The sequence below is a fragment of the Mustela nivalis genome (assembly GCF_964662115.1).
Source record: "Mustela nivalis genome assembly, chromosome: 11".
NCBI classification, from domain to species: Eukaryota; Metazoa; Chordata; class Mammalia; order Carnivora; family Mustelidae; genus Mustela; species Mustela nivalis.
Window position 1 is genome coordinate 95,048,022 of NC_139030.1, and position 131,069 is coordinate 95,179,090.

At 39.6% G+C, this 131,069-nt stretch overlaps 2 protein-coding genes across 12 annotated transcripts; one reads left to right on the plus strand and one right to left on the minus strand.

The window, feature by feature from the left end:
- Positions 1-3,467: 3,467 nt before the first annotated feature.
- PIKFYVE (phosphoinositide kinase, FYVE-type zinc finger containing) lies at positions 3,468-82,295 on the minus strand. Of its 11 annotated transcripts, none has more exons than XM_082689991.1 (42): positions 81,927-82,295; positions 77,559-77,739; positions 75,343-75,495; positions 72,076-72,194; positions 71,153-71,324; positions 66,023-66,230; positions 63,993-64,082; positions 58,590-58,728; positions 56,978-57,135; positions 55,479-55,590; positions 54,184-54,331; positions 53,475-53,642; positions 47,284-47,343; positions 45,373-45,502; positions 44,766-44,946; positions 44,056-44,130; positions 41,954-42,061; positions 37,714-37,854; positions 36,921-37,047; positions 35,481-36,640; positions 33,478-33,578; positions 32,075-32,146; positions 31,233-31,404; positions 28,740-28,918; positions 26,998-27,111; positions 26,510-26,618; positions 26,255-26,409; positions 25,287-25,377; positions 21,992-22,052; positions 21,002-21,139; positions 19,653-19,773; positions 17,792-17,887; positions 16,249-16,332; positions 15,262-15,359; positions 13,045-13,209; positions 11,593-11,652; positions 10,777-10,953; positions 9,823-9,926; positions 8,993-9,121; positions 8,138-8,399; positions 7,662-7,736; positions 3,468-6,714 (listed from the first exon to the last, which is right to left on the minus strand). In XM_082689991.1, exons 2-42 carry the CDS (start codon positions 77,728-77,730, stop codon positions 6,599-6,601), a joined length of 6,300 nt encoding a protein of 2,099 aa, XP_082546117.1. In that variant the 5' UTR covers positions 77,731-77,739; positions 81,927-82,295; the 3' UTR covers positions 3,468-6,598. The 11 variants fall into 11 exon arrangements, with proteins under 11 accessions (XP_082546117.1, XP_082546120.1, XP_082546116.1 ...); XM_082689994.1 differs by having other exon boundaries at positions 45,379-45,502; positions 81,263-81,932; XM_082689990.1 differs by having other exon boundaries at positions 81,263-81,932.
- Positions 82,296-88,362: 6,067 nt separating this feature from the next.
- On the plus strand, positions 88,363-104,440 carry IDH1 (isocitrate dehydrogenase (NADP(+)) 1). The gene is made up of 10 exons (XM_082689998.1): positions 88,363-88,571; positions 89,578-89,643; positions 92,258-92,395; positions 95,112-95,403; positions 97,264-97,369; positions 98,631-98,808; positions 100,283-100,434; positions 100,677-100,817; positions 101,530-101,692; positions 103,504-104,440. Exons 3-10 carry the CDS (start codon positions 92,274-92,276, stop codon positions 103,592-103,594), a joined length of 1,245 nt encoding a protein of 414 aa, XP_082546124.1. The 5' UTR covers positions 88,363-88,571; positions 89,578-89,643; positions 92,258-92,273; the 3' UTR covers positions 103,595-104,440.
- The last annotated feature ends 26,629 nt before the right edge of the window (positions 104,441-131,069 follow it).

The following is a 131,069-nucleotide window of genomic DNA, read 5'->3' on the forward strand; positions in this document are numbered from 1 at the left end:
CTGATGTCAAAGTCAGAGAAAGAAATTGAAAGAAAACTATAGACCGCCATCCCTGATAAACAGAGATGCAAAAGTCCTCAACAAAATACTAGCAAACTGAATTCCACAGTGTATTAGAAGGATCAGACACCAGGACCAGATGGGATTTATCCCCAAGAGGCAAAGATGCTTCAACATATGAAAATCAATGTAATACACCACATTAATAGAATAAAGGATAAAAACCACTTAATCATTTCAATCGATAAGGAAAAAGCATCTGACAATACTGCACACACTTTCATGATACAAATACTCAACAAACTAAAAGTAGACCACTACATCAACATAATACAGGTCATATATGAAAAGTCCACAGCTAGCATCACTGAAAGCTTTTCCTCCAAAGTCAGGAACAAGGCAAGGATGCCCACCTCGACATTTACATCCAAAATAACATTGAAGCCGCAGCCAGAGCAATGAGGCAAGAAAGTGAAATAAAAGGCATGGAAATTAAAAAGGAAGAATAAGATCTGTTTGTGCATGATATCATCTTACATGAAACAAACCTCAAAGAGTATGTATACCCAAAAAAAAAAAAAAATCCTACCAAAAATATTTAGTAAAATTGCAAGATAAAAAAATCAACACAAAATCAGTTGTGTTTCTCAAGATGGGATTGGGAGGGAGACAAACCATAAGAGACTCCTAATTTCACAAAACAAACTGAGGGTTGCCAGGAATTGGGGGGCGGGGGATAGGTAGGGAGAGGGTGGTAAGGTTATGGACAATGGGGAAGGTATGTGCTATGGTGAGTGCTGTGAATTGTAAACCTGGCGACTCACAAACCTGTACCTCTGGGGCTAATAATACGTTATATGTTAATTTAAAAAAAATCAGTTGTGTTTCCAAAAACCAAAAATGAATACTTTGAAAAGGCAATTAAGAAAACAAGTCCATTTACAGTAGTATCAAAAAGAATAAAATTCTAAGAATAAACCCAACCAAAAGGTGAAAGACTTATACTCTGAAAACTATAAAACATTAGTCAAAGAAATTAAAGGCAGCACAAAAGTAGAAAGACATCCTGTGATCATGAATTAAGAGTTAATATTAAGATGTCCATATTACTCAAAGCAATCTGCACAATCCCTATCAAAATGTCAATGGCTTTTTGTTTTGTTCTGTTTTGTTGTTTTGTTTTGCAGAAATAGAAAAATTCATCCTAAAACGCATTCGGAATCTCAAGAGACCTCAAACAGCCAAAACAATTTTGAAAAAGAAAAATAAAGGTGGAGACCTCACACTTACCTATTTCAAAACATACTACAAAACCTACAGGAATCAAACACTGTGATACTGGCATAAAGACAGACACATAAATAAATGGGACTTAGAAATAAACCCTTGCTTATATGCTCAAATGATCCCTGATAAGAGTGCCAAGACCACTTATGCAGAAAAGATGGTCTCTTCTACAAATGGTATTAGCAAATATCCACATGCAAAAGAGTAACGTTAGACCTTATTTTATGACATATAAAAGTTACCTCGAAATAGGATAAAGCCCTAAAACCGTAAAACTATAAGAAGGGGAAAGCGTCAACACATTGGGTTTGGCAATGATTTATTGCATATGACATCAAAAGTACAAGCAAAGGGAGACAAATAGACTATGCCAAACTTAAAAACTTCTGTGCATCAAAGGATACAATCAACAGAATGAAAAGGCAGGCTATGGAATGAGAGAAAACTCTAACAAATCATACATCTGATAAGGGGTTAACATCCAGAATATATAAGAACTCCTACAATGCAACAACAAAAAAAGTCAAGAAGTCAAATTTAGACATGGTCAAAGGACTTGAAGAGCCTTTTCTCCAAATATATGAATGATAAACATGCATATGAAAATATGCTCAACATCACTAATCATGAGAGAAATGCAAATCAAAACCACAATGAGATATTACCTCACGCTCATTAGAATGGCCACCATCAAAATGAGTAACCAAGTGTTGGGAAGGACATGGAGACATTGGTACCCTGTGTACTACTATTGGTACCACTACTGTGGTACAGCTACTAGAGAAAATAGGATGGAGATTCCTCAAAACATTAAAAAAAATAGAACTACCATGGGATCCAGCAATCCCACTTCTCTGTATTTATCCAAAAGAATTTTTTTAAAGGATCTTCAAAGCACATTTGTACTTCCATGTTCATTATTCACAGCAGCCAAGAGGTGGAAGCAATTCAAATATCCACTGATCATGAATAAAGGAAATGTGGTACATACATACAATGGAGTATCATTCAACCTAGAAAATCATTTTTTTTTTAAGATTTTATTTATTTGTCAGAGAGAGGGAGGGAGTGAGCACAAGTAGGGGGAACGGCAGGCAGAGGGAGAAGCAGGCTCCCCACAAGCGGGGAGCCTGAAGCAGGACTCAAACCCAAGACCCTGGGATCATGACCTGAGCTGAAGGCAGACAGATGCTTAACCGACGGAGCCACCCAGGCGTCCCTCATTTAACTCAAGAAAGGGAGGAAACGCTATAACATGGTGAATGAGGACATTATACTAAGTAACATAAGCCATCCATAGACAAATTCTATCTGACTTCGCTTACAGTAAAGAGCCTGAACCAGTCAAATTAGTGAACGCAGAAAGGAGAATGGTTACCAGAGAGCAGGGTGAACAGGAGAAATGGCTCAGTGGGTCTAGTTTCAGGTTTGCAAGAGGAAAACCTTCCAGGGATATAACGTGCAATGTGAATATAGTTAACGTTACTAAATTATATACTTGGAAGTGGTTAAGATGATACATTTGGGATGGTTTTACCCACAATTTTTAAACTTAGGTGATAAATCTTAGTTTTGTTAAGCACTGAGCCGGGAAATGTACGAGAAAAGGATTTCCACCACAGGACACTTCCAGGCAGGTGGAACAGAGAACTAGGTGCCTGGCCCCAGCACAAGCACCAGCCCACCACAGCAGTGGCTCTCATGGCCCCGGGGGAGCCCAGGCGCACGGAAGGGGACCAGGCTGCCCAACGGGGAGCAGCTGTAGGTTACAGCATAGTCGGGTCCACTTCAGGTAGACTCCTCTGAACAGGCTGGGGACCAATCACTAGCTTAGAGAGCCTGCCCAGTCAAGGTGAATCAGCCATTCCCAGCTGAGGAAGGGCAGTACCTTCTTGAGTGTCCCACCAGGAAAGCAGAAACACACGAGGAAAAGGAGGGCAGAAAAGGTGAAACCATGATTGACAGAAGCAAACACACAGACTTAAGACCCTCTTTTCTGGGACTTAAGAAGGCCATTTACTAGTGAAAGACAAATCTTCTTATGAGGAAACAAAGGGCAAGAGAACAAACAGAAGGCAACACTTCGAGGCCAGGGATAGGGGCGAGGGGTGAGGCTTGGGCACCAAACGCCATCTCCGCTTGCTAATTCAAGCTGATTCAAACGAGTGAAGCTGATTCTCGGTTATTTTAAGTCTTCTTTATTTACAGTATAAGTCTCCAAAAGGTCAAGGCAGTTGTATCTCTTAAATAACATGTCAATCATATAAAACAGCTAGAACCAAAGTAGAGAAATATATACAATATAATACACTAAGTATTTTCAATATTGTTAATTGAATTCTTTGTATTAAATTAAAAGAGAATATTATGATTTACAATGTCATTTCTCTAGTTAAAATCAAATCTGTCAAAAGACATAATGTACATTTTTTTACAAAACCAGCACAGCAGCATTAATAAAACTGCTCAGGATTGTAATTTTTGTTTTCTATAATACACTGCACCCGTGTTACAAAAACAAATAAACAAAAAGGCATTGCACTAGATGGTTTGAATACTGTCTAAGTCAGTATGTTAACACTTGAGGAACAATGAATGGCCTGACCTGTTTCACCACCAGGCTCATTCACAAGTTTCCATTCTGCTAGCTAAATAAACTTTCTGCGGGTAGATGACTCTTCCTTGGCCGAATGCTAATCAGTAAAATGCCAAGGAGACACTGATGCCACCAAAACCAATACAAACCTATTTACAATACCCAATAAAAACCAAAGCTAGAAAAACACTCACGGCTGGATCAAGAAAAAAATTATAAGCAGCATTTTGTAGGAAATTTTGAATGTCTACAAATTTAAATTATTCCAACAAACTACAAAAGGGCTTGCAATAGCCGATTCCCCTTATTTTTCTCAGACTTGGGTAAGAAAAAGTAAATCTTTTTTATTTTTCCCATAAAGTGTGGATGGCATCAAAACCCTTCATATTTATAAATAAGATGTTTATACAATGAAACACGTTCACAGAGTTTTCTTGTGCTACTATCCATTTTCTCAGGATTTCTATTTTATTCTAAGGAAGAAAGTAGTAAGATTTCTTCCTCAGTCTTAACTTTTCAACATCAATATTCTCCAAACCTCAGAAGGGAACTCAAGGGACGTGAGTGGTCATTCAATGCTTAACACCAAGGAGCACAACACTGGAAGTCCCTTATATATACCTATGGTAGCGGTCTCCACAAAAGCAGCGGGGGGTGAGAATATATATAGTTCTACCACTCACAAATTTACTTCCCTTTCATTAAGACATTTTAAAAGGACAGATCACCCTTGCAAGGTAGCAAGTATTAGCTTGGGATCGTATTATACTGGAAATTTTTTAGCCTCAAAATCATTAAGAGGCAGCAGTGCTTTAAAAAATAGGTCTTCAAGTCATGGGCAGGGAAAACTGAATCAACATGACACACACTATGGTCAGGAATTATTCCAGAGGAGGATCCCAGCTCCACATGTTTGGTATTGAGACCAAAACAAAGAAACCACCTGACTACAGTGAAGGAAAGCCACCTTCTCCCCGGGAGTGCATGAATGAGGGTGCAGGAAATGGACAAATAATCCTAAGTATCCTGACTGAAAAAAAGAACAGAGACAAATCAGTGTTTGCATTCAAAACGAGATGCAAAATCCGTTGTTCGGGACTGGAGACGTTACATTCCATCCACCTGCTTCACTTCTGCAGGAGCCCATCCTTTTCTCGTCTGTAATATCAAAATTAAAACCACTAGTGTTCTAGTGTGAGTTTCAAAAGGCACACCACATTTACTTAAAAAGTGCTTAAAATGAGTCCTAAGACCTTGGTCAACTTGTTAACTAGTTCAAAACAAACCACGTATCCAATAAGCACCAAACCCCAAACTAATGCTTTCCTTCTCTCAAGCAAACTTTCCAAAATGTTCCTATTTCACATACTTACAGTCTCTGTAACTGGAATGTACCCAGATTTCTTTTTCTTATTTTGTGAAAGTTACAATAGAAATGTGCTATTAGAGGAAGCCTGAAAAGAGAACTTTATAAAACGTTATAAATCCCCAAATTACCCTTGTTAGGGAGAGAAGCCATGAGGAAGTATTTGTCGTTCTGTTATTTCCTCAAAGTTAGTTTAGTACTATATCAGATCACTTTTAAACAAACAAAAACTCTATTAAACAAGAAGTTCCTTACTACAAATATTTTATCTCTTAACATTTCTCAATAATCAGAACTGGCCTAGAAACTAGTGCAGAAAGTTAAGAAACAGATGTCCACACTAGAAGCCTCTTAGTTTTACAGATGTCATTTAAATCGTTATTTATATTGAAAAAGACACTTTACCTTTACAGAAAACAAGCAAGTGTTTACGTCTCACCCAATATCTTGGGTAAGGTCTAATTTATTTTTTCCATTAAAAAAAGAAATCCTCAGTAATTCTCCCTTTGGGAAGTTAGTCACAATAGACCGATTTACTGTTTCCCTGAAAGTGGAGGAAACCCTAGAATATGAGCATGTGTGGGTAAGTGCAGGTGAACATATTAATTGCACAAAAGTTATAAACAAGCTTAAAAAACAGCTCCAAAAGAAGGCTTACAGTTAATGGCTAGAGTCTCCTGTCACCCGCAGAGAAGACAGAACTTAAAACACAGCAAGCACACTCAAAAACAAGGCAAGCTAAGAACAAAACAGGATTCCCAATTTAAGTCAAATGCCCCGATAAAACAAGAACAGACTGGGTCCATTTTTTTCACTGGCCATTAAGAGAGTAATTCAGAATTTTTTAAAGGTTTCAGAAAATCTGATAATAGGCAACATTATACTTTTATGTAAGAAACACAAAACAAATTCACCACCTCTACAAATGCTAAGTAAAGAGTATGTCAAATGAGCTGCTGGGAAAAGATGATGGAAAGCCAAAATCCAGGACTAGTTCTTAACAGGACTGTTGACAAAACCAACCCCCCATTTTTTCACCCTTATCTCCTCACCTCTAAAGACTATACATTCGTCGTTAGCCCTTTGAAATATGTCTGTATTTTAGCTTAAGTGGAAAAATGCTCATGCAACTTCCCAGCATAAGACAGCTAATTTAGTTATCAAAAACCAAAGTGCAAATCCATGGTGTTTTAACCCTTCAGTTACAGACAGCCCACACGACCAGAGGACGGGAAGGCCTTGGCATACAGTGGTGAATGTGATGAAGAAATAAAACATGTAGCTTATTTTTGGTCCTTTGTTCCAGGCCCCTTTCATTCATGGTCCATTTCAAAATCATGTGCTCCCTTTCAGCAGTTCAGACCTAAACCTGTCCAGTGGTCTGGAACCATCAGGAAATATTTGTCCATCGCCTCACAAAATCTAGTCCTGTACAACTCCGGAGAGACCACAGTTGGCATTTTACCTAAGATTATAAAAGAGCAAAGAGAAAAAGTTGTTACAGAGCTGACTCGAACAGCTATGTTCTTTCATGACAACTGCTTTAAAGACACACACACACACACACACACAACACACACACACATAACAGTCTCAGAAAGGAGGTAGGGGTGTCCACTGTGCCACATAACAGGGCCTTTCCGGTAGGGGTTTCTGTTTTAAAAGACTGGCTCCCGGGAGCTCCTGGGTGGCACAGTCAGTCAAGTGTCCAACTTGATTTCGGCTCAGGTAAGGATCTCAGGGTCATGACAGGGAGCCTAGAGTCAGGTGCGGCACTGATCCTGCTCAAGATTCTCTCTCCATTTCCCTCTACGCCCTTCCCCTTCCCCACCTTCTACCTGACCAGTAAGAGACCAGCTCTCGTCTAGAGATGAGAGATGTGTGAAAGCACAAATAGAGCCAGCAAGGCTCAGAGAACTTAGAAGACTTCAACTGTTAATTAAAAACAACCCCTTATTCAGAATATCTAGCTTTTGGCGGGGGGTTACTTTTCATTCTGGCATTTTAACACAACTTTAAAACCAATTATTTCCCCATCTATGCAATTCCCTTTATTATTTATCATTTTGGAAATGATAAAATCAGAGATAACTGCTTATTTTTTTTTAAGATTTAAAAAAGTACCCATTTCTTAAATGTTAACTGATAAGGAAGACATGAGAATAATTTAAAGAATAAGCACGGGCGCCTGGGTGGCTCAATGGATTAAAGCCTCTGCCTTCAGCTCAGGTCATGTTCCCAGGATCCTGGGATCGAGCCCTGCATCAGCCTCTCTGCTCAGCTGGGAGCCTGTTTCCTCCTCTCTCTCTTTGCCTGCCTCTCCATCTACTTGTGTTCTCTGTCTGTCAAATAAATAAATAAAATATTAAAAAAAAAAAAAAAAAAAAAAGAATAAGCAAGACTTCTGCTCACCTTGTCCTCCTAAAATTCCTGTTGATTTCACAACCATCTCAAGCTTTTTGTCCCATGTAAATGTTCGAATATAATCTGTTACAGGAAGCAAGGTTAGCAGTATAGTTATGTTAGTAAATATAAAAAGATAACATTAACAGTAATTACTGTTACTTCTATAATGTTTACTGAATGCTAACAATATTGCATGGCACTGTCCCAAGGGTTTTTTCCATTTAATTCTTTTAATCCTCCTACTAACGTCACAAGGCTTCCTTTAAGAGTAACTTTTGAATACAGATATTTTTGGTAAAGATAATGAAATGAAAATGAGACACTGAACAAAAGGTAACTAAAATTTAAAAGCTATTGTTGAATTTTCAAATGAAAGTTGGTGAAAATATTTAATAAGCTATGACTAATCCAATTTCAGTATAATCCTCAATTTACTCCGGCTTCAATCATGAACTGTAAGTAACATATGCTCACTGACTTACCTATAATTCCGACGACCAGCTCGTTGCTAGTATCATCTCGTCCAACCAGCAAAGAGTAGTCTATAATGAGATGGCTAGAAAGAAAGTGGGAGTCACTACGGATTGAGGCTCTCAGCACGGCTTTGGAATGAGAACGGATATACAGAGGATTGTCTCGAACCATCTTTAAGAGATTTTCATCCAGCAGGACCACATCACAACTCTCTTTCCCAGTATCGGTTTTTACATTTCTATTCCTAAGTGAACCCTTCAAATCAAAAACCTAGAGGAAAGAAAAATTTTTTGTCATTTATGCATGAGTTGCATAATTAATTAATATAATGAACTGGAAATGCAAAAAAGATTCCTTGTTGCCTATACCATTATATAGATTTTTAAATTTAATTTTAAAACTTAATCATAACTTATATAATTGTATCAAACATATTATATATTATATTAAATATATTACATATAAAATTATATATAAGGCGTGCATTATAATTGTGCAAGACATAAAACAGATGGTAATTCAATTCATCACTGAGAATTAACACCTGGGTATTCAGTTACTCAAACACTTGAAGAATAAACTAACCCACTTAATCAACTTTAAAATACATTAACAAATAGCTCCAAAAATTTAACATTGGATCATAAAGCAGTTTAAAAACCAGATGCAAACAGTGTTAGGAAACTTATAGTTTCGATATCAAAACTCCACATAATACTAAGGAAATGTAGAAGTTCAATTTGGCTACCAAGTGAGGTTTAATACTATCGAATAAGATGTTATTCTCTGATTCATTACATTCAGGAACCAGAAGTGCAAAAGGTTCCAGTAGCCAAATGGTTTGCACAGTTCAATATCCTTACCTGTGCCATCTTTCTCCCATAGAAAAGATTTTCCATGACAAGGAGATCTAACTTCTTCTCAGTGTTGTTTTGAGAATTCTTATAACCAATTCTGTAAACTCCAAGAATTTTGGCCAATGCAGTGGGTCTCTAAACAAGAAAATTTGTAATTTAATACCCATATCTAGACTACCCATGTAATATCCAAACAAGCTTTTCTATTAATATGACCAAAGGACTTTAAAAGAAACTTAAACCCTTAAATCTCAGAAGTAAAAACAGCAATGCCAATAAAAATATTAGAGCCTTCATGTTCTCCCAAAGGATAATGCTTTATAATTTCTCAGTCACAAATTTTGTCATGACATACAATTTCCTCCCAAATATGCAATAAACCATAAATGGAAAAAAAAAATCTAATGACTCCTTTATACACTTACTGGGAGGATCACTGCTAAATGTCAATTTAGGCAGGCACTGACAGGCACTGGCTTTCTTTCTCCCTAAGGACCAACACATGCAGGTCTCAACAAATATTTCCAATTTCTGTCTCAACAAAATTACAAATTATAATGTGCAGCTATTTTCATCCAATCGTAATGTTTCTACACACACACACACACACACACACACACACACACATATTAAATGCAACCTGCTGGAGATTTCTTGGTTCCTCACTGGCAAAAATGGGAAAGAGAGTATGAGTGCCTTCTATCAGAGCTCAATATCAAAAGAGATCCAAACACGTCCGGTTCCTATCTTAGCATGGAAAAAACTGCCACCAGGACTCTCAGGATGTGAAAAAGTCCAGAAAATTCTAATTATAGACCAAGGTTTGGGATTTCTACCTTTTGTTGAACAGCATTTGTAATATAATTGAAGTAGTGCGGTGCGAAGTCAAGGAAAGACTGGACTTCCAGACGAGGCATCTGCTTCAAAATGAATCTATCATCTAAAAGGCAGAAGTGTCATAGGTGTTTATATTTCCTGAGGTAACCTGTACTACATCATTCCAAATATCCAAATGATGTCCCATCCCAAAGACGTCCATCCCAAATGATGTGTTTGCTTCATAGCTTTAAGGGAGATTTTCTGATATCACAGAGAACATTTTCATCAGAACAAAGTTCTCAAGTAATGGAGGGCTCAAAGAGTTCCTGAGGATTATACAGTCAAGATGCCTCTACCTTTGACAGTACCAGACCCGAATTCCTAACTAGATAGTCTATTTTTTAAAACTACTAAGTGAAATTTTGTAGACTCCTTTAACAATGCAGTAAGTCACAGTTATGAAAGCTCTTATCAAGCCACATTTTGCTTGATATTTGTTCCTGCTGCATTTTCTCGGTTAATTTTGTTTTCAGGGCATGGAGAATAGAATGTGAAGTACAAATGGTCATCATCTTCTGTAAACCTTTGGAGGTGAAGGACTTGGCCCTCCTATTTTCAGGTTAAGTATCTGTATTTTTATCTTTGTCTCATCAGCTCTGAGGAACCCTTTTGAGTCTTCTGGAAGTTCTCCATTACTATTCACATTTGTTGAAGTCAGGACCAGAAGAGTTTAGTAAGGATCGAATCAATGTCTGTCTCTAACTGCACACCACATACCTGTATATTCTTTTAAATATTGCTACTACATCCTCTCCAAAGAAAAGAAAAGAAAGAAAGAAAGAAAAAAGAAAAACAGAAAACTTCGTTTGCCAGCTGACTATATACAACCTCAGTTCAAGGGATTCGCAAATTATCTGAGGGGAAAGATGGCTACTACTCAACTCCATGAGTAAGTGACTAAAAAGACTTACCCTCGGTTGCATAGAAGGCAGCTCCTGATTTGCCCCCGCGGGCCTGCCAGGGCGACGAGTGGGAAAGAGAACGAATGAAATCATCTTCACTGCTGCCCAGAATCACTTCGCGCATCTTATGAAACTCTCCCGCATAGTACAGGCGGCAGTAAAACTTGGCATTTGCATCAGAAAATTCTATGAACAGAGTGTTTAAAAAAAGAAAGAGAGGGGGAGGGCCTTTTGTGAATCAGAAATCTCTCTTCCGTCTTGCCCACTCCCCATGCCCGACAAATCTGACCATTTCATTTTCTCCAAGATACCATTTCTCATGTTAAGTTTACACCCCTCTCTATCACAGGTCTGTTAAAATGATTCTCAGGGAAGACTGAAAACCATCTAATGTCCTTACAGAAAAATCAAACATAAGACCCATTTCTAATTTTATACTGCTTACTGTACTTTAATCATTATACTTTTACATCTTAAATTTTACTGTACTTATTATTCTAGATGATAAATTTTTGGCATCCACATACACACACAATTCTAGACACCTGGTCAAGGCTCTATGGCTCTAGATTACACAATAATTATTTAAACATTAGAAATTAAATTACACCTTATAAATTAAAATTTAAATTAATTTCTTTATATATTAAATAATATTTATTTTATAAACTAAATCTAGATTAAGTAAAGCTTATTGTCAGCACACAGACAATATTCATTCCAAGGAACAGGATATTATCTAATATAATGCTAGAAGCCTTAAATAATAGTTTTCTCAATTACAGTCCCTGTCCCCAAACTAACAGTATTTTATCTCATACTTACGAAGCTCCACATGAGGATTTATAAGTTGTTTCTTTTGTGTATCTCCTCCATCTACCTCATCTAAAAAGTTTAATATCATTAGTAAAGTCAAAGTTTTCAATGGGTTATCAGTTCACTTTGTCTTTTTCCCCCTGACATAACAATAAAAACTAACAAGTCAATTCTTGTTATCTTGGTCAAGTCACTCCCGAGCAAGAATTATGTGTACAATCAAACTTTATAAACTATTACAAAAATATAAGTACCTTTTGAAAGAGCAATTTCCAGATTAAAAATAGAGAATTCTGGTTGAAGAATAATTTTTCTTATATCTGACTCCTCTGATAACAATATACTCTCATTAAACTCTGCCTCTGAAACTAATAAAATACTATATGCTAACTGGTTTTAAATAAAAAAATACAAATAAAAAAAATAATATACTAACAACAGCTCTTTCGTCAAGTTCCCATTACTTCTTTATCAGTTTCTGTTTTCCCTGTGTGTGGAATAATGCTTCTCCAATAGCTTGAAATGGCTTCTTTGTCATATACTAAGTTATATACATATAATACATAAAATATACTAGTATCTACTTCAGAGCTATTTTTTATACTTGATTTGTGTGGCAAAGCTACTGCTAGATGCACTCTAATTATTACACATTTGGAATATATGTCAAGAGCTAGAAGAAGTGAACCTCCATGTTTCACATTTCTAAATTATTTTTTCAAAGCACCAATGTCTTCCAAGGATTACAGCCCAGCAGAAGTCTATAGAATACTAAACAGATATCTTAATTACGAATGAGAATTTATTACGTTAACTTTTAGACCACTAATTCAACATCTAACCCAGGGCTTGCCAAACTCTTTCTGTAAAGGGCCAGATGGTAAGAATTTTATTCAGCCACAACTATTCAATTTATCGATACGACTCGCAAGCAGCCAGTCAGTCAATGAATGGGCATGCTTCTGTTCCAATACACTTTATTTACAAAACAGGTCAGCAGTTTACTGGGCTGGTCTACCCCATATTCAAACACAATCAGGTAGATATATTTTTAAACATCAAAATGAAGGCAGACATCAACCCAACAGAGACTGGGAAAGAAAGGAAATGTCTGAGTGGGTAGTGGAATGAAAACATTTGAGTACGTAACTACGAGTTCCAAGGTGAGATTGATGTTTTACATGTTTAATGTCACTCCGTCCTCAGTAAACCACGGAAGACATTGTTTTTGCCATTTCAAAGGTATGGAAACCAAGGATTTCTGATCCTTAGTAACACAGTAAGTGATAGCAATAATATCTAAAGCCAGTTGGACTCTACAAGTGCCATGCTTTTTCCACTCTGCCATACTGAGGCATGAGAGAAGAGCGAATGCCCTGGTTTCAGCAGTAAGAATTATCTATTCAAGGCTATAAAAACACAAGCAAATAAAATAATCACATTTGGTCTCCTCTCACACACCTTGAGGCTCAATGCCTTGACTCTCCGTCCCCTCCTTGCCCGTCTGCCCAACCTGGTAGTAAGCACTATCTGCTCCACGTAAGGTCTCTCTCTTCTGGGACGAGAGATCAGGGCTTTTCCCTGCTGTCCCTCGGAAGAAGGACAGCATTCCAGAAGCCTTTTTGGCTAAAAATAAAAGGTAATATATTAAGTACAGGTCACTGCAGGTGGAAAATAAAGATTTTCAACTCATTCTTTTGTTAGTAGTAACCATTATATAAGGGTAATAAACATGAGTCACACTGATACTTTCATTTGCACAGACTATCATTCCACAAGTTTTATGGGGTCTGGGGATGGGTTATTAGCCACGCACTTTTATTATCAGAAATATAAAAGAAAAAGCAATGTTCAGATAACTGTGTATCAAAATGTGAGAAATTCTACAGAATATCTTTCCAAAATATCTTCACATGGCAGTCATCATCTTTTTTCTTTTAAAGATGTATTTATTTTATTTAAGAGAGAGAGCACATGCGTGCACCAATGCAGGGAGGGACAGAGGGAAAGAATCTCAAGCAGACTCCCCACCAAGCACACAGCCCAAAGTGGGGCTCAATCCCACAACCTGTGAGATCATGACCTGAGCTGAAACCAAGTGTTGGAAGCTTAACGAACAGATCCACCCAGGCACCCCAGCAGTCATAATATCTTAAGCAACAAAATTCAAGACTAAATTCTTACATTATTACAACAGTTAATTAAACTAATACAGAGCAATACTACAATCTACAAGAACTCAGAGTTAAAAATAACATCTCTATATCATTTATGTTCCTATATTTTAACACAGCAAACTCTAAGATGTTTTCAGCATTTTTCAGAAATTAGTATAAGATGACCAAAAATATTACTAAAGCTTACTCTATAACTCTTATTCTTAGTTTTGAATTTAGTATACTTTTATCATCTATGTATGATCTATGAGCTTAGCATATATGATTCTAATCTTATACATTTACCATGTACAAAATCCACATAAAATATCACTCATAAAGTGCTTAGCTAGGCTGGCAGACACCATTATGGTCTCCTTAATACTCAAGCCCATCTTGTTCCTTGATGAAGGAACTGCAATTTTGTTTGGGGCAGCAGTGTGGAAAGCCCCAGAAAATGAATCATGATTTATAAAAGCAACAAGGGCAGTGCTAGTCACTACAGTACCAGTCTCCCTTGCAGAGAGGGATGACCATGAGCCTCCGTTCCAGCCAAAGAGGGGAAAGGGGAAGCCTCTCTATTCCTATTAAAGGAAACAGCTGCAGCTTGTAGCTACCTCCCTTGTTTCAATTCCAAGTGGAGACATGAACTGGAACATTCTGATCATGAGGAAAACTTAAGAGAATCATAAAGAAATCACTCCTCTCTTGTCATGACAATGCTGGCTAGCTGAACCAATGCCAGCAACTTCCTGCCTCTGGACATTGCTATTTTACAAAAATACACTGTTTGTCTGAGCCTCAGCAGTCACTTGAGTTTTCTGTTATTTGTAGGGAGCACATTCCTGACAAAGCCAGAGAACTGTGTTCAAATCCCAACTTCCTGCTACCTCTATAATCTTGAGCAGGTTACAGAAGTCTTAACTTGCTTTCTAAAAAATGGGGATATGTCAAATAACTCCTAGGAGGTTATTGTGGGGATTAAAGGACAGGACCCGTGAAAAATTCTTTTCACAATGCCAACAATACTGTGAAAACTTTTTTAGAAGTCTCTCTTAGGGCACCTGGGAGGCTCAGTCAGTTAGGCCTCTGCCTTCAGCTCAGGTCATGATCCCAGAGGCCTGGGATCGAGTCCCACATCAGGCTCCCTGCTCAGCAAGGAGCCTGCTTCTTCCTCTTATTCTACCCCTTCCCCTGCTTGTGCTCTCTCCCCCAAATAAATAAATTCTTTTTTCTTAAAAAGTCTCACTTGAAAGTGAAAGCTCTAAAAAGGCAGATTCTGCTTCTTTTTGCATAGACCTATGAATTTCTAGAAGTTTCAAATCTAATAATAAGGTAAAGATCAAGGAAAAGCAAAATATTTACAAAATAGGACATACAAAAATTTTTTAATGCTTCTTACATCATAAAGACCAGAAGTAATAAATTCTTGCCAGCTGGCATTTCTTATTTAATGTTTTCTTCTTCAAACCATAATTACAAATAACACTAATAATAAGTGTTCCTCCATGTATAATCTTACTTGGCTGTGGTTCTGCTTCTGCTGTACGGTTTGTCTGTCCTCCACTGACCTCGGGTAATCTAATAGGGCTGCTACTCTTTGGTCTGCTATCTAAAGTACTGAACAAAAAAAAAAAAAGAAAAGAAAAGTTAGCTTCATACAATTTGGACAGAAAATGATTCCTACATTAATCTACTCTCCACTTAATCCTAATCACAGTATCCGAAATCTGATTCATAATTTATGTAAACACAGGTTATTAACAAAGAAGAAAAAGTCTTGAAATGTCTACTGGACTTAAGAAAAACAAAGCAAAATACTGTAAATATAAAAGTGTATGGAAAATATACGAAAGCAGAGGCTTTTATAATATCTCCCCAAGTTCATTAGAGCTATCTTAGCACCAGTAAGTCGAACAATTACAGAAAATAACAATTTCATATTTCTCAGGCTAGTTACCATGATAATAAATAAATCCAGATCAAATTTTGTCACATTAGTGAAGGTGTAAAACTTACTTCAATAAGAACCAAAATAATGAGCCTATGACAATTTCTGTCTAAATGTCTAAAATATTGAATATATCAAAAGAACTAGTGGGGGGTTTGGTTTTGTTTTTAAACTATTTGGGATCTTTAAGTATTGTGGAAAATTCACAAATACATTAAATTACAAACAAAGTAAAGCAGTAGGTTACTAATTTCACAAGTAACTACTTTTCAAATGAAAACAAGAAGAATTTAAAATGCTGAAAGTTTTAAGTCTGCAATATATACTACACTTCTATGTCATGTATCAGAAAACTGTATCCAAAGGCCCTGTTTAAGGCCTTTTGCTATACTGGAATTTTGTTCTGTCAATTGTTTGCTAAAGTTTGAGTGCCACCATCAGTATCATAGCAACCTTCACACTGATAATATGCTATAAAATAAAATTGAAGTATCAAAGCACAAGTGTTTAAAAAACAATATAGCCAAATGAAGTGAATTCTACTCAATTACGGATCACCTGTTTGTTGGAAGCCCTTCTTCGGCACTGCTCCGCTGAGTCGCTTTGGATAATTCCTCTAAGGCATTTCGGTATTCTTTACAACTTAGGGTAGAAATAGGTTGAAAATGTTAACTTAAACATTAAGTTTCTCTTCAAAATATATCAGATACTTTAGATAAGTTCCACATTACAGAAATACAATCATTTTATGTGTCCATGATTAAACATATTTGAGTCAACTAACAAAAGTTATCAAGTAGAAGCCTCAAGAAGATCATCTTCACAAATAATAATGCAAAATACAAACCAACACATCAACCAGCATCAATATCCTAAACAATGATTGTGAAAGCCTACGTATTAACATTTAGATCAAACATCTTCAGGGATAGAACAGGTAATTTAAAGTATAAAACTTCAGATGTTAGTATATTAGAACAGCAAGAAAAGGAACTTGAGAGTGCTATTCTATTAAAAGGTACTGAACTTTAGGAAAAAAATCCAACTCTTGGACTAGAAGTCTGAGAGCCCTGATTTAGATAAATCAGATGTCAGCGAACAAGAGAAGCATATATTATTTTTCAAGACATTAGAAGAAAGTGATTTCTACTGGAATACTCAGTTCTTCACAGTACAAAAGAAATTTTGTATTTGGTTGGCTTTCCTACCTTTCCTATCTATTCATGTAGTAAGACTAAGCAATAAAGAAATAAATATTAACTTCCTAAAGGCCGAAAGGCAAAAACAAAAAAAAAGTCACATGGAATCTCCTAAAGAAAAGAAATTCCTCATAATCCGAACAGACTCTAAACTTCGTAAATGCTAAGGCATATAAATCTATCTTGTTTATTCCTATAAATCTAATGCCTACTATACCACATATTGTAGATATTCAAATATTTGCAGAATAAGCAGCCTCCTTGTAACCAATATATAAAAAGAGAAATTTACATTTCAATGCCTTCCAGCAGAAAAGGAATTTAATTAAACATCTTAGATTATACTTAAACTAAGTTCTACCGCTACCAAGATATTGTTGTGATTAAAAAGCACTGTCTTTTTAGACATAAGATATAAATATTTTTAGAGGCTTTTTTTAAAGACACATGATTAACTGTTGGCATGTGAGTGGGTTAAGACATAGGAATGGCATTACTCTAGTAAGGAGACCATACCTGCTATATGTGAGAAGCAGGAAGGAAATTAGGAGTACAAAAGATACTCAGATAATATGTTTTATTATATCAGTAAGTAAGCGTAATAAGGAAGGGATACAATGGATATACAGTATAATAGAATGTTTAGAGGATATAAGGATAAGTAAGTAACTTGCCTAGTCGATTTAGTTAGAAGCTTGCTTAAGAATCATCCTATTGTTATTTGGGCCAAGAATACACTTTCAGACCCAAAGACAACAAGCTACCATGTCCAAAGAATACATATTCTTGCTTATATTTAATCATTCCACCCTAATCTATAAAATATCTAAAAATAAGGCCATTAACAAATATCATAAAATATAAAGATCTAATCATAGGTGAAAAAGTCCCATGAAAAATACCTGAGAGCAAAAGCAATGATGGAGCTGGGTTCCTTCTCACAAACCGCAATGGGCACCCGTTCATGTTCATACATTAAGTAGTGTTTATCTGGATCACTGTTGAAATTTTTTAAATAAACCAGTAAGAACAAAATTGGCAGGAAATGACATATACAAACCACTAATACATTACAAGGAAATTTCAAGACAATTTTAAGTTAACTAAATATGACGCAATTATAAGACTGTAATTAAGTAAACCAAAAGGTATGCAGAAACTGAACCAAACCAAACAGCCAAGGAAACTGTATCAACAAAAAGTTTTTAAAGACCACTGAAAAATCATCAGATTTAGTCTTCAAGTCAGAGGGTTCTGGATTAGTTATTCCAAACAACACTTTCTATGCTGCCAAGACTTTGAGCCATGTTCATCTCCAAAAGTATTTATAATGAACAGCAGAAGTGTGAAAGATTTTGTTCTACTATAAGCCTGAAAGATGAGTTTTCTAGAAATTGTGGAAAATGTACCATTAGTCCAACAAGAAATAATGTAACACAAATGTTTTCCTATTATCCTATGGAAACTCAAAGGGGTGACCATTTTAACCCCAATCTTGATGCCCGGACTTCCACCCTCCAACCCCTAGAGAAGCATTCATTCATCTGTGTAATAGCTATGTACTGAGCACCCACTGTACCGGAGACACAGTATTAAGGAAAACTAATACTGAGCACCTAACTTGGACAAGATGTTAACAATTCAGAGGTGGGAAAAAATAGGCATGGTAGAGTTTATAGTACAGTAGGTGCAAAGAAACAAGTAACCCTACGAATAAAAACAATCACCTTCTGTGGTATGTTTCATGAGGGAAACATGAGTTACAAACAGAGTTTGTGACAAAGAGACCTAATCTGGCTAGGGCAGGGGGCTAGGAGGAGGGTCTGAAGTTTTCCTGCGGAAAAATTCAAGGAGTTAATGACTAAAGAAGAAAATGAGGGTGTGGGCAAAGGCCATACAACAGGTGGGACAATAAGCCACTCAAGAAATTATGATACTGGAGTGGGAAGCAGAGAAGACAGGGACCCTCACAGACTGTAGTATGAATCACTACACGTCCCCTCCCTGAGACAGGGAGTTCCCAAGAGCAGTGATTTTCCTTACTAATAATCTTGTTCTACATCCTCGGGCACCAGAGCTGGCACTCAGTAAATTTAAATATTGACTGAATAAATAAATGCAGAAGTCAGTGAAGAACAAAGGTCCTTATTAACAAATGTCCACCTTCTGGATACACTTGAGGAGCATTTGATGGCTACACAGATCAACCAGTGGGGAAAAAAACAAACTCTCACAGCCAGCCTATTTTCTTTTCAACTCAGAAAACCCCTTACAAACAAGATCTCATGAAAACTTGTATGGGTCACTGTAATACATCACCACTGACAGAAAAGTACCATGTCCCATTAAGTTATCAGGTCAATAATGTCATCTTCACATACAACCAGTAGTATGTTTCTATGATTACGGGATCAATAGATGTAGCAGTATATCTTTAATATATAGTTACATATGTATAAATATATATATATATAAACAATTTTCAGAATCAGTAATCTTAAGCACTAAGCAACATTATAATGCTTTTTTCATCCACTCATCTACTATGTAATGAAGATTAATTACTACATAATAATTCTACAAATTACATTATACCAAAAGACATCTCTTTTACCTGATGAAGTGTAATTTATGATTGAAAAGTATATATACAATTAAATAAATTTATCTAAATATGGAAAGAATAAATCTATACAAAGAGGTTTTTTAAATTAATGAAAAGAAAACCACTCAACAACAGCCACTGACATTTAAAATACTTACAAAGGAAATGGAATAGGGTTATAGCTATTTCCTGGAAGCAAATTTGCAAAGATGGCTTTCATGGTTGATTTTTCCTTCACTTGGCTGTCTGTGGATCCCAGCAAATGTCCATCAAACACATCTAGGATAAAAAATATGCTACTTACATGTTAATATTCAGAAAGAGTAAAAAGAAAAGGAAGTATAAAGTATCAACATTATTTCTTGTCATTCATGGAACACAGACATATGCACACCATAATTACCAATTAAGGTACAAAATTCCTCATCTAGGAATAAGGACTCTTTGGGGATGAAAGCAGCAGCAATAGTGAAGAAGCACACACAGCACTGATTCCAAGCAGCACTCTGTTCGTTCTACGTCTGACCCTCTAATCGACGGCTTCCCATTGCAGGAGCCGGGCGGCAGCCATGATGTAAGTACTGCCTGAGCATGCGCGCCCTTAGCCACAGCATTCCTTGTCATCACCTCACCTCAGTTAAATGTGCTGTGGTCATTACATCATAGTTTGATTTCAATTTAAAAGTTATTTTTAAGGTTTACAGTACTTAAGTAGTTACTGCTTAAACAGAAAGCAAGGAAAGAGAGAAGCGAGGCAAAAATTTGCTATTAGTGAAAGAAACAACTGTTGTTGGAGAAATGGCTGTAATTTCTCTTGTTTTCTTACAAGGAAATAACAAGAAAGTGTGCTTTATGGGACTCAAGAAAGTAATACCCCCAGAAAACAGGAATCAGGGTAACATTCTGTTACTGAGATATTTATATGTCAACTAGTGCAGCTGAAGAAGTGATATAGTAAAAGCTCTACCTAAAATAGCACTTTTTTTTTTTTTAATTTTAGAGATAACGATAGAAAAAAAGAGAAGCACATGTGCCTGTGTGCAGAGGGAGGGGAGAGACAGAATCCACAAGCAAACTCCCCAGCTGAGCATGGAGCCCAATGTGGGGCTCCATCCCAGGACCCTGAAATCATGATCTGAGCCGAAACCAAGAGTCAGCCACTTAACCAAATGCGCCTCCCATGTGCCCCGATAAGCACTTTTTTTTTTTTTTTAAAGATTTTATTTATTTATTTGACAGAGATCACAAGTAGGCAGAGAGAGAGAGAGAGGGAAGCAGGCTCCCTGTGGAGCAGAGAGCCCGATGCGGGACTCGATCCCAGGACCCTGAGATCATGACCTGAGCTGAAGGCAGCGGCTTAACCCACTGAGCCACCCAGGTGCCCCCCGATAAGCACTTTTAATAAGCATAATTTACAAACTCTGAGAAATAAGAAAGCATTGTATCAAAAGCATTGGTGGTGCTCCCCTTTTCTAGATCGAGTCAGTAAAAGTAACTTCAACTGCACCTTCAGAGCTGCTGGCTGTGTCGAGGTCAGCTGGCCCTGCCCCCAGCTGTTCAGGCATGACCTCTGGTGGAGTAGGCAACTGGAGATGTGTAGAACCGGTAGAGCTCTGACTGGACAGGGTTGTTAGGAAGCGATCCTCTAAAGAAAAACAAACTTAAGTGAATCATTTAAAAATGCTGACCCCATGTCTACCTAATAGGAATGTTTTTTAAATGTCAACTCATATTTCTACTTCCTAAACCAAAGAATTTTAGCTTCCTAAAAATTATCTAGGCCCTTTCAGCACGTATTTTAGAAACAGATACAAATATCCAGACAGGTTATATGAGTTGATCACAGTCATGTCTTAGTGATAGCACTGTGACTGGCAAACCAAGTCTGATTCCAATCCAATATCCTTTTCCACTGGCCATAATAGTTACCTAAACACTAGTCCATTCAGTTTTACCAGGACACCATTGGGAAAAAAACCACATACTCACTCTCAGGGGGAAAGTTCATTAATTATAATAGAAATGCTAAGAATTATGAGTTAAATTCATATTCTACAAAGGCAGTCTAAGGAAATTTCCCTACAAATTTTCTAAGATGGCACCAAGTTATTCAATGAAATACTGTGAAAGACAACTTAGATCTAGGAAAGATTTTAGTAACATAAAAAACATAAATTAAACTTTCTAATGTTTTTGCAGTCAAACCTGCTGACTTTGGAAGAGGCAAAACAAAAATCCAATTTCCTTTTATTCTTTGCTCTTCCCCTAACAGCAGCCATCTCTATGTATCGTGTATTTCTATATCCTAATTTATTTTCTTGCAATATACTTTATGATAATCTTAAACTGACAGTGCTACAATACTCTACAGGAAGGAAAACAAAGTCTAGAACAACTACGCCAAAAAAAATTCTCAAAATTAGCCACTGAAATGACCTACAGACTAAGAAATTTCTTTAAATCCAATAGCAAGTGATCACCAGACACAAGCACCAACCTTTTTCTCCATTTTGAAGCCCTGGAGAAATATTTCTTGGAGCTGCATCCATTGCACTTATCTGTAGAGAAGTAAATACTTTACTCTTAAGGAAACATTAAAATCACATTTTTAAAACTTTCTTAAGAATTATTAAGACACTCAGCTTTTTTATGGGTTATAACTTTTGATTTTTACCTTATTAGAAATTAAAACTGGAAGTTTTAGAATATGCATTAATTCATTTTTTGCATTAATTCGTTTAAAAATAATAAGCTCTTACAAGTCAACATAAATAACATTTTTAAATTAAAAAACAGCTATTTACCAAAAAAACGGGTCAAAGTGGCATTGTTTTACACTTTTGTAAATACTTTTAAGCTTTTGGAAATACTTTAAGTATTTTGCAAATACTAATCTATTGAGCTATATTATTATGATTGAAGAGTATAAAGAAAATCTAGCCCCACATAAATATGCAACTGAAAAAGGGAAATCATGTAGGGCCCTCAAAAGGGACTTTAAAAACCCCCAGGGGTCCTTGAACTACACTTGGAGAATGTGTTCTAAAGAGTAGCTCACTTCCTAGCATTAAAGCATCTAGAAACTACTTATGATTACCCATTAAACTTAGTAATCTTTTATTATCCACTGGTTAATGGGATAATATCCATTATTATCCCATATCCGGTAAGATATATTTCAAATTACTATAAACCCTGTATACAATTTGATTACAAAGTCATTTCTTAGATGGCTACTTAGAACATTCCTAGATTGGCTCACCATACCAGAGAGACCTCCCTGGCCCTAATCACCCTAGGGTATAGGGTGATTATACCTATATAATAGGTATAGTTATACCTATATATATGTAATAGGTATAACTATATACCACTCCCTTAGCAAGACTCTCCATTTCCCTTATTTTATTTTTTTCTTCATAGCTTTTTCCCATTTGCTTTCTGAGTTTATTGTTCACTGGTTTATTGTCAGTGTCCGCCTCATTAGACAAATGTTCCTCAAGGATAGTTAACTATGGCCTTTATTCAGAAATATATGCCTTAAACCTAGAATAGTGCCTGAAAGTACTCAAAAACTAGTTACTGAATTAAAGTACAGACATTGCTACAGATTTTCACATCAACTTTCAAACCTTCAAAAAGATGATCATCTACTGAATGATTTTGTATTTTCAATTCTGTGTCTACCTATTATAATTAAAGGTCTTACACTGCCAGCTTTGCAGTTTCTTCAGTGAGCAAATGAAAAAGCCACTACAGCTAACACTAATGGTGTTCGCCATTGATAACCCTAATCACTTGGCAAATACTAGTGTACAAATCGTCTTCGGTAACTCTTACTCTTACTCTCACCTAAATTTTAAGGAAAAGTGATTCCTACCCAGTTGTTTCTGAGACAAAAAAGAAGCATCAAGATCTAAGGCACTTGAATTTATCATTTTATGGAAATACTTCTCTACCGATACTATACATTTGTATAAAAAAAATAATCTCTCAAAGTCCCTCATCATATGAGTATAGTAAGCCTTTATGGGGTGCCTGGGTCACATGGTTGGTTAAGCATCCATGGTTGGTTTCAGCTTGGGTTGTGTTCTCAGGATCATGAGATCAAGCCCCACAACGGGGTCCGTGCTCAGCGCAGAGTCTACACGAGACTGTCTCTCCCTCTCCCTCCACCCCTGGCCCCTGCATGTTCACGCACTCGCTCTCTCTCTCTCTCTCCCTAAAATAAAAAAATAAATGTGGTCCATATACACTATGGAGTATTAAGCCTCCATCAGAAAGGATGAATACCCAACTTTTGTAGCAACATGGACGGGACCGGAAGAGATTATGCTGAGTGAAATCAGTCAAGCAGAGAGAGTCAATTATCATATGGTTTCACTTATTTGTGGAGCATATCAAATAGCATGGAGGACAAGGGGAGATGGAGAGGAGAAGGGGGTTGAGCGAAATTGGAAGGGGAGGTGAACCATGAGAGACTATGGACTCTGAAAAACAATCTGAGGGGTCTGAAGGGGCGGGGGGTGGGGTGGAAGGTTGGGCTAACCAGCTGGTGGGTATTAGAGAGGGCACGGATTACATGGAGCACTGGGTGTGGTGCAAAAACAATGAACACTGTTACGCTGAAAAAAATAAATAAATTTTTAAAAAATAAAATAAAATAAAAAATAAAAAAAGAATAGTAAAAGAAAAAAAGAATATAAGCCCTTATATTATAATGACATTAATAATTTATTAGAAAACATGGTTCATGTAATAGGCAGAATTCTAAGATGGCCCCCCAAAATCCTGCCTTCTGGTATACACAATCCCCCTTCCCAGTTAGTCAATTAAAACACTAATTTAAATACTGCTGCTGTGAAGGAATTCTGCAGATGTATTTAAGGTCCCAAACTGGTTAACCTTAAAATGGGGAGAGATTATCCAGGTAATGACCTAATGACATAAGTCCTTCAAACCTGTGTCTAGAGGTCAGAGAACAGGAATTGGGAAATTAGAAGCATGCATTGTTGTAAGCCTTGAAGATGAAAGGGGGCTCATGCGGCATGCAGGCAACCTCTAGGCTGAATGAGCTCTGGTCACCTGCCAGCAACAAAAGTGGGACCTTCGACCTCTAACCCCTAGGAATTAAATTCTGCCAACACCCTGGATGAGCTTGGAAGATGACCCTGAGCCTCAGGTAAGATAACAGCCCTGGCTGAAATCATGACTTGAGCTATACATCAAAGCTATGGGAGACTGAGCAGAGATCCCAGCCACACTGCACCAGACGCTGGCCCCCTGAAAAAGATAAACTTCTGTGTTGGGTCACAAAGTCTGTGGTAATTCGTGATACAATAAGACAAAACTAATACAGTTAGGAGAAGCCAACTAAATCAATGTGTGGAACAAACCCAATACTAGGTCCCTTAAAAGAAACTTCCCGCTTAAGCACAGAGACAAAAAACACACAAAACTACAAAGTAAAATAAATTAGAACTCTATTATATACTCAGAGCATCCCTAACTTTTCCTTTACGGCACCTACTGCCACCATGATGCTGTGTCCAGTGATGCCCACAGACAGTGGCTTTTGATAGATGTTTGAAATGAACAAACAATTGCATTTCAAGCAAGATAAAAAATTAATCCAGGCCATGTCTCTTTGAAGCCTTACAACTGTAAAATGAAAGACTCTATCTAATATTATTAAAACCACATATTAAATTACCACTTGAAAGTGTCTTAAGTGAAATTAACTGTAATACTTATATCAACGAAAGGCCAAAAATGAGACTGCATTTCTTTACCTTGCTTTCTTCCCCCTGTCTCAGTCTTCCAGGACTTGGAGGAACTGAAGGTCGCTTTCTACCCTTTTCCTGCTGGAAAAGGTCCTGTAATCTATAATTAAAGGGTTGTGGGGGAAGAACATAGTTTGTTTCTAATATCCTGAATAAGGTATACAAATTTTCTCTTTACAATTTTGAAACCACAATAATTAGATTCTCCTATTGCAGTTGCAATAGTTATTAAAATTATAACTTTCTTATTTCTAACCAACTAATCAAGAGCTGTGAGTGATATGACAGTAGTTTTAAAAGAATAACAAGTTATTGTAAGAGACAGCATAATGTAACAAAAAAACAAAAAAACAGGAGCTTTACAGATGAAGAGACCTCAGCTCAAAACCCAGCTCTGACAATTAATAACTGTACAGCTTGGGGAAACGCCTTAGTCTTTAGAGCTTCTGTAAAATGGAAACAGTATATACACTGTAGGATTCATAAGACCAAATAAAAGACTGAATGTCCATCTAGGCCTTCCTCACTGCCTAGCATAATGCAGATGTTCCATAAATAAATGCTATAATACTTCAATTGAACTTTTAAATAAGCATCAGAGGGAAATATTTCCCCCAATAAAAATTTACATAAATGTCTAAGGTACACATAATAATATATTTGAAAGTCCTGGCCTAAAAACCAATAATCACTCCACAGCATATTGATTAAGGTAGATTATATTCAATAAACACAATAACTCTTGAGTCTCTGAAACAGCACTGATGCTACTCTCACCTTTTTTTTCATCTTATAAACCACCTGAAGATTAGCATATATGTTTTAAATGATGAAGGGGAGGTGTTGACAGAAAAATAGAAACTTCTACAACTTGTGAATTAAATGTAGCATCACAATAAAGGCCCTTCAATTAAAAACATCATGGCAGAGCAAATTTTGCAAAAACATTCATGAAAGCACCAGACGGTAGAGCACACCTGTTATTCCAAGCTTGCAGCACTTCACAGAGACTTTGCTTCTTGGCGATGAGGGACTCAAAGACCGACTGCAGCTGCTGAGGGGTGTCCACTGAGGAAGACATGAGCCTCGCCTGCATCTTCTCAATCCAGTTCTTGAACTCGCCTTCTTCCATCTACAAGGAGAGAAACAATTCCAGCTGCCTGAGACCCACACCTAAAGAAACTTCTGATAAGTTTTTTAACTTTTGAGCTTCTGTCAAAGAAATGAATGACCTCTTTTTGTGCAAAGATATCTTCCATTTTTTCTTCTCTCGTTTTGCTAAATGTATCCGTTTTCAAAGATGCAAGTCTTTCATCAACAGCAAGATACACCTGTGAAACTCTAATAAAAGCATAAACGTTAAACACCTTAGAAAAGTTGGAATTAAGTTTTCTAATCTCATATAGAAAAACAACACAGAAAACTTTTTATTTTATTGAATTATGAATCATACACAATTTTGCTACACAAAAAAGACCTAAGAGGATGTACATCAAAGTTTCAAAGCTGTTACGTCTAAGAGGGTTTGAAGTCTTTTTTATACTTTTATGCAGTCTACATTTTTTTTTACATTGAACATATATAACATATATTTAGAAAAATAGTTATTTATGTTTTCAAAGAAAGCTAAATGAATAAACCTGATATTTTAAAATATGTGTACACTAGAGACAGATGTCTATATACACAAAAACAGATGATCAAAGAAAGTAAAACTCACTTTTGAAAGAAGTCCTTCAGGTCCTGAAGAAGGGACACTTTTAATGGGGCCTGACGTTTAATGAATATTTTGGGGAGTGGAACGCATACTTCGAGAAGCCGAATGGGAGAATAACTGAGAGAAAAAAAAATACAAACAACAGTAGAAAAGTAAAAAAATTTTAACATCTTGAGTAGAGATAAACCTAAATTCTATGAGGTACAAGACAAAGTTTCTATACTACAGCATTTTAAAACAACTATACAAATACTGAAGACAACGTTCAACCATTATAAATACCCTCCCCAATGCTGGAAGGGTTTGTCCTGTTTGTTTCTTCACTGTACTGCGACCTCCTCATGTATCGCCTAAAGCACAACTGGGATATGAACCTTTATGAAGGGAAGGAACCCCTTCCCACAGCTCGCCTAGAAGCAGGTCACCTTCCCAGCTCCTGAGATTTGGAGCTCAATTCCTCGTTGAGTCTTTCATCCTCATGAGTCCCTTGGGAGACTTTCTACCCATGAGTTTCTGTCATCTAATAAATCTCACCCATCCAGGTGGTAGATTCATGTTTAAAGCTCTTGCTTCCAAAAGGAAATAAGCTCTAAGGATCAGTATTTCCAAAGTCCTGTTTTGTGTCAGAGTTGTTTTAGGTGCTGAGGATATTGCACTAAACAAGGGCCAGAATTACTGCCCTGGTGAGTCAGGAAGAAGGAGACTCGGGCAATAAACAAAACAAAGAGTTCAAAAATCTATTATATCAGACAGCAAGTGCTCTAGAGAAAACTAAAGTGAGCAAGGGAAGTAAGCAGGGAGTGCTAGGCGTGAGGAGTCAGGGCAGGAGCAATAAGAAACAAAGACCTACGCGATGGACAGAAAAGCAGGCAGATAGCTGGGGAATGGAGGGGTGATCAGGGAGGGAAAATCGAGTACAAGCCTCCCAAGCAAGATCCTACCTGATAGAAAGGAGGCCACAGTGAGGGGACAGGTGTAAGTGAGGGGGCAGAAGCAGGAGGTGAGAACAGAGAGGTACGGAGTAGCCAGAGCACGTAGGAGCTCACAGGCCCATAAACGGGCTCACTGAAACAGACACCCATGGAAAGGTCTGGAGCAGAGGAGTGGCTTGAGCCGATTTTCACTTAACAGAATCACCCGGACTACTGTGTTGAGATCAGACCGCAGGAGGCAAGCCAAAGGATAACTGGATGAGCCCACTGCAGTACTCTAGGGAAAGGCAACAGAGGCCCAGCCCAGAGTGGCAGTGGTGGAGGTGGTCAGAGGCATTCAGATTCTGGATATATTTTGAAGGCAGAGCCTGAAGGCTTTCTCAAATCATGTAATATCACAGGGTACCCATTCTGCAAACTTGTGATTTTAGCTCTATCTGGAATATCCAGTTAACTTTAAGCTAGTTAATTTCATAACAAAAATTCTAACAAACGCTTACAGAAAACAGTGGTTAAGATGAACACCTGTAACAGCAGAGCTACTAGTTCCCATCATGACTTCATCACTTGATAGCTCTCTCAGTGACCAATTAGCTCGAAAGTGAGCTAATAATCATACCTATTTCTCAAATTAAGGATGAAGTAAAATGACAACACTGAAAGCTCTTAGCACAGAGTACGACCCTCCACATCTGCAATGGTAGGGGTGGGGAACAACACACACCACAAAGTAATTCAATCCAGGTACAGAAGAATGTCACAAAGCCTCCTAGGGAGTACGTGACTGTGTGTAAGATCACCATGGCTCCTTACCTGAAAGATGCCACCATCTGATTATAGGAGAAATACTGGTGATAATCATGGTGGATGGAGTGACCACACGGCTCAGCATTGGCTCTGCGAGTGTACTGGTGCCCATAAAACCTAAGTTCAAGGTATTTTGCAAATGACATGGACCAGGACTCATTGGAAAGAGCAACAACTGGTGTTACCTGAAATTCATATAAATCATTTGTTATATAATCACATACTGAGAATCTTTATTAAAAAATAATTTGTTTTCTTTTCTAGCACAAATCTAATATATTCTGAATGAAGAAAACTGGAAAAAGATAGAAATGCTTCTAAGTGGCTAGAGTTAGGGATGGCTGGGGGAGCAGTATCACTGGTGATCCCACCCCACCAGTATCAATGTGCTAGTATATTTACTTTCTATGTATGTTTATGTATATTTACATGTATGTATATATGTACATATATATATGGAAATGAATACATAGGAGGTACCCAGACAGTGTATTTATAAATAAAAAGCCCTTCCTATAATTAGTTTCTTGTATTATTTTTACTTAGCAATGTCTCCTACATATTTTCCCACATAAGATACTCTCATACAACTTGATTTTTAATAGCCATAGAGTATCCCATTATACGGACATCTAACCAATCCTTACTGATATGCTTTCAAGATATTACAAGTTTTTCTCTATTCTAATGATGCTCTGATGAACTTTCTTATGTGTGTGTGTGTGTGCACGTAATTACTTACAAATATCCACAATTATTTCCTTGGAATAAATTAAGGAAAGTAGGAATTGGTAGGCCAAAGAGCATGAACATTTATGCAGTCTTTGATACTTTTTGCCACATTGTCTTCTATAACTGGGGTACTGGGAAGTGCCTGGGTGGTGCAGTGGGTTGTGTCTGCCTTCGGCTCAGCTGGATCCTGGGATCGAGTCCCACATGAGGCTCCCTGCTCAGTTGGGAGGGTGCTTCTCCCTCTTCCTCTGCCCCAACCCCCGCCCCCCACCACTTGCATTCCCTCTCTCTCTCAAGTAAATAAAATCTTAAAGGAAAAAAAAAACTGGTGTATTTGTTTACACAATCTCTAACAATACCTGAGAATATCAATTTCCCCACTTTCTTACCAATCTCAGGAATTATAAACCTTTAAAATGTAATTTCTTAAAAACAAAATAAAACCACACTTACTGGTTTTCTTAACACTTCTCTGACTACTGAGCAAAATCTATTTGCACAAGTCTACTGGCCATTTCTGTTAAATTGCTTTATGCCTTTTGCCCTTTTTCTATTATCATGCCTTACAGAAATTTAATACTAAGTATATTACTAGTTGGTCATATTATAAGTTTTTTGACACATGGAAGTTTTTTTCATTTTTGTGCAACAAAAACTGTTTGCCTTTTCCTTTCTAACATAACCCCAAAGGCAAAAGTCTTGTTTTAAAATAAAGTACATACACCAAGGCATGTAAGATATACAAATCTAAGTTATTCATTTAATTCACTGCTCGATCTAGAGAAGTTCATATATTCCACAACAAAATACTACCCGCTGTCTAAAAGGAACAAAAGGCCTATAAGAACAAGTATAAGAAGATAGATAATTACAAGAAATGATTTCATGGCTGTATGCTTGCTACTACAGAATGAACAGACTTTGATTTTACATTCCTCAACCACTGACATTGATACAGGTCACACTATTATTTTATCTGTAATTCTCATATTTGCCTTCCAAAAGCACACTCCAAAATAAGCAAATGAAGTTATTAAACTTGGCATACATTCACTGCAAACAATTTGGATAAAAAGTAAATATTAAAAGCATAATATTGTCACCAAGTACAAGTACTTCCTCTAGAGTGGAAAAAGAAAAGTACACACAAGAAATAAAACACATGGTCTTTTTCTCAAGAGATCAAATTTTTAAATTTAATTTAATTTAATATTTTCATATGTGTGTTCCAAAATTCATTGTTTATGCACCACACCCAGTGCTCCGTGGAATACGTGCCCTCAAGACATCAATTTAAACATGATCTCAGCTGTATCTCTTAAGATAGGAATGTTGATATAGGCTCAAACAGACACAAACATCCTAGAGTGCTATCATTGTTGTGCTAAAAGTCTGTCTCCCCCACTAAAGGACAGGAGAGATGCCCAGGCCCTCATATAGTCCCCAGCACACAGACAGTGCTAAATAAGTGTCTGCTGAATAAATAAACATAACTGAAAATTGTCAATTCTGGGCATCAGATTATTATAATCTCTGTAATTTTACTGAACAAGGTATCTGTATGTTACCTAATTACTGATAAATTCTAAAATGGAAACTTCAAGAAATAAACACTAAATGCAATACCCAGTCCTGGAAGGTAAAATATAAAAGAGCTCAATTACGAATAAATCCAAAATAACACAGACCACCCCTTCCAAAAAGAACTATACAAATAAAGAAATAAATGATATTGTATGAAATACTATAGCAACAGGGCATATTTACCTGTTTGCAGATTCTGCACCAGGAATAGGTAAGAATTGTATGTTGATATCCAGGCACTGGAGAATCCAACTCCTTCAGGATTATCTGCACGCAGCCTTGGCCATGGACAAAGCGCCGAATATGATGCACCATGGGGGTATCACAGAACATGCTAGGACACTGGTAAGAAGGCCTTTGACCAAAAGAAGTCCTCACATTAACCATGAAACCAGAAGCAATGTAGAGTGAATACTGGCTAATTAGAACTGTACTGTCCAAAAAGTACAGTATTTTCTCTAGAGCAATATTGATAACCGGTGGACGATCAGAGCAGGGTATCACCCACATGGCTTGGTCCCCATAGCTGAGCATCCTGACTTCTCCTGCAGCTCAGTGATAGTTTCCACCTATTAAGCACCTTCTATTTGCTTAGCATTTTGAAAACATCAATTCATTTTACCTATGGAAATCCATGATACTTCAGGAGCTTGCTATTCCCTGTAGAGGAGGGTGGTAAAAATTACTCTCTATCATGTAAATGGCAGGGGATAGCACTAAGACTTAAACCAAGGCCGAGCTGATCTCTATGCTTCTCCTGCCTCTCATTTCAATCACCGTAAAAACGGACATCCTTAAAAAATGTCTTAGGGATCACAGCATAATTAGACACTCAAAGATCTGAGGAATGAACTAGATAAGACATTCCGGGGTTGAATATGAAATTACTTCTTTGTATGGTATAGTCTGACATGTGATATTATAGAAGAGGCCGAATAATACTCCAACTCATGCTCATGTTTTAGGTTGAAATTCTGGGCATCAGAAAAGCATATATGGAATATAAGGAGAAAATCTGTTCTTACCTGAAACAGTATCTCTCTAAAAATATTCCTAATGTAAGATCATTCTTTCCATAAAATTCCATAGTTACAATCCTAGAAGAAGACAACATTTCTTAGGAGCGTGTGTGTCATAAGAACCACACAGCCAGGACACATCATGAGACTACAAACGGACTACCTGTTAAATATGCCTACAATGTAGTATATTAAAATTGGCAATATTCCACTTTTCTTATAGAACAGAGTTAACTTTATCAGATAATACAGTTTTGACTAGCCACAATATATCTCCTTACCCACTCCCAGTCCATTAGTATCTTATAAAACTATATCAGGATGTATAAACAATAATAATGAATGACTGAAACAGCTGTGAGCCAGGAAGTTTCCTTTACAAAGCCGTTATGTCCTATCACCATAAAATAGAACTCCTATCTCCTGTTCTCTGGTCCACACCTTTACTGAGCACGGAGAACAGCAGCTCATATCCTTCCAGGAGAGCCAATTCCTGATGTTATGCCCAACTTATGAATGCCCACAAATAAGAGAATTTGGCTATATACAGCACTGTTAAATTATTCAAGCCTTGGCCTGAGGAGTCCATAAATTCCCACAGAAAACTCCTATGGGTTCCTCAGCCCCAAGTCAGTCTGCTAGAGCTATACACACTAGAAGAATGATCTCACTGGTAGAAATAAAGTGTTTCTGGGGTCCACAGTTAAAATACAGAACACATTTTATCATAGAAACAGTGCTCCAAGAACAAGTTTTTAAAATTAAAGTACATATAGTACTTTTAAAACTAAAGATAAACTATGTAATAAGTAGTCTTTTGTGACTATTATATCATTTTAAACAGTTTATGATACTATAAGATGTTTTTCTATCAGTGTACTTATAATTAAGTTTTAGGAAAACCCATTAATAAGGCCAAAGACTCACTACTTTTATGAAAATGATACCTCACAGAAAACCTGCATAAGTTGTACACTATTATCACAATGACTAAAATTAGGTTGTATAGGGGTGCCTGGCTGGCTCAGTCGGAGGACTATGCAACTCCTTATCTCTGGGGTTGTAAGTTCGAGCCCCATGTTGGGTGTTGAGATTACTTAAAAATAAAAAAAAAAAATTTTTTTTTTTAAAGCAAACTAGCTTTTACGTATCAACTTCCTCATTTTTATACGTACAAATTTTCTTCCACCCCTCACATTCTTTTCACTCTTACTCAAGGTACTTCTCATGTACTCCTTACCCATGAACAAATACAAATTCCGTACTTAGTTCAGAAGTTTAAAAGTTCTATCAATTCATATACATGCCATGTACCTAAAAACAGAGTCTAATGGCTAAGATGTTTTTTTAAGTTGCTGGAATTCTGTTGTTAAATACAGTGCCACAGGGCAAGAGGAAAAGAGTCCTACCAGGGACTGACGCAGGCGCTGGGGGCGTTGCTGGACTGGGCCGAAGAGCTGCTGAAGAGCACACACAGTCTCTGGTGGTTCACGGGGTTCAGACAGTCCACCTACAGGAGAAGGAGCGGATGAGTAACCAGAAGCCGCCCCACACTCCAACCCCAAGGCGTGCTTCTAATGCCCAACATATGCCCCTCGATTTGCCTCCCACCATCACTGTGAGCGTGCCAGTGAAGACTGAAAACTGCCAGAAACTAAATATGAAGAAGAGGAGCAATTCATTTTTGAGACAGAACAATCCAAAAAGTTTATTTAAAAATACAAACAGATGTCTAAATAGCTTGTTTTCCTAAATACTCTTTAGTACTTATAAAACCACATTAAATTACTTTGGAAGTAAATAGTTAATGAACTAGATCCATATGAAACGATATGAACTGATGACTGAATATAACATCAATCTGAGAAATCCACATTCTCAGGGATTTACTTTATTTGTACTTTATATCTGTTCTTGGTCATTACAAAGGCAACATTTGCTCTCTGCTGAAAATAAAACAGTACAGAGGTAAATGAAGAAGTTCCAGAAATACATAAAGCCTCTCCTCCTTTGATGCTACCCCACCTCCCAGAGTGGTTAACTTTGACCCTGTGATTAAAAACCATGCATTCTCGGGGACCTGGGTGGCTCAGTGGGTTAAAGCCTCTGCCTTCAACTCAGGTCTTGATCCCGAGCCCTGGGATCGAGTCCCACATCGGGCTCTCTGCTCAGCAGGGAACCTGCTTCCCTCTCTCTCTCTGCCTGCCTCTCTGCCTCCTTGTGATCTGTCAAATAAATAAATAAAATCTTTAAAAAAAAAAAAAAAAACCTCTCTTTGAGTTTACATGCATTTATACACAAAAACACCCACATAACAATACACGGGTGATTTCGTTTTTCTAAGAATGAGAGGATGCTACAACACTACTTGTTTTTTAACACTTGAAAATATATCATGGGCTCTATCCGGGTGATTCAATGAGATCTAACTCATCCTTTTACTGCAAACAACTAGAAACAAGGCTTCAGCAACTCTCCCTGTACATATAGTCCTACAAAATGTAAGCATTCCTTATAAAATGCTTACTTATTTCAGCAGAATAGGTTATAAAAGATTGGAATCCTGGACCATAGGTATATACATGGAAATAAAAATGGATCTCCTCATCACTTTCCATAAATTTACATAAATGTATATAAACACCAATTTATACACAATTTATTATAGATTTTTTTTCCACACCACATTAACTATGACTTACCACTTTCCTTTTTTGCCAATCTCACAAACACTAGTGTATCATACAGAAAACAGTGTCCCATTATTATTTAGTACTTCCCCAACTCTGGGTGAAATTAGGCAACTTTTTATTTGTTCTATTAAACAATTTCATATCCTGATTTAGAGATGGATTTTTTTCATTAGTTTTATTACAAACACTACTACTAATGTGTCCATAAGCAAATCTTCCTTAATTTCTCAATTTGTGTTTAAAAAGAAGGAGGGCACTATCACCATTAAATAACGTGAAGTGTTTTATGCTAAATAAATACGTCTGACATTTTCTAAAAACACATCCATTTTCTGCGGGAACCTCCTGTCTTGCTCCCTCTCACAAGCTTATTAGAAGGATCAAGGACACATCACACCACACCCAAGTCAGCCTGCCACGGATTTGACCTACCTCCACCCTTCCGCCTACCGCCAAGCTCTTCCCATACCTGACTGCGAGCTCAGCATGAAAATTTCAAAACCCAGTTTCATTACTTGATACTCCTACTTCATATTTAAAGCAATACACAAAATAGCTGACTCAAGACAAAAAAAAAAAAAAAAAAAAAAGGTACAGGAAGAAATGTTTACTAAATCTGCAATCTGTCATATTTGTGTGTGTGTGTGTGTGTGTGTGTTTTAAACGTGCCACAGCACAGTTTTTCAACAGGTTCTAAACGTGCACCTAAGTGGCCTCACCTTTGTCGACCACACCGCGTCATTCGGAATCAACCCCTTCTCTTCATCACCCTCAATTCTGCTTCCTGATCTGCCGCTTGCTGTGCCAGGTACTTCCTTTGAATAAGCAAAAGGGTCTGCATTTTTTTGCTGAATTCTTCCTCCTCTGGCCCGGTAATCAGCCAGCATTCTACCCAAACTCTGGCTATCCCCAAGATGCTCAGCAATTCTAGTGCTCACTAGCTCGTGCGAGGGCAAGACTTGAATAGACTTGGCCTGAACGCTCCCATTCATGCCCTGCAGGCCGGAGAGATCCCTGAGCAGCTGCTTCTTCCGTCTGCTCTCCATTTCTTTGAACTCTTTGTTGAGGAGAGGAGACCAGTACACCTGCTCGGCAAAATAATCTCGGGTAGAGCATCTCATCCCCTTTTCAGTCAGAAGGAAGGGCTCCCGGAATGTGATTACTGGGGAGATACAGAGGATCACGTCTTTCAATTCCTGCTTAAAGGCCAAAGAATAAGTCTTTCGTTTATCTTCAGAAGAGGTAACCTCCTCGGTCACGTACAATCCAGTGTCATCCTGTAAAGGGTCTCTAAAGGTTCTCATCTGGCTTCTGGGATCCTGTAGCTCATCCGCGTGCTGCAAGGGCTCTGGCTGCTCCATGCCCAGGGCATCCTGCCGGCCGTCCACGTGGAGCGGCAACAGTGACTCCGGGACCGACGGGAAGAGAGCACAGGGGATCCCTGCCGCGCAGGCCGTCGTGGCATACTCTTGATGCTTCACAGAGGCCGCATCCTGGGTCACGCTTTTATTTTCCTGGTCGCCCTTCTCAAACCCAGTCCTCGATTCTAGCAAACTGCCGTCCTCGGAGGGCAGAAGCTCTGCGGGGAAGTCAGGCTCCCGGGTGAGGGGACTTGCGCTGGATGGCTCCTGTGCAGTCCCTTCGTCCTCCCGCCCCTCGATCAGAGAATGGAAGGAAGGGTTCTGTGTTAACGTGGGAGGCATAGCAAACTCGTCCATGAGGAAGGAGATTTCTAGTTGAGAATGGTAAGCGACACAGATCATAAATATTAGGATTTCCTTAACTCGAGCCAGCTCATAATCAGAGCCTCCTCTAAGCTTGATTGTGCAACCCAGGTGCTGTGGACAGCCTTCAAAAAACATCAGTGTTTTGGTTTGCTCTACAAATAAACATAAAAAGTTTAAGAAGACTTAGGTGGCAATCCGTTAAAACCAGACAGAATTCATTCATTATCCTAACCTCTGTAAGAGGAAAAACCTCTAAGACAGACCACGGTTGCCAATACTCATCTAACCACGCTCACAGATACTAACATTATAACTAGCTGTTATTAATAGATAGTAGATATTAGTAGGACAAAGTAAACACTGTAGTACTAATGAGTTTACTCATTCCTCTTGTCCTCGATCTCAGGTGAATCTATGCTAAAGATCACTCACCACTAGGTAACTGAAACATCTGCATATAAAATTTGTGACAGGTGCCCAGGTGGGGTTTTGTAAGCAGCTGGTCCATCGACATTACTAAATCACCTTGGGTCATCCGACTGATTCGTTCTAAAACTTGCTAGAACACAGAAAAACATTATATTACAAAATTAGAGAAAAATAAAATTCTTAGTAAATTTTTTCTGGAAAATTAATATTAAAAAATAAACCTCATCATTTCCTTAATTTTAATTACATAATTAAATCACATAATTTCCTTAATTTTAATTATATAACAATTCTTTTGGTTCTAGATTAGACTACAAGTAGTTGCCTAGCGATCAATATGTACCCATGAAAACAAACCAGATTCATACTAATAACATTATAAAAGGTATTTAAGCTTCATGTATTGGCACAGAATACTGAGGAGGGAAGGGGAAAACTTCCTAGAATTGACCTCTATTCTGAATAGGGTAACTTTTCAAGAGAGAACATTTTCTACTTGTACAATTCCCTGAAAAAATGAAAGCTCAACAAGGACTACTTATTAACTAATATCTATTACACCTTTGGTCTTGTAAATAACTATAATGAGTGCTATATAATTAATTACACTTTCTTCCAGCCTGAGGTTCTCCAGTTTTAAATAATGAAATGGCTGTTGTGTCTACTGTCCTACTTTCAATATATGGAATAGCAAATAGATAATCAAAGATCCCTGCATATCAATCATGCATACATATAAATTTGAAAACTGAGATTTTTAAAAATGATATAAAAACAGAAAAATAAGAACACTCACTGATTTTACATTAATGACCAAAGTAATGCCATGTTCTAGTAACATGTCTTGGGCAATCCGAGATACTGTTTTTTCAACTAGAACCAATGTGGGTCGAACATCAACTATTCGCTGAACATAATTCTTCAAGAATTCCCTTTCCTGAGGAAAAAAAAAAAACCATCAAAACTATTATAGCTGGTACAATTCAAGATCTAGAGATATTAAAATATCAGGATAGTTTGACAATTAATATAACCTAAGCCTAAATTCTTTTCATCCATAAATAAGTCCAGAAGCAAGTCACTTCAAACAAAACCTAGAGTTTTATTCATAATTCTAAACTGCTGATTATGCTAAAAAGAATTTCAGGGGAACTTTATTTTCTGACTTACTAATCGTACTTTGATTTTCAGTTCTTAGTAACTTGTACTATGAAAGTCAAGAATCCAATTAGCTTGCTCTCAGATGTTAAAAAAATAATAATAAATTTTAAAAATCTAACAGCCCAACTCCCCAATGAAAGTAATTTCTACTTTTTAAAGTATAGATTCCCCATTATGTTCTAAAAGTAACCAGAGTAGCTCTTCTTTGGCTATCTAAATAAATAACTCTAACGATGCTATTTCAGCTTCCTCTTCATCTCAATCTCCTAGCAGATTATATTCTACCCAGAACAGCCAGAGTTAAAGATCTAAAACACAAAGCTTAATACAATTGCTTGACAAAGGCTTATTTTCAAAGCAAATTAATACTGTTAAGTAATGACCAGAATTAAAATAATACAAATCACGGGGCGCCTGGGTGGCTCAGTTGGTTAAGCAATCGCCTTTGGCTCAGGTCATGATCCTGGAGTCCTGGATCAGGTCTGCATCAGGCTCTCTGCTCAGCAGGGAGTCTGCATCTCCCTCCAACCCTCCCCTTCTCCTGCTCTCTCTCTCTCTCTCTCAAATAAATAAATAAAATCTTAAACAAACAAACAAACAAACAATAATACAAATCACTAACTTTTTCATAAAATTTCTGGGCTCCACACGGAGGACACCTGAATGTGTAAGCACGTCTGTCACTTCTGCTCCACACACCTAAAGTGTGTTCTGGGCAAGTCCTTATTCACAGGGAGTGTCACCAGCAGCGGATGAGCCTGTTCCTGCAATGAACCTGCCAGGATGGAGTGTATTTCTACCTTTCTCTGTTTTATTGACAAAAACTGGACATTTTCAAAATCTCCCATTATTAACAAAATAGGTTTTTTTTCCCTTGATATGTGTTAACTTCCTACTCTACCTATTACGTGGCAATTGAACAGCATTTTATTTTATTTTTAAATATTTTATTTATTTATTTGACAGAGAGCTAGACCGCACAGGTAGGCAGAGTGGCAGGCAGAGGGAGAGGGATAGGCGGGCTCTCCACTGAGCAGGGAGCCCAGTGCAGGGCTCGATCACAGAACCCTGGGATCATGAGCTGAACCGAAAGCAGCTGCCCAACCGACCTGCCACCCAGGTGCCCCCTAATAGCATTTTAAATGATGTTATTTTTGCAGCTTCAAAAGTATACCTAGAAGACGATTTTTTTTTTTAATCTCTGGGCTTTGGCACAGGAATGGCAAATACACTTCCTCTCAGTTGCAACTATAAACAACTGCCATGATTAAACACGAAACACCGTATTCCAAAGGAAGCCTGGTCCAGGCCCAGCAAGGAAAGGGTATCAGGGAGGAGGCCATGAGCCCGGAGCAGGGCAGGGGCAGACCAACGGCCCAAGCAGTGTCAGCTCTGTGAAGACTCTGTGAAGCCACCGGCTGCTTATCTCCTTGCCCTTTGCTTCTCCTTCTCCTGATTCCAGGCAAACTTTGTTGATTGTGCTTTGCTTTACTGTGCTTTGCAGATACTGCATTTCTTACAAACTTGAACGTTTGTGGTAACCCCATGTCGAACAGGTCCACTGGCTCACTTCATATCTGCGCTTTTTTTTTTCCAACAGCACTTGCTTACTTCATATCTGCATCACAATTTGGTAATTCTCATAGTTTTTAACATTTTCCAATATTATTATGTTTGTTATGGTAATCTGTAATCAGTGATTATGAACAACCCCCTGAAAGCTTAGATGATGGCTAGCACTACTTAGCAATAAAGTATTTCTAAATTAAGGGGTGTGTGTGTGTGTGTATAATTCTATTTGTATACTTATTGGACTACAGTATAGCATTCCCATAACTTTTATATGCATCAGGAGGTGAAACAGATCATTTGATGAACTTTATTGCAATACTAGCTTTACTGCAGTGGTCTGGAACCAAACCTGCAATCTCTGAGGTATGCCTGTATCTACCAAAATTTCTGCTGCTTCTTTGGTTATTCCACACTGAGTGGACAAAAAGAGAGAGAGAGAGCTCAAATCAGCTGATACTTTCTATCAAATCAAACTAAAAACTTTCACAGGGCAGGTGTTTAAGGTTTAAAAAACTATGTCTCAAAGCACAATGTATTTTACCTTATAGCAAATTAAATCATGTTTCTTAAACACGTTTGCCCAGAGCACATTTCTCTAACACAAACAGACTTCAGTCCACTAACCTAATGCAGGAATGGAGTTACAATAGAGTGGATAAATTTAAATACACTTTTCTGTAAACACTAACCTGTGGATTTCAGTAATCCAGTTCATCCAAGACCTGCAATTTCATACATTTTAACAAATCCATTCAGGATAAGCCTTACAATCAACACAGTTGTGATCTAATCCTATAAGTCTTCCAATGATACCTTCAGTGAGATTAAGAGAACTCCCAGCATCAAAAAATCTAAGACTCCAAAAACAATAATTGTGTTTTTCCCTATTCCTTGTATCAATTCACCACTGAGAAGTCACGGTAAATCAGAGCTATCAGGGATGGTAATGATCTAGTCAAAACCTGATTTTTGTTATACATAGCTGAATTTCAAGAGAAAACAACCCCAAATAACAAAGCAGAATTCCAAAAAAACACAAGTTTCTTCTGTTGCTTTCTATGAATTCAGTACAAAAGTGACTGCTTCTACCACTGTCAGAAAATTGTCACCTATGGATATTCAAGTAATGCTTTTCGTAAATATTTCTGGAACTGAATATAAGCGTTTCTGCTAGAACATGATAAGACACATTCCTGAAAACCTCCCATTTTGAACAACTGCAAATGAAAATATATAGCGTTTAGGGGAGAAAAGGAGTTGGGGCAAAAAACTTTTTAAACCAATGTAACTTCATATCCAGCCCACTAGCAAAAATAAAAGTCAATACCCTGCGATGACCTTGGACAGCCCACACAGGTGGCTCAGCACAGCTGGAGGCTGCCTGAATTTAAAATGTACAAAAGCAAATACTCAACAGTACAACAGGAAATGAGCTCTGAGCCGTGGGGCCACAGGGAGCCATCCAGGCAGGGCTAGGGCTGCATCTCTCTGGGGTGAGAACACTTTCAGCAGAAAAGCACTTTTAGTTTCTTAAAACAGAGCCAAAAGGGTTTTAGCCTGTGTAGCAGCTGAGCTGAGGCTGAGGATTAGAATCCTCTGCAGCTCTTCCGGGTCCCTTAGTTAAGAAAAACCATAGAGAAACACACAATTTCCATCGAATGTTACTCCCCTTAATCAACCATGTAAAAGGTAACTGGCAGTCCAGAAACACGTGTTTTAGTAGGACAGACGCTATTAAAAACTAGGTATTGCCACTGGGGATCTGCTAAGTTAGAAAAATCCTTAAAGTAAATCAATAACCCAAGTGGGCAGAGAGGCCAGAATTTAGAGTTTCCCTTTTTCTTCCATATATTCCCCAAAAGTTGTACATTCCCCTTAACAACTCTGAAACTCCAAAATAAGGAATGACAGAGGTTTTGATAAGCTTCCGAAGTAATACATAAAAGATGTCTTTTATAATATATTTTTTTAAGATTTTATTTATTTATTTGACAGAGAGAGATCACAGTAGGAGAGAGGAAGGGAAGAGATCACAGAGAGAGGAAGGGAAGCAGGCCCCCTGCTGAGCAGAGAGCCCGATGCGGGACTCGATCCCAGGACCCTGAGATCACGACCTGAGCCGAAGGCAGCGGCCCAACCCACTGAGCCACCCAGGCGCCCCTTATAATAATTTTTTAAGTGAAACAAAAGCCATCAAGTTTCTTTCCCTGCCAAATAAAACCAGCTGGAATGAGTTACGAGTCTGCGAGCCCTACAGTACACAAAGACCCCTGCAGATCGCTTTTTTAGTCAGAAGTCCTTACCTGAAGCACAATAGGATCAATGCAAGTAAATTTAGTTTCTTCTCTGTAGAGATACTCAATGGAACACTTCAACAGAAGAATTTTGGGATTTTTAATACAAGAATTCATCTACAAAACATAAAATTTGTTAAAAGCTTTTTAAAGCCTGCACTTCACAGACCTCCTCTAATCATATCTTTAAGTTATACTGTTTATAATTCTTTCTAAATAGACTATCTCCTTATATTTGTTCTGAAATACTCTCATGTAGCTCTTTTGTGGTATTCTTATATATTTTTTCAAAACAAATTGCTCAGAGCGAAGCAGACTTCCTCAAAAATTGGCTTTGCTTTACTAATTCTATTTTAACTTAATCCTCTACACTCTTTAAAGTTTTTTTTGTTTTGGGGGGGGGGTTCCTAATATTGTAAGAAAAGGTATCAAGCCATGGTATGGAAGAAGAGGGCTTAAAGACAGGATTCCTCATGAACTCCTAGAGATAAGCAACTTTGAAAGCATAATTTACCCTTTCTAAAATTCAAGAAGGAAAAAGGAGGGAGAAAAGGATGAAAACATTTCCTGAATAGATTCTAAGCAGTGATAAATTGGGAAGCCAAACCAAGTAACAAGAACTCAAAAAGGAAAACCTTAAAGTATCTAGAAGGGCAGATTCAGACAAAAACCCTAACCATATAACTAAAGCCACAAGCCCAACAGCCCAGGCCCTGCAATGGAAGTTCAGAGTGACCGTGCTTATACACTCTGAACTGGCAAATGGCTTTAAAGCAGTGAATGCAGCATTTGGGGAACTACGCTTGGGGATTTTTGTTCTTAGCAACTACAAATTAAAGACTATCTCTAAACATGGGCAGTGAAGCAAGACAGTCATTCATGCATATGTTTCTACCACTCCCACATACAATTTTCAACTCTACCGAAAAGCTCAACATACTCTCCTCTTAATTCAATAGAGATCATTTAATTTGGCTTAAATTACTACCTTGATGGGTAATGTGCCTGTTTTAATAAGATTCTATGCAGAAATACTGACACTGGATCAAATCCAAGCATAGTTTTATTTATCAATGATCACTGACAATTTTCAGGAGGCTTCATGCCTTACAAAAAAAGGAATTAGTCTCTGCTTAGAGTGAAAACAGGACTGTAGTTCGCCCATCAGGTTGCTCACACTAGAAATCTACCTAAGCTCTCACTGTAACCAAATCAGTATCTCTGGAGGTGGGGGGTCAGGGTATCTCTATTTGCAGTGAGTTCCTGGAGGGATTCAGGAGCACAGCAAGTTCGAGAGCACTGCTAGATTGACGATTTTTCAAAATGGGATGATCAGTGACACTGGGAACACATGCAGAACCTACTTTAAAAGCAGCCCCACGTTTTCCTTAGCCTCACACTCTCACACCCTTAGAATGAATGAGAATTTCTAGGGGTTGGGCTTAGGAATCCATGTATTTAACACGGTCCACAGGGGACCCTGATATACCATGCACTTTAAGAATCAGTGGACTTCAGAATAAAGATCAAGCCCCTAAATGGGATACAAAGCCCCTTGCCTGCTTTCTCCGGCCTCATCTCCTTTCTCATTTTGCACCTTAGGATCTCAGAGATTCCTTAATATACCAGGTTATTTCACCCCATTCCTTTGTGCTAGTGCTAGAAAGAGGCCTCAGGCCTGAAGGCAAAGATAAAGGTGAGAAGGATAAGAGAACACCAGTGATAGTGCTACGGCTCTGCCCTAGAAGAGAGAACCAAGTTTTAAAATGCTAGGCCTCTGGAAGGACTCCCGTCTATTAGAGAAACCTTGTCTCCCTAAGATGTGGCAGGTCAAAGGAGAAAGGAACCAGTACCCTATCATTCTGTTGGTCTAAAAGCCTGACCTATCCTTTCCCTTCCTTCTCATCTCACGAAATCCTATTATCCAAATCCTAATCATCATCAGCCCTGAAGACCTTACCCAAACTTCCAAAATTTCACCTCTAGAGCAGACACTGCTAACTGCTCCTTGCTATCCACTCTCCTTCTCTCCTATGATTAGGGTACCCCAACTCATTGGCTTGGTACAAGTCATTGTCTGCTGAACTTCACTGTTGAACAGATCACATTACCTTTTTATGTGCAATATTTTTGGTACAAACAAATCCATTGACAACCACAGAATCAAACTTCTTTCCACCTGGAATCTAATGAAACAAGAAAACAAAACTCAATGCTACATTATTAGAATCCAGTCAGATGGATGCTCTTATTTCCATTTTTTTAATTTTAACTATATATAATCAAATCAGAACAGAAAGTTTCAGGATATAATTCTTCCCTTCAACCAATAATTACTGAGATCTAGCATGACTATTTTTCCACCTCCCACTCTCTACGGTCTTATCTGGTACTCTAAAAAACCCATATGACTGACCAAATTGGCAATTAAAACCATTACTGAATCAAACGTCACAGGCAAAAAATACATATAGGACTCTACTATCTAAATAAGGCAATTATCCACTGCTTTTTCTTAGAATATTAACAGTAATCTGTGGGAAGAGGTCTTCTCATAGATGATGTGTCAAGAAAAGGGAAGCAAAAGGAAACCACCTTTGGTTGGTTTCCCAACTGCATGCCCAACTCACCCCCTTCCATTCGGTTCTCACTTCCTATGGGTGGCTTCTATGACCCCTAAGTGCACTGCTAACAAAGAGCAGACTGATAAACCACCACCCCCCCTTACTCAGAACCCCTTTTAGATTACCATTAAGAGACAAATTACTACCAGGCCCATGCCACCAGTTCCGAGCACTAGAAACGCATTAGCAGAGCTCACTTTTTTAATATGGACAAACTGGCGGATATCCATGTCATCGTCCCGGTTCTTGACATCAGGTCGGACTGTCTGAACCACCTGGCAGACCAGTGACACGATGATGTCCCTCCAGGATGGTGACAATGACTCATTATGGAGCAACTGCTGGAGTAGTGCCATCATGTGGTTATGATTAGCTGAACTACAAAAATGTCAGAAGAAAGAGGTTTGCAGTTATTACTGCCAGAGACAATAATTCTGAAGATGCAATAAGCAGTCTACAAACAAATAAGCATAGGAATTATGGCTCAAAGACAAGATCTTCCTAAGCCAATCTTATTTCAAATATCTGTACCTTCATGATTTTATACATGAATGAAATCTGTGAGTATCTTCAATTAAGATAACCCCTTTAATTCAACGAAATGTTAATACATAAATTACAACTGGGACAGACAATCGCAGTTTAGGACTCTTGTTTTATAAGAAATTTCATCAGAACAGGCTTTATTTCCTAAGAAATCTTAGTATTTTTGACTTTATGAGGAAGAACAACTACTCGTATCCCCATCAAGTCATTGAAAATTATAAAAATGGGAGATTAACATCCAAAAGCCCCCTGCCTTACAGCAACCTCTCCATGGCTTGTTTCTCTCCATTCTCCTCCCTCAGCAGCTCCAGGTTGTTATGATGCCAGCCCAAAGGTGTGAAAGGCAGCTCTTTGGATTTCTCCTCAACTCGACGATTAAATAAGGATTCTGAGTGTAAAATAAGAAATCGTACTTCACCATTATGTTTTACGCCATGCTCTTAATAGATTTAGAAAGAGCTGATTTATCTTTTTAAGTTTTTAAACTCAGCCAATTCAAACTGTTGGTACAAAAAGGCAAGGACATGTGTAAATACACAAAAAAATCAAGTGTGAGTTCGATTTCCAATATTCACAACCATCAAAATCAGAGACAGAACAGGGAAAAGCAAATTCACATAAGTGACTAGGACACTCAAGCCAATAATTATAAATATAGCTTCTGAAAAAAAAGAGATTTTTACCATCCTTTTACTTCACTGGGGACATTAAAAAATAAGGGGGCTGACTTTCCCTGTAAAATCACAAACTAAAAACTGCATTCAACAAAACTCTGAGTGCTGGCAGAACGACACGTGACAATGTGGGTGCTGAACTTTAAAGAGGAAAGCTCAGCCCTGATACCTATGAACCAGTACACAACAGTGTAGACAGTCTATTCTGATAATTCTTTATAGTGTTTCTTTCTCAATATTAGAACAAAGGCCTTTTTCAAAGCAAAACCTTTACAGATCAAACCCAAAAATGAACTATAAAGAAATATTAAAACATGATAACAATTTACATAAAATTTTATAAAATCCTTAAGTTTTTAAAAAGAATGAAAAGGCATCTAGACAAAAAAACAGATTATATCAAAAGCTTTGCAAAAAGGAGGGGCGACTGGATGGCTCAGTCAGCTGAGGGTCTGCCTTTGGCTCAGTTCAGGATCCCAGGATCCTGCAATCTAGCCCCACATCGGGCTCCCTGCTCGGCAGGAAGTTTGCTTCTTTCTCCCACTCGCCCTCTGTGTGTGTGCTCTCTCTCTCTCTCTCTCTCAAATAAATAAAATCTTTAAAAAAAAAAAAAGCTTTGCAAAAAGGATGCTCACTATGTAATTACTAAAAAATGTGACTAAATAAACGGAAAAAAGCAGGAAATGCTTACAAAAATTCTCTAATCTATCCCCCTCTTAAAGCAAACCAACCAAACAAAAAAACTTTCAACTGAACAGCACTACAAAGCATGTGTCCACAATACAAGGTACAAAAAAATTATACATTTTAATTATGTAAACAGCTGGCCTATATAAACTTCTAGTTGAACCAGATGTTCAGAGATGAATTTAGAAACACTGCTAAGTTATGAAAACTTAACTGAGGTCTAAGCTGTGGAGTGTTATGAACTACTTAAAAATGTCCTTACTCCAAAAAAAAAAAAAAAAAAAAAATGTCCTTACTCCACAGTAAGCTAAGTAGGGAGGTGTCAGAGAAGGCTGTCTTCTTCTATAGTGTCTTGTCCCCAAGAAATCAATCGGCAAAGTTAGTTCTTTCTCTCTTCTCCCCATTTCTCTTTCCAATTGCACAGGGCAGGCAGGGTCCTCAAATGGACGAGCTCTCCCTGGGGGCTTCGGGACCAGTTTCAGAATTCTTGATGATATATATATCAATACTTAATTTTATATTCATGATTTGGAAGGCATTAAATTATGCCTTTCAAAGAACAAAATTTAAATTCTATAAAAGCTTTTAAACAGTTGATCAGAGATCTTCTCTCGAACCAAGTCCAAATTTATATTCTTCATTCCCAACATCCTCAGAGTTACTATACATATAAAAACTGTGTTCCCATGGTACTAAAATAACCAAATTTGTTTTCGGTACTTGTTAGGTGCCCTTCAATATGCGAAGCCCTAAGTACACCCTCACAAGTAAGACACACTGTCCCATGTACAGCTTTTGATAGAATTACCTTTGATGAAGGCGTCACTTATTGAGAGTTGTTGTCCTCCATTGTCAGAAATCAAATACTCTGCATACCAGGGAGAGAGCAGAGGAGGAAGAAAAGGAGAAACTTATGACTGCAACATGCCAGCGTAGTTATACAGAGAACACACCTACGCACAAAGTATGACTCATACTAAACCCAACACTGCCCAGCCAACTGAAGAAAGCTTTAGATTAGAATGCATCATTATACTTAATCCATACACTTCAAACCAAACTTAATAGACTTGAATAATAACAACAGAACCTCGAAGGAGTCATGTCAGATAATCCTTAACAGACTGCTTTTCCCTTATCAAAGCTGAGCCAGTGTATGAAAATTGAGATCTTCAGTAATTTAGGTATGACAAGCCTAAAAATCTACATTATTTTTCTCATGTATAACAGTACGATTTCACAAATAACTCTGTCTATATACAAAATAGTTTATAGAGAAGCCACCTGAAAAAATAGTTTTTTTTTTTCAAATTTCAGACTATACACTACAAAAAATTAATACAGAAGCGATACTGGCAGGAAATAAAGATTTAACTCATCAGAATTTTTATGTGCTTTCAAATTAGGGTTTTTCAAAATTCTAACCAAACACTGCCAAATAGTTGCCATAACTGAACATGGGCTGTGTTCGTTTAGAATTTTAGACTATTACTTTTCTCACAAGTAAAACTTATTCTTTACTTCCCCATGAACTTTTCTTTGCATCTGTGACCAAGCATAGCTCAAGTGAGGTTCTTTCTACTATGCAAACAAAACCACAATGTATTTTAAGCCTTTTAAAATAAAGGTTCTCCAAAAAATTTTTTCCAAGTAGATTTCACTTATAACAAATGAGCTTCAGAAGTTGCTATGTTTATATGCCAATATGCTCATCCTTTGAAGAAAAGCAGAGAAAAAGTTTTACATTGGAAATTCAAAGTATACGATGCCGAATACAATAAATCAAGTATGTGGACAAATAAAAACAGATGTTGTACCTTTTTCCCACACCTTCTGCACAGAAACGAATAATGCCAATCTGTTTGTTCAACCAACATATTGGCTTTACGAGCTTTACTTTTCATACTAAAGATTAAGTGTGTCTGTGTGTGTGTGTGTGTGTGTGTGTGTGTAAAATGTTTTGAAACATACAGAAAATCCTATATCCCCTTTACCTACATTTAACAATTGTTAACATTCCATATCTGATTTCTCTCTATATATATGTATGGATTTTCCCTAACCATTTGAAGTTACATACATCATGACCCTTGACCACTAATACTTCAGCATACATTTCTCAAAAATGAGGACATTCTTCTGTATAGACACAACACCATTTACAAACTTAAGAAAATTTGGACCATGTCTTCAAAAAAAAAAAAAGAAAAAAAAAGAAACTGACAGTGTCTTCATATGATAAAATTCGTGCATATTCTTCAAATTTATCTAACTGTCCCCAAAATGCTTTAATAAATTTTTTGCCTCAAACCTGGATTCAATCAGGTTTATATGCTGATTTCCTTTATTCTCTTTTGGTCCAAAGCAAACCTCCTACCTTTTTACTTTGTCAGGATACTGAATTTTAAAAGAACCCAGGCCAAACGACCTGTGGAATGTCCCATTTTCCGAGTCAGTTGGATTGTTTCCATTTGGTGCTGTTTAACTTGCTCCTATAGCTTTTCCTACACATGGGAATTTAGATCTAGAAGCTTACAAAAACTATATGATTCTCACTTCTCTAGGTTCTACACACTAACTTAATCAAGAATGGTTCAGAATCCTGCTGATATATATGTATTTTAGTTGTACAACTCTCCAAGTTTTACCAATAGTGAAAACTAATCAAGCAAGAAGATCGTAATGTTCCAGTTTTACAAGTTTATGAAAATGTAGGGTTTGCTTGCAGAAGATAAAAACACCAGATTTTTTAAAAAAATACAGATATGTCAATCAAGTTTAGAAATCCCAATTTCCTCAGCCCTGGAAGATAAAGGATGATTCCTAAGAAAATATTTTATAAATATTACCTTTAACTTTCAGGAAAAGATAAGCACCCATTCCCATTTACACTCTAAAGGGAAGGAAAACCAGAGGAAGAGGGTATATCACTACTCTTTCACCTCACTACCAGTTGGCTCTGACAATCTTTACTTTCTGGTAATCAGTGTTCATGTTAACTACAATGCAGAAAAAATACATTATTGTACTTCAACTTCACCAGAAAAACAGAAGAACCATTCTTGTTAGTATGCTAAAAACTAATAGGAGAGAACTGTGAAAGCCAGAAACATTCATTAAGGGATTCAGAAAGGCCTTAGATTTTAGAGTCTCTAGGTCGCATAGGGCCTGTATGCCCTACAGCATAAACTATGAGCATGCCTTTCCTGTTCCTATCAGGTCACTCCTTCAACATTTGGCACAACCATTACACAAAGTACATGTTATATTAACAGTGACATCACGAAGTTCTTACATTCACCAAACACACGAATAACCTATGTGTGCTTTTTGTAGACTCACAGAGACTCCAGAACCTGTGCTTTTAAAGGCAGATATAACTACTGCCTGTAACTTCCTCCTTAACATATTTCAAGTGTGAAATTGTCCTCTTTGTGCACAAGGTTACTGAGACCATCAAATGTCTTATTAACATAAAAGACAACAGTCTCTACCACAGTCTCCTGAGCTGATAATCTCATACCACCATAAAAGAAGGAAATGGGATTACTGTGGAAAGATGTAATTTTAGTTAACCAACGCTGGTGCCCAGTCACCACCAATCCCTTTTCTAAATACCACAGAACATCCTCTGAATTTTTTTCTACAATTTTACCAACTTCCAAAGTCAAATCAACAACCTATTTTTTACAAAATTTTAAGCCTCTGTCACTACAATCAGCTAAACCCCCTCCTTTTCTTTTTAGTTCTCCAAAGATAACAAACTCTGGCCCCATGATCACAGCTCTAAATTCTTTCAATAGTCTGGTATATATTTTGCCTGTACCTGGCCAAAGACTTATTTAAAATAATCAGGTATTCTCTAACTTCTCTTCATCATCTTGGACTTTACTTTCCTTTTAGTCATATACATTCTTTCCTGATAAAATTATCTTGATGGGGGCAAGGAGGAGAAGCTTCAGTTAATATTATATATCACCTTCCCCATATTACTGCCCTGGTTTTCTTTCTTTGAACCACAATTTTAAAAATCTTCTCTGAGATGTTCTCGGCATTTAATTCCATCCATCAATGCAATCTGGACTTGTGCTATCCTGTCATTTTTATTTTTTTTAAGTGCTGGCCCCTCTTTCAGATTCATCCTCCTATAAAAGTTACCTCTCACAACTTCTATAGACAATCTTTTTAATGGGTCGAGAGCAGGGACACCTCGGTGGCTAAGATGGTTAAAGCCTCTGACTTTGGCTCAAGTCATGATCCCAGGGTCCTGGGGTCGAGTCCCGCATCTGGCTCCTTGCTTGGCGGGAAGCCTGCTTCTCCCTCTGCCTACTGCTCTCCCTTCCTGTGCTCTCTCTGTCTAACAAATAAATAAATAAAATCTCTCTAAAAAGTAAATAAAGGGTTAAGAGCAGAGAGGTTGCAGAAGAGTCACTGTGATTTTTTTTTTTTCCAACTGTGGATGCTTCCCCTTTAATTTTCCTTAGGGATACAATTTGAGATCGTACTGTACAAATGTCAGTATTGAAGTTCTCTGTTCCATCCCATTCCAATATTAGGAAGTCAAGCACCCTGAAGCAAATTGTCTGACTGTGCTCAGCAGTCCGTCTTTTGCTATTATAAATACTATGATGACAGGTTACTTTCTTCACCGTTTTCATAATTTCCTAATCTTCCAAGACACAAAATCATCATGACAAAAATGTATTTCACGATCTACTTTCAGCAAAACGAAACTGCATTGCCAACACGTGTCCAAAGGATATCCTCCATCATAAGAGATGCCAGCTCTGACCCGTATCTGTCACTTCTATTACAAAAGCATCACCCAGTATGCTCCAGGGAACCAGACTAGAGTTCATCTCACCCAAGTGTCCCATCCACTCCACTGTCCTTTCGTACTCACCACACTCTCCACCACACTTACCATTTGTTTTGCGGATCCCCATAAAGACATGTCTCTGACTCACGTTCAACACTAGGCAAGTCTCCTCTTTCACTGCATCCTCTCTAAATTTCTATTTTTTAATAGGATATACCTTTTTATTATAACTTTTTGTTGTTTTAATTTTATTTAAATTCCAATTAATTAACATACAGTATAATATTAATTTCAGGAGTAGAATTTAGTGATCATCATTTACATAAAACACCCAGTGCCCATCACAAGTGCTCTGCCTAAATACCCATTCCCCACTTAGCTCATCCCCTGCCCACCTCCCCTTCCGCACCCCTCAGGTTGTTCTCTATACTTATGTCTGTTTTATGGTTTGCTTCTCCCCCCCCCACCATTACTGTAACCCTTAAAAGCTTTTTTACCACATCTAGAGGATAATGGTTACTACTGACAGCCATCAAAAATTTGTTATAGAAATGGGAGTTTGTTCCAAATTATTTTAGAATAGATGTTTAGGTTCAAAAGCTTCTCTTTTCTGACCTTATCTTTAGACTCAAAATAGGAAGTGGCAAGGAAATCAGACAAGCATTTCCAATCTAAGGAAAGAATTCAACTTTAGAGGGCTGTTAAAAATCCAAACTTCAGGTGAAATCATGGAATAAATGGTTTCATCTTTATAATGATTTTTTAGTTACTAGAACATAATGAAATCTTACAAGTACTTACTTACTTATGTATTTTTTATTTATTTCCTTTTACATAATTCCTCTCTAGGGCTAAAATTTAATTTGGCTGTTAGTTCTTTCCAACAGGGTAAACCTCGAAATTCATTTTTAAAAAGCATTTCATATATGATCTCGCTGATATGTGAACTCTGAGAAACAAGACAGAAGATCATAGGGGAAGAGAGGAAAAAATGAAACAAGAAGAAACCAGAGAGGGAGACAAACCATAAGAGACTTATAATCTCAGGATACAAACTGAGGGTTGCTGGAGGGGAGGGAGGAGGGCGGGAGGGGGTTGTTCGGTGACGGACATTGGGGAGGGCGTGTGCTATGGTGAGTGCTGTGAATTGTGTAAGTCTGATGATTCACAGACCTGTCCCTCTGAAACAAATAATACATTATATCTTAATTTAAAAATGACATAAAATGAAAATACAAAAATAAAAAGCATCTCATTTTTTATATACTGCTGTATTAGATTTTGGTAATGATTTATTTTTCCTTTTATACCAAATGTCTTCTGAATATGGTCATTATTTTTTTTGAGTCAGTAGAATAAACCCTCATTTAAGACAACTAAAAATAACAAAATAACAAATGCACTTCGTATTACTCAGAGAAGAAACCTTTTTCTTTAAATACAGCATATACACACAAGCATATTTTTTTGCTGGACAAAAGAATGATATTTTATTTATTAACAACAGAAAATATAACTACTGCGTGGCCTGGGAATACATGTGAGAGTCTGATCAACACGATCCTTCCCTGCAGACAAACATCTGTGAGAAGCTTCATCATGGTTAGAAACCATGCAAAAAATACAATGATATCAGGAAAGAAATGTGCATCTTCAGTCTGTTCTTTCCATAGCAAACATTTTAAATCATAGTAGAAAGATGTTTTGTATTGTGTGTTTCCCCCTAATACAGTTCAAGCACCTAAAAAGGTTTAGTGAAATACTACATTACTGGTTAATAGCATAAGCAAATAGGCTTTAAAATGTTAAATAAAGAAAGAGAAATGAATAAAGCAGAACATCCATGTTATAAATGCAAAGAAATGCCACCTTGGAAGTTGCACATTATGCTAAGGGAAGAGCAGTAGTAGTAGTAGATCCTTTAAAGATGTAGTTCCTTTTAAAGACTACAAGCTTTAAATTGGGTGTGGTGGTACTGTGGGAGAAAATGAGAAATAAAAGGAACCAACCAAAAAAAGTGTGGGGAGGCGGTGTGGGGAAAACGAGAAAGGGGGAACAAAACCCACACCGAATCCCTTCCGCCACATGGGACAGGGAGGCCAGGAAGACAGGCTGGCATGAGATCGCGTGGCCCAGCTCTCCAGCCTGTGCCCGGATTCCAGATGGTGACTACCTCCTACCTTTTTGGTCAGCAGGGTGAGGGGGCACATGTGGGTACTTGGAGGGCTTCTTGATATGGAAGTTCACGTTGTCCAGCTCCACGTTCAGGCTGATGGAAGCGGCTGAGTCACTGTCCACTGTGGACTGGAAGCTGCTGACTGATGTGCGCTTGCTAGGACTGGCAGAATCTTTTAGTGTCAGGGAGGGGAAAGAAATATAGGGAGAGGAGGGGAGTAAAAATGGGTTTCATCAGGGTATTGGAGGAAAGGAGAAAAATGTTCTTTTAATAGACAAGGCCAATGTGCAATACCAAAATGGATACAGTATTTTCATGTACTTCTGTGGAGACTTAATAAAAATTGGAACACATTAAATATATGATGAATTTTTAAGATGGAGAAATCTATTGGAGGTTCTGCAGAGAGAGAGTCTGATATCATAGTGAAGAGGTGAGAAAGTTGTCTGCTGCGATATTATTAGCTCAGAGTTATTTTTAAGCTGCTGCAAACTACAGACTATGGCAAAAATCTGAAAACGCCAGTAGCCTAACAAGTTGGTTTCTTAAGAAAATACTGTATCTAGAACGAAGATTGCTATCAGAGGTTTACATTTAGTTGGTGCCATAAAACTTAAACTCGATTGTTTCAACTAAACAAACAAGACACTCATCTATCATACATACACAGTAATGAGTCACAAAAATCAAAATATTAGAAAGTTTAAACTCACTAGTCAAATTATCGTCACCTTCTTCAGCTATCTGTTCCGTGTCACTGTCATCGAACTTTATGTCTTTAAACCAGGATGGCTCAGAGTGACCTTCCACAGAGTTTACTGAGTCACTGTCTGGAGAAGGGGTCTCGGAGAATTCTGTACTCTAGTAAGATCAAGACAAGATCCAAGTAATTCACATTCAGTGGCAGCTTTCAAAGGCAACACTACAAATAAACTCAAGCCCAATATTTCTACAAAGCTAACCACTGAATAAATTTACATACAAATAAGCTAATTGATAGAAACTAAGTAAACTGGCATTAATGTTGATAATTCCACTCTAATAATTATAATTGTCACTAATCAGTAGGTTTAGGCAGCTTAATATGAGCAAAACATAATACACAGATTTTACAGTGTTTCATTTCATGCTTTTTAGTCCTGAGAGTAAATCTGGCTCAGAATTTATTCTAATCCTGTGCCAACACCAGGACACAGTCTGGAAAACAACTGTTAGAGTTTAACAAACAACACCACACCAGTCTTCTTGGTCATTTGTCTTTTCTAACCTTTGAGTTTCCACTTTAATTCACAAAAGTACCTAAACATTTTATTTATTTATTTATTTATTTAAAATTAACATAAACCAAAAGTGAAAGCTTATCTTTTTAAAAAGTTCTATTTTAGGGGGCGCCTGGGTGGCTCAGTGGGCTAGGCCGCTGCCTTCGACTCAGGTCATGGTCTCAGGGTCCTGGGATCGAGTCCCGCATCAGGCTCTCTGCTCAGCAGGGAGCCTGCTTCCCTCTCTCTCTCTCTCTGCCTGCCTCTCTGTCTACTTGTGGTCTCTCTCTGTCAAATAAATAAATAAAATCTTAAAAAAAAAAAGTTCTATTTTAAATCACTTCTATTCCCTAATTAAAGGAAAAAGATATATACATCATCGTTGTTTTATCACTGCTATACAATTTAATACTGGTAATGTGTCAAAATCTACTGCATTGGTGATACTTTTTCTATCATTTCATTGTATACTCTCTCTTGGTCCTGAAAACACAGACATAGTGAAACGGAAAACCATTAAAGGTATATGACAGGCAACTATATCACCACAAGGTCCAGCTTCAGAAAAGTCAAACCCACTGGAAATAGTCTGATTCGAACAGGCTTTTCATCACCCCTACCAACCAAGTAAAAATGTTTGTAACTTTCAAACAACAGGGAAAATGTATCTCTGTCTAATTCAATGACTTTTTATTCCCACCGATGAAGACAAGACTTCCCAACTCGTCAGCGATGACACGGGAAACTACCTGCAGTGGTCTGTACAGCGCGTACTCATCCCTGAAGAGCTGGTCGTGATGACTGACGCAATCCAGCCAACGTCCATCGACCATTGCTTGTCCGATGGCAATAGCTTGTGCCCTGATGAAGACCAACAAAAATAAAAACTTTAAAAAGTCAGAGTAATTTCACAGGCACAAGATGAGATGCAAATGGAATTTTCTTCCATTTTGATCAGCTGGAATTACAAATGGTCGGTCGATAGGTGAGGGGTAAAACAAGCAAGACTTGAAGCTGAATTGAAAGATTTTGCCAGATACCAGGTAAAGGAGAAGCTGCTGGTAAGGCAGTCCTAGCAAAACCTAATTTTACTTACAACAAACATGTAAGAAGTGCTTAGTACATGCATATCTCTGTCCTCACTATAGTAAAACAAAATGGTGAAACTAGCATGGTTCCTGCCCTCAAGGAGCTTATGGTCTTGGTAAGATAATACCAAATATTACAAATATATATATACATATATGTACAAAATAGATACTTAAACATATACGGCAATACACAGACACTTAAGGTGCGCCCTGGTGGCTCTGTCGGTTAAGTGTCTGACATGATCCCAGGGTCCTGGGATCGAGCCCCACATCGGGCTCCCTGCTCAGTGGAGAGTCTGCCTCTCCCCTTCTCTCTCCATCTGCCTCTCCCCCTGCTCATGTTCACTCACACTCAAATAAAGAAAGAAAACTTTAAAAAATAATAATAATACATAGACACTTAATAGATGAAACAGACACTCAACACAGGGCACTTACACGGCATTTCACAATTTATAAAGCACTTTAGCCCATATTATCTCATTTCATCCTCACAGCTTCTTCACAGCACCTATACATACTCCTCACACTGAAACTGAGAGGTCCAAGGTTCAAAAGAGATTAAATAACTTGAGTAAAAGCATAAAACTAAAAACAAATACTGTCAAAACTGGACCCCGGGGGTTTCTACTCTCTCTTCCTACTTACCTGTTTCTCCCCAGGAAAGGAGTAGTTAATCTAATCAACTAGAATAGCTTAGGGACATGCTGCCTTGAAAGGCAATAGGGCCTGTCCATCTCTTTCTCACAAATGATTCCTGAGCCAAGCAAGACACTCCAAGCGGGACTTAGGAACTCAGTTCCATAGACTGCAATGTCCAGATCAGAGAACAGTAGCAGAAGAATCCACTGTGATCTCAATACCTAGTTACATTCCCAAATCCTGCTTAATCAGAGAGCTTAGTGCTGGGAATTACTGCATACTTCTGCTTATAATAAATAAGGTAAACTGTGCCCCATTTGCTCCTTGCATCTATTTACTACTGGTTAAAATGCAGAAGGGAGGAGGGCTGAGTCATGAGTACCCTATGCACCAAACGCAGGAACCAAACAGAACCCTAGTCTTAAAATCTGCTGCCCTTCTATCTACAACAACATGGCCTTATTAAAAATAAAGCAATAAATAATATCAAAAAGTCTTTCTTAAGATCACATTACCTCGTAGCAATGTGTCCATTTCGGATTAACCAGTTGACTAACTCTTTTCCCACAATGCAATTGGGATGCGTTCTCAGCCAGTAACGATGATCCTGAAACTCCATTCCACTACTGTGATGGCAGATTTTCTTCCACAGGTCCTTTAACTGAACGCTGTCCTGAAATCACATTATGAACAAATAATTACTCCTGAGAAGGATGCTATCACATACCTTTGCAGATACTTTCCTGTGATTTTCAGATGCCTAAAAGGAAATTCAGTACAGATTGTCAGAGCCAACTCACACCATCTAACAGAAATAACACATGCATGGGGAGTAGCCTGAACTCAGGTTAATCTAATTGCAAGTGTAACTTTTTCTCTTAAAACCAACTATCCAGGGAACCTCGGAGGCTCAGTCAGTTATGCAGCTGCTTTCGGCTCAGGTCATGATCCCAGGATCCTGAGATGGAGCCCCACGTTGGACTCCCTGCTCAGCAGGAAGCCTGCTTCTCCCTCTCCCTCTGCCACTCCTCCCCACTACCCAGCTTGTGTGCTCTCGCTCTCTCTCAAATAAATAAAATCTTTAGGGAAGAAAATAAAAACAACTACCCCAAATAATTTTTCCCAGTCCATGGCACATATGCTCAGTCTCCTAGTTATCAAAGTACAAAACTGCAAAATCTCCTCTTTGAAGACGGGCAAGGAAGAGGGGAAAACAGTCAACCACACCAATCCATTTCTTGTAGTCTTCACTCCAGCAGCTTCCCACCTTTCTGACCTATACCCAACAACTGCCAAGTGAATCTTCCTAAAGGAAGGCCTTCAGTGAATGACTCCCTGCTCAAAAAAACTCCCAACATTGCTCAGCACCTGGGTTCATATCTAAACTTGTAAAGGGTGAACTCGCCATGTTCCACAAGGTAACCCCAAGTAACTTCCATTCTCATTGCCCACAGACTCCAGCTTACTCTCTCCAAACCTCTCCTAACTAATAAATCCTACTTTGGTGCATGGAAAATGCTTATTTTCACCTCTATACTTTGTCATACCTTTAAATAAGAGTTGCTTTCCTCAATGCCTGCCCAAATCCATCCGTTCTTCAAGGTCCAGGCCAAACCCTTCAGTTTAAAGCCCTCACCACTAATGATCTTTCTATCTCTTATCAATAAAGTATTGCTTTTTTACTATTAAGGACCGGACCATCAGCCTCATTTCTACCTTTTGAATTTTAAGCTTGAGGACAGGAGCCAATTTCCATTACTTTGAGTCACTCTTGGGACTAAATACAATATTTTACACTTACATAAAGTCTATAAACAACTGATAACCATCTCACATCAACATACAGTAGAAAGATATGCAAAGCGTGTGTATGAGAAACATATTTCAAAGTTTAAGAACAATCTGGGACCTAACTAAACATTCAGCTCTCTTACTATGTAAGCACCTCAAATCTTACCAGATGAAAGGGATCAAGAAAATATTAATACAATATAAGAGTACTGAATGCTTCACCACTTTCTTAGGTGATCTTAATAAAAACTCAAGATAATTATTTCCTCTATTAATTTATATGCTAACTGGCTATTGATAGGTTTCTTAAAAATAGCAAAGATACTAGACCAGTACCAGAAGAATTTTGCGTTCATCCTCAGTGGTCTCTGTCCTAACATAGGTTCGGTTAGCCTGGGGACTGACAGATGTCTCATATGAAGATACCATAGGAGAACCAGATCGATCCAGTGACAGGTTAGTAATGCTAGCTGATCTGGAAAGAGAAACAAAAAAGTGAATACACAGTTGTAAATTCTTCATCAATAAATAAAATTACAGTGAAAATTCATTTTTAAATAAATGCTTACTGGGACTCCTGGGTGGCTCATTTGGTTAACTGACTGCCTTTGGCTCAGGTCATGATCCTGGAGTCCCAGGTTCAAGTCCTACATTGGGTTCCCTGCTCAGCAGGGAGTCTGCTTCTCCTTCTGACCCTCTGCCTTCTCATGCTTTCTCAATCATTCTCTCTCTCTCTCAAGTAAATAAATAAAATCTTTACAATAAATAAATAAATAAATAAATGTTTACTTGCCAACATTAAGGGTACTTTTAAATGTAATTATGATGGTTACGTATGATATCATCATTGGGAGAAGCTATTTTAGAATAAGTGAAAAAGCAAAGCTGCTACGGAGAGATTACAGGAAAGCAATGGTAAATATAGTATACTTACCAGTAACATTTCAGAGGAAAAGGATATAAACTTGTTAAAATGCTGAAAACTAGTGTTATTGTTTTTGTTTTAACTGACAAATATGAAGAATCAGAGTAAATGCAGAAATAATCTTGCAGGGGTCCCTGGGTGGCTCAGTCAGTGAAGTATCTACCTGATGCTCAGGTCATACGAGGGTCCTGGGATAGAGCCCCAGGTCAGGCTCCCTTGCTCAGTGGAGAGCTTGCTTCTCCCTCTCCCTCTGCCACTCCCCCTGCTTGTGTGCTCTCTCTCTCTTACAAATAAACAAATAAAATCTTAAAAAGGAAGGAGGGAAGGAAGGAAAGAAGGGAGGGAGATAAGGAGGGAAAGAATTTTGCAGATCAGAAACAGGAAACTTTGACCCACTGACCAAATAGTTTTTGCATAACCAATGAAACAAGAATGTCTTTAGATGAATATCTATAATGTTCTGGTAAGAGAAAACATTAACTTTTGAACCCCAGCTAAGCAAATGTTATCCCCCCCAAAATAATCCCTTTCTTCTTATTAGAACTGCATTGTTATCCTCAATCATACTTTGAATTTGATCATAAAAAAATGAGTGAAAATTTGTTTCCTCTCTTAATATATTATTACTTATATAGCATCCTTAATTTTGCCCCTGGGCAAAGTTACTAGATAAATGATTTGTAAGTGGAATGTCAATAGCATCAAGCAAGCTTTTATTTATTAAAAAACTGGAGATAGAAATTTTAGTTAGCTTCTACTTTGAAAGAAATGAAACCAAATTCTAGCTTCTATATAAAGGATAAAAAGGCAGAAGCTTCTACAGTGAGTTAGGCAATAAACTCATTTAATTCTCACAGCAAGGGTGTCTGGGTGGCTCAGTGGGTTAAGCTGCCTTCAGCTGAGGTCATGATCTCAGGGTCCTGGGATCGAGCCCCCCTGCATTGGGCTCTCTGCTCAGCAGGGAGCCTGCTTCCCCCTCTCTCTCTGCCTGCCTCTCCACCTACTTGTGATCTCTGTCAAATAAATAAATAAAACCTTTAAAAAAAAATAATAATTTTTATAGCATGCTATAGAGTAGGTACTACTAAAGCCATTCTACAAATACAGAAATCAAGAATCAGAGATAAAGTTATTTTTCTAAGGTAACTCGACTAACAGCCAGGCTGCCTCCCATTCAAAACCAGGTGCCAACTAAAAAACTATGCTCCCACTGCCATGAAGATAAAGATAATTTTAAAATAACTTTGGGGTGCCCGGGTGGCTCAGCCAGTTGAGCATCCAACTCATGGTTTTGGCTCAGGTCATGATCTGATGGGTCATGAGATCAGACCTGAGACAGGCTCCACGCTCAGTGGGGGGTCTACTTGGGGATTCTCTCCCTCCGTCCTTCCCTCAACTTGTGCATGCACATGCACATGTGTGCTCTCTCCCCTTCCCCCCACAAAACTAAATAAATAAATCTTAAAAAAATAATTTAAGAAATTGTTCACAGGTCTGTAACAGGTTTAGCAAAAAGTCATTCTTAATAGCTTATGAGAAAGCACTGTTATCAAATAAATAATAAAGATTTTTCAAATAATCATTTATTTCTTAGCATATTCTTTTAGTGAAAGGTCACCACTATATGTCTGACTCCATTAATTAAAATCTCTCTTCCGGGATCCTGGGTGGCTCAGTTGGTTAAGCAACTGCCCTCCGCTCAGATCATGATCCCGGAATCCCAGCATCGAGTCCCACATTGAGTCCCACATTGAGTCCCACATCAGGCTCCCAGCTCCACGGGGAGTGTGCTGCTCCCTCTGACCTCATGCTCTCTCTCTCAAATAAATACATAAGTAAAGAAAATAGAAACTCTTTTCCAATGATTGTATTATCCTGTGTTTTGCTTCTCTAACATTCTAACTATCCCTGCACATATCCTAATATCCTGATATGGCAGTAACAAAAACAAAAAAAAATAGTCACATTTGCTGTCAAATACTTTTTTTTTTTTAATAGATTTTATTCCTTTGACAGAGGCAACAGGAGAGAGCACAAGCAGGGGGAGCAGCAGGCAGAGGGAGAGAGAGCAGCAGGCTCCCCGCTGAGCAGGGAGCCCAACAAAGGGCTTGATCCCAGGGTCCTGGGATCATGACCTGATCTGAAGGCAGAAGTTTAACCATCTGAGCCTAGGAACCCCTAATGTCAAATACTCTAATAAGTAGCCTAGCATTAAGAATGCTGGGTAAACTTTTATTTAGAAATAGTACTCACTGACTAAATTATACCTTTCCCAAAGATTTACATCAATCATAGTATTAATTCAAAACAGATGGAACTACTCTGTAAATTAGCACAGCTATTTCTCCATTTGTACAACGCCAAAAGAAATACTGTAATTCATCCCACCTTAAAAAAAAAAATTTCTCTTAACTCCACATCCCCTTGGGACATTCCCTCCTTCACTATAGCACAACTTCCATCTCCAATTCTTCTTCTTCCATTTAGGGAATCCAAAATGGTGCAGCCACTTTGGAAGACAGTTTGACAACTTCTTATGAAACTAATCATACTCCTCTACCTATGATCCAGCAATCATACTCCTTGGTATTTATGCAAAGGAACTGAATACATGACCACATGAAAACCTGCACACAAACCTTTATAGTAGCCTTATTCATATTGCCAAAACTTGGAAATAACTAAAATATCTTCCAGTAGGTAAGTGGATAAATTGTGGTATATCGAGACAATGGAATATTATTTAATGCTGAAAAAAAGAGTTATCAAGCCATAAAAAGACATGGAGGAACCTTAAATGAATATTACTAAGTGAATGAAACAAATCTGAAAAGGCTGCGTTCTGAATGAGTCCAACTATAAAACATTCTAGAAAAGGGAAAATTATGCAGATAGTAAAAAGGTCAGTGGCTATGCCACGGGTTGGGTGGGAGTGAGAAATGAATAAAGCGAGCACAGAGAATTTTTAAAGATTTTATTTATTTATTGAATTTTTTACTTGAGAGAGAGAGGGTGAGCACAAGCAGGGAAAAGGGAGGGGGCAAGCTGACTCCACACTGAGCACAGAGACCCCACACCCTGAGATCATGACCTGAGCCAAAATCAAGAGTCAGATGCTTAACTGAAGGCCAGACAGGCACCCCAGAGCAGAGAATTTTTAAGGCAGTGAAACTAAAGTTTACTACAACAGTGGACATCACATCATTATACATCTGTCCCAAACACAGAATATACATCACCAAGAGTGAACCCTAATGTAAATTATGGACTTTGGGTGATAATGTATCAATGCAAAGTGATAATATGTTAACAGCTGTTCATCAACTGTAACAAATATACCACTATGATACAGGGTACTGACCATGGAGGAGGTTATGAGGGTAGGGGGTATATATGAAGTTTCTGTACTCCCTACTCAATTTTGCTATTAGCCTAAAACTGCTCTAAAAAAATGAAGTTTATTAATTAAAAAAGGGTAAAAGATCCTGATGTCTGCAACCTATTCTCAAAAAAAGTCTATTATATAAATAAAAACAAAGCAAATGGGAAAATGTAAATTAGTGAACCTTAATAGAGAATATATTAAATTTATTACTCTTGCAACTTTTTACAAATTTGAAATATTTTCAAAATAATTTTAAAAGTGTTTTAAAAATTCACTCTCTCTAGTAGCTTCCCATTTCACCCAGAGTAAATGACAAAGGCCTAAAATTAACTATAAGAATATTCTACTCCAGGTACACAGGACCTCTTGTTACTCTTTGCCAGCTATATTCCTTCTAGGAATTCGCTATTTTCTGTTTTCTTGGCATACCCTTCTATTAAATGTTCACATGGCTCATTCCCTCATATCCTCAGGCCTTTGCTCAAATGTCACCTTCCCTGTGAGATCTTCCCTGACTACACAATTTTAAAATGTCAATCTCTACCCATATGCCTTATTGCTTTTTTGAGCATTAAATTTTGACTGTTTGATTCACTGCTGTATTACACAGAGCTGGTTTCTAGGTACTTAATAATACTTGTAGAAAGAACAGAAAGTATGTTAAACCAAGGTCATTCAGATCTCTAGTTCTTCAGGTTAAGAACTACTTAGTCACCACTTAAACTTGTAAAAAGGAAAGCATTTCTCAGTGAAGAGGTGTGAACATCAGTAAGATCTAGTATGTTGAAAAAGGAGGAGGAAGTGTGCAGGTGTAGAATGATTACAGGCAACAATTTCAAGGAATTTGGCTAAGAAGAAAAGAAATAATTGAGAATATAGGAAAAGAGAGATGAACCATAAAGAAGAAATTTTTGTTTGTTTTTAATAGGGGATCTGAGTTTGTTTAAATGCTAATGGTGAGGAGTCAGCAATGAAAGGTAGAAGGTACAAACATCAACAGGATAATTAATAAAAAATGAAAAAGGATGGGCTCCAGAATACAAATGGAGAATTAGCCTGGATAAGAGGTAGAAAAAAAAAAAAAGATGAGCTCTAAACGTAATCAGGTTGGTAAATGGCGGTAAGAGTTGAGGAAGTGCCTATTTGTTAGCTGCCCTCTTGGCTCTACAATAGACAATAAGGCTATCTGCTGAGCTAGGAGAAAGCCAGTGGAGATCTGAAGCCAGCAGAGAATACTGGAAAAGAGACACTGAAAAGAATGCAAGCCAGAGCTGACTAGCAAATGGAAAAACAATACTTTAATTCAGATTTTAGAGCTAAGAAAGTGTAACAATCAATCCCACCCCATTTTTATCTGTTTGCTCTTCTCATTGCCATGAAAGAAAGAAAAATCAAATACAGAACATGGAGTTTTCATTTGGCAGCTTACCTATTTCGAGCAGGAGATTTCCCAGCATCCTCCTGAACAGATACAAGTCTTGTCGAAAGAGGAGTATTTGAAGGGTCTGGATGAATCAAACTACAAAGAAACAGAAAAATACTGAGATGATTTGGGACAGTAACAAGCAAATCCACTTTCCGTGAAGTGCTTTAACATTTAAAAGCTGATTGTTTTCCCCTACAATAATAATATTAGGGGTTAGTTTTGTTTTCTTCTTTTAATTAAGATAGAAACTATAGTTTTTATATTAACTACATCAACTGCCAAAAGGCTGGTAGCTTACTAAGTATACAGTGAGTCCTTAAAATAATAATGCCGGTTGGATGGGTCCTTACAGAACTCCTACATCCATCATATACAAAACTGAAATGATTTTGGGGAGAAACCCTGAGTTCAAATATTTTATTCTCAGTCCCCTTAGCCCACTGGAATAGCACCGCAGAGTCAGACGTATGTCCAAGTGCAGGCTCTCCTTCTTTCTAGCTTTTGACCTTGGGTCCACTAGTTATCTCTCTAAACCTCAGCTTCTACATCTATCAAAAGGAGAAAGTGGTGCCTATCCAAGAGATACGATAACTAAAAGAGAATGAACATGAAACAACTGCCACACTACTCTACCTCTGACATCTATCCTACATCTCTCAAGAAGATTTCAAATCTAGTTTATTAAAAGACACTTGCCAATTCTGGGCTCACGCAATAGGGCCAGCCACAACTAAAAGGGATTACTAACTAAAGTGAGAAAGGAGTGAGAATCCCTATACTTTTTTACTGTTCTATTAAATGTAGAATCAATTTTTAAAATTTATAAAAGACACGTAATTGAGAAAGAATTATGACACCACAAATAACAATGTACCATCAGCACTGACTCTGAAATGCGTGTTATTTCCTTACCCAATCCCATTCCCCTCTGGGAGACTATTTTCAATGAAACGACTATTATCAATTTTATACTTATCATTCCCTCCCTTCTCTTTAAGTTTACCACATCTGTATACCTAGACAGTGTGTTTGTTTTATGTATTTTTGAACATCATAAATAATCATTGTACACCTCTGTGACTTTCTTTTCTGCTCCACGTTATGTCCCTAAGAGTCATATATGTAGAACGCAGCTATAATTCATTCTTGACTTCTATTTAAATTAGTTGCCTATTACTTCCTCACACTTTTAAGGGTGATTGATAAAACAACTTATCAGAAAAGGGTTAATTAAAACTCTAAGCCCTTTCATATGGCTAGATTTAGTATTATACATAAGAATATAACTTAGCTTAAAAAAAAAAATCAGAAACTGATGAATCTAGGATTCTAATTCAAACAATTCCGTGTAACTACCAAGAGTTAGAAACATCCTTCACCAGCAGGCAACTGGAAGTAGCAGATTTAAACCTATGGAAAAACATGAAATGTTCCTTAGGGAGGAAAAAAGATCTAATTTCATATACAAATTTTTTTTAAGATTTTATTTATTTATTTGACACAGAGAGACACTACGAGAGAGGGAACACAAGCAGGAGAAGTGAGAGAAGGAGAAGCAGACTTCCCGCTGAGCAGGGACCCCAATGCAGGGCCAATCCCAGGACCCTGGGATCATGACCTGAGCCAAAGCAGACTCCCAATGACTGAGCCACCCAGACACCCCTCATTTACAAATATTATGAATACAAAATTTATGGGCATTTTCCTTCTCTATGAAGGCTACATTAGAAATTATTCATCTCAATAACTTCTGTTTCCTTTTTAACAAATCTCAAGATATATACCATACACTGTTCTTGGTGCCATCAGGTAGAACAGTGAACAAGAACAATATAAATATAAAGTCTCTCCTCTTGTACAGCTTAGGTTCTAATTAGTCAATATAATTACTACCCATAAACATTCCAAAGAATAAGGAGGAGAATATATAGAAAATAATTCAAAGAAGATAAAAATAAACTGAAGGCAGCCTCAGGTCACAAGACTATCTGTATTTCTCAAACATAAATAAAATTGTACTTAAGTGATAGTACCTTTGCCAGGCAAAATCATCCTCTAGAAATATGTTGCGGCTAGCTTTTCTACTTCCAACAGGTGTTCGAGGTTCACTTGGATCCAGTACAGACACAGAGGAAGCAGAATCAGAAAGAGCATTCAAGTCTTCCCCAATGGAATTACTGTCTGTGGAATGAGCATAACTTAAAGCTATCTTTCTACAGTATGTACAAGCTCGGAGGTCCCCTAGGAAGGAAAACAAAACAAGAAAATGAACTTAAAAAATAATGATAACAGGTTACTTAACAAAACACATTAAGTCCTTGGGTTAATAGTTTTTCAGGTAACAGAAAAATGTCTTCTACTACTAAAGACTACTAAAAAAGATGTTTTCACAATGCAAAATAATTTGGGGTTCATTTATATATTTTAAAAACCATCATTGTGATAAATTCATCCATTCATTCAAATAACCTCAAAATTTATTAATGAGTTAAGAAAATAGCACCCAATGATACTAAAAAAAAAAAACTCTTTAAGAGTATTTTTCAAAAAAATAAACTTTTCAAGGTTCTAAAAATGAAATAATGGACAGTAAGTTCAAGAAAAAAACTGTTTCGAATAGAGTAAATAAAGCAATACAAAGAGAAACAATATGTTTTCCCTGGGCAAGGAGGAAAATGTCCTGCAAGTGTCTGTTGTGAAACCCTGAGAGCAGCCTCCACAAGGGGGCACCATCTCAGAAACAAACAAATAACAAAATGGGCTTACAGACCCTGTGAAGTAGCTGGGGAACTGTTACAGAAATTGCTCTGGTGAAAGCTGAGTTGGCAACGAAATGTTCTTCAGAGGACAAACAACAAGGTTATTTAATACTTTTCATATGTTGTCATTTAAGGTCACAGCCCAGCCCAAACAGAAGTTTTCATTTCCATCCTATTTTTCTGTAAAAGCTATTTGTTTGATTCTGTAAGTTTACTGTACTAAAAAAAAAAAGGTCAGATAATTGAACTTTACAAACACATGTTATTTAACAATTCCACCTTAATTCTTTTTTACAATTAACATTAGAAAACTGATGGGACTTGAACAAAAGATTTCTTTTTTAAATTTATTTTAGAAGGCCAGAATTTATTGAGAAAACATTCAGAAGGAGGGGGAAAATGAACTCAAAAAATTTCATCAGTTAGTAGTAAGATTTTAATCAATACTAGAATTTGAATTATTGAAAGGGAATTACTAATTTTTAAAAGAAACAATTTCAGATTTTATTACATTCTTAAAGGCAACTGTACTGTTTTTACCATAATTACAACCAAGTATAATTATGTTAAATAGTTTTAGGGGGGTTTTCCATGTTAAGACTATGTAGTCCTCAGTTTTGTTACATTATGTTCTATGTAGTCCTCAGTTTTGTTACATTATGCATAGATTTTACACAAAATTAAGTATCACTTGTTGCATTACTTATTTCTGATGCCACAATTCAACAGATGAAATATACTAAAACTAAAGAAAACTATATCCACTTCAATCAGGACCAAAAAAAGTAAATCTGGTCTGGGGTAAATGAGAGTGTTTGGACAAATCACCACCAGCCAAGAGAAGTAGAACTACAGTAAGGAAGTGAAATGACATCCTGCAGAAAGGTCTCTAAGTTCCCACAATAAAGGCTTGGTTTGTTTCTCACTATAAAGAAATTTCCCTTTACCAGGCAGCTATTAGAATGCAGATGGTCAGAACTCAGCCATGCCTGAACTGAAAAGTTTTCATATCATGAAGAAATTTCATCAGCAAGTGTCTGCTGAACAGATGCTTAATTATGTGATTGTATAACAAAGGCTGAGGAGACACAGCTCTGCCACCAAAGACCTTGGTCCACTGAGGTGAAAGACACACATATAATTAAAAAGTTGCCTGATGGATGTAGAGATATTAATGCTACTACCACCAATAACTGCTTAATATGCATTCAACCCTTTCCATGTGCCATACATTATTCTAAGTACTTTACATTTATTCGAGGCTACATTGTACAAGTGCCCAACATGTATTATTCCATTTGCAATGGTTAATTTTATGTGTCAACTTAGAGAGACTAGTTGGTTGGCCAAACAGTAATCTCCTTGTTACTGTGAAGGGTTTTGATTAATGTATGATTAACATATACAATCTGTTGACTTTAAGTAAATTACCCTCCATAAAGTAGGTGGCCCTCATATCTTAGAATATTTTTGTCAAATTAGCAGGTACAATGAGGCTGACTGATTGCTCCTAATTTTACTAGACAAAGTGGGGAGGGGGGCAGGAAGGATGACCTCAGGAATTCAAATTCCCAGCTGTACAAACTACCTGGAAGTTTCTCTGTCTTCCCCGACAGAAATCATTATCTCCTGTAGCCACAGAGCTAAAACTCAAACTAAGAGTTTCATCCTGCAAGTGGCTGAATCACAACACACATAGAATCCTTAATCTTGCAGTATGACTGCTGTGAAAATGAGGGCACTGATTAGAAAGGAATGGAATCCTGAAAAGTAGAATGGAGATCTATGGAAAGATCCTGATGAAGCTGGGGAATGAAGCCCTGAAAAATTCTGCTGAGTCTTCTTTACCTTTCTTAGCCTTTGCAATCTGTCAGAGGAGATTAACCCTGATTTGCCTGAGAAATCCAAAATGGCCTGAGTTTTCTACCTTGCAAGACACTGCTTATTCTCCTCAGGACCCACTCGCACTACCCTCTTTGCTTCTAGAGCTATAACAAGACTCAAGTCCCAGCAAGTCCTGAAAGGTAAGGTATAGTGTGACCCATGAGAAGGTGAACTAACATTTTTCCAACTCATATGGACAGAAACCCAGGGAATAGGTATGCAAATGGATATCAAAGATATAGGAGATACAGTGGAGATATATCAAAGATACAGTAGAAAGAACATAAAGTAGGACCCAGCTGAATTTACTGATATGAGCCCACTAAATAGAGATTATGAATTGAAAACCATAGCATGAGAGTAAAGAGGGCTCTAACAGTCTTGTTGGTTGACTGGCTGAAACATGGGACCAAAAGTGGCCTATACTTTAAGAGGCTGAAAGGCCAGAACTAACCTGGTGTATTATGAAGGAAGGGATCCAAAGAATTAGGGATATTAAATGTTAAGAAAGGATTTATCAAGTAACACTTGCTTACTCACCCCAGCAGGATCTAGAACATATACCTCTCATGACCATGAGAAATAAATTTGTGAGGGGAACCCCAGGATCCTTGCAGAGCTTTGTGGTCACTCTTCTCTGTAGGTCAGAAATTACAGTTGGCAGGGGGCTGGGGGGGGAGGTGCCTGGGTGGCTTAGTGGGTTAAGCCTCTGCCTTTGGCTCAGGTCATGATCCCGGGGTCCTGGGATCGAGCCCCGTATCAGGCTCTCTGCTCAGCGGGGAACCCGCTTCCCCCTCTCTCTCTCTGCCTGCCTCTCTGCCTACTTGTGATTTCTGTCAAATAAAGAAAATCTTAAAAAAAAAAGAAAAGAAATTGCAGTGGGAACTGCTTCCACTGAATTGAAAAACCTAAATGCAATGGAGACCATTAGGGTGGCACACGCAGAATGGTGGCACTTAATCACCAATGACAAGGTGGGCACGGATACTATAATAGACAGTGGAGTCAACACAGGATTCAGAATAGTCTGATTTGTAGCGACCATGGCATTGATCATAGTACTCCCAGAAGTGAAGTCAATGGGCAGTCTACTAAATTTTTACTAGATTTGTATAAGACAAACTCCAGAACAAGTAGACAGTAGTCTAACTTAAATCAAAAACAGTCATGACCTCCCAATTAATTCTCAGAATTGAGCCATTTACAGACCCAGAATTCCTTGAATGAAGCAAGGAGGCTAGGTCCCCTTGAGAAAAACCTCATTACACACTGCCAAAAATTTAACGCTGTTAATATATGTACCACCCTTCCCCAAAGGGTGACTGCCTTAAGAAAAAGGTAACAGTCAAACCTTTGGTGGATTACTGGACTTGGCTCTCATTTCAGGAGACCCAAAATTTTATTATAGTCTACCAGTCAGGAGAGGGACTTATAGAGGTCAGGTGATGAATAAAATTTTAGCTCAGATCCATCTTCTGGTGGGTTGAGTGGTTACTCTGTGGTTATTCCTCAGTTCTAAAAACACACAGTTGTAATAAACATACTCAGTAAATGGAAGAATCCCTACATTAGTTCTCTGACCTGTGCAGTGAGAGCTATTATTGTAGTTCTGGCCTCCAGAACTTTGAGAAAATAAATTTCTGTTGTTGTAAGCTGCTCAGTTTGTAATATTTTGCTATGGCAGCCCTGAGAAACTAACACGACAATCATATTAACAAGACAGGATTTTATCCTAAGGGTAACGAGAGCTCTGAATGAGTTTTAGGCAGGTAATATCCCAATATGATCAAATTAGCATTTAACAAAGAATAATAACCAGAGTATGGAAAAGGATCTAGAAGTAGGGAAAAACTAAAGGTAAAAAATTCCTCTAAAGGTTGCAGCCAAAATCCTGATAAAAGATAATTGAGCTCTGAACTCTAGCAGCTGGGGGGCAGGGGGAGTGAGTAAGGCTAAGAGGAAGATTTGCACAGCAACAAAAATAATTTGAGAGATGCAAAGAGTCTTCTCCTTTTGGTAACTTCTGCCCACCTTCCACTCCCAAAGCGCTGTGTAAATCCACATACCATTGTTTGGTATTTTCTGCTTCAACAAATAATTTAAATAATTTAAAATTTCCATACTGATAAATTTATGAAAAAATATGAATAAGATGCAGTTTGCTAAGCAAGGTGTCCTATAACTCAAGGATGATCTGCATTTTATAAAATGAAAATTCTCATAGTAATATATATTAGTAATCTATCCTAACCACCTTGTCTAATAAATATTATTGCTCCTGTGGTTTTTGCTAGCATCTATGACACACTATCTTTTACTCTATTTATGAACCTCTCCATCTACTTTATTATTCGACTGTAAAGTCCTTTAAAGCAAAGCTGTATCACCCCCACTTTTGTGTTCCTCATGTCCCACACACAAAACCCAAAATAAAAATTGGCTTCACAACGGTCCTGTATTATAACTATTTTATAGTTATGACCTTTAAAAACTGCAAAACTGTCAATAAAGTGCATTTACCTGTATAGCCCATAAATTTTCCAGGGATTTCTTGATTACAGCAACGACTGCAAAAAATCTGCCCACACAGTCGGCAATGGTGTCTGCGCCTGAAGGTTGTAAATTTCTCACTACAGTCATAGCATTCTTTACATTGGCTGTCTGGCATCCAGTATTGCTTCAGGTCGCTATCCTGTAACAGTAACAATATGTGAAACTGAAAATATGAAAAGATGCAATGAAAAGTGCAATGCTAATCAATATCCTACAAGGTTTCTTCTGCAGAAATTGACATCTTATTTCAAGAATTCATATGGGAATGGAAAAGATCAAAATCACCTTAGGCCTTAAAATAGCCTTGAACAAGGCTTAAGTTGAAGGACTTACATTACTGTCCATCAAGACTTATTCTAAAACTATAGTAATTTAAATAGAAAATTCATTCAAGGATAGGAAAAGAAATGGAACTATAGAACAGAAAAGAGAGCCCGGCACACCCTCACACACGTATATGAACTTATGACAAGATTTATAATGCAATCAGTGAAGCATGGTCTTTTCCAAAAAAGCAAAAACAAAACAAAATAAAACAAACAAAAAAATGGTGTTTGGTCCAATTAGACCTCTGTGAGAAAAAAAAAAGCTTGACCCCAAAACTTCCCATGAATTATAAAGTTTCTTGAAGAAACCATGAAAGACAATCTGGGCTAAATAAATACTTCTTCAACCGAAAAGTACTAACTTAAAACAAAAAGTACTTACCATAAAGGGCAGAAAAATGATAAATTAAAGTTAAGAATTTGTATTAAAAATGTGTTCATAAGTGGAGGAAGTACTAGCTGAACATTCTTTCGAGTCGAGTAGCATTATGCCATTTTTAGTGAGTATGGCATAAGCCCCATATAAGTATTTAATAAAAATCTTCTAAACCCCCTAGAGAGTACCTGGCTTTTCCCCTCCATGATTTCCTTGAGGCGTTTTAATACTGTGCTGAGGCTTCGAAGCTGAACAGCTGTACGAGGGTCATGACCTCCAAAGGTAGGTTCTGCTTTCCTTCTCGTGTCTGAATCAGATTTACCAAAAAAAAAAAAAAAAAATGAAAGAAAGAAAGAAAAGGCAACCTTGTTATTAGTCTCTAATATCTATGCAAAATAAGGTATATATGTGATGCACAGTGCCTTGTTCTCCCAGCCACTGATATGGATTGAGAGTTAAACTAGTTTTTATAAAGATAAGCGGCTGTTGGAAGTATTTATTACCATGTAAAACACTGCTTCACAAGCAAGTAAGGGCTACTTAAGAAAAGCACTAAGACCACTGATGGCTTTGAGGCCTCAGACAGACACATTGCTCAGAAGGGCCCAAAATTCATTATGATTTACTGGGCTCTTTGTTCCCAAATCATCATAAATACCTGCTAAAAATTAGAAGAAAAAGCAATCCCTGTGAGTTGACCTAGCTTAGTGTCTACAGCCAAACAGTAAGCAACAGTTCAGTTCAGTCTACAGACCAAGTACCTAAAGCCTCATGAAGCAGATGATCAGAAAAGAGTTTAATAACCACATCCCCAAAGACTGAGAGAGCTCAGAATATCCAGGGCAGTGATTTACCCACAACTCCCTTCACCAAGATCTAAACAGATTAAAAACACCAAAGAATTGCTAGAACTCCAGTCCCACCCTTTCCTGCCACCTCCTTGACCCTGCATCTCCAAACTGAAAGACATCACTTACACTTTTAATAGCAATACCGAAGCCAGTCCTATCAATAGTAAACCAAATTCAGCTTCATGGACAAAATGCATACACCCACAAAAACTATGATATTATTTCCTTATTTTAGAGTAAGATTACGACTGAAGTTTCCTGGCTCTGGCTGTTACAAAACTTAAGAATGAAGGGAGGTGGCTTGATAAAAGGGATGAAAATCTCTATTAGTTTAATCTCATTAACAAATAACCTATGGAAATCAAGATGGAAGATACCCGGCCTCAAGTCTTTCTCAAACTCACCTTTGCTAGATTTGTTTTAAATGTTCTTTGTTTGGGTTGGGTGGCACAGAAAGGATTACCAAGAAACGAGTGGTTGTTCTCTGAATCTAAATTGACAAAGAACTTCCCAAGACAACTGAATAACACAAATAATTATCAAAAGTGTACCTATGTTAGAAAACTTTAAAAACTTTTTCTATAGTCAAATGCTAATTTCAGCAGACACCTCAGATGTGTTGTTACTGGAATACAACATGCAAGCATTAGAATGATCAAATTCTCCTTGAGTATCACAAAATAAAGGAAGTGTCCATAATTCATAAGGTAAAGAGAGGCAGATGAAGCTGTTAGACTGCAACGGCTGTGCTCCCATGCAGGGACAACCCCTTGCATTTAGCTATTTAGAAGCATAAGAAAGTACTAATGGCATCACTCAACAGAAAAGGAAACGCAAGCCTTTGCTGGAACCAAAAGAATCACACATGAAGGTGAAAGAGACCTGAGAGGAAATCTGGTCTAGCACTCTGCCCTAAATAACCTTAGATGCTTCTCTTGTAAAACGGATATTACATAATGAAATGATGTTCCTAAAGTCACAGGGCTAATAAATTGTGGAATTACAGCCTTGCAGTAGAAAAAGGAACGTGATTGGTCAAACAGTCCCAGGCTTCCGAAGCTTAAATGTAAATGTCTCTAGCAGCTAAGGCAGAAAGAATCAAAGAATCAAAGGGACTCGATAAAAGACAGTTAGGAGTGGTAAGGATTGCAGCAAATTAGACATTACAAGCTCCACCCAGTGATTTTTTTTTTTGAATTTTATTTATTTATTTGAGAGAGAGAGAGAGAGAGAGAGTGCACATGAGCAGGGGGGAGGAGGAGAGGGAGAAGCAGCTCCCACTGAGCAGAGAGCCCAACTTGGGGCTCTCAATCCCAGGACCCTGGGATCATGACCTTAGCCAAAGGCAGAGGATTAACCAATTGAGCCAACCAGGCACCCCTACCTAGTGATATTTAAATTCAAGTTTATCAAAACACCAAGGCAAGGTGTGATAGGCTGTCAGTTTGTAATCCCTAAGAGCCTCTAGTCCAACTCCTAAATTTGACAAATAAGGAAATTCTATGCTTAATTCAGCATAGGACATAGTCAGATCCCTCAACAAAAACAACAGTGTGGCCACAGGTCAGGTTTAAAAGCAAAGGAGTTTACTGAGCTTAAAGGATAGGTGGGGATGGTCTCTTCCTTCCCACAATCTGGGGTAGAAGAAGAGCTCCTCTCTCCCTCTCCTCATTCCCACCTCCTCGGTCTTCCTTCCAAAATGGCTGATGGAACCCAGGCTGAGGCTCATTGCCCTAGGAAACGTGCACAAGCCCCACTCCAGTCCTCAGGTTCCAAACCGAGTCTCAGCTGGCCGTAAGATATCCTCCCGCCAACCATCATTACCTGTGCCTGCCTACTTTTCACTCAAGGATCTCATGAGGGAGCTGGCCAGACAAGATAGGATATGGTGTCGAGGGACACTTGACTTCCAATGCTGCCCCCTCCTCCTCTCTTAGGCCACCTCTCACTGCCTTTCTTCTATCACCTTTAGCTGGGCAAACCACTGTGCTGAGTTCAATACTCTAACAGAAATAAAACAACTCATTTGTTTTATCTCTCGATTCATGCACTGACCCCCAGTCTATACTCATCAGAAGAGCATGAAAATGAAGGAGATGACTATAGTAGACCAGGACAGAGAACAAACAGGCAAGAGCTCAGCTCATCCAGCCACAAGGACAGTCTGCACCCCAACAAGGACAGAAGGCCAAGAGCAAGTGGCAGCCCGCTAACAGAGGTGACAGAGTTCCGCAGCCAGAGGCATGCGCACCACATTATACTAGCCATCCCAATAACAGATGCAGAATTCATTCACAAAGTTGAAACTAACCTGTGTTCTGGGGATGTTGCAAACTGTTCTCTTCTGAAACCCAAGCAAGTAATTAATCAAAAAACAGTCAAGAGATCTGTGCTTGGCCTAAGTTAAAATTTAATAAAGCGCTTAGGAATTTTTTTTAGGTATCAACAAATTCTTTCACTACCAAGGCAAAAGTGTCATTAATTCTGAAGAGCACCTGACTATTCCAAAACGGTAGAAAAGTTAAGTCAATAAACAACCTGGGAAACACAATGACTGGAAAAATCCAACACATGAGAGAGATGAAATGAGAAGCACCATCTCACCTAATACTGCTGAAGATCGTCGCTGGAGTTCCTCATTAAGCTGTTTTTTATAAGGTGTAGGTGACCTCACAGACTGTGTTCTTGAAGGAAGCTGAGGGCTGGCCCAACTTCCAGCTAGAGGCTGCTGCTCTCCCTGGACCCCTTCTGCGCGTTCTGTAACAAAGGAAAGCTTGGCATTATTTGAAAAAGTAAAACTCAAGAGTTCAGCAAAGAGGATGAAATTGTTCAGAAAGCAATGTAACTACGTATTACTTGCATAATTAAAAATTAAGTTTAAAAAAAAGAAATTCAAAGAAAGTGACAAAATTACAAGCTGATATACCCTTGGCGTATGTGATCCCCAGTTTGTTTTACATTTCATTAGAAATATTGTGAGCATATTAAAGGAAATAGAATACAAGCTTTACATGACTGCAGAGAATTTTTTTGATCGGTTTTGTTTATGGGGTAGATACCATACACTATTAAAACAGTGCAACAGTAAGCAGATAGTAGGGGCTCAATAAACATTTGCTGAATAAGAAGATTATTATTTTATGACGAGTAAATATAATGTTGTATCCCGGATGAGATCCTAGAATAGAAAAAGGATTTGAGGTAGAAACTGAACAAGTATGATTAAAACACATACTTTAGTTTACAACAATGCATCAATGATGGTTCATGAATATAATACAGTATAATAAATACACTATACTAACGTAAGATGATAATAGGGAAAGCTGGGTGTGGGAGTATATGAGAACTCTGTACTAGCTTCCCAATTTTTCCATAAATCTATAAGTAAATAGTAAGATTTTTTTAAAAGTCATTATCTTGGGGCACCTGGGTGGCTCAGTGGGTTAAGCCTCTGCCTTCGGCTCAGGTCATGGTCTCAGGGTCCTGGGATCGAGCCCCACATTGGGCTCTCTGCTGAACAGAGAGCCTGCTTCCCCCTCTCTCTCTGCCTGCCTCTCCGCCTACTTGTGATCTCTGTCTGTTAAATAAATAAAAAAAATTTTTTTTTAAAAAGTCATTATCTTAAAAGTGGACTAAGAAGAGGAGGTTTTATACAGCTTTAAATATGACTACTATTAAAAGTCAGTTAATACTACTAAAATTTCTCCTGAATTCATTTAATAATTAACTCTCAAATTCCTTACAAGAGGGATTACTTTCTACTGCATATCAAATAATACAGACAAATAGAAAGTGAAGATACAGGCCATATTTTTAAAGATTTTTTTCCAGGTAAAAAATATATTACTTGAAAAGAGCTCATTTAAAAAGTACCTTTTCACTTCCACTGATGGAATGGACAAGTTATGGGGATGAAAGGCACAACACAGGGAACATAGTCAATGGTATATTAAGAGCATTGCATGGTGACAGAGGGAAGCTCCACTTGGAGCACAGCACCACGTATAGACTTGTCCAATCACTGTGCTGTACCCCAGAAACTAAAGTAACACTATGTTGTCAGCTACACTTCAGTGAAAAAAATAAAAATAAGGAAGACCCCAAACAAAGGAGATTCTATAAAATACCTGGCATGTTATCTACTAAAATGTCAACCTCACAAAAGACTAAGAATAGGAGACTAAAAACAGATGAAAACCAAATGCAAAATGTGACCCTGAACTGGATCCTGGAAGCGAAGTTTTCTTTTGGGAACACTTCATTTGTGTGGAATACAGACTGTTCATTACATAAAAGTACTGCATCGATACTGAATTTCCTGAAATATATAAGTAAAAAGTATCTATTCTCTTGATATCATTACATTTATAACTTAATCTAATGGGTTTAAGGCAACAGGCATGATAACAGTTTAAATTTTGGAAATAGAAGAACCTTTCCTCCCATATGCTGATTCTTCTAGTTTTATGGATCTAATTACAATCTTTTTGTCTATTAACCCTTAAAAGAACAAAGTCCATTCTGTGAATTTAAGAAAGTTAAAATATATTAAGAAAGGGAAAAAAAGGCTAACTTCAAAAAGGGACCTCTTTTTAACATTTAGTTTTCAATTCAGATCTTTAGTGACCAATAATTAGTAAGATTGCAGGGAAAACTCTAGCTTTCTCTTCATAAGCAATAAACCCCAGTGACCTATGGCTAAAGCTATCTCCTTGTTGATATTTCACATCCTTGCAAAGACACAGCATGAAAGCTGAACAAGAGAATTTCGGAAAATCAAAACTGCAGCTTCTCTGATCCTTAAGAATAATGCTTACCTTTGTTAAATCGAAAGAGATTGACGAAAGAACTATACGCTGATTTAAAAGGAGGTTCGTCCTGATCAGGAGTCAAAGGCTTAAAGTGTGTGAGATGAGAAGGACTAGTAGGAGACCGCGGCAAATCATTAGCAGAGTCCACTGCTGGGGAAGCCTTATCATCTGTGGCCATCTCATGAGTCTAAAACACAAAAGATAGGAGTTCCTAAGGAAGCTCAAAAGTCAAAACAGCAGCCCTAAATCTCTGGAAATCTGACTCTGAAAACTCAGACCTCTGAAAACCAAAGAGTAAATAAATCTAGTTCAGCGTTATACTGCAAATTAAGGCTTAGAAACACTGCAGTCTAGATCATAAGGGTCTCAATCACATGAAACTATGATTATATAGCCAATCTAACTGCCTACATTGTTATTCAATCTACAGAAAACATCGAAATCATTAACAATTTGGAGGTAAATATAAATGTGAGCAGGAAAAAAAACAAAAAAAAGCATTTTGACATAATTTATATCTTTTTCATTTTAGGATTTCTCTTTTTAAAGACAGATACTCAATACCGGGGAAAACAGGTTTTACACAAGTATATTAATTCCTCAAAATTTTTTGAACTTATTTCAATTTTTTCTTTTAAAAAAATGCAAAGCAGGGGCACCTGGGTAGCCATCAGTTATGCCTCTGACTCCTGATTTCAGCTCAGATCATGATCTCAGGGTTTATGAGATGGAATTGGAGCCCAGTTATATGGGCTCTGAGCTCAGCAAGGAGTCTGCTTGAGATTCTCTGTCCCTCTGCCCCTCCATCAGCTCACATGTGGGCGTGCTTTCTCTCACTCTCTAAAGTAAATAAATCTTTTTTAAAAATTGGAAAAATAAAAAATGTAAAACATAAACATTTCCAAGATGCAACAGTCAACCCTTAATGATACTTGTGTATAACCTCAAAAATTATATATTTCTATAATATGTAATTATATATTATATATATAATATATATAACCTCAAGCCATGCCTTATCAGTTCAAAAACTATACAAATCAACAAGCTGTTCCTAGCATCTCTTCTTCTAGGCACATGAACCTGGTTCTTCTCCTTTTAAGAGTAAACTCATATAGACATTAAAATGAAGATCTTAAAGGGCTTTTTCCCAAAAACTAAAAATCATAGTTCAACTGAAGTAGGAAAGGTAACCACATCAACAGATGGAGGTTACAGAAAAACACGAGTGTCTATTTCCTGCCATATTAATACTTCAAATAAATGAGAACCATAAACTACATATAACTTTAGTCACTAAAGTTCTATAGTTTGTCAACTAATTTATGTTTTACTATGAGGACATCATACTCTTTCAAATGCTTTTCACTTTCAAAATCATATCTACCATCTTGTTTTATTTTTGCAAAAATCCTGGAGAGAGCACAGAGCTGGACTTATTACTACATTTCATCTTGGAGGCAAGCAATGTGCACTAAACCTAAACTCCTTTCTTGAGGGTCACAGAGCTAGTCAGTGATAGAACTGTAAGTAGACCCCAAAGTTTCATTCTAGAATTCCTCTTTAGATCAAAATTATTTTTGTAGGGGCGCCTGGGTGGCTCAGTGGGTTAAGCCTCTGCCTTCCGCTCAGGTCATGATCCCAGGGTTCTGGGATCGATTCCCGCATCAGGCTCTCTGCCTAGCAGGGAGCCTGCTTCCCCTTCTCTCTCTGCCTGCCTTTCTGCCTACTTGTGATCGCATGCCCGCTCTCTCTCAATCTGTGTCAAATAAGTAAATAAAATATTTTTTTTAATTATTTTTGTAGCTCTTCACATACTTCCAATTCTAGCCTAACTGAATTCTAACTACTCAAGACATTGCCTGATTAATAATTAATTAATTAAACAAAGCAGAAATTAAACCATGGACTTGAACATGATTTGGCAATAACTGTTTATTGGTACGGTGGCGGAGAGGGAAGGAGGAAGAAAAAGTGGAAGGAGTGTTGAGGAAGAGCAGACGGAGAGAGAGGAAAGTAGAGGAAGGTGGAGGAAGGAAGGAAGAGAAGGAAGGAAGGAAGGAAGGAAGGTTGGGAGCCCGCAGAGTGAGGGAGGGGCTGGAGGGAGGAAGAAGAAAGGAAGGAGAGGGAGAGAGGAGGCCTCTAATACCATCCACTATAGGGGAGAGTAGTCAACAATCCATATTCCAGCATAAAGGATTTTGAAGCAAGCTGCTGACTGAAGAAATGTAAACTCAAAAACAGGGGGAATGGGGGAAAAAAGGAAAGAAAAAAAAAGCACTAAGGAAAAGGGATTATGTGATTACAGGAACACTCAGGCCTGGGAAAACAGTCTACATTCTACTTTGACATAAATAATGTCAGAAGCAGAGTTAGCAATCTGAATAAAGAATCTCAGCATTACTTCTGAGGGTCACCCACATACAAAACTAATTAATACGCTTTGGAAATATGAGGATAAAAATTACCATAACACTCAGCAACATAAACACAGTCACACAGTTCATCTCAAAAATTCCATAAGGACACCGGGATCTTGAAAAAACTTATAATTCTTACTCTGAAAGCTTAAAAACTGTCTGTGATATAAACCAGGAGTCTTTGCTAAGTGATAGGCAATTAGAATATTAACCTAGGGGCACCTGGGTGGCTCAGTGGGTTAAGCCGCTGCCTTCGGCTCAGGTCATGATCTCAGGGTCCTGGGATCGAGTCCTGCATAGGGCTCTCTGCTCAGCGGGGAGCCTGCTTCCTCCTCTCTCTCTCTACCTGCCTCTCTGCCTACTTGTGATCTCTGTCTGTCAAATAAATAAAATCTTAAAAAAAAAAAAAAAGAAAGAAAGAAAGAAATATTAACCTACTCTTCCAAATGCCAGTACTCTGCCTCTTCTCATTTGAAGGCTCCTAGTATACACAGACCCACCACCCGTTATCTCGGTGATTAAGCCAATAGGAAAGCTAATCAGGTATTAAACAAGCCCGATCTACTAGCCAATTTCAAAATAAAGCAGATGAAAAAACCCAAGTTGTATCAGCTGAATCATTCCTACATACATACAGCTTTTAAAAATACTTAAAATGTACCCAAAATAATACAAGTCAGCTGAACACCAGAAATGTCAGTTTCCAACAACAAAGGGTTTTTTTGTTCAATTTTTCATCAACATGCCAACAAAAACACTAAAGCAAGACCACAACATGATCCATATTACTCTTCCCAAAAAGAAGAAAAAGGGAGCACTCAGGGAAAGAAAAGGGGACTGTAGTCTGGCCCCACGGAAGACTTCACCTGCCCAGTGTTTCCCAAATCCAACCAAACAAAAACAAGCAAACAAACAAAACCAACCCAAAATGAAAACTAAGGTTATTTTTGAATCCTGATGGGATTTTGGAGTGGCAGAAAACCAGATTCAAATAAGTGAGAAATAAGAGAGCGCCACACCCGACCCACTACCTCTACCGTCAGCAGGTGCTCATTATAAAAGAGGATGCACTGAATCCACACCTGATCATTTAGGATACACCTACACACTTCCGATAAACCTAAGTAACTTGCTTTATACAGACTTCTAGCACTTCTCATATTTCTCGAGTATGTTCAAAATAATAACCACTCTATTGGAACAGCAGACTCTTAAGTCCCTAAAAATACCCATCACATTTCATCCTCACCCTTTTGTTGGGAATATTCTAAGCAAAGGGCAAATACTAACTGGGAAATCAAGCCTCCTCCTCACACACGGGTAGAAACGGGACGGACTCGAAGAGCAGAAGCAATCATTTAAGGACGTAGATACGTATCGGAAACCCCACTATTGGTGTCGTGTTCTGTAGCTCAGGAACTTTCTTCTTCAGTCTACGGCGGCAACTGACAGGAGGAGGAACTGGACTGTGCACCTCCAAAACAAGCTCGGGGACACGGGACAGGAGACGGGCAAGGGAACTGCAAATGTTTCCGAGGAAACCGCTTCAAGAACAGCCGCACCCGGCTCCCTTCCCCGCTCGCCAGAGAAGGGGCAACCGGGGAATCAGGGAGCCGGCTCGCTCCGGGCGCGGGCTCTCCGCCCTTCGGTGCCCTGCCTCGGCCGCAAGCCGGCCTCCCGACACGGTTGGGAAACGCCAGCTCTCGCCCTCACTTCAGCCTTCCCCTCCGCTCTGGCCCCGGAGCTCCTCACACCGGCCTTCTTCCCCGCTCTCAGCGCCAGCCGGCCGCGCGACAGGCCGCCTCTTGCCAGCGCCTCCCGCCCCGGCCCCGCCGGCCACCCTCCACCCCAGTCGCCGCTTCACCCCCGTCCAGGCGCAGGAAGCCAGCTCCGGAGCGCAGCGACGGGGATACTCGGGCCGCCGGCGGTTGCTGCAGGAAGCAAAGCCACTTACATGGTTGATGCGGTTTCTCGCTTCCCCCGAAGGCTCCGCCCCCTGTTCCTCCTTCTCTCCAATCCGCAACTCTCCCGGGCGCCGGCTCCGCCCCCTCCTTCCCAGCCGCGCCACGTTCGGATCAGACGCCCAGGCAAAAGGAGTCGAGCTCAAATAGAGTCGTCTTGGGCAATTTGACTGATTAGGCCGGCTCAGCCTTCCCAGAGGAAGCCAAGGCGACTGCGCGCGTGAGCATCACGCGTGCGGGGTCACCGGACGGGTGCTGTCTGGGCCGCCGCAGTTACCGTATGTGTTCGATGATGAGGGCTCTCGCAAGATGTTACCGCGCTCCGCGTTCGCAGGGACTGACATTCACGAGAGCGCAGACCGGTGTCACGCTTAAGTGACGGGCAACAACTGGCCCTGTGACCGTAAACAAATTACTAAGTTCTTCGGGCTCCTGCCCTCAACTCTACAATGAGGCTGATAACAACACCCACTGCACAGACAGCGTCTGAAAGTAAAGTAAAACATTTCACTGAAAGCTTCTGGCACAGTGCCTTACCCCAGAGTACGCGATGTGAGCCCCAGAGCTAGTCTTCTCGTTCAAGCTTTTGTGTTGCACCAAGACTGAGTGCAAAGAAAATTACCAAGCCTCGTCTTGCCCACCCTGGCTACCGTTAGCCCATCTTTTTGTACTGCTGTGAGAAAACATGCCCAAACCTGCTGACCCCAATTGAGGGCTTGGCAGGGGCGGTCAGAAAGGAAACCCAAAGTGAGGGGCTATTTTAATTAAATTCGTCAAGCCCTTTGCTCAAGAGTTTTGGCAAATCCCTACCCAGTTTTCCTCGAGTTAGCCTTCTCGGCTATGGAGAGCAGCACCGAAACCGGACAGCTGATACCAGTACAAGGAAATCCCTACCACCCGCAGGGGGGCCCTCAGCAATCTCCCTAAGAGTCGTCAGCTTCCTCTTTGATTTCTCAACTACTATCCCACATCACACCCTTCCTCCTGCCCCATTACCTTGACTATCATTCTCAGCAGAGAATCTCACCTACCTGAGTGAGAAAGTTGGGATTATTGGTTGTGACCTCTAACAAACCCTTCGTTGAAGCACGGACTTATGGTTCTTACTGAGCCTATTATTGTTAGGATGGTACTATGCTTATATTCTTCCATCAGGTATCACTTGGATTTGTACTCAAAATAGCTTTTCCTTTTCTTTTTTTATATTGATTCCCAATATTCAATTAATTAAATAAGGAGACCATTAGACTGATACAGTTGTAATGTCTTAGTAGCCTTCATAAGCAAACCCAAACCTAAGCCTGTAATACCTCAAGCTTATGAATTTGAAACCTAAGGCTAACCAATCACAAACAACCACCTAGGCTTTACAAACACAGCAACTGCCTAAGCTGTAATCTATCAAACAATTTCCTTGCTTTGCTTTTGCTTCTTCTCTATAAAAGTCTTTCCCCTGGGTGCCTGGATGGCTCCTCGGGTTAAGCAACTGCCTTCCCGGAGGGTCACTCAGTAGGGAGTTTGCTTCTCCCTCTGACCCTCCCTGCTCTTGTGTGCACATTCTCTTGCAAATAAATAAAGAAAATATTTTTTAAAAATAAGTAAATAAATAAAAGTCTTTCCCCTAGCTCCTGTCCCTGTAATGTTTCCAATAATTTCGTGTTTGGCAATGCTCAATTCCTGCTCAAATAAGCTCTTAAAAATTCCTGCTCAGGGGCGCCTGGGTGGCTCAGTAGGTTGGGCCGCTGCCTTCGGCTCAGGTCGTGGTCTCGGGGTCCTGGGATCGAGTCCCACGTTGGGCTCTCTGCTCAGCAGGGAGCCCTCTGCCTGCCTCTCTGCCTGCTTGTGGTCTCTCTCTGTCGGATAAATAGAATCTTTAAAAAAAAAAATTCCTGCTCAAATAAGCTCTTAAAAATTGTAATATGCCTCAGTTTATTTTTAACAGTAGTAGTACAGACTCATGATTTTTTTTACAGTATGGTATAATTCATTACTGTACCACTCTTTTTGATAGTCAAGTTTTCTCTGATTTGCCCAGGGAGAGCCCCTTCAAGCAGATTCCATGTACATTTGACATGCCTTTCTCACTTTCTGAGCACTTCCTTACCTTCTCACCCAATAAAATACACCAGACTCATACTTAATTATCCTTGCTCCAGGTCTAGAATTAGTAGTTCTGTAAGGATCCCTTTAATAGAGAACACAAAGATGTTTTTAAAAATCATGAAAGTCAGTTCTGTCTAGGAAGTCATGAAATTGACACTCTCATACACTGCATGTGAAAACAAACATAAATAGGTATGTCCTCCTAGAAAATTATCCAATGGGTCTAATAAGTGCCTTAAAAATGTTTATGCTGTGGTGCCTGGGTGGCTCAGTGGGTTAAGCCGCTGCCTTCGGCTCAGGTCATGATGTCGGAGTCCTGGGATCGAGCCCCGCATCCGGCTCTCTGCTCAGCGGGGAGCCTGCTTCCTCCTCTCTCTCTGCCTGCCTCTCTGCCTGCTTGTGATCTCTCTCTGTCAAATAAATAAATAAAATCTTTAAAAAAAAAAATGTTTATGCTCCTTCATCCAACGATTGCAAGTCAACAGTCGTGCCTAAGGAACTGTTTCTAGTGCAAAGTAGAATGTAGTGAAATATGTTTTTCACAGTTATTTAAAATAGTAATAAAAATAAAAAGGAAATAAATTTCTAATGAAATCAATCTGAAAGCAATACAATCAAATGATGGACAATTATGCAGTCATTAAAAATTATGCTAAGGCTTTATAGTGCACGATTCTTCATTTCATGGCCAATCATCTTAAGAGTTATGTTCCTTTTCCCCACTTCCCATTCAAACGCCAATCCTCTCGACTATGGCTTCATTCAGAATCATTCTGATAGAATTATTTTTCTTAAGGTGCATTTGCCAAAATTATTTTCAGGCTTTGTCTTCCTTGCCTTCTCTGTAGTACCTTCTCTTTTTTAGAAACTTTCTCTTTGGTTCCCATCAGCCTGTGCTGATTTTTCTACTACCTCCCTGACAATCCTTGCCATTCTCTTTTGAGGACTACTTTCCCTCCACCCATCTGTTAAAGATGTGAAGTATTCTACAGAGTTCTCACTGAGGTTAACTTTTCTTCTTATGGTATACTTCTAGATTATGACCTCATAAATTCCATGGCTTCTACTACTATCAATACATGCTTTTATTAGTTTGCTAGGGCTCCCATAACAAAATGCCACAGACCGGGTCGCCTAAACCACAGAAATTTACTTGTCACAGTTCTGGAGGCTGAAGTCCAGATCAAGGTGCCTGCTGGGTTATTTCCTCCTGAGGCCTCTGTCTCTGGGTTGCAAAGAAATGGCCACGCTCTTGCAGCCTCTTCACACGTTCATCCCTCTGTGTGTGCACATCCTGTGTGTCCAAATTTCTTCTTCTTCTAAAGACACTAGTCAGATTGGATTAGGGACCACCAATATGACTTCATTGAATCTTAATTACATCTTTAAAGGTCCTATCTCCAAACACAGTCACATTCTGATTTATAGCGGGGTTAGAGCTACAACAGATGAATTTGGGGGAAAGAAGGACACACAATTTAGCCCATAACAATACTAAAGATTCTCAGATTTCTCTCTTTAGCCCAAATACCCCTTCTGAAATCATGTGGCTTACTGCTTCCTTAACACTATATCTTGCTGTCCCATAGGCATCTCAAATTTAACAAACCTTACACTTAACTCTTTATCTTGGCCATCAAACCTGTGACTCTATCTATATCATTTCTTTGTTGAAGGGCAACATGTCACCCAAACCCAAGCCCAGAAATTACCTGCAATGTTCTTCCTCCTATAATCTTCATGGCCAGTAATTTTCAATGAAGTGAATTTCCACAAGGTAGAATAACTGTTCATTCTACTTCACTTTTTAGATCATCAAAATGAAAACACAAATACCTTGAAGTATTTATAAGAATCCCCTATTATCTAGATGAGGGTCTCATAACCAAATACAGACAGAAATTTCATAGCCCATGTTTCTATTTGTGCTTACAACAGGATATAGAACCAGCTAATATTAAAATATTCAGATTTTTATTGTCCAAATGAAAACCAAATGATGTCAAGGCATGCAATATAAACCAAACAGAAAAATGGTATGCTAAATGAACCCTCACATGACACCCAGAATAGCAAGCTAAGTTCAAAAGAACAAGAGTCTGAGCAGTGAGCTTCATATTCACATTTCAAGCAGTAACTTAAGTTCAGCCAAACCTCATTTGTTACATTTAACTAATGTTGTTAATAGGTAATGTATAATTTTATAGTTTTATTTCTCATCATTTTATCTATAAACTTATTTTTTAGTTGTATAAGAGCTAACAGCATAAGGAGCATATAGTTTATGCATCTTATAATGAGTCAATTCTAGGGATCTATAAAAATAATGTTTTCAATGAAAAAGGAGTTCCTACATTACTGGCTTAAGAAACAGTTTTGAGGGTGCCTGGGTGGCTCAGTCAGTTATGCCTCTGCCTTCAGCTCAGGTCAAGGTCCCAAGATCAAGTCCAATGTCCAGCCCCATGTCCAGCCCAATGTCCAGCCCCACATCCAGCCCTATGTCAGTCTCCCTGCTTAGTAGGGAGCCAGCTTCTCCCTCTCCAGCCCCCCTGCGCTTGTGTTCCCTCTCTCACTATCTCTCTGTTATACATAAATAAAATCTTTTTAAAAGTCATTTTAAAAAACCTACTGTTTTAAGATGCTGAGACTCCCATATGCTACCTTGCCTCCCATGTCTGCTCAGAGCCAAATTTGCAGCCAGCTTTAGCAGTGTTTAGGATTTGATGGAATACGTTTTGTGATTAAATTCACCTTCATTCTGTATAATTTCCTATATTTATTCTGTCTTCTCCTCACATATTTCAATGTATTTTATCATGCTATATTGTATATATCTTGAAAGCTGCCCTCAATCTTTCTCAAGCAAGAACGAATATACTTTTAGTAGTAGGCAAGGGGTGATAAATAATGTGAACCTGATATAAAATGTAGTAAATTTACAATCTCAGGTAACTTTGGATCTCAGATTCTAGATGAAAATAACAAGCTTATATTCTTCTATAATCATTTCCACAAGAATAAATGGAGGTAACTGTTACTTTCCATTAATCTACCTAAAAAAATCAACAAGTGAGGGGCGCCTCGGTGGCTCAGTGGGTTAAGCCTCTGCCTTAGGCTTAGGTCAAGATCCCAGGGTCCTGGGATCCAGCCCCCCACGGGAGCCTCCTTCCTCCTCTCTCTCTCTGGCTGCCTCTCTGCCTGCTTGTGATCTCTCTCTGTCAAATAAATAAAATTTTAAATTAAAAAAAAAAAAACAATCAACAAGTGTAGGGCACCTGGCTGGCTCACTGATACAGCATAGGACTCTTGATTTCCAGTTTTGAGTTAATGTCCCACCTTGGATGCAGAGATTACTTAAAAACAACATCTTAAAAAAAAAAATCAACAAGTGAGATGCTAGTCTTTCTTCTTACTTTTCTCTTGGGAAAAAGACCAGTGCCCTCTAGTGTCCAAAATGTGCCTCGTGTAGTGCCAGTCACACCCTTTTATCTTCCAAGAGTAATTGTAGTAATCCGATGCTACAGAAAATTTTAAAAAATAAATTTTGGCACATCGAATCTGGATAGCAATATACAAGCATTACTACAAATAGCCGTCTAAAATACTCCTCCCCCATGTTTTCAAGAGTAAGGAATAAACAAGTTCCCTGCAGGAGGCAAAAAAAAAAAAAAAAAAAAAAAAAAATATATATATATATATATATATATATATATATTTTTTTTTTTTTTTCTTAAGTTTCACATCTTTGTTCCGGCTTCACTGGGATCCACACAATAATCTCCTATCTTTATCTTCTATTGCGAATGACAATTGGGTTTACTTATAGAATGTACTTGGTAGTGATTAGAATGACAGGTACGGAAGTTCTGAAGACGTCGTCGGTGGTGGTGGCGGAAATTATTTACCGTGGATTCCTGCCTGTGTAACTCTGTAACCCTCTGCATTCTCGCTGCACCGAGAAGCCCCGAAAACCACCTCGAGTTCCCTAGCCCCCGCCCGCACTCTTCCTTCAGCCAAACTCCGTCCTTGTCCGCCTTTACAGAAGACCTGGAAACTCTGCGGGGCCCTAAGCGGCGTGGGTCTTAGAGGACAGCCTGGAGCGCCCCGGTCCGGAGCCTGCAGGTGGCATTCACGTTCTTCCGCCACACGCAGCCGAAGCCCGGTCCAGGGGGCGCCGCAGCCCCTCGCTTCCCGCGAGAACGGAGAACCCGGCTGCGATTTCAGCCCCGAAGTTCCGGGACCGGTCCCCGCCCCTTGGCTCCGCCCACTCCCTTGTGGTCGGCGCGCGGTGATTGGCGGCGTGGCGGGGGTGGAGCTCCGGGAGGTGGGCTGAGGGGGCGGGCTTGGGAGGGGACAAAAGCGTGGCTGTGCCAAAGCCCTGCCCTGCCGGCCGGCTCCTGGGTTGGTGCGGAGGCGGTGTCAGAAGCTGGAACAGCTGGGGCCCAGCGGGGTTTGCCAGCGTAGACGGTTGTGAGCTTCGGCGTGTGAGTGACTGTGCTGCCGCTAGCTCATCGTCCGCGTACCTTCCCCTGCAGGTAACCGCAGGCTTCGAGGGGCGGCCCCCAGGACCTGGCTTTTGCGGGGAGGCTCGGAGCCCGCCTATAGCTGGAACGGGCAGAAGGGAGAAAGCTCAGATCTTGGGAATGAAGGGAGGAATCTAGCGGCGAGCCCTGATCGAAAGGAAGGAGGGAAATCCAGGTTGGGCGTGGGGAAGAGGCATGGGGAAGAAGAAGGTCCTCGATGTCTGGCTGTGCAGAGGCCCACTCTGGAATGGGCGGCGGAAAGTTGCTTGCAGTGGCACACAGAAACCCAGGTCTGCAGGCAGAAAGGAAAATCGAGCGGTGGGAGGATGCAACGAGGTGTGGGAGACCAAGTCTCGGCTTTAGAGGGAAGAAAAGGTGCTGCGGTGGCGTGCTGGCTGCAAAGAAGGGGGGGAGCCATGGACTTGGGCGTGTGCCGCGAACTCAGCTGGCCGGACCTGGCCGTGCGGCGGTGGAAGCGTCCTCCTGGGGGCTGGAGGGGGCGGGGTGGGGGTGCAGGGCACACCTCCGCCCCCCGCGGGGCTCTCCAGTTCTCCAGTTCTAGGGAAGCGTTCCCCTAGCAGGCTCAAGGCGCCCGGGGTAAAGATTCTGGCGCGCCCAGCGAAGGGTGGGCGTGGAGACCTGGAGAAACAAGCGGAGCCAGCTTCGGTTGCAGCCGTCTTGCACAACGGCCACAAGGACATATGCAGGCCAAGAGCCCGCTGGTCACAGCGTCACCTAAGGACATGCAAACCCCAAGACCAGCTAACGGACGATGAACCCGAGACGCGCCCACTGACGCACCCTTCAGTGCGTGCGGAGCTGAGATCTGTGTGCTCCCTTAACCTTCGTTTGGAAAGTGCCTGCGCGCCTAAAACTGCCCTTTGGCCCTCTGGGTCTGCTCAGCTCTGTACTTTAAACCAGATAAACCCGGCTGGCCCGTATTAAAAACAGCTAAATCCTTCTGACAGGCGTGTTTTGAACGTTAAGTCCTTCAATTCCCCTTTTTGTTTTGTTTTAGGAAATAAACTGCGCTCAACTCAGTCTGCAAGACTGAAAGGAGTTGGAGTGATTAGAAGTTGTAAAGGTGAGAATTAGCAATTTTTCCCCTTCTGTATTTTTTGATGTGGCAATTCTGCATTTTATTGGTCCTGGAGGTCTGGAGGTAGGCGGAGGCACTGCAAGGAATGAGTCAGGGATATTTACAACAATAAATTTCAGCTGCTTCCTTGTTTCCTTCTTTGCACCTCTTCTCTGCAAGAGGCTGTTTTTGGCCCAGAAGTTACTGTATTTCATGAACTCAGCTTAAAAAAAAAAAAGGGGGGCTAAAATTTTAGGGTTGATGAAAAAAAATTAAGAAGGTTTAACAACTCTTTTTTTCTTAAACTACTCTGTATTCATCCGGGTTTATTTTGTGGAATGACACAAGTGTGTCATAAGTTTGGAATTCACCTGCTTTCAGATTAAATGAACTGATTTGTTGGAAAAGTCCTTCCTTCTGAAATCAGGGTTTGGGTGAAGAGGGAGATTCTGATCAGCAAGGCTTAGAGAAGTGAATCCAGTGGGGCCTAAAGCCTACCCCATGGAATTTAAATCTAAAAGAAATAAATAATGCCCTATGTTGTAGGAAGCAAGGGTCTACTAAAAAAAAAAAAAAGAAGAAGAAGAAGACTTTACTTTTTTAGTTAAAAGGTGCTAACATTTAATGGATAATGTGAAGAAATCCTGATATGTTTCAATTATGAGATATAGAAAACTTACTGCAAAAAATGTCTGCTTCAACTGCGGAGATAATTTTTAAAATGCCATTATTCAATATAGACAGTATTACTTGACAAGTTGAACTGAAGTAATTTGATCTTTAAATAACAAAAATGTACTCATTAGTCTACTGTGAACCTCAGTTCCTTGTGACAAGGCAAGACATTTTCAAGGATGCTGTATGAGCCATCAGTTGTATTTGCCATCAAGGAAAAATAGCCAAGTCATAACGCTTGTATATAGGAATGCAACCATGGAAATGTATCAAGACCAAGATAAGTTTGCTGCCTCTTTTTGTGTTGTTTTGTTTTAAATACAAGGACAGATGTGACAGTGGGCTCAGCAGGACTGAATCAACATATAGCTCTACTGTAAATTATATTTGAAATTACACATCACAAGTAATTAACTCTACCACACTAGTTTTTTCCCTTCTTTTATTCTAGTTGGGTTCCAGATGGCTCCCAGTAATGGTATAGGGAACCTCCTAAACACTAATAAGCAGGCTTCTAGAATTCCAAATTTGGGAAGTGAAAATGGGCCTGAGGGTTAGGGATATACCCTGGCTTATTATAAGGAACTGAGGTTCACAGTCTGCTAATGAGTACATTTTTGGTTTTTTGTGTTGTTGTTTTTTTAAGATTTTATTTTTTTTAAGTAATCTCTATACTCAACGTGGTTGTCCAACTCATGACTCCAAGATCAAGAGTCGCACATTCCACGGACTGAGCCAGCCAGATCCCCCCCACCCCCGCCGCCCAGTACATTTTTGTAATTTAAGGACGAAATTACTTTAGCTCAACTTGTCAAGTGATTCTGTTTATAGGCCTCTCACCTAATAATTGTGTAAGTCCGTTCTCCTGACTTTTCCAGTCTTCAGCCATAACTTAAGGGGATAGAAGCAATTTGCAGTTATGCTCCCCCAGGGAAATAGTTTCCCTTAGAGCATCATGAAAGGCAATAGATCCCTTCCTCAGGCACAGAGCCTCTTCCACTTCTCAGGGACAACATACAGGATGTGGTCTTCTGGAAGCCTCATAGTTGCACTTCTTCCAGAGGGTGCACCCCTGCCCTTTATGGGAATGAGATTAATTTGTATTTGCTATCCTCAATCCGAGGAAGACATGTCCTACTGGAACAATTCCATTTCTCTGCCCCACCCACTGGCAGCTTTCCTTTGCCCAAGAACAGTCCAGGAGTTGGGATACCAAGGAACAGGACAGGGACATGCTTGGCTTCTGGGCAGTGGTAGCCCTTCTATATACAGGTTTTTCGAAATAGAGAAATCACTTTTGTTTTTAGGGTGACATCCCCATTATCCATTATTGTCTCTAGGAAAACATAATTCCCCCAGAAATCCTTCGTCTTTCACTTTTAAAGTTTCCTTAAACATGGCTTATAAGAACTTGTTGAATGGCCCCAAGTGTAGTTTTGGTGTTTTAGGTTTGGTGTGTGTGTGTGTGTGTGTGTGTGTGTGTGTGTTTAACCAAAACAGCCTCTTAAAAAAAGAGAAATACTAGCACCCCTCATTTTGCTGATTTTGAGGGTGCCATAAAATGAGGGGTTGGATTAGGAGGGTTCAAATAAACATGGTATTGAAGAAATCATCTCGTTTTAGAAGGTGAACCAACAGTCAGGAATAATGACAACATTACTGAGAACATTTTACAGGGTCATGGGACGGCCTTGGGAAACCTTTTCGTTCTGTCAGAGTAACTTGGGAAGATCATTTCCATCTTACGGGGTTGTGAGGACCACCTCAAAACCCACACATGAAGCACGTAACACGATGCTCTCTACAGAGAATGTGCTTGAGCCTCCTGGTAAATATATTGTCATGAGTGAATGTAGTGTTTAGTAATCACCGAATTCTTGGTATTTTTTACACTGTAATGAAATAAATGAGACGACCTGGGTCTTCCCTTTTGTTCTTTTTAAAGGTTTCTTGAAGTCAAAATGTCTCAGAAAATTCGTGGCGGTTCTGTGGTAGAGATGCAAGGAGATGAAATGACACGAATCATTTGGGAGTTGATTAAAGAAAAACTCATTTTTCCCTATGTGGAACTGGACCTGCACAGGTAAATGAATTAGCCTTCTATGCAGCAAACTCAGAAAGCATAATCTAAGTGAATTTCAGGGCATCACTAGCTGTGTAACTAGCTATAGCTGTATCTTATGAATGAAGCTGTCGAGGGAGAGATATCAAAATATAGATATGTGAACCTTCTATTTTAATTTTATTAATTTTACTTGTTTTTTAAGATTTATTTATTTTTAAAGAAATGCAGTGGGGAGGGGCAGAGAGTCTCAGGCAGACTCCCCACTGAGCACAGAACCCGATGACCAGTGGTTTAATCTCCCAACCCTGAGATCATGACCTGAGTCGACACCAAAAGTCAGATGCTTCACTGACTGGGCCACTTAGGCGCCCCAGACTCTTTTAATTTTGATATTTTGCTAGAAAGACTGGATTTAGCATTGGTCTGAAGAAAAGAATTGTGATGAGAACAAAGTGATTCTCCAATCCTTCCAAGTCTCTGTTTCTTGTGAAGTTTTTCTTTTTATAAATCAGCGGCTCAGAGCTGCACAAGGTATTATTTGTGGAAAGGAGACTCATAGAGGTACAGTCTGCATTGAACAGTAAAGTAAATGTAGTTAGCGTGTTTTTTTCCTTTTCTTCTACCTCTGATTTCTATCACTCTACTTAACTAGTCAGTGGACTTTTCCCCACCTTTTACCCTTTTCACACAATTCTAGTACAGAAAGAACACTTGAATTTATCTTATACAACCCTCAACTTTCTGTAGACCATCCCTTACACCTTTTGTGTTCTAAGGATTTGAGCCTTTGCTCTGTCTTTAAAGTGTTTGGAGACAGAGATGAAAATCTCTATGGGATCCTCCCCTTTGTTCCCTGTGATTTTTATAAATTTGTTCATATTCTTTGTGAATCCAAACTAGGAAGAGACGGAATTTTTCCAAAGGGGATATGGCTAAAGCCATATTCCATGGCAAAATGTTGACCCACACATTTCAGCCAGACTATAGCAAGTCTTCTGTGTATTTGTCTTGACCCAGAATTATTCATGAGACCCACGTGTTCCTCCAAGGGCCTGTTGTTTGGCCTGGGTTTAATTAGTTCATTTACATGGTGTCATTAGACACTCTTTTTAGTTATTCTGAGCCCAAGCTGTTGATAATGTCTGTTTTGCAACCACGAGAAGAAGCAAATACTTGCAGAGGCCAACCAGACATACAGGAAACGAAGCATAAAAAACATTAAATGGGTTAGAGAAGCATTTCACAAGCACTCCCCTGGTTTGGAACCTGACATAGTAGCAGATCAGTTTGCCAAGTTCTTGACAGTGTAAAAGCTGCAAAAAAGCTTTAAGCCTCGTTAGCCGTAGAGGCATAAGGAGTTTTAAGCATAGTCATTGTGCCTGAAAGGGAAAGATTCACTGGCTACAGAATAAAGAATTTTTGGAGGCTCAAACAAATTTTAAGGTGTTCCAAAATGACTGTAGTCATTACGTGACCAGTTCTTTTTGAGGGACAGAGAGTGATTTGTTTGTTTTGTTTTCTGCAAGTTAGTGGTCCAGGCCACTTACTCATTCTCTTCTGTTACAGACTTAAAGAAGAGAAGAAAAACTACTAATTTGCTGGTAGATTCTTCTGATGAGAGCTGGTTCCTATAAATATGAAAAGTGCTGACCACAGTCCTCGTTTGAGTTAGGATTAGACATTTGTAATATTCAGCATTTCCTCTGCCAGAAGATAAGAGTCAATGGATTCGTTAGACTTAAGTGAATTATCTAAGGCCAAAGCAGTTTGGAATAATTTTTCTTTGGAAATACACTAAGATTGCTCCTTTGCGTTTGCATTGTGAGTTGGGATAGTGAAGGAACGGAAAATGCAAAAACTAAAAGGAACTGAAAAGAAAAATCTAGAGGCTTCATGGATTAGCAAGTTTTGAAAGCTAAAAAAACCTGAAAAACATAAAGTCCTGGGGGACAAAAAGAATTATTACATTACTGTTTTGTTTCTGACAAATTCTGACATACTTGAGTATGTCATTTTCTGTGCTCCGTGGACAACCAACATTTTTTCCAGTTCCGAATGACCTGCAGCCTGGGAATTGGTGTCAATTACTGTAACTCCCTGGAGTGTATAAATCCATCATTGCATTCCATTATTTACTCAACACACTGCAGGCTTATTTCCAGAACAAAGAGACTTGCCTCAGAATTAGGGAGAGGTTCATCTTCTGACTAACTGGCATTAATGAAGAAGTCAATAGCATTTTTGGCACCGACCGTGGCATTTATAGATCCTACCACTTAAATGCCGTAAAACAATCCTTTAGACTTTCCGAGCCCTTTATTTTTAGAGCACACTATTTACTAAGGGAAAACAAGTGCTTAGACTTACATTTTTCTGCTAATTTTATGGAAGGAAGTCTGCAGAAACGGCTGCTTAGGTGCTTATTGCCTTTGGCGGTAAAGAACACACAAAGGGGATGAGCACAGTGGCTTCCATTCAGTCTCCTCCTAGACAGCCTCCCATGCCGCAGGTGGCTACAGCCCACAGTCCACCTCTCTTAGTGCTTTGTTTGGTTGGCAGCCGTCTTCTGGATCTAAGGTGCACTAGTCCTCAAAGCTGGCAGATTGAGGTGTATTTTGAGCCTTTCCTTTCTTCAGGGCAGGCTCTGCGCGCCATCCCCATGCGTGGATGGGGACACCCTCCATCACTCATCAGTTTGTCTGGACAGTTCCACTTAACGACTTTTCCCTCCCAGCTATGATTTAGGCATAGAGAATCGTGATGCCACCAATGACCAGGTCACCAAGGATGCGGCAGAAGCTATAAAGAAGTACAACGTTGGTGTCAAGTGTGCTACCATCACCCCTGATGAGAAGAGGGTTGAGGAGTTCAAGTTGAAACAAATGTGGAAATCACCAAATGGCACCATCCGAAATATTCTGGGTGGCACCGTTTTCAGGGAAGCTATTATCTGCAAAAATATCCCCCGGCTTGTGAGCGGATGGGTAAAACCCATCATCATAGGTCGCCATGCTTATGGGGATCAAGTAAGTCGCGTTCGCATTGTTGTATTCTCCATATTCTTTTCTCGTGACAGGGTTGAGAACCACCAAAGATTATACGGAACATGATCACTTCATACATAAAAGGAAAAACTGGTTCCGTGACTGAAAGTAGTCTCTTTAAAACATTCCTTTCCTACTTGGAAAAGAAAGAAGTACTAGTTTCTGTACTTTCGTACCAGTAGGCTTATTGCCAATTTAAACAGAAAAACTGCCAACTAAACAAAATCCGTACTGAAGAGGAGGTTTTGAACTTTTCATAAAAAGCAACGTAGGTCCTCAAAGAGCCTTACAGATAAGAATGTCTTGTGCTGAAATCCAGAGACTTGGATGTAGCTGTCTTTAGAAACAGTATGGCCAGGTCCGACCACTCTCCGTCCCTGTGGATGGGGTCACTGGGTTAGTCCTTGAGGATCAGCTCACTTTGTTCTACCCTTTGGTTCAAACTATCCCTTCATCCTGGCCGAACCTTCCAGAGGCCCAGGAGGGAGAATGTCCACAGGAGCGCTTCAAACACAAATCCCAGGAAGACTACTCTTATATTTTTGTGAGTTCATGGTATCTTTTTCATCCTGCACCCCTACCCCCTTCAATTATTTTGGCATCAGTCACTTGGAAGAATGGTCATTCTTTTCATTAAAATCCAGACTGAAAATTCCCAGCCTACAGTTGATTCAACCCTAATTGTTTAAATGTGCATAAACCTTTACAAAGCATCCATGAGGCTTTGGTGCCTCAGTGTCTTCCTTTTAAGAAATGGGAATGAGTTACCACCCATAGTGAAAGACTTCATATGGCAGAAGCGTGCTGTATAGAAGAGATATTTAATCTTCACGGTTATCTAAAGGCTCTTTTCCCAGTTGTCATTAGTAGTACTCTATATGGACATAAATAAGTAGGTGTGGCTGGCAACCGTGAGTACCTGGTTGTGAAAATATTCTAATTTAACTCATTGAAGAGTATACAATGAGGCAGAAATTCACGGATGCCTTGTGTGAGCCAGGCACAGTCTTCCACCAGCCGAGCTCACTCCCGTGGGCAAGATGGCTGTCCTTGTACGGTCCTTTCCGAAGGCGCACCAGCCCTCATAGTTGCTTCCACAGTCACTGCTGCTTTTGGACAAATCCTGGGCTGGTGTAAGTAGCAATAATAACCGTGAAGAGACTGAGCCATGAAGGCCTAAGGACGGGATTGCAAGTCTTTTGACCCTAGATGTGTTATTTCTACTATATCACTGTTCCTCTGTTGTAAGATTGATGTAAGAATCAAATGAAATAAATGATTCAAGTTAGTCACTTAAAACGTCTGTCATATAGTGAAGGCAAGGCATTAGCTCTCCTCACATCCACGATCTAGCTGGTGTATTATCATCCCCCTGGGGAAAGACATCCTGGACCTGCAGGTCGTGGTCATTTCTCTCCCTCTGTCATCCTACTGCATTTCTTATCTAAGCCCACCTTTGACATTTGAAAGCTTTTAGATTGGTTCTCACTTTTCGAATGTCTTTGTTAGGTTATAAGCTTCCTAAGAGAAAATGCTTTGTGATTCTCTGCTCTTTATCAGTGCTCAGGAAACTGCCCTGTACATGGGAGGCACCCAGTAAATTCTGATTTCCACTATACCCTGGGATTAACTTGCTTTGGGAACTCTCTGGACCTCTTTTTTCCCCATCCAAAATAAATGAAGGTTGGGCCACACTGCCCTGTTTGTCTAGGTATCTTCCAGCTCTGTGTTCTATGATTTTTTTTCCCCTTATAGTTCTTAAAAAGATAGTTTGGGGCGGGGGGTTTGGTGTTGGTTGGTTGGTTGGTTGGTTGGTTTTATATCTTTCTCCCCTCTACACAGTACAGAGCAACTGATTTTGTTGTTCCCGGACCTGGTAAAGTCGAGATAACCTACACATCAAGTGATGGATCCAAAAAAATGACATACCTGGTACATAATTTCGAAGGTAAGTCCATCAGGAGCTACATGTTTTCATTTTTTACAGATCATTTAGACAATATTGGTACTGTTTTTTGGAAGTTAGTTATGTGGCTCTTGAAAATACAAGATGGAATCTGTAACGTTTCTATAGGACCCAACGTCTAGCATAAAGAAGTAGGTGCCTTCCATGCCTTCCCACGGGGTAGATTAAAAGACACAAAAGGAACCAGCCACTTAATTGGAAACGCACGTGGGCAAAGACAGGGAGGAGAGGTAGGCGGGAATCAATCATGCCTAAATCACAGAAATTAAACATTAATAATCCCATATCACCTGTCATGTAATCTGCGCTTCGCTCTGGTAGGCTTTCTATTTGAAAATGGTTGCGTTATATATTTGCTGAGATTTTCTTCTTGCCCTGAGTGTTTATTCTGTGAAAGTGAACATTTGGTTTTTGCCTTTTCTTCCACCCCATCCTGCTGCTTCAAAGGTCCCCCGTAGCAGATGCCACCCAAAGGTTGTTGAAAGAACAGAGAACCCTCTTGCTCCACTCCTCAAGTGGTTAAAAGCTCTCATGCAAACAAAGCTCAAAGCTTACCTAGCCCTTGTTCTCTTTCCCTCCTCTAACTAATATCATTTTAATGGAATCTCGTCCTGCGAGTTTGGGCCTTGTATATTTTGAGCCTAGGTTGGCCCTGGGCACTAGCCCAAATTCAAGTTCTGTCTTTCAATAATTACAGAGTTTACCAAGTAAGAGTCGTAAAACACTAGTGATGACGTGTAGTGTAGCATAATTATTTCTGCCAGTGAGGTCTGAACCTTCAGTATCCTCCAGGAAATGATGAGAATTTTCATTCGATATTTAAAATGCCAATTTTTCTCAATGGCTGAGGATAAAGCACCCACATAGAGTTGAAAACACGTGTGAAATTTTTGAAAGTGCCGAAGACAGCTTAAAAAATGATTCGCCCTTTCTTGAGTGTATTTCTGGCTCATATCAGTACTTTCTAGTATTTTGGTATCCTCAGGATCTTCAAGACCATGTTTTTCTCGTTTCTATTGCCCTTTCAAAACAAGTTAGAAGGTTCTTATCTAGAATTGACTTTCTTCCAATCACGTGCCTTGGCAGCTCATGGAATATTCTTGTTGGAAGTCTGGCCGGCACTTTTTGAAGCCATGGGAGCTGGGTATTGGGTGCTTGGGTGTTGGTGGGTGGATTTGAACTTGTTACAATTCTACCCCATTTACCTTTCTCCTTTTTCCTCTCATCGGTGTTCCCCCCACAGAGGGTGGTGGTGTGGCTATGGGGATGTACAATCAAGATAAGTCGATCGAAGATTTTGCACACAGTTCTTTCCAGATGGCTCTATCGAAGAGTTGGCCTTTGTATCTGAGCACCAAGAACACTATTTTGAAGAAATACGATGGACGTTTTAAAGACATCTTTCAGGAAATATATGACAAGTAACTAGTTCTTTTTTGTTTCTTTGTCTTTTTTCTAAAATAAGCTAGGATTTATAATATAGAATTTGCATCCTTATCCCTTTGAATCTGGGACAAATTGAATGAAAACCATCATTATCCCATAAAGTTAAGGGCAAAACTAAGATTTAACAGACATGAAACAAACCACTTTCAAGTTGCTTTTAGAAGGTAAATGTTTTCAAGTAATGTCTCACATTTATTATTATTTTTTGTTTAGAGCCAGAATTGTTTAATGTTTGAATGAAGGTACCCTGTGACTGACAGAAAGTTCTAATTTGGGGGGGCAAAATTAGTCAAAATCAGTCCTGGCTGACTCAGTCGATGGAGCATATGACTCTCAATCTCAGGGCTGTGAGTTCGAGCCCTATGTCTGGTGTAGAGATTACTTGCAAATAAAATATTGTTTTATAAAAAAGAATAGGAGGGGCACCTGGGTGGCTCAGTCAGTTAAACATCTGATCCTCGATTTCAGCTCGTGTCATCATCTCAAGGTCATGAGTTCAAGCCCCCGCTCCCTGTCAGGGAGCCTGCTTAAGGCTTTTCTCTCTGCCCAACTCCCACCTTCAGTCCTGCTTGCTCACTCTGTCTCTCTAATAAAAAAAACTATATATATATAATTTTTCAAGCATATGAGTTTCTGCATGGGCACATTCCCACTCTTTCCAAAGCACCTTGTTGTGAGTTAGAACTCAGCTTTAGTGGAGTCATTTGAACTTTTCTGTATTAATAACAACTTCAGGCTCAACAACACGGGAGCATGTGTTAACTTTTAAGATGACGTAACTCCCTTTTAGGTGCAAATGTTGAAGCCAGGGCTTGGATTTTAAGACATCTTAATTCTTCTTCCTGCTACCAACCCCAGGAGCTGTCCTAGTTTCCTGAAAGATACGGAGTGGTAGAATCTTATTTTTCATCCATTATTACATTCTTTTTTTTTTTTAAGACTTTCTTTATTTATTTGAGAAAGAAACAGAGAAGGCACAAGCATAGGGAGGGAGAGGGACTGGTAGGCTCCTTACTGAGCAGGGAGCCCAAGGGGGGACTGGAAGTAGGCTCAATTCCAGGACCCTGAGGTCACAACCTAAGCCGAAGTCAGATGCTTAACCAACTGAGCCACCCAGGTGGCCCCTGTTATTACATTGTTAAAGTAAGCTATATCTGAAGAATCTCATCAGTAGTGTACTGAAAACTAAAAATAGTGCGGGGACACTGCTATCTCCATTATTCTCACATCTCTGCAAAGAAGGTGAAGTCACTCTAACAGGTGGGGACACTGGGGTTTCACAGCTTTAAAATGGGCAGGATTTGAGCTTAGGTCTCTCAGATTCTCAAGTCTGTGTTGCTTCCACTAAAAAATGCTGGTTTCCAACCCCACCCTCTTTGGAGTAGCAGGTGCTGTCCCTAACAACACCAGTCTCCTTTTTAATTCCCTTTTCTCTCTCTTGTTTCTTAGGCAGTACAAATCCCAGTTCGAAGCTCAGAATATCTGGTATGAGCATAGGCTCATTGATGACATGGTGGCCCAAGCAATGAAGTCCGAGGGAGGCTTCATCTGGGCCTGTAAGAACTATGATGGTGATGTGCAGTCAGACTCCGTGGCCCAAGGTAAGGACTTGTGGGACCAAACAGAGGTGGAGTGCAGCCGGTGGCACCTAGTTCATGCCGCAGTAGTTCTCTAGTTCAGAAAAGGGGGTTTTGCAGCCCTTTGTTAAATCCTAAAATGTAAGCACTGTGGAATCACTGATGACTACACACGCTTAAGTTTATTTTCCTGAGCCCGCTTCTCTCTGAGGGAGTCAGCCTCCTTCTGCACTTGTACCCAGTTCTTCATGCTTTGCCACTTACAGGTTATGGCTCTCTTGGCATGATGACCAGCGTGCTGGTTTGTCCAGACGGCAAGACAGTAGAAGCAGAGGCTGCCCACGGGACTGTAACACGTCACTACCGCATGTATCAGAAAGGACAGGAGACGTCCACCAATCCCATTGGTAAGGTCATGTTTACTGCTATACTGATTTCCACCCGAGGAGTGGAGATCTCCAGAGGAAATCAGACATGTCCCTTTGTCTGCCCAGTGCTTTGTGTATAAAATCATCACCAAACAGTGCCTCTGTTCGACTAATGAGAGCCATTTGAAGGTACTTCTTGAAATATACATAATATATGCATTTCTATTTTGTGGGAGAATGCACACTACAGAAAAGAATGTTGTTGCCAGTGAGCATTTCCCTTTTCCTCTGGAACAGCGAAGTCACAGATGGCTAATAATCTAAAAGCTATACAGCTAGATCCTTCTAACTGGATTTTAAAGAAAACATTTTAAAAAGAGATGACAGTCTAGAGAGAGGAGGGGAGGCCGACACAGATGAGAGATAGAAGAGATTGTGACCCATCGCAGATTAGTAAATGCCTTAAGCTTCAAGTATTACTAGCGCACCATGAAAATGTACTTTCTGAAGGCTCTAACAAAATTTAAGACATTTGTTCTACAAAAAGACAGATCTTTTTAAAATTTCTATTCAGTAAAAATATTTCCAATTCTTATATAGCCCATGTGGATAGCATCTAATGGTATTAGTCACTTGAAGATTTAACCAAAAAAAAAGTTGTTCTGCTTTTGGGAACTGAAACATTTGGGAATCCGTCTTGGTTTGATCTAAGTGTTGGTTTTTTGGTTTCGTTCTGTTTTGCTCTTTTTAGCTTCCATTTTTGCCTGGACCAGAGGATTAGCCCACAGGGCTAAGCTTGATAACAATAAAGAGCTCGGTTTTTTTGCCAAGGCTTTGGAAGAAGTCTGTGTTGAGACCATTGAGGCTGGTTTCATGACCAAGGACTTGGCTGCTTGTATTAAAGGTTTGTCCAAGTAAGTATAAGATACCTTGAGATCTGCAGTTAAATCACCACGTATCTTTTCTAGGTACAAAATATCAGAGCTTTTTTGAGGTACACAGATTATTATTTATCACCTAGTTCAGGGATCAACAGACACTATCTACAGATTGCTGACAGTAAGCATTTCAGACTTTGTGGGAACAGACAGCCTTTTCAAAACTCTACAGCTGTTGAACTTTGCCACTGTGGAAGGTGAACAGTCATAGATGATACAGAAGCTAGTGGATGTGGCAGTGTTCCAGTCAAACCAGTTGCAAAACCAGACTGTAGCCTGGATGGAGTCCAGGAGCCAGGCTGGAGTTTGCTGACCTCTGATCTAGCTGACGATCGTTGGGTGACAGGGTTCTGTTTAACAAGAAAATTATAGACATTTGAAACAAAGAGACCACCAAGGCTATTGTATTGTACCCCTTTATTTCCTCCAATTTATGGGTAAAAAAAACAAGAGCACAAGTTTTAGATGCCCACTTCGTCCTAGTCCCTTCCATAATGATCTCTAACCAATAGTCAAATGTTCGAGGCCCATCTATTGCCCAGAATTTTTCTGAAAACATGGTAGCCCATCTCCCCGCTGGATTGGCTGCTAATCAGAGACTTCTTCACAGTTGGTCACTATGACTCACTTCAAGAAACCCTACTGAAGGGGCACCTGGGTGGCTCAGTGGGTTAAAGCCTCTGCCTTCAGCTCAGGTCATGATCCCAGGATCCTGGGATCGAACCCCACATCGGGCTCTCTGCTCAGCAGGGAGCCTGCTTCCTCCTCTCTCTGCCTGCCTCACTGCCTACTTGTGATCTCTGTCTGTCAAATAAATAAATAAATAAAATCTTTAAAAAAAGAAAGAAAGAAAGAAAAGTAAAAGGAACCCTACTGAAGTTTAACACCAGTCCCAAGTCTAAACCATGCATCCTCTGAGATCTGCATCAGGGTCAGTATACCTCAGTGATGGGGATATACTCAACCACTCTGTCTTTCTTATCTTAAATTTCTGGCAAGAACACAGTGTTTGAAATGTGCTTATTGGTATGTTAGCTTTGTAGCCTCTTTGATTCGGCACCTATCAGGATTACCTTAGCCAGTCTGTTATCTTCTTTTTTTTTTAAGACCATGATAATAATAAGACTGTTCAGACAGTTTTAAGGACATGTGACAATTTGTAGGAATGTAAATGAAAGCATGGCTGTTCCCCTGAGTAGGTTTTGTTATTTTTAAGAATGAGGAATAAGAAGTGGGATGATTTCAGTCTCTCCGCCATTAGCCTGAACAGAAACTCTGTGATAGGGCGCCTGGGTGGCTCAGTGGGTTAAGCCGCTGCCTTCGGCTCAGGTCATGATCCCAGCATCCTGGGATCGAGTCCCGCATCGGGCTCCTTGCTCGGCAGGGAGCCTGCTTCTCCCTCTGCCTCTGTCTGCCTGTGCTCGCTCTCTCTCTCTGATAAATAATATAAAAATCTTTAAAAAAAAAAAAAAGAAGAAGAAGAAGAAGAAGCAGCTCTGTGATAGTTTCGCCCTCAAAGACTCAGGGCAGGGGACATGCTGAAGGTACGTGTGGCCGAGCTGCCTATAGCCTCAGTCAGCCCTTTGCACCTTGAGCATAGTCATCAGCCATATATTAATTTATAATTTATTATTATATTCATTTGTAATTTATAATATTAATTTATTAATAAATAAATTTTCAATTAATTAAATGCTACCTACATAGCATTTCTAGGACTTTCCCTTTACCTGCTACCAGACCAGAGACAAACTAATTTCTTTCTTTCCTTTTTCCTCCTGTATTAGTGTGCAACGTTCTGACTACTTGAATACATTCGAGTTCATGGACAAACTCGGAGAAAACTTGAATATAAAACTGGCTCAGGCCAAACTTTAAGGCCATCCCTCAGCTTAGGAGGATACGTGTTTTTGGTAACTAGGCCCACTGGTTTACATTTTCCTGCATAACACTCAAGGTTCAAGGTAAAATCAATTTTATAATTTGTTTAGAAGCCAGAGTTTATCTTTTCTATAAGTTTACAGCCTTTTTCTTACATATACAGTTACGCCACCCTTGTGAACGTGGCAGGGGACTTTTTAAAAATTTTATTTGATTTTCTACTGGTAGCCTAGTGCTCCTTTGTACTCGTCGTCACTTTTTCTCATGTTCCAATACAAATGACCAAAATGAACAGTGTTCGAAAGGGTAAACTGTAGCCACAGTATTGTTCCCGAAAATATGCGTGAAGTCCAAATTCCCCCCCTTCACCTCTCCGTGGCCTGGGCTGCTGGGTTGTTTTGGTGCAACAGATGCCCCATCACGCGAGGCAGAACCGTCCAGTGAACTTGCCCACAGTTTGGAATGAAAGCAGAGGTGTTCGTAAAACCTGTTGGAGACACGACCGTCACTTTTGGAAAGAGCTCTTCTTGAGTGTTTTGAAAATACTAAGCATCTGTGAGGCGACTAGAGAGTCTGGAATCCCGAGTAAATACTGCCTGGGTCTGTCGTCTGTTTGCCTCCTCTTCCCGGCCTTGTGTGGCCTGAGTATTATGCTACCCCGAGCAGCGTATTTCATCCAAGTGCAATAATCCAAGCTGCACCTTTTTTGGACTTCTGCTGGCCCGTTTTATTTCCCTTCTATAAATGTGATTTTTTTCAGAAGTTGATTTTAACACTATTCTAGTCCGTTCTTCATCTGAACTACTTTAATTACTAATCGTAATTAAAATTCAGTGCTAATGACCAGTCTTCTTGGGTTTTTATTTATCAAGTATACTTCTGGGACTGTGGGGCAAATGGGTAAGTAAGTGGTAAGATGTGGATCCTACAGGGAGAGGGAAAGAAGACCGAAGACAGAACAAAGGAATGACTGGACTATTAGGGAATCGAGTGGAGGCACATGCTAGGGGTACAGGTATGATCACGTAAGTTAATGAGAAGCCAGTAAAGACTTAAGAAGGGAGGGATGTGATCATATTTTCCTTTAGCAAAATAGCACAGCTTGTGTGAAGAATGAGTACTAGTGGAGGAGGAGGTGCTGGGCACAGTCCAGGAGGGAAGGCCGGTTATCGGTATATTGTGAAATGAAGATCTGAACTGGGACAGTGGCACTGGAGACGGAGGGAGCAGGGGGGTCTCCCAGACGACAAGAGAATGGATGGGGGTTGGTGGGTCCCCGGGCAATGTGGGGAAAGCACCACGTCACAGGGGTTTCCCACAGTTCCAGCTCCACCTGAAGAAAAGCTGGCCAGCATGCCAGCGGTAGCCACGTACTCTGGGGGAAGGAAACAGGCCTCAGGACGCACTTGGATCAGGCATACAGAGTACCTCGAAGGCCATTTTGGCCGAAAGTCCGGAATCTTTGTAGCTGAGCTTGGGCTCTTTCTACTGGACTGCACATTTGCAGGTATCAATGGGTGGAAAGAGCATCACGTGGAACGAAGCAATGCTGTTGGATTGGATGACCTGAGCTCGTCCCTCTAGCACTCACAAACATCCTGGAAGCTGATCAGACGGAGTATTCGTGGGGCAGAGCTCCGCCTCAACATCTGTCGGATCAGTATTTGGCCAAGAACTGGTTAATGTTCTAAAATATTCAGTAAATGAATAGATGCTGGCCGATACATGCCAAGGCTAATGGTTTACTTTGTAACAACATCAGGATCAGAATTTTTGACCTGGAAAATAACTCCTGCTTCGCAAAACCCTGAAGGCAGTAGGATCCAGGAACAGAGGAGACAGGAGTCCCATACTTCGAAGTTCTCTCAGTTGCAAGTACGATCTCTTAAGTAGAATTTTTTTTTTATTAAAATGTTCTTTTTTTTAATATTTTATTTATTTGAGAGAGAGCATGAGCAAGGAGAAGGTCAGAGAGAGAAGCAGACTCCCCATGGAGCTGGGAGCCCGATGCGGGACTCGATCCCGGGAATCCAGAATCATGACCTGAGCCAGAGGCAGTCGTCCAACCAACTGAGCCACCCAGGCGTCCCTTAAGTAGAATTTTTAACTGAAAATACTTAATAACTAATCTTCACAGTTAGAATCACAGCTCCCTTGTGTTTTTCCCTGATACAGACAGTCCTCCTAAGGCTTGCCAACCAGTGATTTTCCATCCTCCGTTTGAATAATTCTATCATAAAAATTTTTTCCACATCAAGGTCTTGTCTGTTCCTGTTAAGGAGGTAAGATATGAAACAAATATAAAAAATATGAAGAAAGACTGTGTTTATATAAATCCTGAAAAATTGTGTACTCTTATTACCCCTTTTCTCTTAGAAATTTTATTTCATAGGCCCTGTTCTTTTTTTATTTTTCATTTATTTTTTATTTATTTTCAGCATAACAGTATTCATTATTTTTGCACCACACCCAGTGCTCCATGCAATCCGTGCCCTCTACAATACCCACCACCTGGTACCCCAGCCTCCCACACCCCCGCCACTTCAAACCCCTCAGATTGTTTTTCAGAGTCCATAGTCTCTCATGATTCACCTCCCCTTCCAATTTACCCCAACTCCCTTCTCCTCTCCATCTCCCCATGTCCTCCATGCTATTTGTTATGCTCCACAAATAAGTGAAACCATATGATAATTGACTCTCTCTGCTTGACTGATTTCACTCAGCATAATCTCTTCCAGTCCCATCCATGTTGCTACAAAAGTTGGGTGTTCATCCTTTCTGATGGAGGCATAACATCTTCCTTATCCATTCGTCCATTGAAGGGCATCTTGGTTCTTTCCACAGTTTGGTGACCGTGGCCATTGCTGCTATGAACATTGGGGTACAGATGTATAGGCCCTTTTCTTAATATTAGGGAGAGTGCAGCATCCTAACTGCTCATTCCTCTGGAACAAGAAAGTTAAACAACTCTGGATGGTATCTCTGACTCTTGCGGACAGCCTAGCATTGTTTGTAACTTTTAAATTCTATATCATTTCAGACTTACAGAAAAATCATAAAAATTATATGAGGAAGTCCCATAACATTTTGCCAATTTTTTGCTTTTGCTCCCTTTGTTCCATCTCTCTCTTGACTTGCTCTATCCCTACACACACACACACACACACACACACACACACACACACCTATACACACCTTTTTTTCCTGAACCAGCTCAGAGGAATTTGAAGACATCGTGCCCCCTCAGCCTTAAATAATCCAGCGTGGGGGCAACTGGGTGGCTCAGTGGGTTAAAGCCTCTGCCTTCAGCTCGGGTCATGAACTCATCAGGGTTCTGGGATCGAGCCTCGCATCGGGCTCTCCGCTCGGCGGGGAGCCTCCCTCCCCCTCTCTCTCTGTCTGCCTCTCTGCCTACTTGTGATCTCTGTCTGTCAAATAAATGAATAAAATCTTTAAAAAAAAAATAATCCAGCATGTATTTCCTAAGGACAAGGAAATCATCTTATATAACCACAGTATGATTGTCAAAGTCAGGAAATTTAACACTGATATAATGTGATACGGTCCCTATTCAAGTTTCAGCAACTGCTCCCATAATCTTCACAGGGTTCCCTCCAAGGGCCAACCCAGGATCATACATCGCCTTCAGTTGATCATAGCTCTTCAGCCTCCTTTTGCCTGAAACAGTTTTTAAGCCCTCCTTTGTCTCTCTAGACCTTGACATTTTTAAAGAGTACAAGCTAGTTATTTTGTAAAATGTCCCTCAGTTGGGGTTTATCTGAGGTTCCGTTGTAATTAGATTCAAGTTATGCATTTTGGGCAGAAACCATTGAAGTGATAGAGGGGTAAAGGGAGATGGGGAGAGAATCTTAAGTAGGCTCCACACCCAGCATGGAGCAGGTCATAGGCCTGGATCTTATGACCCTGAGATCACGATCTGAGCTGAAATCAAGAGTCAGAAGCTCAACCAACTGATCCACCCCAGCGCCCCAACCACTGTTCTGTTTCTTGACGTGGGTGATAATAGTCCTGGGTGGCTCAGTGGGTTAAGCCTCTGCCTTCAGCTCACGTCATGATCTCAGGGTTCTGGGATCAAGTCCTGCATCAGGATCTCTGCTCAGCGAAGAGCCTGCTTCCCCCTCTCTCTCTGCCTGCCTCTCTGCCTACTTGTGCTCTCTCTCTCTCTCTGTCAAATAAGTAAAATCTTAAAAAAAAAAAATGCCTTGTAACTATTCATTAAACTGTTTTTTGTGGTCTACTCTATCAACCTTATTTCACAACAAAAAGATAAACAAATATATTAGGAAACGTGTTCTGAATCCCATGGACTAATGACACAGGGCCACATTCTCCAGAGACAAATCAAGAACTTTCTCTCTATTGTTGGCTCACCCTGCTGTTCAGGCCTTCTGGTTTGCCTTTCATAGAGTGACACATTCCAGTCACATTGTCTCTAACCTTCTCAAACACAAGCTGGGAAGTGTTTCTCTAAGAAGATGCTCTACCCCTGTAATCTCAACCAACTACACACCAAGAATTATGAATAGAGATGCTTGAGGGTCCTTAAGTGGCTTTTTGGACCTCCCTTCTCTCACCTTGATGAGTCCATGACACTTTCTTGTTAGAGGTCCTTGGGTGTAAAGCTCTCATTTGATTTCTGCGTAAGAATTACTCTTTTCCTGGTTGGCCTTGCTTTGTTTCACCTGGTGCACTATTTATATGTTCAGAGACGAAGCTCTGAGACATTTTCTAGCTGAATCACATTTTCCTCTTTTCAAACCACTAGTTCAAATTTCTCCTACATTTCTTCCTACTTCAAGCGATATTCAGGTATCTTTTACAAGGTTTTACTGTGAATTTCCCAAGTAAACATTGAAATGTTTAAGTTATATGATAGAAACTAAAAATTTAACTTTGACTCTGAATTTTGATTCTAATATTCTAGAGCTACTTTCATCTGTTTCACCTAAATTTTCCATGTTTTCTGGTTGCAGTTACTCCATTTGCTAGAATTACTCAGTGGCTTTATTTCTTAGATCATTTTCCTGTTTTTATTATTTGAGTCAGCCTACTCATTGCTGCAAATTAATTACCACACCCTTGTACTATTCCATAAAGACCTACAAGTTGGATCTCAGACAAAGTTTTTAATCTGGTTTTGGCATCTGGATCAAATTCTTTATATGAGAGTTTTTTCTGTTTGTTGTTTCTTCTTTCTTTGAACACAATTCACCCAACAAATAGATTTGAGTATGTCCTCTAATCCTGACACTGTTGGGACACCAGTGTCTCCTAAGACCGACAACCTCTAGATGGGGGTACTTCTCTTCAGGTCAGACTATACCAAGGACTCACATCATACTAGCTCTAAGAGCCAACCAGCTTGGGTTTTGAGTCACTGTGTTTTAGTGAGATTCTTTACCATTATAATAGGAAGACTTTTAGAATTTATTTGGAGTTAACTTGGGTCTCATTTTCCATGAATATATTCTCCAAATTTCCTGAAGCTATGGCAGGATAAACCATACCTTTATCTCTACTCTGAGTACAACCCTTGCCCTTTAGCACAGTTGTGACTAACACCTGCTTCAGTGATATTTGTTCCACTTCCTCTGTCAGTTGCTGGGAAAGTATCAGCCCTGATGTAACCACTTCATAAATTCCTAAGGGGTGGCTCAGTTGTTTAAGCATCTGCCTTTGGCTCGGGTCATGATCCCAGGGTCCTGGGATCGAGACCCACATTGGGTTCCCTGCTTCTCCCTCTCCCTCTGCTGCTCCCTCTGCTTGTGCTATCTCTCTCTCTATCAAATAAATAAAATCTAAACAAACAAACAAAACAAAAAACAAAACAAAACACCTCCCAGCTGAGCACAGGAAGAGATTTGAGATACATAAAGGATGGACTTTTTCTACTCCCACATTTACTCCTAGTCGAATTCTCCAACTTGGGGGAGTGGCTTGAGCTCTTATCTTTCTCAAAGTCTCCAGCAATGGGCTCACTAGTGACTGTGCACAGACATGGTATTTGAATCTTATTACTTGCACTGTACCTGAGACATTAACCTATTTGGATTCACAATACATTTGGAATGCTTTTAAAGTGTTTCTATAAGAAACAAAACGTGCATGGGATACCTTCTCAGAGTCAAGAATTCATGAGTCTTTCCACTTGAAACAGTTTTCAGATAGTTATTTTAATTCTATAATGTGTCAGTCACCTTTAAGGTATAGTAGGCCCCTAACTATTTCGCCTATAAATAGCATAGTAACAATCAAGTCATTGAGTTATCTTTTATGTAGCTAATACCATGTGTTTTTTCTAATATAAACTTCATATGCCTCAAAGCCACAGCTTAAAAATATATAGCGAGGGCACCTTGGTGGTGGTTCAGTCGGATAAGCTTCCAGCTCTTGATTTCAGCTCAGATCATGACCTCGGGGTCATAAGATTGAGCCCCACTGGCGGGTTCCCTCACTAGGGAGTGTGCCTCTCCCTCCACCCCTTCCCCTGAGTGTATACATGTGCACTCTCTCAAATGAATAAATCTTTTTTAGAAAAATTAAAAATAAAAATATAAAGCCACTACAATAACTGTGAGGTAATCCAGCCCTGCAATGGATGTCACCACAGCCCATTGAGAAGAATCTATTAAAAGAAAATGCTCAACATTACTCGCCATCAGGGACATACAAATCAAAACCATAATGAGATACCACCTTACACAGTGAGAATGACAAAAATTAACAAAACAGGAAACAAATGCTGGTGAGGATGTGGAGAAAGGGGAACCCTCTTACCCTGCTGGTGGGAATGCAAGCTGGTACAGTCACTCTGGAAGACAGTATGGAGGTTCCTCAAAAAGTTGAAAATAGAGCTACCATATGACCCAGCAATTGCATCACTGGGTATTTACCCCAGTACAGCTGTGGTGAAAAGAAGGGGCATATGCACCCCAATGTTCATAGCAGCAATCACAATAGCCCAACCATGGAAGGAGCCAAGATGCCTTCCTTCAACAGATGAATGGATAAAGAAGATGTGGTACATATATACAATGGAATATTACTCAGTCATCAGAAAGGATGAATGAATACCCACCATTTGCATCAACATGGATGGGAATGGAGGGTGTTATGCTAAGTGAAATAAGTCAAGCAGAGAAAGACAATTATCATGTTTCACTCATATGTGGAACAGAAGGAACAGCCCAGAGGACTATAGGGGAAGGGAAGGAAAACTGAAAGGGAGAAATCAGAGAGGGAGATGAACCAGACTATGGACTCCGGGAAACAAACAAACAAGGGGAAAGGGGTAATAGGGTGATGGGTATTAAGGAGAGCACATGTTTTAATGAGCACTGGCTGTTATAGGCAAGTAATGAATCATTGAACACTACCTCAGAAACTATGTACTATATAGTGGTTAACTGAACATAATAAAAGAAATTCAATGACAAGGAGAAAATCTTAAAAGTAGCCAGAGAGATGGGGCACCTGGGTGGCTCAGTGGGTTAAAGCCTCTGCCTTCGGCTCAGGTCAGGATCCCAGGGTCCGGGGATCGAGCCCCGCATCGGGCTCTCTGCTTGGCGGGGAGCCTGCTTCCTCCTCTCTCTCTCTCTGCCTGCCTCTCTGCCTGCTTGTGATCTCTGTCTGCCAAATAAATAAATAAAATCTTAAAAAAAAAAAAAAGTAGCCAGAGAGAAGCTAATTATCATGTATAAGGAATTCTCAATAAAATTAATACTTAATTTCTCATCAGAAACCATGGAGTCCAGAAGGCAGTGGAATGATATACTCAAAGTGCTGAGGGGGAAGAGAAAACAGCCCAGACACACTTGAGAATAGTTGACTCTGTATGTAAGAATGGTCTTCAACTGGAATGATTTCTGAGAGTAGTTAGATTACTGTTGAACTCTCTTTTTTATTATCAGAATCTGTTCAGCCTAAAAACCTGTCAATAGGTATATTCCAAGGAAAACACCCAGTATCTTACTGGTATCCCAACATTTAAAAAATGATCTATTGTATAGAAAGTTTGAATTTCTACCAACCTCTAAAAAGTCTTATTAACAACCAATTAATTGATTACACACATTTATATCTATCATATAGTTTCTCGCACGATCTCTTAAATAAATAAGAAATCTTTTTTTTTTTTTTTTTAAAGATGAGTTTTTCTGCGTCTGATGAGTGAATCACTTAAGGGACTACCATCAAAAAAGAGAAGTCTCAAGAAGATTGCTGGTTCCGAGCCAAAGACAAGTTCAGCTGTATACAATGAATCTGAGATAGGCAGAACACCCAATTAGGGGATTTTAAGCAGCATTTGAAGATAAATGATTGAAGTCCGGGCCAGAGATGTAGACAATAGTTGAAGTCTTGTAGATTCGCTGCAGGAGAAAAAAGCAAAATGAAAACAGTAAATGGTCACTGACTGGCCACATTTAGTAAGCTGGAAGAGTCAGTGAAGGACAAATAAGGAACAATCCGGAAGACAGGGGTCAGTGCCAAAGATAGGGGTTAAGCTAATTCACTTGGAAAGGGGTAGGCACACAGACAGATGTTCAGGACCAAGGTGAACATAAACTAAAAGACAATCACTGGCAACTCTCGATAATCATACTCTAAAAGGCATACTAAGATTTTTAAATTAGTGTTTTACTCATCTATATGAAACTTACAACATTCTCATCTTCTCAACTGACATTCTCTGTCATCTCTGATACTCACACTCATACTACTCAAAGAGGGGGGGTTGCTGGGCAGATTATATATAATTTTAAATCAGCACTTAAGGCCCATATGTATAAATTATACAGGCAACTTTCATAACACAAATATAAATCATGTATTTCAATAATTACATCAATTGCTTAGGGAAGATCCAGTTTTGTTGTTTATTCAAATACAGAGTAGTTTTGAACTTTTAGTCTTAATTGACATGCGCGTGTCTTAAGCATATATGTTAACCTTATGGAAAATAAATCAGTTACTATTTTGGGGGGGTAGGGCAGATGGGGAAAGAAATACAAAGAAACGGGAAGAGTGAGTCCCTGCAGAGTTCTGAGACGGGGCGAGGGTGACAAACCACAGTCGTACGTGAGAATGGTTGAGGTGCATAAGTGGAAATACTGCATGGAAACTGGAGTTATGGAAAGGAGTGTATAGACAGAGTTCTGTGCAAAGTAAAGGTCCTGAGCATTTATACTGATAGTTTGTAGCATGAGGAAGTAAGTGGTTTCTGGTCACATGGTGTTCCGTAAATAAGATTAACTTGGTCCCAGGTTCAATCAAGTTGCAAGCTTGCAATTAGACCATGTTTTATAAAAGTTTGCATAAATCAGTTGTTTGGTGCACTAGAGCACAGATTCTTGTACAAGCAGTGGAGTAAGTCTTCAGTATGTAGCTGGGGTACAGTTTGAGGGGACTCACATTTGTGTGTGTCATCTCTTATGGGTGTCTCTTACGTGCATCTTCAGTTCATTTCCACCATCATCTTATCACTACATTTTACTCAGGAGGACACTAAGCCCACAGGATAAAGGTAACTTGTCCAGGGTCAGCGAGCAAACAGCAGACGAGAAGGCGAACTACCATTTGCTCAGTGCAGCTAGATCAAAAGTTTCTTAAAATATGAACCAAAGACCCCCCATATGAGACACACCAGAGTGAACAGAACACTCAGTTGGGAATATTCAATTGGAAACCCCCAGTAGGATATTCAAATGCAGATTCCCAGGCTCCCCTTACTGAATCAGTCGCTGAAGGCAGAGCTCCAGGAATCTCTAGGTTCACAAGCTTCTCTGATGGTAGTTCTCAATGGACAAAATCCGAGAACTATGGGAAAGGTTTAAGAAAAAGCCACGGGATAGAGCACATTTACACAAGGTTTTCGTTGGTTAATAGTATCCATTTTAAAGTAAAGAGGATGATGATAGTGGTGATGATTAATTGCAAGTGATTCCTAATGGATACAATTTAAGGTGTGTTATTTACTTTATTCCCCCTCCTGGCAGCAGCAGTTTGTGTGTGTGGGAGACTGTCTCTGAGGTCTGCTTTCCAGCCTGTTTTCAACTTCCCTCCTTCCTTCTTCCACTTCTGGACCCAGAGACTCTCTCAAACAGCTAAACTGGGTTTGGTGTCACTGTCAATCCTCTAAGATCTCCCAGTGATGGGTAAGGAGAGTGGCAGGGCCAGCTGTGGCCCTTCTGGAAAGCAGGGTCATTTGTAAGTCACGAGTTCTGGATTCCCAGGCTGTTGGGATATTTGTCCTCGTTTTCAGGCAACTCTCTGATATTTTTCCTCAGAACCTCTTAGATACAATGCACATTTGCATTTAAAGCTACTTTGGCTGTGAAAACCTGAATGATAATGGTCAGTAACCAAAGATACCTCTGCTGAGTGTGTGTGTGTGTGTGTGTGTGTGTGTGTGTGTGTGTGTGTCTAGACTTGTGCTTTCTCCAGTATCTCCCTCCATAACCCCCTGCCCCACCTCCCCTCAGTCCCCGACATCAATTTTCTCTCTGATCTCTGTCTAGGGATTAAATATTACTGACAAAGTTGGCAGGACTAAGCCACATTGAATCTAGATGCGAAGGTAAACCTCCAAAAACCCATACTGGTCAGGGGCAAGAACTGGAACCTAAGGGTTAATGATTTGGCATTTTCCCAAGTCTGAAGTTCAAAGTGCTTTTCCAAATGCTGTCCAAGGGTTTCTATTGCGTCCCTGCTCTGCCTGGCAGTTGCAGTCACCACACTGGATGAAATGGATGAAATGACCCCTCCTTGGTTTCTGACCAGGCATCAGCCCTTGGAGGGAATTCAGGCTTCCTGGGGGTGATCTCAGGACCCCAGGCCCCTCGTAATCAATTCTGCCCGCCCTCCTATGGGTTCTTCTCTCTCTCTTCTCTCTTCCCTTCTGGCCTGACCCATCCGGATGCTGGCAGGAATTACAGAGTCAGGAAATAAAAGTAGGAATTATAGTTCTTTAGATCTTAGATAGCCTTAGAGATCATTTGATTTAGCACACTCTGTGCTCAAATTGGGGAAAAAAAATGAGAATAAGGCTTTTCCTCATGCTGTTTATTGCTAAATAACTCAAGTGTTCTTCAAGCAATAGACATTCTCCAAAAAGAAACATTTCTTGACTCCAAGGAACAGATTAGCACCCACAAATACATTTTGCTCTAAAGGTTTGTGTTCATAGAGAAGAAAAAAGCTACTCCCTCTGGGGTTGAGGGGGAGGGGATAACTTAATAAAACCATCATTTATATTTAGAATGAACATTTATCCCACAGGCAAACTGGAGGATAGAGGTCATCTAAGGATGCGCTCAAGATAGAAGCCACTCTATTGCCAAGTTCCAGGGGTTCACTCTCAATGGCTGGGGATAAGACAGGACAAGTCATTGAGTGTCATTCTGAAATTGACCCAGAGCTAAATGGGTTAGTCCCTATCTTGATTGTCCTTTTGTTATAACTTGGATCCACAGTAATAAAACCTGTAGCTAATATTTACCAGTCTCATGGAAACACTGCCCTAGATCCTTTACTTGATAACCTGGTTCATGGCTGCAGGAGCCCTGTGATGCAGGTACCATTGTTTTCATCTCATAGATAAAGAAATTGAGGCACAGAGGTGCCCGGATCACGCTGATGGTACTCTGTTCATCTTTTGTTGCAGAGAGAATTATCTTAAAATGCAGTGGCTTAAAACCCATTAATCCTTTTATTCTTACCTCTCTCGTGGTTCCTGAGGTCGACTGCACTGAGCAAGGTGGTCTGGGATTCTCGCTGGGGGTTTCCCGTGCAGTTGTAGTCAGGCAGTGGCTGTGGCTGGAGTTGTCTTTTTCCTGTCATGTTTCCTCACTCATGTGTCTGCTGGCTAGGATGCAAGATGTCTTGCAAGACCAAGACCTCTCCACGTGGCCTGGACTTTCCCTATTGCGTCCCAGCTGGGCTCTGAGAGCAAGCATCCCTACAGGACAGGTAAAAGCTATATTGCCTTTAAAAAATTTTTTTCGGTTAATTATAGACTTAGTAAGAAGTTGAAATACAGCTTTAGAGTCCCATGAGCCTTTTATTCAGCTTCCCCTAATACTGTGGTCTTACCAAGGTCATAGCCAGGAAATTGACATTTGCTCAATGCTTTGGATTAGGCTATGAATTTATGTTCTGTTTTGCCCGTTTTTATATGCACTCCTTTGTGTGTTCTTGAGTGTGCATGTCTGTGTTCTGTGCAATTTGATTCCATGTTAAGACACATATAATAGTCACATTCAACATAAAAACCAGTTCCACAAAAGGACACCTTCATGCTCTCCCTCTACAGTTTCTCTCACCTCTCCCAGCCCCATACTTCTCCCCTGGCAACCACTCAATGGTTTTCCAGTTTTATCATTTTAAGAAAGTGACATAAATGAAATCATATAGTTGTAAACTCTTAAGATTGGATTTTTCACTACAGCTCAAGCCTTTCAAATCCATCCAACTGTGTGTGCATCAATAGCTGGTCCTTTTTATTGCTGAGTAATAGTCCATGTGTGCCTTTTAGACCTGGTCTTGGAAGTCACACAATTTCATTTCTATAATAATTGCAGTCCTGTCCAGATTCAAGGGGAGAAATTCACTCCCTCCCCACCTTGGTAAGAGTAGTATTGATACCCTTTCTAAGAAAGACCATGAAGGACAGAGAGCTGTTGTGGCCACCTGAGAACATACAACCCACCACAGATGGTTAAGTGGCGAAGGTAGAATTCAAACCCAGATAGTTTGACTCTAGAGGCCCCATTTTAGGCTGACAACCTGTGTGTTCTTGCCACAAGAATGGGAATTAAATCATTCCAAAATTAACTGAAGAATAGAGCTATAAATATTTCTTAAATATAGAACATTAATTTTATTTAATTAAGATATTTAGGGGAGAAATAGGAAAGGGTTGGCAAAATCAAAACCATACATGTTCACTGGGGAAACGTGCTGGGAAATATTTAGTTAAGCAGCCTGGAGGTAAAAAGACAGATTTATCGTTCCCTGACCCCCTAGAGTTCTCTTTACTAGAAATACTCCATGATGTTTACAACTCAGGAGGATCTCCCTCTCCATACTCACTGAAGTTGGAACCAAACTTTTATTCTGTTGCTCTGAAATAGTAGAAAACATATGTGTTGGTCTCTGCCCCAGTTCTTGGGACAGAGCTCCTAAAACCCTTGTAAATTCAAAAGTCAAAAGAACACTAGGAGCGTCTTTTGTTCTAATTCTGGTCTTTGATCCTGAATCCTGACATGGAGCTCCTAAATTCCCTGGAATTTCGAGGATGATAGGAATGTCTTTTGTTCTAATGAGGCAATTTTGGTTGGGCTCTTGTATGGGGCTAGTGCCCAGAAAGACCAAGCCATAATTGGCAGCTTGGAATTTTCAGTTCCATCCTCCCTTCTCTGGAGAGTGGCTGCAAATTGAGTTAACGGTCCATCAGGCTTACCTGATGAAGCCTCCACAAAAATCCCCAAAGTACAGTGTTTGGGAGCTTCTGAATTAGTGAACATGTGGAGATCGAGGGAGAGTGGTAGTCTCAGAGAACGCATGAAAGATCCCTGGCCCTCCCCACATAACCTACCCTATGCATCTCTCACAGCTGACTGTTCCTGAGTTATAGCTAGTAAACTGGTAATGTAGTAAATAAAGCTGTTTTCCTGAGTTCTGGGAGCTAGACTAGTAAATCAACTGAACTCAAGGAGGGGTTCATGGACTTACAACCAGCTGGTCAGAAGCACAGGTAGGAACTTGTGACTGGCATCTGGAGTGGGAGCAGTCTTGTGGGACCAAGCATTTAATCTATGAGATCTAACACTGTTTCCAGGAAGATAGTATCCGACTTGAGTTAAATCTGTGGGACCTGGTCAGTGTCTGCTGGGAATTGGAGAATTGCTTAGTGGTGGGTGTGGAGGGGAAAACCCCACATATGGGAGTTGCCTTCACCAAAGCTCAACTCCCCATCCTGGTAGCCCTGCCACTCAACATTTTTTCCATTGGTTCTATAAACGTTGGAATGCCTACTATGAGACAAGAGCTTTGCCAGTTGCTAGAGGTCCAAGAACGTTCACACAACTCATAAGGAACTTGTAGACCATAGGAGAAGCAAGCCAAGTGGAGAATACAACATGATATCATGAATATTGACAGACATGGCCTGGAGGTCTCAGCAGGGAACATAACCTGACTTGCAGTTGGGAAATGAAACAGTGAGTTCCCTGAGCTGAATTTTGAAGTTTAAGTTCTGGCAAACAGGACTTAGCCAAAGGAATGGGAGTGAAGAGAGAGAATGGCAGGCAGTGACCCAGGAAGTGAGCAGGGGTCACATCAGGGGACTCAGGGCCACTGTTAGCTCTACAGAGAATTCTGTACAGTTTTAGAAAATGGCATCCCTGGCCCCTGAAGTGGCCATACAAAAAGCACCTGTGTTAATTTTCTAGTGCTGCTGCAACAAATTATTACAAACTTGGTTGCTTAAAACAAGAGAATCTATGCTCAGAGTTGGGAAAGCCAGAAGTCTCCAATCCAATTGTCAGCAGGATGGTTTCCTCCAGAGTGTCTGAGGAAGAATCCCTTCCCTGCCTCCCTCTGATCTTCTGGTGCTTGCCGACAATCCTTGGCTTTCCATGGTTTGTAGACTCACTGCTTCAATCTCCACCCCCATCTTTTTGTAAAGAAATACTTTCCTATGTTTCCTCTTCCCTGTCTACGTCCTTTTCTCTTCTTAAAAGAATACTTGTCGCTGGATTTAGGGCCCACCCGGCTAATCTAGAATTATCCCATCTCGAGATCCTTTACTGAATGCCTTCTGCAATGATCCTTATGCCAAACAAGGTCACACACATGGATACCAGAAGTTACGACTTAGACTTCTTTTGGGGGACCACAACTCGACCTACTACAACCCTCTTGGTGAATCGAGTGGGACCTAGAGCAGGGCACAATCTGGATATGCATCACGGTGGGCCTGGCCCCACCAAGCTGAGCTCTGCCTACTTACCCTCGAGGGATAAGTGTGGGCCTAGGATGAAAATGCCAGTCCCTGTTATTCCAGGGCTCGTGTTCATCACTCGCTGCGTCCATTTCTCACTCCAAAGACAAATAAAAAGTATTCTTAAAAACAATCTGCAGAATGTACCAAACTTTTACTCTAAGTTGGAATGCAGTCAGGAATGAGACTAAGCCTTGTTCAAAAATGGTAATAGAGGGGCATCTGGTAGCTCAGTCAGTTAGGCATCCAACTTGGTTTCAGCTCAGGTCATGATCTCAAGATCTTGAGATCTAACCTCGTGTCAGTCTCCGTGCTAGGCGCAGAGTCTGTTTGAAGCTTCTCTCTCTCCCTAACCCACTCCCCCTGCTTACACCCTCTTTCTCTCTCTCTCAAATAAATAAATAAAACCTTTTTTTAAATGGTACCAGAAAAATTGAATTTAACCAAGCAAATAATAAGTGAGAGAATGTGTAACTAGAAACTTAAGAAATGGGAACCTAGAAAAGGAAAGCTAGAGAAAAACCCCTTTCACTAAATTCTTTTAAATTCTTCCTCAGATTAATGTGTACACTACTAGGTCACAGTGGTTACAATAGTGAGTTCATTCAGTCTTACTGTGTAATGGAGAGGTTTACAGTAGAGTTATTTGTCATCTCTGTCATTTTTCTGAATGGTCTTCTTTACAGAATTCCCCTTTCAGAGCATTGTCCAGAATAGTACATGGCTTTAGAATTAACAACAAGTCTAGAAGAAATCGTGGAGGCATTGAATGGACGGGGGTGGTATTTATTATAATACAGAAAGGGCAATTTAAGCACCATTCAGCACTCAAAACTTAGAGCTTGTGTCTGGAAAATTACTTAATTCATTTACTTACCAAAGCCACTGTCGAAGAACATTTATTCAATAAATTCTTTCATTTTATAACCAAGCAATAGACATCCCCAGCAACTGTGATTTAAAAAAAATATATATTATCCTAAAGATTTGAGATGTGGCAATTTAGCAATCGAAAGCTTGCAAATTCTTTATTTGAATCTTGAGTCAGATTTCAGGTGTTAGAAATATCACAAGGTTTGTTATGACAAACCACCTGTAAAAGGGTCCAGAACAGGTCCCCATATTCTTACAACCAAATGTGAATCTTCTCATTAGGGGACAGATTAAAAACTATAGCCTCATGTCAGTTCAGATTCGATGACTAAAAACACTTCCAGCTTCCAGAACTTCTCAGATTTAAAAATAGCTGAAGAGGCACTGTAGACGTGTAGGTAATATTTCATCTATTCTTGAAGAAGATAATGATTACCTAGAACTTATCCAACCATTGCAGATGCTCCTCCTCATCCTCCATTCCAGCCCAGCCCCTGATAGTGGCCTAGGTAGTTTGAACTTTGGTTATCCTTTGGCCACATTCCAAAACCACACAACCTGGGGTACAATTGGAATTAGCACCTACAACTCCAGATTTCCAAGCTTAAATTTATTTGTTTCTTATAGATTAAAATTCTTGCAAGTGATTTTGGTGCCTCTCATTTTACCATAAAAAGTGGGAACTCATTTTTCTTAGGCATAGCACATAAAAGAAGATACTTTTTAATAAATGAAAAGATGTAGCATATTTGCACATGGTAAGCCAATATTACAAATGTTCCAAGCATTCACAAATTTAAAAGTGGAATGCATTTTTTAATCAAAAACCAAATGAGATTGGATACAAAATTTGGAAAAGCAATTAAAGTCTGCTGGGAAGGAAAACATGCAAGAACCATCAGGAAAAATTTGGTAAAAGAATAAAAAAAAGTAGCACTCACTAACAATTATTAAATAGTCAATAAAAGATGTGCAAGAAGAGATTCATTCATTTTTTCATCCATTATTTTAAAAGGATCTTTTAAGAAACTATTCTGTGCCAAGCCCTAGAGAAACAGCAAGAAACAAGATGGATAGGGTCCCCTTCTCATGAAGCACATATTCTACAGGGGAACCAAATATGAAAAACCAGTCACCACAAGTCTTTGATAAAATGAAGCAGGGAGTGGGTGTGGGGGCTATTTCAGATCAGATACTCTGAGAAGCTTCAACAGATTTACAAAGAAAGCCAAGAAGCCAACCCCAATATGTAAAAGAATTTGGCATTTAGTAAGACAGCATTTCTGGCATGTTTTAAGTAAAAAAAAAAAAAAAAAAAAAAAAAAAAAAAAAAAAAAAATTAAAAGAATAAGGCAGCTTTACGCTAAAACCAAAGCCATGTCATTAAAAACAAAAATACCTGAAAGACTATATTGTGATGAGTCTCTTTAAATAGTCTCTTTTGAGACAGTGCCATATTATTCAGACAGGGCTGTCACAACACACATAGATAGGCAAATTTTTGTAGAACTTCCTTTGGAGCCTGTTGATAAACCTTCTGTAGCATTTCCAGGGTAATAATTTGGAAAATTATTCAGAATTTATTCCCAACTTCATTTCTTAAACTCATACCTCCAAGGGTTCTAGACTTTTTCTTTTTTAAGAGAGAGGGAGAGAGGTGTGGAGAGGGGCAGAGAGAGAGGGAGAGAATGAATCTTTTTTTTTTTTTAAGATTTTATTTATTTATGAAAGAGGGAAAGAAAGAGGAGGAGCAGAGGGAGAGAGAGAGACAAGCAGACTCCATGTTGAGCATGGAATGACTCCACACCGAGCCCAATCCCAGGACCCTGAGATCATGACCTGAGCAGAAACCAAGAGTCAGACCTACTCAACTGACTGAGCCTCCTAGGTACCCTGAGAGAGAGAATCGTATGCAGGCTCCACACCCAGCAAGGAGCCTGATGCCAGGCTCAATTTCATGACCCTCAGATCATGACCTGAACTAAAATCAAGAGACAGGTAGTTAATGGACTATGTCACCCAGATGCTCCCAGAGGATAGAGATTGCTGTGGGCTGAGGTTTTCTGTTATCAGTGCCGAGGTTTGGAGTTTGATGAAAACAATCCTTTTTGTAGAGTAGGAGTCAAAGTAACCTCATGGCCAATCTTAAGGTCTAAACTTTATCTTTTCAGAGATGTCAAGTGTCAAATACATTTTCCTATATTCAGATGATAAAAGAAAAGCATTTTTTGGTCAAAATTTACTCCATTAAAAAAATAATAAGACTCCCTATTTTTCTGGCCCTTACATATTCCACTTTGTCCTTTGTCTGTTCTGTGACATTAAGTAGATTGAGTATACAGGCATGGAAGGCATTTGGACCATGTCCTTCTCCTTCCAAAGAAAGAGGTTTTAAAGGGAAGAATGTTTTCTTTGCTATACCTTTTCTGTAATTTCTACACTGTTCCAACTAATGCTCATTAATACTATAATTAGAAAATAAGATCATAAATGCAGGGGTGCCTGGGGTGGCTCAGTCAATAAGGTGTCTGACTCTTGGTTTCAGCTCAGGTATAATCTCGGGGTCTAGAGATCGAGCCCCTCATTGCATTGCATGCTCAGTGCACAATCTGCTTGAGAGTCTCTGCCTCTCCCTTTCCTTCTGCCTCTTCCCCCACTCGCTCATTCTCTCTCTCAAATTAATAAACAAATAAGATCTTTTTAAAAAGAAAGAACGTAGTAAAAACTCCAAATATCTTGCTATGATTCATCAGTTGCCACAAGACTGGCAAATCATTTTTCATGTTGATTCAGTAATAGCTCCTTACGCCAAAGTGCATTTATCAGTCTACATGTATAATAACTCAGGAAAGATTGAAAAACTACTCTACCGGAAGTTTTTCAGGCTGCAGAGAAGTACAGACCCCCCAAAATAAAGTGTGCTGTTTGACACCACACTTCTGAAATGGAACGCCAAATTTCTTTTAAGTCCCTTTGGAATTTTTTTTTTTAAATTTTATTTATTTATTTGACACAGAGAGAGAGATCACAAGTAGGCAGAGAGGCAGGCAGAGAGAGAGGGAAGAAGCAGGCTCCCTGCTGAGCAGAGAGCCTGATGTGGGGCTCGATCCCAGGACCCTGGGATCATGACCTGAGCCAAAGACAGAGGCTTAACCCACTGAGCCAACCTTGCGCCCCAGTACCTTTGGAATTCTTGAAGCACATCTAAGGTGATGTTATTAAAGACCCTACTACCATTTATATTGGTGGGTAGTTTATTGCCAACTCCAGCAGGAATATTGAGATGAGGTTAAAAAAAAAAAAAAAAAAAAAAGACATGTCTTTGTGGGAAGCACAGTGATGTTCCAGCCACCAGGGCCTGGACTGTCATGGTCAGTATCAGCAGAGGTGACTCTGAGTTCCACCTCTGAAGGATGACATGGAGGTTGCCAATCATGGTGTCATGGTGTCTAAAATTCTTCTGTTAAGAAAGCCTCCCTATGCATTGCTAGGGTGCTGGGGCTTCCAGAAGTTCCCTATAAATGGCAAAACACCAATGCCTTCTAGGACAAGCTCTCACCCAGATCACTGCCTGGAAGTCAGGAAATTGAGATGTGACAGCTACCCTGGGTCACAGGAAAGAGGTGTGGCACAAGAGGGAGGTGGTGCCAAAAACCAAATTCCTGTTTCACGGGTTTTTCTAAGTTTGGCCCTAAGTACTGGCAAGGTGGTTGGACAACCAGTCCTCCACTCACTGTGCCAGTTGGAGCTGCAGCCAACACTCCCGATCACCCCTAGGCATAGCGAGTAGACACAGAGTGCCTGTACCCTCCTAGACCTTGGCAGCTCCCAGGCTCAGAATAGCCAGAAGCAAACCTGGCCAGGAAATCACAAGGGTTTCTTCAATGCTGAGGCTAATGCTCAACAGAAAACTTCAATAACAATCTGGTTTTACAACACACACACACACACACACCCGCCGCCGACCACCATATACGTCCCTGGCTTGACCACATGAGTCTGTGACATCACCACTTCTAGACACCCAGAGCCACCATTTTAAACTGTCCCAGTCTTGATGGTGTACCAGTGGCATACAGCTTGGTGTCCACAGACATTGTCACGCTTTGTAAGAAGCACCATTTCCATGTATTTCTCTTTTAGTGCCTTTATTCTCTTTTCAAGGATAGGATGTTACCGCTGAATCCTGCAGGGAGCCACAAACAGTGATTGTCACATGGTTGTAGAGATTGCTTGATTTACAACCCAGGGAGATCAAATAGAGCTAATCATCCTTGGGCAGAATTACCCCGTGTTTCTTGCATATCTTTTCTTCAGAATAGTTTTTGTATCAAGCTAAAATCGGACAACTTTAATCCTAAAGAATGTATCTCCTGCATTATCTAAAACAGAGATTAGCCACCTTTGGCTTTGCTGTCCAAAGTGGAAATGAGAGAGGCTTCACAGCGTCCTCACGAGGCCAGTTGATTTAAGGCAATAGCCAGGTTCTTCCTAGAAACTATAATCAAAATCTAGAGGGTAGGCAAGAATATCATGAGGTATGGGTCATGCTATCTTGCGAAAAACAGGGGAAGAAATTTAAGGAGGTGAGAAAAAGGGGGGTGAAAAAGGAAAAATGGAGAGAAGGGGAGAGAGTCCCGTCCTTTCCCATCCCCCATCCCTTCTCTTGGCTCTGAATAGGTTCGGGAGCCTAGGGTTGCCAGATTTAGCACATGAAAATACAGGAGGTCCAGTTAAATTTGAATTTCAGATAAATGATGAATAACTTTTTAGTAAAATATACCCAGATAGAATATTTGAGATACACTAAAAAAAATTTATTGTGTATCGCAATAAACTGGTAGAAACTGCATTATTGCGAGAACCACCAGGATTTTGAAATAAGACAAATGAGGGTTGAATCTTGCACGATCACTTATTAGTCATGAGGCTCTGAGCATGTCTATAGCCTCTTTGAGCCTCAGTATCGCATCTTAAGATGAGGAAATGGCATTCCTTCATCGGGTCGTCACGGGGTTTAGAAATAAGCATATATTGCAACTAGCAAGCTCTCCACAAATGCTCTGCTTAATTTGCCTAGACTGTGGCTTTTGCTGCCTTCCCCTAATACTCCCAAGTCTAAAATATCTCCAAACTCCCTATTTTTACAGCCGTCTCCTTCCTCCCCATCACCACTCCACTCCGCCTAACATGGCGGGTGTGAGTTCATTTTGCACAGCTTTTCACACTGTGGAAAATGTATTACCATAAAGTGCAATACATAGAGTGTCATAAAGACTATAGCATTTTAATTCCCCAGCTCAAGAAAGATGGCAGGTCCTAGGGAATTGAGAGTCGGGCCATTCCAGGGACAAGAGATGACAGCAGACCTAGAGGGTCTTAGCAGCCACAGAATGCAGGCTCATTCCTCAAAGACGCATCAGGAATGTCGCTGTTCACTGGAGGTGAACTAGCAGTTGGTCGTGTCTCTCCTATGTAAGCTGTGGGAAAGCCAAAGGGAACAACTTCTAGGATTAAAAAAATGGTTTCAGTTTCCCCTGCCTGAGTCTTTAATGAGGAGGGTAAGGCTTTTCCCCCTACAATCCAGGTCAGATATTTACAACTGACCCACTAACCGCCGAAACCACACTACGGGCAGAACACAAACTACTGCTGAGGCTGGAAAGCGTGCCGTGCAAGTAGTATTAATAAAACACAGCGTTATGAAAGAGACCTCACAGACAAGAAAGGAAATGCTTTTTTTCAGAAACCACGAGTGCACAAAGCCTGTTTCATCTCCTGAATCAGAATCTGCAACCGAGATGTTGAAAGACTGCTTTCAATAGCCCAAGAGTCCAGTGTACTCTGAAATATCTGCCAAAATCACTCCTTGGCTCTTGGTGCAAAATCCTGGTGATTCCCTAATTGCACCAAAAGAATCAGCTGATTGTCAGACTCTGCACTCAGTGTCAGAGGAAGGGGAAATGGAGACAGCCATTCTAACAGTTTCTATCAATAGTGAAATGTACCTATCCCTTGATTCAGCAAACCCACTGCAAGAAATCTATCTTAAGGACATGCTTATTCACAAAGTTAAATACATATTTTTGTACATATTTTGTAACAATGCTGCTGTAGAATTTCTTACCATAGCAAACAATCAGAAACCACCAAATGTCTCTTTCGAGAGGAACAGTTGAGTATATTATGATGTAATAGTATGGAACAGGCATAGCAGTTAAAAGGAATGAGGTAGATGTATGCGTCTCAGTAAGGAGAGCTTTCTTTTTTGTTTTTTTTTTTTTTTAAGATTTTATGTATTTGCTTGTCAGAGATAGAGAGCACAAGCAGGAGGAGGAGCAGGCAGAGGGAGAAGCAGGCTCCCCACTGAGCAAGGAGCCCAATGTGGGACTCAGTCCCAGGACCCTGGACCATGACCTGAGCCAACAGCTGACACTAACAACCAAACCACCCAGGCACCCCAGCAAGGAGAGCTTCCTAAGAAGTTTTTAAGGGGGGGTGGGGAAACTACACAGAATATCACTAAAATCCCATTATACTAAAAGAAACAAATGTCACAACTGTTTCTATATTTACCTATGTAGGCAAAGATATAATATAATGTCTTCAGTGACACATGCTGAAATACTCAGAATGCTTATGATTAGAGAAAAAAGTTAGCTGGGGAAATTAAAGAGGCTGAAACATGGGACTCAATATTTCTCTATATCATTAGAGTTTTCAGCAAGAGTGAATTTGACCACTACTTGAATCATTTTAACTAATTGCCTTTAAAAAGAAAGGTAACAATAATTAAGTTAACTCTGGAAAACAGTATGTAGTTTCCTCAGAAAGTTAAAAATAGAACAATCCTATGACCCAGCAATTGTACTACCAGGTTATTTATCCAAAGGATACAAAAATACTGATTCAAAGGGGCATTTGCACCCCAAAGTTTATAGCAGCATTATCAACAACAGCCAAATTCTGGAAAGAGACCAAATGTCCATTGACAGATGCATGGATAAAGAAGACGTGGTATAAAAACAAAATGGAATATTTCTCTGCCATCAAAAAGAAGGAACTCTTGCCATTTGCAACATGGATGGAACTACAGGGTATTATGTCAGTGAAATAGGTCAGAGAAAGACAAACACCATGCGATTTCAGTCATGTGTGGAATTTAAGGAACAAAACAGATGAATATTGGGGAAGGGAAGGAAAATAAAAATTAGATAAAAATAGGGAGGCGAACCATAGGAGACTCTTAACTATAGGGAACAAACTGAGATGTGGTTGGAAGGAATGGGGTAACTTGGAGATGGGCATTAAGGAGGTCACTCCATACAAGCAGAACTGGATGTTATATGCAACTGATGAATCACTAAATTCTACCCCTGAGCTAATAATACACTATATGTGAACTAAATAAAAATAAATACAAAGTTTTAAAAAATGATTAAGTTAACTACTTTGACTATCCTCCCCAAATCTTATTTATTTCCCTACATAGACCTTCTCTATAAAAACGGGATCTCAGAGAAAATATCTAAATCACGTACCTGTAGCAAATTCACACAAATCCAGGATTTCCTGAGGATATTCACCCAGGATCCTAGGATCTAATTACTTCAGGAGTGGAAGAGACTCCCAGAAGGAATTCATATGACAGACCAAGCAAAAATCCTCAAGCTTAGTTTAAGGATTCTGCCGAACCATCCCAAAGGAGAGGGGTCATCTGTGAATATATACACGTATAATCCCAGGGAGTTCTTGGACTGCTCTCAAACACAGGGATTTTTAACAAAGTCTTGAAGAAGGCTGTTTGAAACATGAACCTACCAACAAAATAAAAATCGTCACAGTTGGGGACGCCTGGGTGGCTCAGTTGGTTGGACGACTGCCTTCGGCTCAGGTCATGATCCTGGAGTCCCGGGATCGAGTCCCGCATTGGGCTCCCAGCTCCATGGGGAGTCTGCTTCTCCCTCTGACCTTCTCCTTGCTCATGCTCCCTCTGTCTCTCTCTCAAATGGATAAATAAAATCTTAAAAAAAAAAATCCTCACAGTTGGAGTCACCAAGAGCAGCAGACAGTAATGCATGATAAGCTATTAGGAGGAATGAACCTGGGCATGTGTGGGGTGGTCTCTCCATTCCTGAGAGGTGACTGCAGGATGGGTGTCACCCATGAAAGGGGGTTGAGACTACCACTCAGTCCTAAGAGGCCGAGAGTGACCTGAATCTCAAGTCACATCGGTTGAGGGAGGTGAAGGTGAAATGTTGGCAGTGCCCAGGGAAACAGGAGACTGCAGGTGCGGTCGAATAAAACTACCCCAGAGGAACTTTCTGAGCTTTGCGGGAGGGGTTCATGGGAAACTAGGGTTTCCTCAACTCTAGCAAAGAACCAGTTTATGAACACTGCTCATTATTACAACTGAAAGTCTATTACAAACTCTGAGTCAGCCTGATGGGACTGACGAAACCCGGGCTACTTTTAAAAACCAAGTCCAGGGGCGCCTGGGAGGCTCAGGCCATTAAGTGTCTGCCTTCAGCTCAGGTTAGGATCCTGAGGTCTTGGGGTCCAGTCCCAAGACGGGCTCTCTGCTCAGCGGGGAGTCTGCTTCTCCCTCTGTCTCTGCCTCCTGCTCTCCCCGCTCGTTCTCTCTCTCTCTCTCTCTCTCTCTCTCTCTCACATCTCCAGAAGTCCTCCTCCATTTCTGAAATCTCCTATCTGGTCCGTGTACAGCTGACAGTTAAAAACAAGGTCCTGAGCAGGAAGGGGGAGGAAACTGACAGGACAGGTACCGGGGGATCTGACATAAGAAAGAAAATTGAAAGGGTTTCTGCCGGGCTCCATGATTCGGAGACGAATCTCACTAACTTTCCCGTGGAGCCAGTGAAGGGTTCCCTCTCCAACTATTCATGAGCTCGGTGATTCCCAGCTACTGGGGAAACAAGGAGCTGGTGACAGAAGGGAGGAGGAGGTGAGATGTGTTCTTTGACAGAAGCAGCTTCTGTACTATTTTCTGATTTTATTTGGGGAGAGTAGTACAAATCTTCTTACTTCAATGTTACAAATACCTAAGGAGGGTGGGAAATAGTTCAGTTTACCAAAACACGTTAACTTTTTTTTTTCCCCAATGCTTACAGTAAGTTCCTGAAGTAAGTTCAGATTCTCCTTTTATTTATTATTTATATTATTTTTTAAAGATTTTATTTATTAGTCAGAGAGTGAGAGAGCAGCAGGCAGGGGAGCAGCACGCAGGGGGAGAAGCAGGCTCCCCGCTGAGCAAGGAGCTTGATTCGGGGCTCGAACCCAGGACCTTGGGATCATGACCTGAGCCGAAGGCAGATACTTAACTGACTGAGCCACCTAGGCACCCCTCTCCTTTTATTTTTAAAGTAAAACATTTTCTAAGATAAGAAAGCAAGTGTAAATTGAGGCATGATTTTTATTCCTTCTTATCAGAATAGTAGATTAATTTCTAAGTTGTTTGTTGTTTTAAGAAATACTACTACAAAGGCACTATTTCGTGATGATTTATCCCCTTGGGTTTGAAATAAGAGCTCTGGGTGAGCCCAATCCCCACCATGCTTCCAAAACATGATTTGGAAAAAAAATTAAGGCTTCTACATTACCTGTCACTTATTCACTGTTTGTTACTTGAAGGCAGGGTCCTTGTCCTATTGGGTTTTGTATCCCTTATGAGAGCGGTCACAGAGTAGAACATTTCCATCTTTAAAGGCTTGTACTATAATAAGAAAAATGTCAAAATAGGTTTATAAAAACAGTAGTATATTTTAAATGTTGAAATTTAATACCAGGAATACTTGAATCAAAGTGTAATAAAAGTATGATGTTCACAAGCTAATGATAGGAGAAAAGGTATAGATCCATGATGATCTAGAAATAAGATACCTGTTTGAAGTTGACAGATAAGGATTGTGTTTCTATTGCATGAAGCCAAATGTCCTATATAATGTCCCCTGCTGCTAAGTATAAAATGGCCCCAAGGAAAGATGGACGGCAGCTTGTACCCACCGAAGAATATCACTGCTGCACTCAAAAGCAGCTGTCAAGGTGAAGGGAATCGGAATATGGCACCCCAAAAGATACAACTTTGGCGTAAGGGTTATTTTGATGTAAAGGCCATTGAGATAAATCAGACACAAGAAGAATTCACTGCCCTCCATCTGCCTAAAGGTAGGGCATAAATTTCCCATCTGAAGGTGCCCTTCTCTCCCATACCAAGAAGAAGAGAACAACTGTTATTACCCAAGACAGAGATAACACCAAGATGTGTCTGCACAAACAAACTTGACTAAATAACCATTATCCACCATTATTTTCTCCCATATGTTTCCTATAATTTATTATCCCTGGAAGCCCAAACATGCTTCCGTTTGTCCGGTTACTTCTCTGCAATTTATTATCCTTTGTTGAAATTGTATATAAGCCCCTGAATAATCATTTTGGGTTTTCACTTTCCTGTGAAGCCTCCATGCACATAAAAATATTAACATCAATTAAAATTGCTATGCCTTTTCCCCTGTTAATCTGCCTTTTGTCAGTTTAAGTCACAGGCCTCAGGTACATAACCTAAGAGGATAGAAGAAAAGGATTCCATCCCTACAAACATCTGCATCAAAGCTACTGATGCCTAATGGCCAAGTGCTGATGTCTGAAATTAAGGCTGCCTCCAGTTTCGCTCTCATGCTGGTATTACTTCCATCCTGGCGGAAGCTGTGGCAGCATGGCTGCTGCCAACTTGTGCTCCCACTATCCCATGGTGATCACAAAAGAAAATGATGCTTCTCATTTTCATTCACTCTTCTAATGTAGTCCCTTCAATTAAGGATTCTGGCATGAGTTTGGGGCTAGATTTAGGAAAAGTATATCCCTTAGGATGTCTTTTGCTAAAATTACTCTTAATCTCTAACCACAACTGGTTTTAAAAATAAGGATTATTTTAAAAATAAGAACTTCAAGACATAAAAACCCATAGCCAGAAGTTCTTTGGCTCTGCCTTCATCCATTTACTAGCTTCATCTTCAGACTGGTAATAAGTGGATTGTCATAGTGTTGGGCGTCGTATCTTAGTGTGACCCTGACCAAGAGGGGAAAGTGGTCCATCTCTTCCTCATGTCTTTTTGGGGAAGTGAAGATAACTTTTCCTCAAACTAAAGGCTATTAAAACTGCAATAATGGAACAAACCCTAGGCCGTTCTTCTGTCTTACACATGTCAGTAATTCTCAGTCTCATCTGCATATTGGAACCCCTGGGGAAATTTGAAGAATACGGTTGCCTGAGTCTTACCCCTAGAGATTCTGAGTTAATTGATCTGGGGAGTTTTAAAAGCTCCTCGGTGAGTCTAAAGTACAGCGGATGTTGAGAACCACTGATGCAAACAGAATTTTGGTACAATTCTGTAACCCATGATCCCCCTGACTTGCCTAGATATGCTCAGACATGTCTAAATCCTAAGGTGAATAAAGTCAGTCTCTTATGTTCACAGGGAAGATTATTAAATCTCTTTTTTTTTAATGTGAAAACTCTGTGCTCACATCTGCTGGCTTACTGTACATTATTTATACGCA

Coding starts and splice junctions, on each gene's coding strand:
- IDH1 (XM_082689998.1), top strand. CDS start 92,274: ATGTCTCAGAAAATTCGTGGCGGTTCTGTGGTAGAGATGCAAGGAGAT. Junction 95,404..97,263: donor GCCATGCTTATGGGGATCAA/GTAAGTCGCGTT, acceptor CCCTCTACACAG/TACAGAGCAACTGATTTTGT. Junction 98,809..100,282: donor TTTCAGGAAATATATGACAA/GTAACTAGTTCT, acceptor CTTGTTTCTTAG/GCAGTACAAATCCCAGTTCG.
- PIKFYVE (XM_082689987.1), bottom strand. Junction 71,325..72,075: donor TCATGGAGGGGAAAAGCCAG/GTACTCTCTAGG, acceptor TTACTGTTACAG/GATAGCGACCTGAAGCAATA. Junction 27,112..28,739: donor CAGATGGTGGCATCTTTCAG/GTAAGGAGCCAT, acceptor TTTTTCTCTCAG/TTATTCTCCCATTCGGCTTC.